Consider the following 144,179-nt stretch of genomic DNA (forward strand, 5'->3'; position numbering starts at 1 on the left):
AAACAGGCGGCGAGAGGGAGAGGGAGCGTGAGAGAGAGAGAGAGTACAGCGATAGAGAGATGGCGGAGGCGACGAGGCCGAGGCGGCGCCGCTTCGCCGGCGATCTGAGCTCGAAGGGAGGGAGGGGGGGAGAGAGAAGGGGGAAGGTGTATCGTGAGGGAGAAGAGAGAGAAAGAGAGTGGAGAGAGAGAAGAGAATGAAAGAAAGAGAGAGTACATATTTTTAAAGGAGGGTATTTCTGTCTTTTCAATTAAGAAGTGGACAGTTTTTATTATTTTTATCTTAGTGGACAAATTTTATCTTTACAATATGAAAGTGGATAGTTTTATATATTAACTCTAAATAAATTATGTAAGTATTTTGATAACAAAAAAATAAAAATAAAAAATACTCCACCTTCGTTAATTTAAATATTATTTTATTTTATTTGAAATAGTGTATAATAACAATATTATGAACTCAATTAGTATATAAAAATTAATAAGTATTGTATAATAATAATTAAATGATAAAGAAAAATATTACGATAACTAAAACAAAATTTGAGATATTTATTTTTTAAGTGCATCGTATGTGTTGTCCTACTATTATCTAAAAAGAGTAATGTAATGTATTTCATGAAGGGCTAGCATTGTATCAATATATATCACCATCGACAACTTTAGTCCGTTAACTAGTTTTACTTTCGTGCCACGCACGAGAAACAATATTTTTTTAACAATAAATATTAGTTTAAAGTATTTTTTATTTTAAAATTATTAATATTATATGGATGTTAAAAATTTTATATTATACAAGATATGGATAGAAAAAATTATTATTCGTTCTTTCAAAATAAAAATTATCACGGATGATGTTAGAATATGACGGATAAGCGTTTAAAATATGTCTCTCATTGGAACTTCAGATGATTTAAGCAATGAATACTAAAACAGATTGATAGATGCATAACCATCAGTATCATCACCATTTGTTAAATCTCTAATACCTACATTTATTAAATATTTTATTTATATTTACTGAACATGTGTGATCATCTTATACAAAAATATGTTATTGTATTCCAAAAAAATTATCTATGTAATATAACTATAACCTATAAAATATTTAAGAGATTAAAAATTACTAATGCAATAAGTTATAGTGCTATGATTATGTCCCACTAAAATTGGCCACTTTCTAAAAATGAAAATATTTATTTTAGTTAAGTTCAATTAGTTCATTTAATTAAAATTTTCTAATTAAATCTAAACCCTCTTTATTTAAAAACACACACACATAAAACACACACGCACACAGCCAACCCCCCTCACCCCCAGCGCCCCACCCCCTTCTCTCTTCTTCTCCGACGGCCGCCTCGTCCCCTGATCTCCCTCTCACTCTCCCTCACCTTTACTTTCTCATGTCACTCTCGTTTCACACGCACACACACATGTCGGAAAATCACCATTGGAGATCTGGCTGTCGACTTTTGCCCGGACCCTAGCCGCATTGAGATGGGTCGCAAGGACGCCTCTGCCGTCGATAGCAGGAGCGGCGGCGATCTGTGCAATCGTGCTTACAGAGAAAAAACCCAAAAAATTCACAGGAACGAATTCACAATACACATGGAACTCAAAATATTTTGAAAATTTAAAAGGGTACTAACCGGAGGGGGTGACAGTTCTAAATATTGGTCAGTGAACAGCGGTTCGCGTCGACGTTTATGACGACCTAGCGCCGACGGAGAATCTGCTGTAACCTCGTCGTCGATTGCTTGCACCTCCTCATCTTCTTCTTCGAGCTCTTCATCCTCATTTGCCTCATAGTCACAATCGAATTTTGCCATTGTCACGGTGGCACAAGTTTAGGGTTTGATGGAAAACAACAGTAAAAATTCAAAATTTGAAGGTGAAGAAATGGGGTGAATTATATGAAAACAATGGGGAGGGGAAAGGGTTGGGTGAATTTGTGGGACCAAGGTTTTAAATTAAAGAAGGAAGACTTGTCACTTTTTTAATTCTCCCAGCAGCCTCCTTCCTTTAAAGATGGGACCCACTAAGGTCATCTTTGTCTTTTCATTAGAAAATGGCTATGAAACTCATAGTTTTATGGATGTAGATTTTAAACTTATTTAAGTTATGAAATGAGCAACATCAAAAACTCACCCTTTCTTTTTTGTACATCTCCCAAATTTATACACATTCTATTTTTGAACACTACTCCACATATAATTTTCATAATTTGCCCTTGTAACTTATATTATTTACCCACAATCTACTTAATAATATCCTTAATGTGAGATCCTTTTTTCCACTATTAATACTTTAAATAATTTTTTATTAAAACTTGTATATAAAGCATCTATACATATTTATGGAGAGACGGATGAAGTATATAGTTTTGTGTCCCCATAACAAAAAAATTCTAAATCCGTCCCTATATATATATATACGCCAACCTATTCGATATTTTTCTTCAATTAATTGCAGTCTTAGTTCAGCTTGCGAACGTGATCACTTCAACCTTTCCTCTTTGTTGCGTGATTTGATTTGTTTATTAAAAAAATTGTTGTTGGTTAGGAATCTAGGAATCATTGAAGTAAGAACTATTCTTTTAAAAGAATCAGAAAACTACACTTTAGACTAAAAACATATTCATTGAATCGAAAAGTGGTTAAGTCCTCAACATTTATATTCTCATAATGGTAACATAAGTGTCTATATTGTACCGTTTCTCCAAACATAAGTCTGTTGCAAATGATATAAAAGAACCATGTCGTTCAATTTTTTTTAAAATTAATTCTTATCATAGTTTTCAATTAATTTACTAGATGAATTGTCTATTGAAGTTTAATGAAATTATTAATAAAAATAATTAGAAACATTTTTAAGTCTTAGCATTGTTCTCTCTCCCTATCTGCACAAGTTATATAAAGGATTGATTTTCAATTAATGCACAAATTGTAATGCATTTTTACAATTTTAACACAATATTTGAAACATTGATATGTCGAGCTTAATACTTGCCAAATCAAAAATATTTAGATCATCCAATAATATTTTGGCGACATCAATGGTGACTCTAGTGAGGCCTGACATATTATTCTTGATGACACAAAAAACTGAAAGCGTTATTTTTGCAATAAAAAAATAATGATGTTATTTTTTATTTTATTTTTTTTGACTTGGGGGAGCGGTTTGAACTCGGGATTTCACTGTTCACACACAGGAAGTTGCATCGCTTAGTGTCCCCTTGGGAACTTCAAATGTGATGTTGAAAATAATAAAATGAGTGAGTTTCTTGCATTTATACAAACAAGATGGTTTATTTGAGGTAAAAAAAAAAAAAAAAAAAAAATTAAGATGGTTTATTGATTCGCATAGGCGAAGCGGGTGTTTGGTTATGCAATTGTGGCCGCCACGTCGTGCTACCATGCCATCACCATTGCTAGATTCTGTTTTCTTTGGTAAAATAATTTTAATTGGAATTTTCATTTCCGATTTTCCTGTCAAATTTCGAGATTAATGCGACGAACAATCCAATTCCATTAATTTTCTTTTATCCGACAGCAGCAGCAATTATCTAAAAGTTGACAATAGTGGACTGACTGCTCAGCTTTTCTCTCAATTTTTCATTTTTATCACGATCACTGCGTTCCCCACCACCAAACAAGGACTCCAATCAGCGGAAGCTTTGTAGAAGACTGAAATTCTATGCACTTCACATTCTTCTTCTTCTTCATCATTCCATGTCAAGGTGAAAGGCTCAAACTTTTTTTTGTTTTTTTTTTGGGTTTTATTGTATTTCCTTTTATTGTGGGGGCGTCTGAATGTCATGATCTCGTATTGATATGATTCCAATTATGTCGTGTTGTTTACATATGCATTCTGATTAACTACTTACTGCTTTCGTTGTAGCAACCGGCAATGTCGAAAACAGATTATTTTCTTGTGTAAAATTGGCTAATCTTTCAATATCGCCACATTTCTTGATATGGTAAACTGTATTTCCTATAACTGATTTGAGAGAGAGAAGATGTGCATAACAAGACTAGAGATTGGCATACTTGACAAAATACAGTAAATCCCTTTTTCTTATTTGCATACGCCTCTGAGTTCATACTTATTCAAGAAGATGATACCATTCATATCTTGGATTTCTTGATCAGGTTGTGCTTAATCAGACACAAGTAGCAGCGTACATTTTGATATCTTTTTTTCAAAAAGCTATGGTTCTTGGGATGAAATCGAAGCACAAAAAGGGCGTAGCTGTTAGAGTCGAATACATCGTCCACATACAGGAGATTAGGCCTTGGCCTCCATCAGAAACCTTGAGGTCTGTTCAAACTGTATTGATTCAATGGGAAAATGGTAGCGAGAGCTCCGGATCCTTTCTTTCTGTTGCTGGGGAATCCAACATTGTATTCGATGAGTCCTTCATGCTACCCACAACTCTGTATTGGAAGAAGGCCAGAGAGAAGTTTCGTAAAAACTATTTGGAATTCAGCTTGTTTGAGCCTCGTAAGGACAAGGTTAGAGGTCATCTCTTGGGTACCGCTTCACTAAATCTCGCAGATTATGGATTGATGGAAGATATATTAGGCCTTAATGTTCCTTTAACTTTCAAGAAAAGCTCTAATAACTCAGTGCATCCGGCTCTGGCCATTACTTTGGAACTGATTGAAAAGGATAGATCTTACTCTTCGCCTAGTGTTGGTTTTTCAAATGAAGCATCTCTGGATGGTGGTGATGACGATGACTCAGAAATGGCCTCTTATACGGATGATGATGTCTCTTCACGTTCATCAAGAACTGCTGGCTCATCAGCCTTTGAGCTTGGAATGACTTCACCATCTCAAAGTGAGAAGGTTGGTAAGCTTGTTATTCATTGCTATCTAAAATTTGTCTTTGGAATATCTCTGAACACATAAATTCTTGGAATAAGGTCATTTTCCTGCTAGTGTGACACAATTTCAAAAACTAACTAAAAAAATAGATGGAGGTAGAGATATGGATTGTCAATCGAACGTTTGTAATAGTGTATCTTTATACTTTCATAATGTGAAATTGTGAATAGTAATAATGAGAGAAATCATAGTTAAAGATCACTTATGATCTCCTGCACCCTTTTTCATCGTTGCTTGGTGAACACTCGTATTAAATGTTAATTTGCACTTAAATGCAGAGTGGATTCGGAAAGCCTTCATCAGCTGGTGCATCATCAGATACATGGAAGAAAGTGAAACGCTATGTTTCTTCATCCAAACTTACAGAACGAAGCATGTCATTTGTCAAGAAGAGCTCTAGTTCCCCCTTAATCATATCTTCTCCCTCATCTACAAATTTCCAGGATAGCAGTGGGGAGTTATATGATACTAGCAAAAGTACTCAACAAATTCTGCAAGAAAAATCCTTTGATAGACTTGCACATGAAGCTATGTCAGCTGATCATTATGGAGAACATGGTGCTAAATCCAACTCTCTGTACTCCCTTGCTGCTCAAGAAAAGGAGTGGCACTCTGAAGCTTTGCCAAAAAATGATGCACATGCTGGCTGGGCGAAGGTTCAGGAGAAATTGGGAAGGAAAGATATTGAATTGGATGAACAGAGTATTGAGGAAAGATTGATGCAGAAATTGTTGGAAGAAGACGCCACTAGACGGCAGATTGAAATGAGGAGTGATACTCTTGCTCCTAGAAGGAAAGGACCAGCAATCCCACCATCGGGTAGTAACAAATCTCGGCTAAAGCATGCGAAGTCTGTTGAGAAACATGGTTCAGTTAAAGTAAATGGAGTTCTAGCCGACACTTACATAGGGGGGAAGCCACCAGACTTGGATATACTAAATGGATTTCATAAGGTAGGTAAAATTAGTTCAACAGTTGAAAGAGAAGAAGCGGAAGCTTATCCTTCTCATAGAGAAAATGAATGGAAAATGAGGGTTGAGATGCTTGAGGAAGAATTGAGGGAGGCAGCAGCAATTGAGGTGAGTTTATTTTCCATAGTTGCTGAGCATTCGAGTTCTGTAAATAAGGTCCATGCTCCTGCTCGGAGACTATCCAGATTCTATAAGAATGCTTGCAGAACAAAGTCGCAAGCTAAACGAGCTAGTGCAGCAAGAACTGCTGTATCTGGGCTAATTCTGGTTTCTAAAGCATGTGGAAACGATGTAACAAGGTATTTCCTAGTTTCAGATATATAAATATCACATACACTGATTTGCTTCTCTTTCATGCCGAAAATTTCACTAAACTGAGAAGCTAATATTTCACAGGCTAACCTTCTGGTTATCTAATTCAATAATGTTGAGATCCACCATCAGCCAGATTGCTGCAGAATTGCCACATTTCAATGAACCAAGAATAAATAGTAATGGTGGAAAACTTTCAGATACAGCTCGTCGTGATGGACAGCGGTCTAAGTCAATTGATGAATCTGATGACTTGGAAGACGTCTTGACATTCCTTATTGCGCTGGAAAGAGTTGAATCGTGGCTGTTTTCTCGAATTGTTGAGTCCATATGGTGGCAGGTTGTTCATTAATTATCTCCATTTGCCAAACCTCCTTGTTTATTAATTTACATACGTCTCAGATACATTACGGCCCAATTGTTTTTGTTTGCTGTAGACTTTTACACCACATATGCAGCCCACTGTTGCCAAAGGCAGTAATAGAGAAAGAGCTGCAGGTAAAAAGAAAACCAGTTCAAGAAGAAATTATATGGGTAGTCATGAGCAGGCAAGTTTCTCGATAGAGTTGTGGAAGAAAGCATTCAAAGATGCATGTGAAAGACTTTGTCCGATTCAGGCAGGAGGGCACGAATGTGGCTGCTTGTCTGCACTGGTTATACTGGTATCTCTCTATATCCTATACATGAAAATGTTCGGACATGACTTGATCTGTGGAGTAAAATATAACTCTCCAGATAAAACACGTGTGTGATTTACTGATCAACTTTGGGAAAACAGAAAGCTAGCCAAGACTATTCTTTGCTGAATTTGGGATATAATTATCAAGTCGACAGACTTTAGTTTTTACTAAACTAACACTATGGAACTTGACTTTGTTCTCGATGCTTGAATGTTGGAAACATCATTTTGAATGATAAGGGGATAGTATAACGGATGATTTATCTTTTGGTTTAGGTGATGCAGCAGTTAGTTAATAGGCTCGACGTGGCAATGTTCAATGCTATTCTGCGTGAATCTGCAAAAGATATGCCGACTGATCCTGTTTCTGATCCCATTAGCGACTCTAAAGTCCTCCCGGTGCAGCCTGGTAAAGCAAGCTTTGGCGCTGGAGCGCAATTGAAAAATATTGTGAGTGCATGTATGATTTCACATGAAATTACCATCTTTACAGTGTCCAAAAGATTATTACTACATTATTTTTTAAGTTTCTGTTGTCGCTATTTGCTTTTTGGCATGTTTTATCACATCCTCCCATCCAATCTTGAGTTGTTCACATAGGAACCTTCGTATTTCATGAACATGAATCTGGACATTTGAGGTCTTCTTCCATATATTCTATGCAAACATTACTTAGCGTTGTGTGAAAACAGATGTTTGTATTGAATATGTTGAAGCCTACCTTAGCTCCTGATGTAAAAATGAATACTTCAACTCTTGGTTGAGTAATTTATCAATATTTACTCAAGTATAGGTTCACATCATAAGTGACAGCCACACTACCCCATTTCTGTGACATAATTAAGAAATCAAGTAAAATTTAGGAATATGGTTATACAGAAATTTTGATTGTTTGTAGTTCCATTAAGTGACTCGACTTCTGACTGCTAATCTCAACTAGTTTCTGCCAGAATCAACCAGTATAGCCAGATGCTTCATATCTCAACAGAAACTACATGTTCTTGTCGCAGTTGGTTTAATGTTGTGACACTGTGTTGTAGATTGGGAACTGGTCAAGATGGCTGACAGATCTGTTTGGATTAGAAGACGACTCAACAGATGAGGGCATTGCTGTCAGCAGACTAAAACCTTTCAAAGCATTTCGTCTCCTCCATGCGCTGAGCGATCTCATGATGCTTCCCTATGGAATGCTTGCTGATGCTTCCACCAGAAAAGAGGTCTGCCCAATGTTCGGCCCAGCAATAATCAAAAGGGTTCTAAACAACTTTGTCCCGGACGAGTTCAGCCCCAACCCCATCCCACCCTACATAATTCACATCCTCAGTGCAGAGGTTAGTATCTGTGGACCATGATGCATGTCTCATGTCTTAGTAGGAAAAGATTGAAAAGGATCCGATCCGTGTTGTTTTGGTGCATTCAGGAGAGCTCAGATTGTGCTGAGGAGATGATCACAAGCTTTCCCTACACGGCGACTGCTATAAAGTATTCGCCGCCTCCAGCAGCTCTGCTGACGTGTGTGGGAGAAGTAGGAAGGCAAGTGCTCAAGAGCAGCAGACTATCGACAATCAAGAAATCATACAGCAGTGACGAGGAGGTGGATGAGTTGGAGTCGCCCTTGACCAGAATCATCCCAGATAGCTACCAGAGCTCTGCTGCATTAGCAAGGCTTAGCCTGATGCCTAGGGAAAAGGGAGGTACCAATGCCATCCGATATCAGCTGCTGAGAGAGATATGGAGAGATGATGATTAATATATATCTTCATTTACTGGAACATTTTTGTAGACTCATTATTATATATATATATATATGAAGCCTATTGGATCCATTTGGATTAGTATTTCACCCCATGCGATGCATGGAATCTACGCATATCAACAATTCAACATACATTATATTTGTACAATAAATGGTTGCACCCCTTTTTTGAGGAAGATATTTCGTGGACAGATGAATGGGAGCATGATACGTAAAGAAACCCTAGCCCTGGTTTTGCCCTAGTGACCGCCGTTTGACGAGATGACGGCGCCGGAAGTCGCCGCCCCTCCTGCTTCAGTACGTTTGTCTTCTCAGTTCCCTCAAGTTTCCAACAACTTCGCTTTGCCTCCGGCGAAAGCTACGCCTCCTGCTAATTCTTCTGGATTCAAGAACCCGACGAAGGCGATCATGAATTCTTCCCATGCTGAACAGATTCCGGTTAAGGATGCTATGGTCTCGATTAATCACGATAAGGATGAAGCTGTGCAAAATCAGTGCAAGTCTTTCTCTTCAATTGTGAACAATAACTTGCGCAAGAAGCCAGATCTTTTGATTCATAAATTCACGTCGCTCAACTCGGAGAAAACTGGGAATGGTTTCTCCCTTTCTGTCCCTAAGGCCCTCGTTGATCGTAACGTCGAGGACTTCAAACACGCGGTCATTGGTAGATTGTTATTGCGCAAAGGTGATAAACCTAGGGCTACTAATGATATCAAAGCCGAACTGCAGCGCATCTGGAATATAAAAAATGAATGGCAGTTGATACCTATGGGTAAAGGTTATTTTACGTTGAAGTTTGGGAATCAATCGGATAAATTGCTGGCCAAGGAGAAAACGAGCTGGGAACTATCCTCGGCCTCTCTGCGTCTACGTGAATGGTGGACGTCGCCAACCACCAAAATAATTCCTGCAGAATTATCAAAAACTAATTAGTATAATGACAAGCAGGGTCGATCCCACAGAGAGCAGATAAAATCATTCAATTCCCTAAAATCTATATTTTTGGTGATGCCACCACGCCTTAATTTTGGAGAAATATTAATTAACTAAGAAAAGCAAATTAAATCAAATAAAAGACTCTTGAATTAAATCAATTAAAAAGGTAATTCGGCTCAAATAAATCCACACTAATTCAAAGCTCTGATCATCGACGCAAAGATTAATTAATCTCTATCAACCAACCAGTTATAGGATACCGTGAAACGCAACGGACGTACCCCAATTCCTACTTACTGTGTCGATAAACAGCTGGAGACGCCAGACCTGCTTATTTCCCTTATTAAAATATAACCTAGCTGGAGACGCCAGACCTAGATTTAATATTCTAATAGCATTAAGATGAAGGAATCCAATTTATATCAATTATCCTAGATACGCTAGTAATAATTAATATACCAATTAATTCCTACTACGAAAATGGTAGTTTTATCACTAATCAGCCCTATTCCAACAATTATGGATTGGCAGGAACTAATTGACTGTAATCCAATTAAACTTAAGTTGATCAGGCTTAAATAAAATCAGAATTATCTTGGAACCCTAGGAATTAATCAAAATCAATAGGAACCAATTTTAAAACAAATTAGGTTTCACAGATTAATAAATTAGTGTTTCATTATTCTCGCCGAATTAAAAAGCTTAGCTACTCATAATCAAACTAAACACAATAAAATAAATAAAGATGAACATAGAACGATAAAATAAATTGCAAGAAAATAAAAGAAGTCACCACAATTGGAATTAAAAGGAAATCGTCTACTGCCACAAAGTTGAAGATCCAGCCGCCGCTCTCAATTCACAAAACAAAGAATAATCAAACTAAAATCCTAAAACTGAACTTAAGGAAACGAAAGCAATAATTCTCAAACTAATCAAATTGTCTTTTTGTTTTTAAAAGTCAACCCCTACTCCTAATCAATTTAAACTTGCGGCTGAATCAATTAAAAGCAAATAAACCTAGTGCTAATTTTTTAATCAAAAACTCCCCGCTTCCTAACCTAACAACTAATATATATATCTAGCAAAAACTACGGGAATTAGGATTCCCTAAGTAGTCGTGCCTCTCCCAATAAAATGGGCTTCGGCCCTTACAAAAAAAAAGGCTCCAAAAGATTAAAAATTAACATAAGAATATTTGGCTTAATTAATTATAAAATAATTAGCTCCAAAGCCAAATCTCTAAACTCCTCCAAAAATCATCAACTTCTTCATCAAATTTCTCGACTTTCATTATTTCTTGATATCTACTAGCATCCATCTCCATTCCATCAAATTCCTGCGCCAAAATGTAACAAACCATGTAAAATCATATAAAATAATGACGAAACACACACCAAACTAAGTAGCTAAAATACACACATCAAATCCCCTCACACTTAGATCATACTTGTCCTCAAGTATGACATGAAAGAAGAATTTAATGGTGAAATAAGCTACTCGTGACAACCTCCTTCCTCGACACGACACTAAAGACTCTAAAAGCAAAGAACGAAACAACGGACACAACAACTAACGGAAAGAAAACATAAAAGAACAAGGACACTAAACAACGACAAACTTAACTAAAAACAACAGCCAAGTAATCATCAAAACACTAGTAATGTAACATACTGCCAAATCGAACCATGCAACTCACAATCGATTCTCAACTCTCCAATCAAGAAGAGGAAATATCAAACAAGTGTTTTCATTGTCTATCCAGTCCAAATCAAGCAACAACAAATTCCTCTCCACATTCACTCTTCTCTCAAAGATGTATTTGGAAATTCACACTCAAGAAGGAAGATCCAATCGGTCGTGATATGTCATGGTCACATAGTAACTCAAGGAGGTCTTTTCTCATTGGTTGTATTGGGGCTAAGGACCATTCATGATGTTGGCAAGATCCTGGGGGTCCTAAGCTCAAGCATTGAAACTCAAAGTGTGCACATCCAATCCAAACCATCATCCACAATTTCAAGTTTATAGAGAAAGAAGAAAGCAACTAAACTTGGGGAAAAACTCAACAATAACAATGATACTACATGCTCAAATCAAACTGGTGCAACATCTTTTTTTTCTTTTCTTTTCTTTTCTTCTTTTTTTTTTGATTTTTTTTTTCTCTTTTTTTTTTTTTTTTTTTTTTTTTTGCAACACCTTTCCTTTTTTATATCCTCAATCAACATGCAATCATCATCTACAAAAGATCCCCATAAATCGTCTCCCAAAACTGCTCCCATCCTAGAAAACTGAACTGATCAATGCCACTGTTTGGCCAAACGGATCACAGATTCTTATCATTTTACACAAGACAGCAGTTTGGGCAAACGGCACATAAGAACACAGCTTAACTTTCTCTATGTAATGACCCACTCTTTTATATATTTTGAATCCAGTTATGAGTGTTTATTTTTATTCATCAGTGAATGAAAACGGTTATTATCCTGATATGAATTCAGCTTATGATCCTGAATTTATATTGTTAAAACAATCAATGATATTATTTCAGAGTTATAACTGACTTAGCAAAGTCACGTTATTTATTTAAGTGAGATGGAATTAGAATTTATTTTTACTCAAGTCGTGGATTATTTCCGACTCGTGAGTTAATTAAATCTGCGGATTTAATTTAAATATCAAGACAACGAACAAATTAAATCTACGGATTTAATTTAGATTCATTTTATAACTTATCGATTTTAGCGAGATATCACATGTCGAAATCGAGATTTATTTAAATAAACAGTACAAGCAAATATGAGCACGTGATTCACTTTACAGTTACAGAATCACCGAGTCAGAGAAAATACATCAATAATTCTCCTCTACAATTTTTTTTCCTTTCTTTTTCTTCTCTTTTTCTTTCCATTAAACTTTGTTCCCACACCACTATCATTATGTTTTTCTTTCTTTTTCCCCCACCACTACACTCAATTCTTCACCAATGAATTATTAGTATCAACCCCAGCCAACAAACAGCTCTCAATCTCACTTCATTTCACCGAAAAAAAATATTGAAGAGCAGCCCCAATTCATTCTGCTAAGATCTCAAGGTAAGGCTGAGCTTCAATGATTTCATTCCATTTGATTAGCACCTGCATTAAAACAAGAATCATTCATTTCCTCTTTGCCAGGAACCTTAAGTTCAGTTACTCCAGTTCAACAAACAACAATATTTAACCAACAACACATTTCAAGGTATTGCTTAGCCCATATATTGTTTTCCATCACACATTACTGCATTCAAGCATGATAGGCGACATAACCAAAGCATGATCAGCTTATGCATATGAAATCAGACTCCACAGACAAAAAGAAAGAGAATACCTTAGCTCATGAATCGAATATAGGCTTGCTACAGTATGCTTACACATAGAATGCTAAGTACTAGATTCTTACTCGAGGAAATTTATGTTCGTATCGAAACTCAATCACGCAACGAAAAGAAAGAAACGGAGATTTGGAACTTAGCTTTAGGAAGTGAGGATGGCTGCCTGTTCGGTCGAGCCAAGACGATGGCGACGACGGCGACAGCTCTTACTGCCTCGGCGAGAATCGTGTTACAGCAACTGCAGCATCGCGAATGGAGCAACGACGCTGAACCGCCGATTGAAATGGACGGGGGAGATGGCGGCAGAACCACAGACGGCAGCGGCGGCGGCACCCGCTTCGGCTGAGGCCGGATCGAGAGGGAGAGATAGGAAGAAGGCTGGCCAACAGCAGCGGCAGGCGGCGGCGCTCCTCCAGCAAGCCGCGACTCCGGTGAAACAGCAGCAGCTCCAGACAACGGCGATAGCTCAAGGCGGTGGCGGATCGAAGCAGCGACACGGCGAATCTCCCGACCTTCCAGTTGCAGCGACGACGGGCTGCTTTGCCGGAGTTGAGTCGGAGGGCCGAAAGAGAGGACAGCGCCGGGGCTTTGACGCGTCGACAGTCGACGCCGCTCGGAGCAGGCGGCAGCGGTGTAACCGGAGAAGGAAGACAGATCGGATTTGAGGGAGAAAACCGATCTGAAATTTCAGGGGATATTTAGAGCTTTCGATCCCCTTCACGTTAGAGACGGGGAGAAAGAGAGGCAGGTGCAACCGGCGCCGACTGAGTCGCCGGTTCCGCGGCGGCGGCGGTGGACCTTGGAGACGGAAAAGAGTTTCAAACGGCGACCTTGGCAGTTTGGCGGCTGCTTCGATCGAAGTCTCGGTTGGCGGCAGCTTAGCTGCTGCAGTCGCCGGAGCAATTCGCAGCGAAGCTCGCGAAGAGAAAGGACGGGCGAGAGAGAGGGAGAAGTCTTGTGCGGCGAGGGAGAGTATCGGCTCCAACCGAGAGAGAGAGAGATGAGTGTATTATTGCTGAGAGAGAGAACCGAGTCAATTTGGAGTTGGGCTCTTCAATTTGTTTTGGGCTTTAATTTAATTAAGTTGGGCCTAATTCAATTATTTCCTTGGGCTTTAGTTTAATGGGCTTGTTATTTAATTGATTTGGGCCGAAAATTTGGGCCTTTATTTTCTTTGGGCTTCATAATTATCTATTTTTGGGCCTTGTTGTATTTATTGTAATTGGGCCGATTTTAATTATGAATTGGGCCTCTGATTTTATTTATATGGGCCGATTATAATTACTGATTGGGCCTCTTAATTTATTTATATGGGCCTTTAATTATTCACATATTTGGGCTGCTGTATCATTTCAGTTGGGCCTTATTTATTTTACTCAGATGGGCCTTTATTATTTCTCTTTGGGCCGAATTTATTTAAATTGAAGCCCATTTATTTTATTTTATTGGGCTGTTATATTATCTTCGTTGGACCTCGTTTGATTTATTTAATTGAGCCCAGCTAATCAAATTATTTATTTATTGAGACAAGATTTATTTAATTACTTGAGCCGATGAATTATTTCAATTGGGCCTCTCATGTTAATTATTCAAGCCAATTCTATTTAATTAATTATTAGGCTGCCTTATGTTGAGCCTTTTAATTATTTAATTTTATAACATTACTTGTTCCTATTTTTTTTTAGCCCGATTAATTATGAGGTTATAAAGCGAATAAGTCGAAGTTTTTATTTATATCTTTTCTATCGATTACCTCGAGTAAGATTATTTAATCAGTGGAGTATAACATCCTGAAGAGAATAGATTAATTTTAGTTAATTATCCGGTTCCATGAGACGAGACTTAGTTTTATCCGATAGCCTGGATTTATAATAGAACCTTCCAGATTATTATCTCAGAATAATAATTCATGCATATAGATCATGCATAGTTAATTCTGTATTCTCATTATTTGAGGATTTTACTTGAGCAGTATCTTATTTATATTCTCGTAATAAAGGTCAAGCACGAGATTAATAATCAGTCAAGGAACTACTGTACCACAGAAAGTTTATATCAGGTGGGCATTACTTTCATATATATCAAATGAGTTTAAATGTTACGTTCAAGCAAGTTATCTCATGATTAAATTAATTGAAGTTATTTCAAATATTGTCTTGCCATAAAATATTTAAATTTCAGTATGATATCTATCTGATGTGACTTTTATTATGCAATCGAATTCGGGTCCTGAGCAGTTGATAGCTATCCTGCCAGGACTAGTGTACACCAGTGACCGTGAGTCATCTAGCGGGTTGGCCGGTCAAGTGACCGTGAGAGGTGGCCACCTCTCCGGCACAAAGTTCCAGATATGATAGATTACAAGAGAACTTAGACTGCAGTCGAACTTTAAGAATCACAAATGAATTTAGTAAGCTTGGGCCTTTTAGCGAAAAACTCCCTTGCTGTACTGTTTAATTATGGCATGACAATTTACAGTTTTGAAGCATGTATTTTATACTTAGGCATACGTGCCCACTGAGTACTTTTGTACTCAAGCCCTGCATATATTTCTAAATGTGCAGGTTGAGCAGCTGCCGATGGTGATGAAGTGACGAGCGGGATTCTTTTGTCTTATTATGTATTAATGAACTCTAGGGTTACATGTCTTCATACATGTAATCAGAATCATATTCCGCTGCGCACTCAGAAGTTTTATGTTTATTTGGCTAAGTCAGAGATATCTGAACTTACTAGTTATTTGAGTCTATACGACTAAACTTCTGTTATATTATAAATATTCCTTTTGTTAAATTATGAAATGTGATTCTTCTTTGTTTAATTATTCCCTTTCTACCCCGTTTCTAATCTCCCTCCATTAGTCACGGTTTCCCCGGCTTAATTATCCTTAATTAGGACCGGTCGTGACAGAGTGGTATCAGAGCAGTTTATTTGCTCTGAACCCTAGAGTTAATAAATTTTTCTAGTATGATCACTAGTATAAAAGAGTCAGTCGGCAAAAGCTCAGCACTTCATCACATCGCTATGCTCAACAGAAAGGAATGCAACAGAAAGTTTTGAATGTTGAAGTTTATATTTCGCTTTGATGCAAATGTTGATTTTACTTATGCCTTTTTATGGGGATGTTACTCAATGAACTTAGATGCGCTAAGGATGCATGATCACTGTTATGAACACAACAATAGAAGGAATTTAGCAAGAACATTTTTGCTTTTCTCTGTAAATTGAGGCGATGAGTAAATTACAAAATTAGTGAACCAGACGAGAAACCAACAAACAAAATACAATGGGGAGTAAAGAAAAGTGTCACACATGAGATAGTGACACGGGCATAGATCTTCGTTCGGATTATTCACGCGAGGCGGATACCGAATCAACTATTGCCTTAATCAGAGTATAGTGGGAACACTTTTCATAGTAATAAGAATACCCTACATAGTTTGGAAACTGCAACATAGCGGAGTTATCTCTTTTCAAAACCCTAATTAGTACTAGTTGCAGCATATTTAAGACTTCACGAGTTATATATTCGAGTCTAGTGTTAGGCTCTTATGATTATAATACCGTGGTTAGAATTTCTAGACTCAAGCAGAATTATTACCTTACTGTTGTAGATGTGTTTGAACCTTACTGTTTTGCCACCTATTTTGATATTCGTGAGTTTGATTATGCGACCTTCATGTATAGATGGCGAGGATGCGCTTTACCAAACGACGGCCGTTGCGTCGAGATGCTAGTCCGGATGCAATCAGGAACTCATATTTTACTTATCGCCGATGCCACGGTGATGACTTAGGCCAATTCTTGGCCGGCTTCCATCGACACTGGATCGCTGCAAGAGACCATGGGATATCGGACTATGACGGAATGGAGCGGCTAATAGATTTGCTGCCATCAGAATGGCAGGGATGGGCGAGGATGATTTCCGCTCACTACATCACTCGTTCTGGCAGGTCCTATGACTTGCATTATGATTTCTCTGGATTTACTGCTGAGATCCAGGCACAATTCACTCGTTGGGGAAATGCTCCTCGAGGGCCGTATATACGTCCGGGAGACCTTGCTCGAGTCGGAGTACCTTCGCCCGACGAACTACTGGACCCACTTCCGGAGCCGACTCCACCAGCAGCCCCTATCTTAGGGCAACCCAGGAGGCACGACGCTGAGGCAGGCCCCTCTAGGCCTCAAGCCTACAGAGATTTTCCACCTGGCACGGGTTCAGTGCCATTAGTCTGTGAGCCACCATTGTCATCGAGGCAGTTGAGCAAGGCAGAGATAGCAGCCGCTATGGCCGACGTGGACAGAGTCTTAGCCGATACCATGGATTTCCTCAAAAAGGGCAAAGCCCCGGCCATGGACGACCGCCCAACTCTTCGAGTCACCTTGAAGATGATTCGCTCAGCCATCATTGGCCAAGCAGCAGGTGAAGGAAGGGGTGAGTCGCACCCATCTGGCGGAGAAACAGATGAGGATCCAGAGGAAGATCCGGAAGAGGATCCAGAGGAAGATCCGGAAGAGGATCCAGAGGAAGACAGCCATGCCCCGACCCAGGGATCTTGTACCCGATCTTCTTAGACCGGTTTATATATATGTCTAGTATGATGTTATTTAAATATTCCAGAAACATAGATAATTTTAATGCTTTTGTATGCCATGTGTCGGCATAGACTTTTGACTAGTATTAGTACGGAGACGCGAAACCTTGGGACGTTCCGTGACTGAGTAGTTTTTGTAATGGCTCACTAGGTAGCCAGTTCATCATGTGTGGTACTTGGATAGATCTTTGAATCTAGATTTTATGATGATGTAAAGTCCTCATTGAGGCAAATTTTTTTTATGGTATATATATGGTGATCTTATTGGTTTTTCGCAGCAAGTCGTTCCGCTATGTTTTATTTATATGTTCGTTTAAGTTTTAACAAGAGCAGAACTCGATGAGTTGAAGAGTAACTATAGAAATGAAAGTATGGCCTTATTGTTTTTTTTAATGCGCTGACAACTTGTGTTAACCTAATAGAATGCCGCCAAAACGAGGACGACCAAGAGGAGGGGGCAGGATTCCCCGAAATGAAAGAAGAGACCCAGAAACAGTGCCAGAACCAGAACCCGAAATAGTTCAACCACCTGTTCAGCCAGAACGACGGATTGAAGAATTATTTTTGCGACAGAACCCACCTACTTTCAACGGGACAGGAGACCCGGCAGAAGCTGAAACTTGGGTTCGCGCTATTGAACGCATTTTCAACTTCCTGCGTTGCACCGACCAGGAACGTCTGACTTGTATGTCCTTTCAGTTGACTGGGTCAGCTGATTTCTGGTGGGAAGCACGGATGAAAACGATGACAGCAGAGCAATTAGAAAACCTGACCTGGGAACAATTCAAAGCTGGTATATATGACAAGTATATACCCAAGAGCTACCGCAAGAAGAAGGAAGCTGAATTTTACAATCTAAAGCAAGGGAAGATGTCGGTAACTCAATATGACAGGATGTTCTGCGATATGTCTAGATATGCGCCGGAACAAGTTGACACAGATGATAAGATGGCTGAAAAGTTTTGTGCCGGACTGAGGCACGAGATTAGGATGGCTTTGGCAAGCCATGGAGGATTGTCTTACACTGAGTCGCTCAGTCGAGCGTTAGACATTGAGGCAGCCATGCCAGGAGAAAGACTTGCAATTGTACCTGCGCCAGCACCTCCACATGATCAAAATCATAATCAGAATTTTAGAGGAAAGAGGAGATGGGACAACAGTAACCCGAACCAAGGTGAGAAGAGGCCATGGCAGGGACGGGTTTTCCAGTCACAGGGCTATGGAGGCCAGAGTGCACCGAAACAGATGGGAAATGACCAACAGAGGGCCCCACATTGCCCCAAATGTAACAAAAATCATGTGGGAATCTGTAAGGCCGGCAGTGATAGTTGCTATATCTGTAACCAGAAAGGGCACTATGCAAACCGGTGCCCGAATAAGCAACATGGAACGAGTTCAAGGCCAAACCCACCTATCCAGGCTCCGCATCTGCGAGCAATCCAAGCTTTGCCGCAACCATACCCAAGGCAGCAACCACAGTATCAGCAGCCACAGCAACACCAACAGCTACAGTACCAACCACAACCTCAACAACCGTATCAGCAACAGGCCCGCCAACAACAGCAGCGACAACAGAAACAACATGAAAAACCTCGTCATGCTAGAGCCTATGCTATGAGGCAGAAGCAGCCCGAGAACAACCAGGGAAACCTGGCAGGTATGGGCATGCTACTCAATACTCCTGTTGTACTTCTATTTGATACGGGCGCATCGCATACTTTCATTTCAAGTACATGTGTTGATACATTAAAACTTAAAATGGAAAGAGCTGACCAGGAGTTGAGTATATCATCACCTATAGGAGGGATGACGACAGTAGATCATGTGTGCTTGAACCTAGAACTGAACATAGGGTCACACAAGATTGTAGTAAACAACTCTTATGTTATACCGATGGGAGATGTGGACATAATCCTAGGAATGGACTGGCTAGCCGAGAACTATGCCACCATCCTTTGTAACGAAAGACAGATATTGTTTCGACCCCCAGGAAGGGAGCCGTCACATTTCCACGGAATTAGTATGGGAAGAAGAAAGATGATCATCTCCGCCCTACAAGCAACGAAAATGATGAAGAAGGGATACCCAGCTTACCTCGTATACTTGCACGGAGAACTGGGTACTGAAAAGAGTATAGAAGATGTAGCAATTGTACGGGACTTTTCAGATGTATTTCCAGAGATTCTGCCAGGGCCACCACCGGACAGACCAATTGAGTTTACCATTGATTTGGAGCCCGGGGCAGCTCCCATTTCGAAGGCACCATACCGGATGGCTCCTAAAGAGTTGGAAGAACTCAAAATACAACTGCAAGAACTTTTGGAACTTGGATTCATTAGGCCAAGTGTATCACCTTGGGGTGCACCTGTACTTTTTGTGAAGAAAAAGGATGGCACATTGAGAATGTGCATAGACTATAGGGAACTGAACAAAGTGACACTGAAGAACAAATATCCTTTACCAAGGATAGATGACCTCTTCGACCAGCTCAAGGGAGCAAGTGTGTTCTCGAAGATTGATTTGCGGTCTGGTTATCACCAGCTGAAGATTCGACCAGAAGACGTACCTAAGACGGCATTTCGAACTAGGTATGGCCACTACGAATTTGTAGTTGTGCCATTCGGGCTAACTAATGCGCCAGCCGTGTTCATGGACCTCATGAATCGAGTGTTCCATCCGTATTTAGACAAATTTGTCTTGGTATTCATAGATGACATCCTGATCTACTCGAAGAACGATAAAGACCATGAGGAACATCTGAGAATTGTTCTAGAAACGTTGAGGACAGAGCGCCTTTATGCCAAATTCAGCAAGTGTGAGTTTTGGCTCAGCGAAGTCACGTTTTTAGGACATATTGTATCATCAGAAGGGATTAAAGTGGACCCTGAAAAAGTGCAATCAGTGCGCGAATGGAAATCGCCTACTAACCCTAATGAAATAAGAAGTTTCTTAGGATTGGCAGGTTACTATAGGAGGTTTATGGAAGGATTTTCCAAAATTGCAAGGCCAATGACGCAACTACTCAGGAAGGGAATAAAATTTTCTTGGACAGAGGAGTGCGAGAAGAGCTTCCAAGAACTTAAGGAGAAGTTAACTACGGCACCAGTGTTAGCCGTCCCAACAGCTGATAAGGAATACATGATCTACACAGACGCGTCCAAAAATGGACTTGGTTGCGTGCTGATGCAAGAAGGAAGAGTGATAGCATATGCGTCACGACAGCTTAGGCCACATGAACTGAATTACCCGACTCATGATCTGGAGTTAGCTGCAGTGGTGCATGCGCTGAAGATTTGGAGGCACCACCTATATGGAGTTAGGTGTGAAATATTCACAGATCATAAAAGCCTGAAATACTTTTTCGAGCAAAAGGACCTCAACATGAGACAGAGGAGATGGCTCGAACTAGTGAAAGACTATGACTGCGGTATTAACTACCACCCAGGCAAGGCCAACGTAGTGGCTGATGCATTGAGTCGTAAGACCCAATCTAAATTGGGAGCTCTCATCACTCGAGAGACGGTGCTCATAAGGGAATTTAGCAAAATGAGCATAGAAGTGGTTAAACCACCAGGGACGATAGCAAGCGTTGTGGCAACAGTACCTAACTTGAGGAAGATGATCGTAGAAGCACAAAGAAAAGACGGGAAGATGGAAAAACTACGGGAAGCAGTAAGGAAAGGAGGCGTCAAGAATTATCAAGAAGCATCAGATAATGTTATCCTTTTTGAAGGAAGAATATGCATCCCCCACGATGATGAGCTTAAGGATAAAATCATGAGTGAGGCTCACGATACCCCTTATACTGCCCACCCAGGCAGTACTAAGATGTATCAGGACCTAAAGAAACACTTTTGGTGGGAAGGAATGAAGAGAGACATAGCGTCATTTGTGGAGAAATGCCTAGCATGCCAACAGGTGAAGGCCTTACATCAAAGGCCATATGGAAAACTACAACCGTTGGAAATTCCAGAATGGAAGTGGGAGCACATCGCAATGGATTTTGTGACCAGTTTGCCCAAAACGAAGAGAGGAAACACTGCCATTTGGGTAATAGTGGATCGACTCACAAAATGTGCTCATTTTATACCAATACCGATCACACATGGGTCAGACAAGCTAGCTCAGTTGTATGTTCGAGAGATTGTACGCTTACACGGTGTACCCGTGTCGATCACTTCAGACCGAGACTCAAAATTTACTTCTAGATTTTGGATAAGCTTACAGAAGGAGTTAGGCACGAGGTTAAATTTCAGCACCGCCTTCCACCCGCAGACAGATGGGCAGTCTGAAAGAACAATTCAGACCCTCGAAGATATGTTGAGAACAGTGGTCCTAGACAGGGGTGGAAGTTGGGAAGCAGTGCTGCCGTTGATTGAATTTGCCTATAATAACAGTTATCAGGCGACTATTGATATGGCACCATATGAGGCATTATATGGAAGAAAATGTAGATCACCGCTTTATTGGGATGAAGTGGGTGAGAGAAAAGTTTTAGGACCAGACATGGTAAACGAGATGGTTGAGATAGTCCGCCAGATCAGAGGGCGAATAAAAGAGGCACAAGATAGACAGAAATCTTACGCTGATGCACGTCGAACTGAGTTATGTTTTGAAATAGGAGACAAGGTCTTCCTAAAGGTATCTCCTACCAAGGGGATAACTAGGTTTGGTGTCAAGGGAAAACTTAGGCCCCGATTCGTAGGACCTTATGAGATTTTGGAGAGAATAGGCCCAGTAGCCTATAGGTTGGCGTTACCGCCAAGCTTTGGAAACGTTCACAATGTTTTCCACGTATCACAACTCAGAAAATACGTTTTCGATCCAAAGCACATAATCCACCAAGAAGAGATGATCCTTTGCCCAGACTTAAGTTATGAAGAGAGACCAGAAGCCATTCTAGATCGAAAAGTACAACAACTCAGGAATAAGGCAATCACATCAGTGAAAGTCTTATGGAGACACCACGGACAAGAGGAAGCCACGTGGGAGCTTGAAGACAAAATGAAGGATAAATACCCCGAACTGTTTTAGAAGAAATATGCAAATTTCGGGACGAAATTTTTGTTAAGAGGGGTAGTATGTAATGACCCACTCTTTTATATATTTTGAATCCAGTTATGAGTGTTTATTTTTATTCATCAGTGAATGAAAACGGTTATTATCCTGATATGAATTCAGCTTATGATCCTGAATTTATATTGTTAAAACAATCAATGATATTATTTCAGAGTTATAACTGACTTAGCAAAGTCACGTTATTTATTTAAGTGAGATGGAATTAGAATTTATTTTTACTCAAGTCGTGGATTATTTCCGACTCGTGAGTTAATTAAATCTGCGGATTTAATTTAAATATCAAGACAACGAACAAATTAAATCTACGGATTTAATTTAGATTCATTTTATAACTTATCGATTTTAGCGAGATATCACATGTCGAAATCGAGATTTATTTAAATAAACAGTACAAGCAAATATGAGCACGTGATTCACTTTACAGTTACAGAATCACCGAGTCAGAGAAAATACATCAATAATTCTCCTCTACAATTTTTTTTCCTTTCTTTTTCTTCTCTTTTTCTTTCCATTAAACTTTGTTCCCACACCACTATCATTATGTTTTTCTTTCTTTTTCCCCCACCACTACACTCAATTCTTCACCAATGAATTATTAGTATCAACCCCAGCCAACAAACAGCTCTCAATCTCACTTCATTTCACCGAAAAAAAATATTGAAGAGCAGCCCCAATTCATTCTGCTAAGATCTCAAGGTAAGGCTGAGCTTCAATGATTTCATTCCATTTGATTAGCACCTGCATTAAAACAAGAATCATTCATTTCCTCTTTGCCAGGAACCTTAAGTTCAGTTACTCCAGTTCAACAAACAACAATATTTAACCAACAACACATTTCAAGGTATTGCTTAGCCCATATATTGTTTTCCATCACACATTACTGCATTCAAGCATGATAGGCGACATAACCAAAGCATGATCAGCTTATGCATATGAAATCAGACTCCACAGACAAAAAGAAAGAGAATACCTTAGCTCATGAATCGAATATAGGCTTGCTACAGTATGCTTACACATAGAATGCTAAGTACTAGATTCTTACTCGAGGAAATTTATGTTCGTATCGAAACTCAATCACGCAACGAAAAGAAAGAAACGGAGATTTGGAACTTAGCTTTAGGAAGTGAGGATGGCTGCCTGTTCGGTCGAGCCAAGACGATGGCGACGACGGCGACAGCTCTTACTGCCTCGGCGAGAATCGTGTTACAGCAACTGCAGCATCGCGAATGGAGCAACGACGCTGAACCGCCGATTGAAATGGACGGGGGAGATGGCGGCAGAACCACAGACGGCAGCGGCGGCGGCACCCGCTTCGGCTGAGGCCGGATCGAGAGGGAGAGATAGGAAGAAGGCTGGCCAACAGCAGCGGCAGGCGGCGGCGCTCCTCCAGCAAGCCGCGACTCCGGTGAAACAGCAGCAGCTCCAGACAACGGCGATAGCTCAAGGCGGTGGCGGATCGAAGCAGCGACACGGCGAATCTCCCGACCTTCCAGTTGCAGCGACGACGGGCTGCTTTGCCGGAGTTGAGTCGGAGGGCCGAAAGAGAGGACAGCGCCGGGGCTTTGACGCGTCGACAGTCGACGCCGCTCGGAGCAGGCGGCAGCGGTGTAACCGGAGAAGGAAGACAGATCGGATTTGAGGGAGAAAACCGATCTGAAATTTCAGGGGATATTTAGAGCTTTCGATCCCCTTCACGTTAGAGACGGGGAGAAAGAGAGGCAGGTGCAACCGGCGCCGACTGAGTCGCCGGTTCCGCGGCGGCGGCGGTGGACCTTGGAGACGGAAAAGAGTTTCAAACGGCGACCTTGGCAGTTTGGCGGCTGCTTCGATCGAAGTCTCGGTTGGCGGCAGCTTAGCTGCTGCAGTCGCCGGAGCAATTCGCAGCGAAGCTCGCGAAGAGAAAGGACGGGCGAGAGAGAGGGAGAAGTCTTGTGCGGCGAGGGAGAGTATCGGCTCCAACCGAGAGAGAGAGAGATGAGTGTATTATTGCTGAGAGAGAGAACCGAGTCAATTTGGAGTTGGGCTCTTCAATTTGTTTTGGGCTTTAATTTAATTAAGTTGGGCCTAATTCAATTATTTCCTTGGGCTTTAGTTTAATGGGCTTGTTATTTAATTGATTTGGGCCGAAAATTTGGGCCTTTATTTTCTTTGGGCTTCATAATTATCTATTTTTGGGCCTTGTTGTATTTATTGTAATTGGGCCGATTTTAATTATGAATTGGGCCTCTGATTTTATTTATATGGGCCGATTATAATTACTGATTGGGCCTCTTAATTTATTTATATGGGCCTTTAATTATTCACATATTTGGGCTGCTGTATCATTTCAGTTGGGCCTTATTTATTTTACTCAGATGGGCCTTTATTATTTCTCTTTGGGCCGAATTTATTTAAATTGAAGCCCATTTATTTTATTTTATTGGGCTGTTATATTATCTTCGTTGGACCTCGTTTGATTTATTTAATTGAGCCCAGCTAATCAAATTATTTATTTATTGAGACAAGATTTATTTAATTACTTGAGCCGATGAATTATTTCAATTGGGCCTCTCATGTTAATTATTCAAGCCAATTCTATTTAATTAATTATTAGGCTGCCTTATGTTGAGCCTTTTAATTATTTAATTTTATAACATTACTTGTTCCTATTTTTTTTTAGCCCGATTAATTATGAGGTTATAAAGCGAATAAGTCGAAGTTTTTATTTATATCTTTTCTATCGATTACCTCGAGTAAGATTATTTAATCAGTGGAGTATAACATCCTGAAGAGAATAGATTAATTTTAGTTAATTATCCGGTTCCATGAGACGAGACTTAGTTTTATCCGATAGCCTGGATTTATAATAGAACCTTCCAGATTATTATCTCAGAATAATAATTCATGCATATAGATCATGCATAGTTAATTCTGTATTCTCATTATTTGAGGATTTTACTTGAGCAGTATCTTATTTATATTCTCGTAATAAAGGTCAAGCACGAGATTAATAATCAGTCAAGGAACTACTGTACCACAGAAAGTTTATATCAGGTGGGCATTACTTTCATATATATCAAATGAGTTTAAATGTTACGTTCAAGCAAGTTATCTCATGATTAAATTAATTGAAGTTATTTCAAATATTGTCTTGCCATAAAATATTTAAATTTCAGTATGATATCTATCTGATGTGACTTTTATTATGCAATCGAATTCGGGTCCTGAGCAGTTGATAGCTATCCTGCCAGGACTAGTGTACACCAGTGACCGTGAGTCATCTAGCGGGTTGGCCGGTCAAGTGACCGTGAGAGGTGGCCACCTCTCCGGCACAAAGTTCCAGATATGATAGATTACAAGAGAACTTAGACTGCAGTCGAACTTTAAGAATCACAAATGAATTTAGTAAGCTTGGGCCTTTTAGCGAAAAACTCCCTTGCTGTACTGTTTAATTATGGCATGACAATTTACAGTTTTGAAGCATGTATTTTATACTTAGGCATACGTGCCCACTGAGTACTTTTGTACTCAAGCCCTGCATATATTTCTAAATGTGCAGGTTGAGCAGCTGCCGATGGTGATGAAGTGACGAGCGGGATTCTTTTGTCTTATTATGTATTAATGAACTCTAGGGTTACATGTCTTCATACATGTAATCAGAATCATATTCCGCTGCGCACTCAGAAGTTTTATGTTTATTTGGCTAAGTCAGAGATATCTGAACTTACTAGTTATTTGAGTCTATACGACTAAACTTCTGTTATATTATAAATATTCCTTTTGTTAAATTATGAAATGTGATTCTTCTTTGTTTAATTATTCCCTTTCTACCCCGTTTCTAATCTCCCTCCATTAGTCACGGTTTCCCCGGCTTAATTATCCTTAATTAGGACCGGTCGTGACACTCTAGTAATGAATGGAATGAAGTTCAGAATTAGACATGCATCACTGGGCCAAAGAGAAAGTCCAAAACAGGCCTTGACTTAATTATTTAGTGACTAATAAGAAAGAACATGGTCAAGGCTTCAAACACGGCTCACTAGGGGTTAATGTTCGGTAGGAATTCAAAAGCAGGCCAAAAGGCTACCCTAGTGCCTTCTATCATGCATCACCAATCACTCACAACATATCACAACTTCATGAATAACAAACCACTCAAAAAGAAAATTAGTAGAGAGTGCTCTACTCTAGTAAGCTCAATTCTCACTTATATGTGGCTTTTTACTCATTGTTACTCTTATTTGTCATTCCAAATTTCATCCAACAAAAACACAAAATTCTCAATCTCAAAATCCCAAATCTCAAGTATCAAACCTCAAGTTCATCACACAACTCAACCGGGCAGCATGCGTATCACTAATACTTCAACAATCACAAGGCTCACAACACACAAAACGGCATAAACACGGACTCAACAGAAGACAAGCTCAAAGACGCCCCCTCACACTTAGATTTTGCTTGCCCTCAAGCAAACAAAACAAAGCATAAGCAAGGAGCAGACAAACGCACAACTAAACAAAAAACACAAAGACAACACAAAAAAATGCGAAACAAAACAAGAAAAGGAAGGAAGTCACCGTGTGCGCTGCCGCCTCATCTCCTGTCGAATGGTGGCGCTCAAGTTCGCAATGCTCTCTTGTAGGGCTGCCAAGTTCCCATCGATCTTTTTTTTTTTTTTTTTAAACTGAAATTAAAATTAAATCTAAAGAAAGGGAATTAAAACTGAACGAAGCAGAAATAAAGAAAAAGAAAAACAAAACGGGAGAAACAAAGGGAAAGAAAATCGGGTTGCCTCCCGATAAGCGCCATTATTTAACGTCGTCGGCTCGACTGTTGATGCAATCAGAATCTCGTCTGAGGTGACAATGGAATTTCTTCCACTGTTGTCATATGAGATGCATCGCAATATGGCTCCAACTTGTGATAGTTGACTACAAACGTCTTTGCCGTAGCCAAACTCTTAATCTCCACTGGTCCGTCTGGCCAAACAGACTGTATCTCAAAAGGACCTATCCATAGACTTCCAAGCATGAATTGAACCTTTTCACCGACTTCAAATGTTCTCCAGAATCGATGCTTGTGATAAGCTATCGCTATTAGATCTGCATACCCCATGTTGGTATTATAGGCTTCCAAACGGAGTTCCTCCTCACACTTATCTTTTAAGTCGGGTGGTTCCACATTAAAATGCAGAGTTCTATAACGTGGCTTCCGTCTGGGCAAACGAACCGTATGTCCAGAACCTGTGAATTTCGGGTCATCATGAAGAATTTTGTCCTGTTTGGGCAAACAGAACGTATTTCCAGAATCTGCCAATTTCGAGTGAGCATGAAGAGACTTGGTAGATTCTTTGACTTCTTCATTGTTCATCCCACGAGCATCAAGACCAGTTGCTCTTTTGATCAAGGTCGGTTCCAACTTGTCCTGCACAGATTTAGTCTCAAGATGTTCTTGGACAGAAGGGTCAGTAATGTTAGTGGCACAAACAGTTTTAACAACAAGAGGATTTTTCATGGTATCATCAATATTGAAAGTGAACTTCTCTCCATGATAATCCAAACAAATAGTACCACTATAAACATCAATGAGTGCCCTAGTGGTCCTTAAGAAAGGACGGCCTAACAGAACACCAGCTGACTCTTTCGATTGCATACCACTCATCTTCACCACATAAAAGTCAGCAGGATAAACAAAATCATGCACCTTTACAAGAACATTCTCTAGAAGACCCTCAGGATGAACACGTGACCCATCAGCCAACTGAATCACCACCTTAGTAGCCACCAACTTCACACCAATTAGGTTATTATAAACAGCTAAGGGCATGACATTAATAGAAGCTCCTAGATCACACATAGCATGCTCAATCTTAGTATCACCGATGAAACATGGCAGAGAAAACATACCTGGATCTTTGCATTTGGGCGGCAACTCTTTTCGTATCACTGCTGACACGTTCTCGCCCATCACAATCTTTCCAGATTTCTTAGACTTTCCATCGATGAAATCCTTCAAAAACTTGCTCAGATGAGGGAGTTTGAGTGCTTGGAGGAAAGGAAGATTAATCTCCAACTTTCCAAATATCTTCATGAAGTCATTGATCTCTTCCTCAGGCTTCTTCCTTGCTAACCTTCTTGGGAATGGTACTGGTGGCACAAACTTAGGATCGCGGAGGCTCAGTATTGGTTCCTCCTTGGTCGAATCATCTTCAACACTTTCTCGTTCTGCCTCCCTTCCTTTCTGCACAGCTTCGGACTCACTGTCCTGTTTGGGCAAACGAGACGTATTTCCAGATTGACCTCCAGTGAGCACTAGTTCTTCAGAATCGTTCTGTTTGGGCAAACAGTTGCTCTCGCCAGATTCGCCTTCTCGAGCTTTTTCCACTTTCTTGATTGGTGGTTCATCCAATTCTTTGCCACTTCTCAAGGTGATCAAGTTCACACTTTCCTGAGGATTCACTTGGACTTGCGATGGCAATTTGCCTTGATGGCCCTTGAGTTGATTCACGGAAGTTGCGAGTTGAGACACTTGACGAGCCAACCCCTCAATCTGCACCTTCTGCTCGGCTTGAGATTGTTGAAGCTGTTGCACATTATTTTGCAGAAATTGCTGGTTGCCTATCAAATCCGCCATCATCTCCTCAAGTGACTTGCCTTGCTTCTCGGGAGGATGTTGCTGAGCTTGTGGAGCTTGATACCCCGTCCTTTGATGTGGAGGACGGTAGTTTTGCTGCTGTGGCTGCTGCATCGTTGGTGGTTGCTTCGGCTCAGGATCTCTCCATCGGAAATTGGGATGATTCTTCCATGGAGCATTGTGATTGTTCGCGTACTGGTCCCGTTTGGGCAAATGGGGTAGTGGCGCGTCACAACTATAAAAATTATGGGAAGAATTCGCTTGAGCTTGATATTCTTCCTCACCCCCTGTGCACTGCAAGCTCGTATGGCCAAAGTTTCCACACGCTCCACATGGTTTTTCCGTCGGTTGTCCAGCGCTCGCCACTTTCTCCACCACAGTGCTTAGCATTCTCTCCATCCTTCCCAATCTCTCTTCTAACTTGTCATCCAAATTTGAGGAGCTTGCTTGCGCAGCTTTCTTGAGCATTTGAATGCGTGGCTCATCATATTCCCTCGTAGCTTCCACCAAGTGTTGAATTAATTTTTTGGCTTCACTCACCGTGTTTTGGGAAAACCCTCCTCCACTTGATGAATTCACAAGGTTTTTAGTATCCACGGTCATCCCCTGATAGAAGTACTGCAGCAAATCCCCATCCGAAAACTTATGGTTGGGGCAACTGTCCACCAATCTCCTGAATCGAGTCCAGTATATGCTCAATGACTCGTCGTACTCCTGCTTCACTCCACTAATTTCTTTCTTCAGCGCATTCGTCTTGGTGGGAGGGAAAAAATGCTCCAGAAATAGCTTTTTCATCTCTGCCCACGTAGTGATAGAATTGGGAGGAAGACTCGCGAACCAAGAGTTCGCCTCTGCTGTCATGGTGAAGGGGAATGCCGCCAATCTAAAGTGCTCCTCCGTAATCCCCGTGGGGCGTTTCTGGACTTTGCAAATCTTGATGAATTCGCTCAAAAAATTGTACGGATCTTCTCCCTTCTTGACATAGTATTTCGGGAGAACATTAAGCAGTCCAAGCTTGATCTCAATACCGGTAGCAGCTGCCGGCATCTGAATGGGAGTGGGTGGGTCATCGGCCTCGTGGCTGGAGAGATCGCACAGTCTCGGATCGTCAGCCATGTCACTCTCAGTACTTGCAACCGAAATTGAGTCGGTTTCTTCTTCAAAGTCTGATTCTGTCTCTGAGTCGTGGTCTGTTTGGGCAAACGGAACCTCTTCAGCAGCGACAGAACCGGGTTTCTCCTCGACAAACTGCTCCGATCGAACGGGAAAGTCAGCCTGCGAATCCAGCAGATCCAGTAGCTTCCTCGCCCTTGCCTCCTTCCTTAGCTTCTTCGCGGTCTTCTCAATTTCACTATCGTAGAGAAGGTTCGGCTTGGACGATCTGCTCATAAACAAGGAAAAAAAAAAATAGACAAAGGGAAAAGAATTAATTAACACAGCTCCCCGGCAACGGCGCCAATTTGGTGGACGTCGCCAACCACCAAAATAATTCCTGCAGAATTATCAAAAACTAATTAGTATAATGACAAGCAGGGTCGATCCCACAGAGAGCAGATAAAATCATTCAATTCCCTAAAATCTATATTTTTGGTGATGCCACCACGCCTTAATTTTGGAGAAATATTAATTAACTAAGAAAAGCAAATTAAATCAAATAAAAGACTCTTGAATTAAATCAATTAAAAAGGTAATTCGGCTCAAATAAATCCACACTAATTCAAAGCTCTGATCATCGACGCAAAGATTAATTAATCTCTATCAACCAACCAGTTATAGGATACCGTGAAACGCAACGGACGTACCCCAATTCCTACTTACTGTGTCGATAAACAGCTGGAGACGCCAGACCTGCTTATTTCCCTTATTAAAATATAACCTAGCTGGAGACGCCAGACCTAGATTTAATATTCTAATAGCATTAAGATGAAGGAATCCAATTTATATCAATTATCCTAGATACGCTAGTAATAATTAATATACCAATTAATTCCTACTACGAAAATGGTAGTTTTATCACTAATCAGCCCTATTCCAACAATTATGGATTGGCAGGAACTAATTGACTGTAATCCAATTAAACTTAAGTTGATCAGACTTAAATAAAATCAGAATTATCTTGGAACCCTAGGAATTAATCAAAATCAATAGGAACCAATTTTAAAACAAATTAGGTTTCACAGATTAATAAATTAGTGTTTCATTATTCTCGCCGAATTAAAAAGCTTAGCTACTCATAATCAAACTAAACACAATAAAATAAATAAAGATGAACATAGAACGATAAAATAAATTGCAAGAAAATAAAAGAAGTCACCACAATTGGAATTAAAAGGAAATCGTCTACTGCCACAAAGTTGAAGATCCAGCCGCCGCTCTCAATTCACAAAACAAAGAATAATCAAACTAAAATCCTAAAACTGAACTTAAGGAAACGAAAGCAATAATTCTCAAACTAATCAAATTGTCTTTTTGTTTTTAAAAGTCAACCCCTACTCCTAATCAATTTAAACTTGCGGCTGAATCAATTAAAAGCAAATAAACCTAGTGCTAATTTTTTAATCAAAAACTCCCCGCTTCCTAACCTAACAACTAATATATATATCTAGCAAAAACTACGGGAATTAGGATTCCCTAAGTAGTCGTGCCTCTCCCAATAAAATGGGCTTCGGCCCTTACAAAAAAAAAAGGCTCCAAAAGATTAAAAATTAACATAAGAATATTTGGCTTAATTAATTATAAAATAATTAGCTCCAAAGCCAAATCTCTAAACTCCTCCAAAAATCATCAACTTCTTCATCAAATTTCTCGACTTTCATTATTTCTTGATATCTACTAGCATCCATCTCCATTCCATCAAATTCCTGCGCCAAAATGTAACAAACCATGTAAAATCATATAAAATAATGACGAAACACACACCAAACTAAGTAGCTAAAATACACACATCAGTGAATGGATTCTTAACTTTGATCCGCACAAGGAAATTTCTTCCCTTTGTCAGGTGTGGGTTAGAATATATAACATGCCGGTGGAGTACTGGCATCCGGAGGTGTTTGCTGCTATTGGACGAACGTTGGGATTCCCGATTAAGCTTGACGGGGCCTTGGCTAACAGAGAAGTGGGAAGTTTTGCTCGTTTACTTGTTGAAATTGACTTGGCTCATCCCTTAGTGGAGTCTATGACCATTGACTGTGATGTCACCTCGTTCTATGTTGAGTTCGTTTATGAACAATTGCCTTATTATTGTTCTCATTGTAGGATCACGGGACATTCTGTGGATAAATGCAAACGTGTCAAGACCAAACAACAAGAAGTCATTGGAAAAAAGGATGATAAAACTGCTTATAAAGACATCGCTGCTGCGGCGGAAAAGGGAAACAACGAGTTTTCACAACCAAAAAAAGTTAGCAATTGGCAGCCCAAGGAGAAGGAGCAGGCGTCGGCTCCTGGCACTAATCAGTTTGGCATCCTGGGTGGTGTTGAAGGGGAGGATCTTGTGGAAGCTCAGGATGACGTCGAGGATGGTGAGAAAGGAGCGAGCTTAGGACTTAATGCTTATGGTCCTGATTTATTAGAAGCCATGATGGTACCTTGTGAGGATGGGGTCTTGGCGGAAAAAAGCAACCGATCATTTAATGAGGCTGACCGCTTGGAGTATGGCAGTGAGGATGATTCGGTGGAGGAGTATATTGATACTAATTCCATGGAAGCTCATAACTTGGAAGAGAAGGTTACGGAGCAGTGCATTAATAGCAGAGTTTTGCCATCTGCTGATTATAAGGACAACACATCTACCTCTAGACAATCTAAAGAGACTGCGTTGGCTGAGATGGAGAAATCGATGAAGATACAGCAAGTTGTTAAGATGGTTTCTGAGCCTAAGAAAAGGGGAAGGCCGGCTGGTGGGGGTAAGAAGCAGGTTCCGATTTTGGATGATAGTATCAAGGGACGTTTGAGGAAAGCTGAACAGAAGGTTAACCCGAACCCAAAGTCGGTGGATCTAATCAATAATCGCTTAAAGTCGGCGTTTGACGCTGGGCAAACCCCTAGGGATTTTATTATTGATAAGGGAAGAGCAGATAGCTCTACAACGATGTCCAATGTTGCAGCAGGAAGATGGGCAGACGAAGTGGAGAAGGGGGATCTTCACTCCACGTACCTTGTTTAATTTCTCATGAATATTTTTGTTTGGAATATCCGTGGGTTTACGGAGGAATCCAAACGTATTATCAAGGAGCATTGTGCTTCTTTCTCTCCTATTATTTTGGGTATTTTGGAACCTAAATCTGATCTTTCTAAGACTCCATTAGCTTTTTGGAATTCTTTGAATATGGTGGCTCAGTTCCAGAATTCTAGAAATAACATGAAGCCTAACATTTGGCTCCTTTCTCATCCTGATGTCTCAATTAGCATTGTTTTTTCCTCCGAGCAGGTGATTATTTCGGACTGCGTTTGGCGTCAGCTCACTTTCAGGATTGGCATCATTCATGGTGCAAATTGTCATATTCAGCGTCGGAATCTCTGGATTGATCTCTTAAATTATTTGGACAGAAACACCATGTTGTTGGGGGATTTTAATGCCGTGAAAGGAGCTCATGAGCGTCTCAGTTCTTGTCAACCTAACTCCACAGCTTGTCGAGAATTTCGTGATTTCATTGATGCCTCTGAGCTTATTGAGGCCCCTTCTACGGGGCTTAAATTCACTTGGTCTGGTCGTAGATTTATGCCACGTCATGTGGAGTCTATTCTGGATAGAGCCTTGTTCTCTACCCATTTTGCTGACCTTTGGGACTCTGTTCATACTCATGCTCTTCCTAGAGTTACTTCGGATCACTCTCCCCTTCTTTTGAAATGCCAGAAACTTCAGACGCAACGGCAGCATTCCTTCAGGTTCCTACACATGTGGGTTTTACACCCCGATTTTTTAGATGTTGTCCGTGGTTCTTGGGAACAAGATTGCAGTATCTCTTGTCCTATTTACACGGTCATGGCCAAGCTCAAGCGCCTTAAATATGTGCTGAAAACTTTGAATAAGGTCACGTTCCGTAAAGTGGAGGTCATGTTGGCTGAGTATCAACAGGAGCTTATGGACATTCAGCAACATATTTCGGTCGAAGGTTACACGGATGACCTGTTCAATAGGGAGGTGCAGGCGCAAGCTAAAATCAACGTTACTCTCACCAAAAAATCCAGCTTGCTCCAACAGAAAAGTCGTGTGAAGTGGTTGCAAGATGGTGATAGAAATACTTCTTTCTTTCACACGATGCTCCGCTACAAACGGCGTCATCACAATATTGAAAGCCTTAGGATTGAGGGAGCTTTGGTTCACGATGAAGCTCTTATTGCAGATCATGTGGTGCAATTTTTCACCACGCTTTTTACTGCTCAAAATCAGTCCGTGAGTGACATTGTTGATGTGGAGGCTATTCTTGACCCGGTTGTTACGGACATTCATAATAGAGTCTTATGTCGTATTCCTGAGGATGAGGAGATTACGGCTGCCGTTTTTGATATGGATGCGCTCAGCTCTCCCGGTCCGGATGGCTTCTCTGGAAAGTTCTTTCAGGTTTGCTGGGCTGTTGTGAAAAAGGATGTGCTTAAAGCTGTGCGTGCTTTCTTTGAGAAGTGATATCTTCCTTCAGGTTGTAATGCTAACACCTTGGTTCTCATTCCGAAGAAGGATACGATCTCCACTGTTAAAGATCTTAGACCTATTGTTATGTCTAATTTCTTCTTCAAGATTATTTCCAAAGTCTTGGCTACTCGCTTGAGCGCGATTGCTGCTGATACTGTCACTCCCAATCAGTTTGGTTTTATCAAAAGACGGTCAATACATGATTGTATTATGTTGGGCTCAGAGGGTGTTAATTGCATGAAACGTTCGCATGGTGGCCGTAACATGGCGTGCAAGATTGATATTACAAAGGCTTTTGATACTCTTCGGTGGGATTTCATTCTTAATGTGCTCCGGGTCCTTGGTTATAATGCACGGTTTATCCAGTGGATTGAGGTGATTCTTAACTCTGCTCGCATATCTATTCTTTGCAATGGCCGTACTTGGGGTTATTTTTCCTGTTCGCGCGGAGTCAGGCAAGGCGACCCTCTCTCGCCCATCTTGTTTGGTATTGCTGAGGATGCGCTCAGTAAACTGTTTTATAATTGTGTGGAGTCTGGACACCTTACGCCTATGAGAATGGCTTTAAATCGGCCCTTTCCTACTCACTTATTATATGCGGATGCCATCTTACTCTTTTGTCAGGCTTCGACTGCCAATGCTCAAACTATTAAGAAAATTATGACTTATTATGGGGATATTTCTGGTCAGATTTGCAGCATGGAGAAATCCAGTGTCTACTTCGTGGACAAAATTCCCGCTCATGAACAGTGCGCCATCAGAGGGATTCTCCAGTTCGCTCGGGGCACCTTTCCGTTTGTCTATTTGGGGGTGCCTATTTTTTTCGGTCGTGCTCGGGCCAATCATCTGAGAGCTATTCATGATCGCATCATTAATAAATTCTCTCGATGGAAAGGAGCTCACCTTTCTATGGCTGGTCGTCTCTGCCTTATCAAATCTGTCATCCAGAGTTTGCTAACTCACTCTATGATGGTTTACCGTTGGCCTCGTGCGCTTCTTAAAGAGTTGGACAGGAAGTGTCGTAATTTTCTGTGGACGGGCAACATTCAAAAAGCGGCGACCTGCACTGTCAGCTGGGATAGGGTCAGCGCTTCTTGGGATGAATGAGGGCTTGGAGTTCGTCCTTTTGGTATTTCGAATAGAAGTTTTCTTATGAAATTAGCTTGGAAGATTATAAAAGGAGTGGAATTTGGCTATGATTTGATGCACACGCGTTATCTTACGGCTCATAGTAGAATCCGCACTCGTACAGCCTCCTCTTCGGTGTGGCTTGGTGTTCGTGAGGAGATTGAGGACATTGTTGATAACACTTATAATCATGTTGGCTCTGGTCACCTCACTAATTTCTGGCTTGATGACTGGATGGGCTATTCTATAGCTGCCAAGTGCGGTGCTCCCCCTTATTTACTTTTCTCCCAGTCTGTTGCGGACTACTTCTTTGAGGGCATATGGCACTTTACTCAAGATTTTGTCAACAATTTTCCAGAAATTGTTTGCGACATATTGCTCACGCCTATTGGGGATGACGCTGACACAAGATTTTGGAAGCCAGCCTTGCATGGGGAGATCACTGCAAAGCTTGCCTTCTCTTATCTTGGCAATAAACATCCTAAAGTGAATTGGGGTAAGTGGATTTGGGAGCGGTATATTCCTACGCGTCGCTCCTTGATTTGCTGGCGGATTATTCATAATAGGCTGCCTACTTATGATAGACTGATTCGCCAAGGTTTGATCATGCCCAATTTTTGTGTCTTTTGTTATAATCATTATGAAACGGCAGATCACATTCTTTGGAGCTGTGACAAGGTGGCGCAAGTTTGGAAGGAGTTCTTCACTTGGTTTCGGTATGAGCAGGCGCTTAACTTCCTGGATGTTCATAGTATGCTCGTGGATTCGTGGAATCGGAAGCTCAGCACCCAAGTCGGTGCTTATTGGAAAGCTGGTATCATAACCCTCATTTGGGCTCTTTGGACCGCCCGTAATAATTGCATCTTTGAGGATATGGAATGGCGGGGGTAACAAATTCTTCATACTGTTCGGGTGGCTTTTCTTGAGATTGAGGCCAATTTTTCTCATATGGGACATATCAATAATAACTGGACTGACTACACTATTATCCGTGCTATTGGTATTTCCTCTAGGACCGCGCCTCCGCCGGATATTATTAATGTTCATTAGTGGCCGCCTGGCGCTCATTGGATAAAAGTTAATACTGATGGCTCTGCTCTTGGGGCTCCTGGTAAGATCTCTACGGGCGGTGTCTTTCGCGATAAATGGGCTTGGGTTCGTGGCTGCTTTCATGTTAAAGGGAATATCGGCTACGCGTTTGAGGCAGAACTCCTCACTGTTATTCATGCCATTCAAATTGCCTATCGAAGAGGTTGGTTACATCTCTGGGTGGAGACGGATTCCACTTATATTGTTCAAATTCTTGCTTGTCGTTCCAGTAATGTTCCTTGGAAATATATTGATGTTTGGCGCGAGGTTCTTCGTCTCCTTCATGACTTTCAGTTGCAAGTTTCTCATATCTTCCGTGAGGGTAACAGCGCTACTGATATTATGGCTAATAACAGCCGGGAGGAAGGATGGTGGCCTTACGAAATTGATGCTATTAAAGATGCGGTTCGTCGAGATATGTCTACTCATAGTCACCTTCGTATTAAGCATTAGCCTACTTAATGTTTCAATCCCTTTGGATTGGAATTGGTGGTTTTGGCTGGATCCTTTTTGGATTGATCAAGCTTGGCACTCGGTCTCTAACAGTTGGTGCGCGTGCCGTGGCTTGAATTCTTCTTCTGTCTGGAATCGTTCCTCTAGTCTTTCTTCGAACACGTTATATGTGTTGCTCTTCAGTAGGTGTTCGTTCTGGATGTGGTGGTTTGGGGCGACTGCTCAGTTTTTTATCAGTCCTCGGGTGCGCTCGGGATTGAGGCTGGTTCGTGTTTGCCCTGCTGGTTGGCCCGCGATGGATGATTCTCTTCATCGGCGGGATCTTTATTCGGACAACGAGCTTAGGTCGGTGATGCGTTGGATCCGGCTCTTTTCTGAGCATAATGATTCTCTTCTTGGCTGTGTTTCTCTGGTCTTCTTCGCCTCCTGCTTTAGCCTCCTTGAAGTCTCCTTTTCTTGGGATTGGAATTTGAGTTCTTGCCTGCATTTTTTCTGCTGTTCAGCTGAACGCACTTTTGCTGCTGTGTTTTGTCGTTCCAATAGTTGGCGCACCTACAGCGGTTTAAGGTGTGGCCATTTGGCTCTTTCTTCGAACACTTGGAAGGCGCCGCTCGGGAGTATGCGTCTGTTTTGTGTTCGTGAGGTGTGGTGGTTTGGGGTGACCATTCAGTTTTTTATCAGTCTTCGGGTGCGCTCGGGATTGAGGCTGACTCGGTTTTGCCCTGTTGGTTGCTCCGCGATGGAGGATTTCTCTCTTCATCGGCGGAAAAGTTTTTCGGACAACGAGCTTTGGTCGGTGATGCGTTGGATCCGGCTATTTTCTGAGCGTATTTTTCAGTTTGCCTTTTTTATTGACAGTGTTTGCATTCGCCTTATTCTCTATGATGACGTCTCCGATCGAGTAGAGGATGGGCTTTTGGGTTGGCTGGACTTCTCTTGGTTTTTTGCTTGGCTTTGGTTACGTCCTTTTTTTGTTGGTCTTGCTTTGCACTTCTTGGTGCTGATTCTTGTTTTCCTGCTTTTGCCGTTGTTTGTTTTTTCTGCGCTTGTGAGCCGGGATTATTTAGGGGTGATGGTGAGGCCGGAACTTCTGAAATAATCCTAACTCCGCTTACGAACGCTAGGTCTTTTAGACGAGTACTCTTTTTCCTCTTTAAGGTTTCCCTTGTTGGGTTTTACTTAAGGAGGTTTTAATGAGGCTCGGCCCTTAGTCTGCTCTCTTGTGCTTTCAAGGGTTTTTTCTAGGTTTTCTCTTTTCTTTTCTTTTAATAAAATTCCAATTTAATAATATTTGTACAATAAATTCGTTACAATCAATAAATATAAATATTATAATCGTGTATAGTAAAATTATAAGCAATTCAAGATTAAAAATAAAAAGGATACTAACATCAAATTGTAGAGAGCCTAGTATTGTAGGAGTGGTAGCAACAATAGACCCACAAAAAAGTAGCTTTAACAGTGTCACATCAAAATTTTAAACCCACAAACTTTTATAAATTGTTACAATCAAGGGCATAATAGTAAATTCAGCTCTGAGGGGAGGGCATTTTCATCTCTGGAGGCCCTCCTTCCTTTCAACCATGGGTATCTCCGTATTTTCTCTCTTTGGTATACTTCATATGGGCTGACAATCAGACTTTCCGCCGTTCCTTCAATTGCAAAGCGTTGGAGGGACCACCTACAAAATAATTACAACAACCCCTCCTAGGTGCACTCATTTTTCAGCTAGATAAGGTCTTTTTGTCTTCATCTTCAGATCTGCTTTGCTCTGTCAGTGTTCTTCTCCTCGGAGTATCTTCCACTCGCTCCGACAATGACGGAAGTGTCTATGCTGAACAGTGTGCACATGCACGCTGTCGTTGAGATTGTGACACGTAGTTATTGAGCAAAAACCACTCAGCTTTTCTTTTTAGAAACTCAGACCGGTTTTTTATGTAAAAATACCGCCGGCTCTTATGTCTCCTGTATTTGATTTGACCCTCATAATTCAAAATTGTTTTTAACTTTTTTTGTATATATGTCTCGAAATTTCCGCTGCCTCCGTTTTTAACTTTCTCAAAATGTGTAATTGGTATTAGTTCTAATTTTTTGTAATGTGTTCTATTTCTGAAAGGATTCTTTATGTAATACTCCCTCCGTCCATCAATTAAAGGTCTATATGAAAAAACACGGGTTTTAAGAAAAAATGTATTTTTATTAGTTGAGTGGAGAAAGGGTCCCACTTTTTAAGAAAAATGTGAATTTTTATTAGTTGAGTGGAGAAATGATCCCACTTTTTTGTAAAGAATCTTTGACTTTTTTGATTAAATAATGAATAAAAACTTACCAAAAATAGGTAGGCCTTGTTTTTGTGGACGGACCAAAAAAGCAAGTAGGCCTTGAATTGGTGGACGGAAGGAGTATTATATTTTGGCGTGTTTCACTATATTAATATTGAGTTCAATATAACACAATTTTTAAAACAATTTTTAATACTCCCTCCGTCCACGAAATGAGTACCCATATTTCTTTTTTCGTCCGTCCACGAAATGAGTACTCATTTCCCTTTTTGGCAAGTGTACCCCACACATCTCTTTAATTAATACATTCAAAAAGTGGGACCCTTAAACTATTCACACTACACTCCATACATTTCTTAAAATCCGTGCCGTCCACAAATGGGTACTCATTTTGTGGACGGAGGGAGTATTATATTTTGGCGTGTTTAACTATAACACAATTTTTAAAACAATTTTTTTTTGGTGCTAAAATTCTGTCTCATCTCATTTATTCTATTTTAAGACTATTAAAAAGATAATAAATTTAATTCATAGAAAATATTTAATATGCATCTTAAATTAAAGATTATAACATGATCTTTAATTTGATGAATAAATCATAACAAATAAATTTTAAAAAAAATGTTAGTATTTAAATTGATACTATAATTAATAATTAAAAAAAAACTGATTTCCATTATCCCCACATCCACGTTTTTTTATTTTATTTCTTTGTTCTCATTTTCATATTTTTTGTGTTTAATTTTGTGTTTTTTATTTACATGATTTTTAATTACATTATTTTTTAATATAAAATTTAAAGTAATTAAATCTGAAAAAAAAAAATTAAACCCCAAGCCCGTCTCCTCCCTCCTCCATCCCTACCACCACCTGAACTAGAAAACCCATCGTCTACCTCTGTCTTCTCCCCCCACCCGCCCCACCACCAATCTCTACCACGACCAGAGCTAGATCCCTCCGTCGTCGGTCTTCCTTCTCCCACGATCGTCGTCGCCGGTCTTCCTCCACCAACAACAGTCGTCGGTTTTTCTTCCCTCCATGACCGCCGGTCGTCTGTAGCAACCCGCTATTTTTATTTATTAAGTAAAGACCACTATTGCAATAATTATATCATTGCATCTTTAGCTATGATAATCCAGTGATTATTATTAGATAATTCAACTCAAGATTTTGAGTTAGATGTTTATGCGAGATACAGAGTTTTTGATTCGATTGTACATACTAACTTCGCATGAGAAAAACCTCATTATGAATTATTGAGCCAATCAATAATTTATAATTTTAATTTATAACTGACTTAACAAAGTCATGTTATTTATTCTTTTTAATAAAAGTATTGTTTTTTTTATTTACTATGATTACTTAAGTAGTGGTTTTATTTTGGCTTGTGAATCAAATTAAATCTACGGATTTAATTTAGATTTATTTTACGAGAACACGCGATCAATTAGCAAAACTCGGAATTAGTATCACAAACGCGCAAATGATACGAGACGGAGGGATTTTAATTGTCACCTCACAACTTTCCTACACTTTATATCAATTCCTACTCTATCTGCTACATACACGCAAAGCCCAAAATCAGCAATAGAAAGTATGCAAGTACAAACATCAACTCATTTTCTTCAACTCTGCAGCCCCTTTTCAGCTCAAAGCCATGCTGCTAAGGGTCATTCATCTATAACCTACGCATGCTTCATCTTGTCAAACACTCAAGTATCAGCACCAACTCCACACTTTATACTATTAGCCAACAACCCTTTCTTCTATTTCAGTCAACAAATTCTCCTTCATATCTTCCTTCGTGTACCAACTCTCAAAGGAAAAGAATTTTGATTCAGCTTCTGGCAGACTCAGAAAGCACAGACAGCCAAAAGAACAAACATTCAAGGTCAAGCGTGAGAATGAGAGCTACTCAAGGAGTCGCAACACCTTAACAAATCTTTGCTATCAGGTGGGCATTTCTTACGCGCAAAATAAAATGCTATGGGAGAACTATCAAAGTTTTTATGCTTCAAAAATGCAAATTAGATTTTTAAATGATTTATACTTTATTTCGTTTAAATAATTTACACTTTGCTATTTATGCTTATTTGCGCCTAAATACTTTACGCTTTATTAATTTACGCTTTGTTACGCTAAAGTGATGTACGCTTTATTACGCTTTAATGAGTTACGAGTTGATACGCTTAAGTTATTTATGCTTTGTTATACGTGAATGCTTTATGTTTGTTATTGATGCCCATGTGATGATGCTAATGAGTTTGAATCCTGAGCGGATAGCTCTTCTGCTAGAATTTATGTACACAACGCGACCGTGAGTCAATGAGAGGGTTGGCCGGTCAAACGTCCGTTGAGGGAGGCCTCCCTCAACGGTACGATGCTAGCGTCTGTTGGGGGAGGCCTCCCTCAACAGTACGATGCCGTGTCCGTTGAGGGAGGCCTCCCTCACGGCACGATGCCTGTGTTTGTTGAGGAAGGCCTTCCTCACGACACGATGCTTTCTGACATGATTATTAATGATAAAATGCATACACGCTATCTATGATTATGAATATGTTATTTAAGTACAGGATTTGAAAGAAGGCTGCTATGTCTTACAGATGCTATGGTTTGTATATAAAATGTTAAGCTTATATGTATTAGTTTTGGCAATGGCCCACTAAGTACTTTTGTACTTAGCCCTGCATATGTTTCTAAATGCGCAGGTTGAGCTGTGATGGACGATGAAGTGTTGCTGAGTGGAGCTTTTGTCGAACTAAAATTAGGCTCAGAAAGGATATATGTCTGCATACATGTATCTCAGTTATGTCTTCCGCTGCAAACACTGATTATGTTTTAGTCAAGTCTATAACTATGCCAATTACTCTTCAAAGAAATATCTAATGCTTACTCGGGTTCATCGAGTATCATTTATAATTATATGCGTCAATCCTTCAATGTCTTAAATTTTATTTCAAGAATTAATGCTAGATATCAATGTCTATAATCGAGTTATGAATGAGTCAAATGTGCCCTTTCTAACCCCGCTTCTTAAATCCCTTCCCTAGTCACGATTTCCCGGATTAGTTATCCTTAGTTAAGGCCGGTCGTGACATCTTCCTTCCCCAATTCGAGAAACCTTCAAATCCCACCAACTACCAGCAAAATCAACAATCGAATTCACCTATCTTTGAAATTGGAAGCCAATTTTCGATTTCATCAATCTTTGAAATTGGAAGCTAATTTTCGAATTCAAATAGAGAAGGAGGAACCACAGCCAGACGACGCCGCAGAGGCAACCCGCCGCAACCACGGCCAGACGACGCCGCTACACGTGGCGGCGACGTTGTTGGCGTCTCCGTCTGGATTCTCAACTCCGGTCAATGTTGCTCAGAATTATTGGCGGCCGCGCCGCCTGGACTAGATCTACCAATAAGTCATCAACCTCCATCGGTTCTCTCTTCAATTCCCGGCGACCTCCGATTCACCCCACAATCGCCGCACGCTTCACCCCACATTCAATTGTAACAATATACACGGCTGCACACTTCACCCTATTTTCATATACATGATATTATTGCTCTTTATAAGTTATAATAGACCGTGTAATCGTGCACGTTTTTTATATGACCGTGGCAGAAATATCTGACCGTGTGCCCTAAACCCTAACCGTGAACCCTAACCGTGACTTGTTAGGGAATGACCATTGATTTGATGTTTTGACAATTTTATAGCATTTGCCTTATGAATTTTGATGAAAATATATGATAACCTTATTGTAATGAATGATTTTTAACTAATAGTCATTTGTTATTCATCACATAAATTGGTTATTCTTTAGTAGGTTGAACTATTAAGTAGTGCTTACTACTAAGTACAACTATGTTTTTCACTCAATTGGTGCAATTTGATCCATAGATGATACTATAGCAATCATTCGTACTGAATATTGAGTCAATATGTATTTAGGGAAACTAATAAAACATACTAATATTGATGATATATTTCAAATCTAATTAAACAAGTATTAAAAAAGAAAATTATGATTTTAAAATACACACGATTACACGAGTGCACGACACACGTTATGTTAGCCATCAATTTACTAGCAAAATTTTGGTCTAATTTTCATTCCCTCTCTCTATATAAGTAGTAGCATAATATTAATGTACTTAAAAAAGGAAATATATATCATAAAATATTAAAAAAGTTTTTCAAGTACTTTCTTAGCATGTATACGTAATTAAAATCCTTATGGTGTCTCTTCTCTTAAAAAAATTAATGGGTGGAGTTTGATTAGAGATGGAGATTAGTTATAGATTTGAAAAGAATAAGAATAAATAAGAATTGAGAAAAATTAGAATGGATTGATTATACGACGCCATGTAGGATAAGATTTATTTTGTTATAATATAATATAATATAATATATATATATATATATATATATATATATATATATATAGTACCGTGAGATCGCCTCTTAAAATAAGAAATAAGAACTAAGAAAAATGTATGAATTTTATGTAGAACACGTATGAATTCGCTGTATAAAGGTATGAATCGTGAAAAATAATTTTTTGCTACCTTTAGGATTTGAACTCAGGACCATGAATTCATCCAACATGATGATGAATCAACCGTAGATCTTGATAATCTAAGGGCTGAAAATAATTCTTATTTTATATCTTAATTGTGTATTTATTTTAGCCCTCCCCTATATATATCTATATATAAATATATATATATATATATATATAAATTAATTTTGTGTTTTTTTATTTACATGATTTTTATATAACAATAATTTTTTCCCATTTAAGGATTTTCCCTCTCGGGTTTGCCTTAAATGGGTTTTAACGAGGCTCGACCCTTAGTTTGCTCTTTTGTGCTCTCAAGGGTTCTTAGTTTCTTTTTCTTTTTCTTTTTCTTTTTCTTTTTAATAAAATCTTATTTTAATAATATAACAATAATTTTTAATGCAATTAAAGATTAACAAATTAATAATTAAGGAAGGGACAACTACACGCTACACGAATGCAATTAAAGATCAGCAATTTTTATATCTTTCCTTAATATTAAGGAATGCACGCTACACGCTACACGAATGCTCATATATCATAATATTTAACATGCATTTTCAACTATGATATATCATAGTAATATTTAACATTTTCTACACGCTACACGAATGCTTGTATATAGCAAAAATTATTGTTACATAAAAATCATGTAAAATGAGAACAAAAGATTAAACACAAAAAATATGTAAATAAAAAACACAGCTGCACGGTTGCACGCTTCACGGCTGCACGCTTCACCTTATTTTCATATACACGATATTATAGATCTTTACAAGTTATAATAGACCGTGTAATCGTGCACGATTTTTATATGACCGTGGCAGAAATACCTGACCGTGTGCCCTAAACCCTAACCGTGAACCCTAACCGTGACTTGTTAGGGAATGACCATTGATTTGATGTTTTGACAATTTTGTAGCATTTGTCTTATGGATTTTGATGAAAATATGTGATAACCTTATTGTAATGAATGATTTTTAACTAATAGTCATTTGTTATTCATCACATAACTTGATTACTCTTTAGTAGGTTGAACTATTAAGTAGTGTTTACTACTAAGTACAACTATGTTTTTCACTCAATTGGTGTAATTTGATCCATAGATAACACTATAGCAATCATTTTACTGAATATTGAGTCAATATGTATTTAGGGAAACTAATAAACCATAATAGTGATGGTATATTTCAAATCTAATTAAACAAATATTAAAAAAATATATGATTTTAATGTACACACGGTTACACAAGTGTACTGCACACGTTATATGTTAGCCATCAATTTACTATCATTTATGGTATCAATCATCTCATTAATTAGTGGGAACCAAGATAGCTTTATTCTTAAACATTTCTGTATCAAATGCATTATTAATTATGTTATGGATTTTTTTCTTAATTTGTGGAATATTAATATAATGAGTTTTAGATATTTAATGGTTTTTGTATATGAAAACTGATTAAAATTTAGAAAAAGAAAAAGAATGAATGAGAATTGAGGAAAATTAAAATTAATTGATTATACGACGTCACATAGGATAGAATTTATTTCGTTGAAATATTAATATAATGATTTTTAGATATTTAATAGTTTTTAATATATCATAATTTTTAGATATTTAATGATTTTTAGATATGAAAATTGATAAAAATTTAGAAAAAAATAAGAATGAATTAGAATTGAGGAAAATTATAATGGAATAATTGGAATGAATGAGAATTTACAATCCGTCATCTTCATAAATGAATATTAGCGAGTAGTGCATCAGAAGATAGAAATTAAGGACTAAATTTTATTCAACCGTATACTCTTTTGAACAATGGAATCAATTTATTTATATTTGAAGGAAAAATGTTAACAATTGAATTTAATAGTTATTATATATATAGGGGAGGGCTAGAATAAAAACACATTTTTTGTATAAAATAGGAACCATTTTTAGCCCTTAGATCATCAAGATCTACAGTTAATTCATCACCTTGTTGGATGAATTCAGGTCATGAGTTCGAATCCCAAAGGTAGCGAAAAATTTATTTTTCGCAATTCATACCTTTATGCAGTGAATTCATACGTGTTCAACATAAAATTCATACATTTTAATGCGTTTTTATTTTATACAAAAAAATGTATTTTTATTCCTAGCCCACCCCTATTAAACTTTGAAATTATACTTTTTTTAGCAAAAAAATTATTTTAGATATGTTGATATACTGATAACTAAAGACTAACATTTGTATAAATTAATGAAGATATTTAAAGAAATAAAATATTTAATATTAAGGAAAGATATAAGATTGAATGAGTTGTCCCTTCCTTAATTATCACCAGAGTATGAATACGTAAATTACAAATTCAATTAAAATTTGATTATTTCCCTAATTCATATGTTTCATGATTCATCCAAAAAACAACATATAACGTGTACAAACTAAATTATGAAAAACGTACAAAACAATAAAACACACAGGTTGACGTGTCTACATATAAGTTGGGCTCAATTTTCTAAATATACAGCTGGTAAAATGAAATACAAGAAATAGGCGAACCGGTGGTATTCATTAAAGCTAGACCGATCTAGGGTACTTAAAAGTGAAGCCGGTGGTTTTGAATGGGGGGATACGTGTCACAATCTCAACGACAGTGTGCATGTGCACACTGTTCAGCATAGACACTTCCGACAATGACATGTTCTCTTCTTCGATCTGCAATTACATTGATAAATGTATGCCCGTCTTCGTGGTACTTCAGGAATGAAGACTACACCTCTTGTTTGGCCGTGTCTCCTCTTCCTTGACAACTCTGAATCCATTCGATTAAACTTCACGTAATCTCTGCTCCGCTGGTGATTACGGGCCCTTGGTTAGTTTCGCAGGATTAGGTATTTGGGTCGCAATCCTCAGCTCTGAGTGAAAGCCAAATACCATCCTCATCAACCCCTATTTGTAATAGGCTATAAATAAGTTGGAAATCGTCTTTGTAAGATACATTCATAATACTTAGCGAAAACTCTATCGTGTTCACTACAAGATCTAAAATTCCAAGTTTTCTTCTTAGCTTTTATTGCATTTCAAATTTCTTATCATTAAGAATCAAAATTCCCCTTCCCTTTATTCAAATATTTAAACCATATCTCACAATATCACAGATAAACGAAGAAGCCCTATTAGAATATCACTATAAATCATCGAAGAAACTTATCTTCGGCAAAGTTTCTTTCAAATCAGGTTAAAGAGAGACCAGAGATCCTATTACGAGTTAGTAATATATTTTTCTTCATGCTTTATAATATGTGTCGATCGAAAACCTCCTTTACCAAAGAGTATTTAAAAATTCAATAATAGATATTTCCTCTGTCTCAATTTAATACTCCATCCGTCCCTGAAATAAGTTCCTATTTTTTTTTTGGGACGTCCCCCAAATAAGTTTCTCTTTCTTTCTTTTCATTTTTAGACAACTACCTCATCACTAATAATACTTTATTTATTCTTACTTTTCACTTTATCACCACTCTCAATACTAATTATAACACTTTTTCACCTTTTCACCACTCTCAATACTAATTATAACATATTTTTCTCCACTATCAATACACTTTACCACTTTTCCTTAAAACACGTGACGTCCCCAAAGAGGAACTTATTTCATGAAAGAAATTAACTTTTTTTGAAAATATATTTGTTCAAAAAATAAGAGAGAAATGAAGATTTTTTTTTTAAATGAAAAGAGAGATAATTATGTGTAGGCCACAACATATGGTGTAAATAATGAGTTATGTTTGAATATTTATGTTGTATTGACTTTTCATTTTAGAAAATATCTATTAAAATGAGATGTCCAAATAAAAAAATGTGACCTATTAAATTGAAATGGAAAACGAATGTTATGGATACACTACATGACATTGTAAGATAGAATCAAATAGTTTGGGATATTTAGATAATTTTCTCTTCCAAATGAAAATTGTATTCACAGTATGGTTGAGGCGATTATTGTATCTTACTATCAGAGTAGTAGTAACGTATTAAATAATTTTGAAAAAATAAAGTCTAGAAAAATAATGATGGTTTCAGTTATAACAGACACCAACAAACAAAACGGAGACGATGAATGAGAACCATATAGCATCCTGAATTAACGAATTTTACAATTGCAGCTTTATATGATTATTCAGCATACCACCTTTTTCCCTTTTTCCTATTTTCAAAAATGGGGGTTCTTAATCTCATATGGAAGCTTCCTGCAAACATTCTATGCTCCGTCGCTTCCTCTCTAACTTCGGTATCATCTTCATCTCTCATTTTACTTACAGCTTCATTGTTTGCTTGTTTTCGGTCGATTCATCATCATCATATACAAACATTGCTCTGCAGCCATGGATTTCTCACGGAGCCACCGCCAGAAAATCGCCGCGACGCCGTCCGCTGCACACGTGCGGCTCTTCGTGTCTAGCCATCGCGCGCAAAGCCACCGCCAAGGCGCAGGATCTGGACGCGCCGCTGGGATCGGTGGCGAAGAGGTCGATCTCGATTTTCAACAACTTCTGCCCCTCCTTTGTACATAGCACGCTGCACAGATGTTTAGGTCTGCTAATCGTGATCGACGATCAAATCCTCTTAATCGAATGCAAAATCGAGGCGATCTTCCCCCGATCGGCGCCCCTCTTCGACGGGATCGACGGCCTCGTCCGCCACGCCGAAGCTCTGCCGGAACGCCTCGACGACGCGGTGAGGAAGTTCCCCAACGTCATCCATAAGTTCCCCCTGCTGGATTGGGTGATCGTTCATCTCATCTCATGGCTCAGCTTTCTCCTCTCGATTCTCGTCAACGTCGGATCTAAGAGCGCGAGGGAGAAGGAGATCACGATCGACGTCAACTGCAAATCGCAGGACAAATCCAACGCCAAGGAGCACACGAAATTGGTGCAGTTCGAGAAGCCCTATTCCTACGCCGATGCAGCGAGAGCTCCCAAATCCGTGCAGTTTGAAGAGAGGGAGAACACCAACGGGGGCGAAGTGGTGAAGGGCGTGCCTACAGAGGTGATTCATTTGTCAGTGAAGAGGCTGCATTCATGGAAGAGCAGAATAAAGGCGCTGGAGGAGCCGCTGTGTGCAGGGGATTCACCAATGTACTCTTCCTACCAGTCTGCAAACTCGTCTCCAGTCTCCGATTGCTCACAAGACGAGAGCCATCCGTTCAACCAGACGCTAGGATGCACATACAAGGAGGTACTCGAGAAGGAGAAGAAGGAAGACGAAGAGGGGGAGGAGGAAGATGTACATTTGAAGGATATTAGAGAGGAAGTCATCCAAACCAACTGAACTTATTCTGCTCACCAGGTTACACTAATTTTTTAAATGTAGATCATATATACCTTACCTTCTTTTTCATTGTTTCTTGTTTTTCTATAATACGTATGGCTGCCATTGTACCATTTTGTGTCAAATTATCCTTTAGTTAGGATATCTGCTGCTCCTACAATCAAATCTTGACTTACGTGTATAGTCTAAATATGATTATTTTTTCTGCCTTGTGTTTAATGATTTAAGTGTTTTTTTTATTGCTATTTTAATGGAGTAATATAAAACGTATTATGTTCTTTTGTCTTATGTGGCAAGAGTGAACGACCACATCATCCTCCGATAATTCACGTAAAAAAATATTAAGATGAAAAAAAAGTCATATCTTACTACTAACAAATGAAATGAATGGCTCCCTAAAAATTAATCAGTTATCTTACTACTAACAAATAAAAATAAAAATAAATGGCTCCCTTAAAATTATTGAGTTATGATTACAGGTTAGTGGCGCGTTAAAATGAACGGAATTCATTAAGCAAAAAATAAAAACAATACTCCCTCCGTCCCAATAAAAGTGGCCACATTTCCTTTTTGGGTGTCCCATTAAAAGTGGCTACTTTCTAAAAATGGCAAAAGTTTACTTTAATTAAGTCAACAATTACTCACTAATTTGGTCAACAATTGTAGGCCACTTTCTAAAAATGTCAAAGTTACTCACTAATTTGGTCAACAATTGTAGGCCACTTTCTAAAAATTACTCGGAGTAATTAATAGGCGCCCACCGTGGGGCTCGAACCCACGACCACAAGGTTAAGAGCCTTGCGCTCTACCAACTGAGCTAGACGGGCTTGTTGATCTAAACTTCCTAAGTCTCTTCATAACTGATCAATTCTATTACTCTATTGTTCATTACTTTCCTCTTAGGTAAGGCTTCTTCCTCTTTTTTCCTTTTTACAAAACGATTAATAACGGTTGCTTATTTCCCGTTAATGACAACTCGAACCCTAGAAAGGGAAAAAAAAATCTTATTAGTTGAGCTGACCTTCGTTGAATGTTGTCCTCATCTGAGCAATTTATGCTAAAAAGACGCATTAAAAGTTTCTACTAATATTTACCCTTTTCGTTTGAAAAATAAAAAGATCAACAGTAATTTCTCATTTTCCCATTTGGTAACTCAAACCCACAACCTATTAATTGAAGAGAAAGTGTCACGCCCCGACTTTCAAGAAAGAATATAAATGCCAAAGCATGACTAAAAGAGAACCTCAATAACTAAATATGGATGAAAATGGAATTTAATCAAGTAGAGAATGGTTTGAACTAGGGGTGTAAATTCGGGTACCCGCGGGTACACTACTCGCAAAATGCGGATACCCGCGGGACAAAATCGTCCGAAACCCCCACCCTCCCGCGTACATGTTGCGGGTATCCGAATACCTGCAGCGGATACCCGCTGCGGGTATGAGGGTGCCCTCATTTCCCGCAAGTTCTTGATTGTTTTTAATTTTGCGGGTTTTTTTGTCCCGCCGAAGGGTATTCTAGTCCCGCAATGTGCGGGTACCCCCTTTACCCGCTGGTATTTTAGAAAAAATTTGAAAATATCCTTTCTTTTTCATCGATTATCCATAAAACCTATGACAAAAAAAATAATAAATTAATTATTAATTAGAAAAAATTTTGAAAATATCATTTCTATTTCATATTTCCTAAAAATTAATTAATATTATAAAAATTATTTATTTAATTAAAAATTATATGCGGGTATGCGGGTACCCGCGGGTACCCTGAGGGTACCCGATACCCGCAGTTTTTTAGAAAATAATACCCGCACCCGACCCTCTTCCTTGATTTTGCGGGTATCGGGTACCCGATACCCGTGCGGATATCAGGGTGGGTGAGGAGATACCCGATACCTGCAACCCGAATTTACACCCCTAGTCTGAACCCAAAGCGCAAGATAACATTAATTTACATTAGCAAAGTGTACAAGATTCGTTATGATTTACAAAATAAGAAGCGGGTGGAGATACACAAAAGAGTTGTTCCACTAAAGGAACTAGTTATATACAATAGCAAAATGATCCCCATCTCAGCACCGCACTCCACATCCGCCGCTCAACCTGCAAACATTTTAAAAAGATTTGGCTGAGCACTATTGTACTCAGTGTGCAATTGCCATTTATAAAACATTTAAAAGAAACTGTATAATAAAATGTTTCATGCTTAATAGTATGCATATGAAGCTTTTAAACACAAATCATACATCATAAGCATACAAAATTTCACTTTCTTTAACCGCCTCTACTATTGGTACAACTTATAACTGTATGATCGTCGAGGAATTTTCTTCCACATACGATTCCCTTCATCAGAACTGAGGAACCTGGTCAAGTTCTACCCAATTCTGACTTCGGTGCGCACTATACTCTGGCTAGTACTAGCACAGAACACGATCGTTGACTCATTGTTAATTGGCAAAGCCAACTTTATGTCAGTTAGTAGCACACACCCAATAGAGAGTAAAACATTGAAGCATGAACATTCATTTTGCTTTCATAAATATCAGAGCTTAATAACTCAAAAGTACATTTTTCAAATCAAAAGGACCCTTAAAACTTATTGGTAAAGCATAAATGAACGGTGATCGTTTGTTTGGTGAATTATCGATGAATTATGGATTTTACCTAGAGATTGATCGGAAAAGTGAAAGGAGCTTGCTAAATTGCTGAGAGCACGAGAGAATATAATTGCAGTAGTAAAAGTATTGAAAGTGTCCCCTTACAGAGTGTGTAATGTGTGACTATTTATAGATTACATGCTAGGGGTAAAATAGTAATTTCGCCTTCGAAGCATGCTTCCCGCGTGGTCAAGGGCATAGTGGTAATTTTGCCCCCCAGGCGGGCGATTCCTCCGCTCTTCAGCGACTTCTCTGGCATACGTGACTTCTCTGGCATAAACGGCTTCTCTGGCAAGAGCCATTTCTCTGATCGGGAATGATTTCCCTGACATATCCGCTCCTCTGGTGAGGTCCGTTCCTCTGATAAAGACGATTCATCTGCTTTGCATATATTACTTCTCATCACTTATCGAAACATTAAGTGAAAGTCACTGCCAAAACAGGGGATTTTTCACAGTTTTCCCAATAATTTTCCACCATTTTTGAAAAATACTAATTCTTCACGAAAAAATCTAAAAATTAACATTCGAACACTAGAAACACTATATTATACACAGAAAAAATAAAAATCACTATTCTCACATTTTTACCATAAGAAACGAGTTCAACAAATCAAACAAAAAATCTGGCCGAAGAGGGTACGTTAAGCCCTTAACTTTATTTGAAATTTCTTGATACCAAATCACAAATATCATGATTCTAACATAAATCTTTCACAAAATTCAAACCCTATATGAACACATAATTTGAAGCATAAGAAGCATGATAACCTTAAACTTTGTTATTCTTTTTCTTTCAAGACTAGTGTCCTACGAAAAGTATGAATGAACTAAGTTGATTAGAGGATTTTACACATATAGGTTGTTTGAAGATTAAAATATTGGACACTTGTAATTTTGATATAAACTTAAAAATTTAACACGCCACCACACCACATCCTTCTAGAATCCTTTTTACTACACATGTAAATCCATAAGTATATATATATAGGGAGAGGTTCAAGAAAGAACCACTAAATAAAAGAAGAACGGAGAACCATTTTCAGCCATTCGATCATCAAGATCTACGGTGGATGCATCATATTGTTGGATGAATGCAGATCTTGGGTTCGAATTCTGAAGGGAGCAATTTTTTTTTATTTTTTTTAGTGCATTAATTTTAACAGCGAACGCATTAATTTTTACAGTGGATGCATTAGATTTGATGGTTCTCGCGTTCTCACAAATAATGTAGTTCTCTTTAGAACCACACCATATATATATATATATATATATATATAGGGAGAGGTTCAAATAAGAACCACTAAATAAAATTAGAACAGAGAACCATTTTAAACCATTCGATCATCAAGATCTACGGTGGATGCATCATCTTGGTGGATGAATGCAGATCCTGGGTTCGAATCCTGAAGGGAGCAAAAAATTTATTATTTTCGGATGCATTAAATTTAATAGCGAATGCATTAATTTATATAGTAGATGCATTGATTTTAATGGTTCTTATGTTCTCACGATAAGTGTGGTTCTCACTATAACCGCACCCTATATATATATATATATATATATATATATATATATATATATATATATATATACCTTTAGCTACATATATATAATACACACTCACACTACTCTACACACAACAAACATATTACACATATTATATATCATATAGCACATATAATAATATGTATATACATATATGAAAATAAAGTAAATAATTTAATTCCATAAAAATATATTTATATAAAGTATAACTAATATTAATGCATGATTTCATTGTTTCTTTTGTTTGAGTGCGAATCAACTTATTCCACCCTAAAAAAATTAATTTCTATATTGACTAAATAGATCTATTGAGAAATTCTATACGGATATTACAGAAAGCTTCTTTACCAACAAAGTTACACTTCGTTGTTACTAATATTTACCCTTCTTTTCTTTGAATCAATTATCTGTCTAATTCATACATTATTCTTACTAGCATTTGCACCACGTGCAATGCACGGAAAATATTTTTATATTCTATATTTATTTAAAATTGATACCAACTCAATTATTATATTTATAAATGTAATAACAAAATAATTTTAACTAAATATATTTGAGTTGAATATTTAAAAACTAAAGAAAAAATCACAATAATAAAAATTGATATTATGAAAAGGAAAAAAATTATATAAGTGAAAAGAATGTAAATGAAAATCAAATAAAAATAAAAAAGAAATGAAAAAAAAATTAAAAAAAGAAGAAGAAGAAGAAGAAGAAGAAGATGAGAGTCCAAAGAGAATGTTTTGAAATTTTAATCTTATAATAAATATAACTTTTACATTTAAAATTGAATATTTACATAAAATATATCAAATTAAAGTTCGTATCATGATCGAGAAGATAGAATGTTTTGAAAATTTAATCTTAAAATAAATATAATTTTTACATTTTGAATCGAATATTTACATAAAATATATCAAATTAAAGTTCTTATCGTGATCTTTAATTTGATATGCATATTAAATATTTTAGGGTTAATTGCCCCTAAATACACAAACTTTCACCAAATTCTGGAATTGCACACCAACTTTAAAATCTTCCCTACAATACATCATCTTTCCTTTTTTTCTGATTTTTCCCACGACCACAAAATCCCCAATCGGAAAAATGACGTGGCGATCGGTTCAAACGGGAATTCTCGTCTGGGTGAGAACTCTGCGAGCGATCTCAGAGAGGAGAAGCTTTTCCGGCCGAGAACTCTGCGCCCTCAAATGGTGGAGATTCACGTCTGGGTGGAAATTGTAATTTAGGGCTGAAAAAACGTGAATAGGGAAAACAAAACAAGAAATAAGTTGATTTTACCTAAAACGACGTCGTTTTGGACCTTTGGTTAAAACTACGTCGTTTTCCTCTGACGTCCGACGTGTCTACGCGGATTTCCGGTCGCCACGTCAATTTTCCGATTGGGGATTTTGTAGTCGTGAGCAAAATCAGAAAAAAAGGAAAGATGATGTATTGTAGGGAAGATTTTAAAGTTGGTGTGCAATTCCAGAATTTGGTGAAAGTTTGTGTATTTAGGGGCAATTAAAATTAGTCGAATTTCATAATTTTAGAAAGATAAAATAAAACAAAAAAGATAAAGAAAAAGAAAAAAAATAATTTACAAATAAATTTTCAATTTTATTATAATTATAAAATTGTCGCTCAAATTTGAAATTTAATTTTTAATTGAAAGTTGCCTTTTTAATATAACGTAGATTATTATAAAATGGAAGAGAGAATACCTTGCTAATTCCTACTTCAAAAGACAGTGACATTCCTTTTATCAATTATGTTCGTTGAATAATTATAAAAATTTCTAGAGTACTATGCAACGTAGAGGGATATATTTCATTGAGTATTTATCTCCTAAAATAATACTACTAAAGAAAAAAAATAGACTAAGAGAGAAGTACAAAATCGTAATATGAGCCTCGATGAATGCTAACAAATTTATATTTTTCATTTTCTTTTCACAAATGCAGAAAAGTAGTAGCATTACATAGTGGCAACTAGCGACTGCAACTATAACTACGACTCCAGAAGAAAGAGAGAACTAAGAAACTAGCAAGTGAGCTTCTACGAAAAAAAATACCTACAAAATTGGGTGATTGCTTTGGCGCAGAACGAGAGACAAATTTGGAGCTCATTTCATGATATAAGGCTTATACCAAAACGTTACTCAGCTCCACAGCCGAATCCCAGGATTTACAACAAACTATTCACACCTAAGATTTCCTTCAACACATTGCTTTGCTCTTCTTCTACCGTTAATTTTTATACTCATACACCATCTATCCTAGTGTCTTGGGTCGCACCCGTCGGGGCAAGAGAAGAAGTTTACAGCAGTAAACTCCCTTTGGAAACTCCCTTCTAACAATGGTATACGGAGAAACTCTTGTTCTTCCACCAGAAACCCCATACCTTACCGACTTTTCTTCTCGAAACCGTCTTGGACAATGGTTTTGTATCTTCGGGGGGCAACCCCGCCTCACTACTCTGACACCCCGGCTGTGTAGGACCAGGTGGTGGATCTCGTTGCCGCTGCTCCCGGAAGAACATCAAAAGCTTCTGCGCTTTCTGTTTCCCTCTCACAGTCCCATTCACTGAAATGGACACCAACGAAGGTATCACCCCTTCTTGAAGGACCATTTGACTGCACTTCTCACTTGCATTACACAATATCAGAAGACAAGCCACGGCTTGTTCTTGTTCAACAGGCTCACCAACATCCAGAATGGTGGCAAGTGAACCGATCAGCCCGGGAGTCTTTATCATCTCATCTCTTGCGGTGTTACTTGAGGCTAGATATATTAGCACAGCAATGCATTTCTCCGTCCAAGCTTGGTCACTAGGGTGTGTGATGAGAGCTTGGAGGGCATCAACAATGCCAGCAGACAGGAGGTGAGAAATATTCGTGGCTTGACTCGAAATGTTATAGAGTGTGTGGAGAGCATCAAGTTTACATTGCTCGTGAGTTTCATTCTTAAGAACCCAGATCAAGAAAGGGACAGCCTCCGTAGTTCCTATAATGGACTTGGCCTCCTCAAGGCACGAAAGATTCAGGTAAAGAGCTGTAGCTGCTCCAACAGAATCAGTATCAACAATCATGTTCTGTAGTATTGGAAGTACTCCTGATGCCAGCATCAATTCTTTGTTTCTGAAAAGCACAGAAAAAGTTGTTTCACATAAGCATTCCAGTAAATTAGATTATACACAAGCCCTCAAAAGAGAGTGGTGGTGAGTGAGACGTGCCAAAGCATTCTTTTTTAAGAGACTAATTTTCTGAATATATAGTCCTTTTGGTCCCAGAAAAAAATCAGTCTATTCTGAATAAGTAGAGAGACCTAGATATTTGTGTTTGTCCTAAAAATTATGATCAATGAATACATGCATGATCTGGAAATGGTAGAATTTAACACGTGCTACTACTACTATTAGATTGCTGACATCTCTGGGGTAAGGCCAGTCATGTTAATTACACAAGCAAAAGACTTTAGCCAACTTGTTCATCTACTGTAGCTACTGAAAGCTTTAGAAATTGTAACACAGATCTTAGTATACCTGTTGTTATTTACAGCAAGGTTGAATAGAGCCATTGCCCCAATTTCCTGAGCCATCCCATTCTTGGCAGAGACAGCAGACTCCAAAAACAGCAGCAGTGCTTCGACAAAACCATTCGCCCCAACATAAATCCTGGCTTCTTCGTCATCTTTTAGCAAGTGTCTTATTTGCTCTGCCACTTTGCATTTCTTCATCAAGTCATCCTCCTTCTCCAAAATTCTCAGATAATCCTCGTATTTCTGAAAGACATTAACTTCACAATCATCTTCCTGTGTAGAAATCTCTTCCTCTTCATTACCTTCAGCTTCCTCAATGGTCCCACTATCATTTAAAGGTACCACCTTGACACCCTTGCACTTGCACGAACTGATACTTTCTAATGACTTTGAATTTGTCGAGTCACTCTCCGATAACACTAGACGCCAGTAATTAAGGTCAAGGGACTCTGGTGGGCCATCTGGAACAGGAAGTCCATTCTGTTCGCACCAACTAGCCACCAAACCTTTAACACAATAATTTGGAGTCAACGATAGATGAGAGAGCTGCTGCTGAGTTTTAGGGCAAGTATTGTGCCCATCACTGAACCATTTTTCAATGCAAACCCTTTCATATGTTTGCCCAGAAGCTATAATAACTGGATCATACATAAGTTGCAATGATATTGGACACCTTAACTCTTCAGGAGGGACTGTCATCTGCTCTGATCTCCGGAAATTGGACTTAAAATTAAAAGAACTGAGTTTTGACAGTTGTCGGTCAAAGGCACAGCCATTGCGGCCCAGAACAATACCATCATCCAAAGATCCCTGAACAGTAGGTGAACAAGGCGTTGAGCCTTGTGAATCATTATCATCTGATAAATCACTCCTGAACAACTTTGAATACTTCCTTATGAGATGAAGAAGATAAGCAATGATTGACTCTTTCCTTTTATCTTCCTCAGCACGAGCTCTATCTATGAGCTTCTTTAAAGCCCTCCTCTCCCTAAGTGCAGCTCTTGAAGAGGTGATACCCAATTTAGAAGCAGATTGGTGAAAGGATTCAAGCTCATTATTGTCATTTGAACTGCTGTTGAAGTTTCTTCCTTGCTGGAGTAAAGCAATGATCTCGTCACCAATTTGCTTCTCCACGGGATCAAGTGCGAACTCAATAGTTCTTAGCTCAGCTAATATCTCAGCAATCTGGAATAACACCATTCAGATTAGAAACGAACTTGAACAGTAAAAATCCCAAATCAGACAAATAATTAAGAGGATGTATTATCAATCAGTCTTTGAGTGCACAGGAAATTATGAAATTATAAGCCCCTCGGTTCAGAAAATCAAGAAGAATGCACAACTTCTTGCAAAATGTAACCAATAACAAACTCCAATAGCGAAAGACTACAATGTTAATGTTTTAAAGAGTATAAGTTGATTACGTTTTTTTTTATCCATGATTCTTATTATTCTTGAAAAAGAAGAGGTGAGAAATTTCCAACATCAAAGCTCACATTTAGAGAGTAAAAACACTAAAAAATCAAATTTAAATACAAACTGTACCTGAGTACCAATAACTTGTGGAACTATATCTTCAACCCGATTTAAACTATCTTCTAAGGCAGATCTTGCCTTCTCAAATTTTAGAACAACAGAATCTCCAGTTATTGCCTGATGAATAGAAAAGTAATAAACTCAGTCACCGTTGCAGGTATGCTTTCAAATATAATTGTGAACTTGCTTTCAAATCTATCTGTCTAGAAGCAATTGAAGTAGTGAAAACCAAGAAAGTTTAAAAGGCACATTAGCAGTATGAATTACTCAAAACAGTTGTGCTATAAAGTTCATTAGAAACCAATAAGCATGGTCAACTTCTACTTGGGCTTTTATGAACGAGGATCCTATTTTGCAGGCGATGAAATAATAGGAAACCAGAAGCTTCCATACCAAGTAAAGTTTACTACACTCTGCACAGTGTTGAAGAATATTCTTTGTCTTCTCGAGTGCAATGTGCAGAGCACATAGTGCCTGAATGCCGGATGTGCTCCTTGGCCTAGCTGCTTCTAGGTCTGGAAAAACCGACAGCACCTTCACATACATGGTACACAGGCTCTTGCACATCTCGCCATGTAACTGCACCAACAACATTGTCAATCAGTAAACCTACCTTTAGAACAACCACTAAGAATGTCCCGGTGGGTGATCCACCATGAAATCGATAATTATCCATAAGTTCATGTGAACACAAAAGTAAAGATACAACATGGGCAAGAATGCATTGAAGTTGGAAGCTCAATGGAGCTAACTATAATAATTTCCAAGGTTGAACATATTGCCGAAACAAAACTAATACTAGTCAAACACCAGAAAGTATTTAACAAGCTAGTTACTACGGAAAACAAATCTGGCTTTTGCATTCTTCCATACCTTTGGCTCACCAATGGAGATTAAATTTTCTTCAATCTCAGAAGCATCCATGTTCAGGGTGGAAACAACTGTTTAGTTTTACAATGGAATTTGCAAAAACCTGGAAAATAACGAAGAATATAAGGTTTTATAAATCATTCATCATCAGAGGACAAATGAACAATTAATTAACCTCGCAAAATGCAGATACCTATCTTTCTCTATAACCAGTTCATTATTAGATATAGCAACCTTTTATGACCCAACTTGTTTTCACCTTGTCACATCAAGTTAGTAAAAAGGAAATCATTAATAACAAAACAATAATTAGTCATCAATGCCACTAATAGAAATGATAGATTTAGTTAAAAATCCTTCCTCTTTAGAAATCAATAACTAATCCAAATTGCAAGCAGAAGTTTGTAATTCTTAGCTGAAAATCTACACTTGCAATGAAAAAAAATCTAAAAACCAGGATGGAAGAAAAAGCACTAGAGCAGGGACGCAGATGTCAAACGAGGATCCAACATCACGACCACAAACTTAACTCGCCATCAGCTGATTCGTTTTCCATTTTTAAAAAATTTCCTTCCATTTTTTGCAAACAAATGATACATATCATCAGCTGTAAATCAATCAATATTTAGTAAAACTCAAACGTCGCAATCTCAACAAAATCCACGCAATACACCACATTCAAAAACCGAGATCATATGAAATGCTTTAGGATTGCAACCGGTGAAACATACCAGAATCATCCGAAAAGGATCCAAGGGGGCTTCATCAAACCAACATAACAGACAAGAAAACGATAATGCCGAAAATTCACTAACTTCCAGGAAAGAAGAGGCTTTCTAAATTTGGATCAGCAGATTTTAGTGAGAGAAAGAAGAGAGATGAGAGAGAATGAGAGATAGACAATGAAGGAGGGGCTGAGGGTTATTTTACAGTGCGCAGGGGGCGTAAATGGTGAAGGAATATTAGAACTAATATTCTATTGGGGAAGAGAAAAAAATTAAATTAATTTCCCCTCAATATTTAATTCGAGAGGCATTTAGTGAAACTGATGCCGGGGGTAAAAATGGAATTTCGGAAGCCGAGATTGTCTCCCCGGCTCACTGGCCGACAATTGCCGACCCCCTCGTTTGTCGGTTAGCGGATCTGCCATTGATATTGTGAAATGTCACTTTTGCCCCTCACATGTACGGGTGTAAACGTCCATTTACAGCACTATGTATAATTATAGCATGGACTTCAGAGGTACATTCATTTTCAATATATTGACTTAATTAAGTTGAAATCTCTAAAAGCTAGTAGTACTTTGTTTAATTTCAAAAATCAAGAACAATCTTCTCACTTCATTGTTCTACATTTTAACAAACTGAAAGCTACAAGAAGTCGATTGAAAGTTATTCCCTTGATCACCTTTTTTATATAAATTTTTAAAAATTGGTCTGTGAAGTGAAAATGTGAATAAATAAAAAAATGTCATATAAGAAAAATGATCAAGTTAATTGAGAGTTGATAAAGTCCGAAAAAAATAATTAATCAAGTTAGTTGGGATGGAGAATGTAATTCAATTGAAATCTAAAATAATTCTAGAAAGTTTTTAAAAAAAAAAATTATTTCAAGAATCAATAGCAATCTCTTGATAAGTTGAAAGCTCCCCTAAAAAAAATTGAAAGCTAAATAGCTAGTATCTGTAGTTACCAACTTCCAAGCTCTACGCAGTTATAAAAAGTTGTGTTAGATCTGAATCCATATTATAACTTTATCATTTTGTTAGTCAGTATTTGTTTAAATTCGACTATAGATATCGTCCGATGAGTTTCAGACTTGTAATATTATCACCATTTTAAGAAAATTGAAGGAAAAGTGCAAGTCCTGAAAGTGGTGCAAATTAATGATATGGGAGTATTAAATAGTGGGAATGTGACATCTAAATACTTAGCTCAATTTGTAGCTCTATTTCAAATTTTCAATGGCTAAGTTTACCTCTAGGTTTTTTCACAGGCTCGCGCTATTTACCTGCCCTAATCAAAACATTTTAAAGAAAAATGAAACTCTTAATTTAATTTCGGCTAAAGAGTATATTCGCTCTGGCAAATTCAACAAATAAATTCCAATTATGGAACTTTTTTTTTTCCTAATAAAAACGAAGATTTCATTCAAAATCCAACTTAACATTATTTAACCAATGGGAAATCGGACCTCAAAAAATGCCTAAAAGAAAATCTAGCCAAACCGTAGCTATCATTCATCTCTGAAAAAATCATCGTGTGCATGTAGTAAATTGAAATCATCCTTACTCCCTCCATCCCACGAAGCATGACACAGTTTCCTTTTTGGTTTGTCCCACGAAGCATGACATGTTTCTAATAATGACAAAAATTTACCATTTATTCATATTTTCACCTACCACACTTAACACACAAAATATCAATTTCTTAATTCTCGTGTCGAAAAGAACTATGTCATGCTTCATGGGACGAAGGGAGTATTATTCGTCTTAATTCGCGCAATTATAGTAAAATATCAAGATCGTATAAAGGAGGATTTGGGAGCATAAAGTTATTTTTTTGTTTACTTGTGTTCTTCTCTTTCTCTATATTTTTTGGGCAATTCTTATTAATTACGATAGATCTGAACGACTGTCCTTGGCTTCTAAGTTTGTTTGGCTATGTTACTAGCTTTTAACACGTAGTCAAATCATTTATATCGTTGGATTTTGCCTACCTACACAAACAAATTTTGAAATTAAAAGAGAAAGGCGGAATAAATCCCAATTCATAAAAGATTACATGATTGATTGATATTTTAAAGAAAAGTCTAAAAAACAAAATTATGATTGTCAAAGTTTGTAGTAACGTACGTCAATTAAGCGATCTTTTCTTTCTTTTTTTTCAAACATTCTTCCACTTTCGACGTGCGTCTGCTTTCATGAAAAATAAGAAGAAAAAAAATATTTTTACACATTTTCCATCATTTCACATATTTATTATAATGAAAGATTTTTTCGGAAAGGTTAAAAAATTACTTCGGACAGCTCATTTTCTCTCAAATGAATAATACTATCCTATCGTAAGGGTGTGGAAATATTTTTCAATCTTTTTTCATCTCTAGTAAACATATGATTAAAAAAAAAAGGAGGAGAAAAAAATAATATTTTCTCATTTTTTTGTATCCATCTTTTTTTAATAAAAAATTTACAACCAAAATAAACACACCCTATCTGTTTAGAATTTTGACAAGTACTGCAACAACTGTAGACTTGTAAATTTGAAAAAAAAAATATAACAATGAAAAATAAATAATGAACAATATTGATGAGGAGTAATACGTGCAGAGCAGAGAAGTAGTCTTAGCCAGAGGAACGGGCTTGTCAGAGGAGCGGGATTCATCAAAGAAATAGACTCTCGTAGAAAAGTCAGAGAAATAGGCCTTACCAGAGGAGCGGTCTTCACCAGAGAAGCCATTCTCGCCAGAGAAATGACCTTCGTCCGGGAAATCACCAGAGGAGCGGGAAAATCTCCTGCCTAAGGGCAAATTTACTATTATGACATCGACCACGCGAGGCGCATGTTTCAAGCACTAAATTTACTATTCTACCCTCAACGTGTAATCTATAAATAGCCCTTAGCATGTATCTTGTAAATTTACGCTATCTTTACTCTCAATACTACATCAGCTTTTTCTTGTGCACTCAGCAATCCCACAATCTTCTTTCATTTTTCCGATCAATTTCTAGGTAAAATCTACGATTCACCGATAATTCACAAAACAAATTATCACCGTTCATTTAGGCCTCGTTTGATTGGTTGTATAAGAGTGGATTAGCAAAGGTATATGGCGCATTACGTGTGTTTGAAATCCTATTATATATTCTTGATGGCCCGGAAATATTCAAAGGCCCGTAGTTTTTTTTGAGGTAATCTACTGTTTTTGACGGAATACACATCAGGCGCCCCCCCTCCGTTACGTTTTCTGGGGTTTGAGATTAAAATCTCTCTCCCAAATTTGCCCTTGTTTTTTGTCTCCAAAATTAATCAAACGAAAAAAATTCATTTAACGAAGGGGCTTTTGTGTCTTTCTTATTAATTATATAGGCCACGTAATTGGATATCAAACACCAATATTGTGTGACTAATATATTTGTTTAACATATCAAACACAAAAATCTGACAATTAATATCCACTAATCTACGGAAGGCATCCATTGGAAAATAATATGGCCAAAACCATTACGGTGAATCAAACGAGGCCTTATGCTTTACCAAATATATATTGTAGTGATTCTTATTAGGGGAACAATAATATATTTTGACAATAACTTCATTTGATAAATCATATATAGATTAAAAGAAAATAAATAGCGTTAACAAAATGTCACATGGAATATTTATATAACTCCCAAATTTATTGATAAAATGTCCAAACATGTATAAATTAATTAAATTGAAAAAAAAATGATTCATTTTATGTTTTTGGTTCAAAAAAAATATTTAACTAGACTTATTGTTTTGTACACATTGTAATCATTAATATTATATTTTAAGAAAAAAATGAAAAATATTACAGTGTGTGCAAAATACTAAAACTAGCTAAATTATTTTTTATTTGGGTTAAATGCATGTAAAATTACAAACTTTGGTCAAATTATGTTTTGCCCATGAACTTTGAAAATTTCATTTTTTTATCAAAAACTTTCACAGTTGTTCAATTTTATCCCCGATTTTATCTCCGGTGAACTTAAAATTAAAGTGGCACTAGATGTAACGATGTCATTTTACCAATGAAACGACGTCGTTTCAGGATGATCTAATTGATATTTCTAAATCCCAAAGCACATATTCATCTCCCTAATAACACATTCATATATTTCATCGATAATTTATTCTTACTCTCATCTCCGAGTATAGCTAATTGTTGTCGTTCTCGAATCGTTCAACTTGTTTACTCAACTGGTGGGCCCTGTGGAATTCCATCGTGCTTTGAAGGTAGGGATGACAATCGGGTACGACGGGTACGGATAGGGATAGTGACTATCCATATATACTCATACACACGAACTAAATGGATAATGATTTTTAACCACGAAACTATCCATGGATATCAAATGGTATCCAAACTCGCCACCCGCGGATACCCGCTGGGTAGCGGGTATCCGCGAACCCGCTATCCGGCGGGTATCCATCGCCCGCTATCCGCCGGATACCCGCGAAATAGAATTTAAATATAAATTTATAACAAATTTAATACAAAAAAAATCAACACAAATAACATAGTTTAAATATATTTTAAATCTAAAATGTGGTGACCCATATCTAATACTCCCTCCGTCCCAATAATGTTGTCCCGTTTCTTTTAGGCACGGAGATTAAGGAGTGTGAAATTAGTGGTGTAAAAAAGAAGGTCCCACATGTTTAAGAAAAAGTAAGTATAGCTTAAACCCCTTCCCAAACATGTCTCTCTCTCTCGGCACTTCTCCCTCAACATACACTATCTAGAAGCTGCGCGGCCAATCTCACCATGTTAACTCCGGCGACGACAACAGTAGGCAGAGCCACCTCTCAGATTCTGCCGAGCAGCAGCCACTGCCAATTTGTGTCTTCCTAATTCGTGTGAAGAAGAGTCAAGGATTTTTTATTTCTGGCGAGAAACATGAAACATGAATTCAACAAAAATAAATTCAAGGAGAAGAACAATCAACACTGCAAATTCAGTAAACAAGAAAAATAAAACCAATTCAAGGAATGCTCTACAAATTCAAGGACAGAATAACAAAATCCCTAATTTCTATCGCCTTCTATCCATCTTCTTTAATTCCTAAATTCCAGACGAGATTCGCCACTAACCACCACTTCTGAGAAAAATAGAGTAGGAAAGGCAAAGCACCATGAATGGTGGAGGCGGCGTGAGAAGAGAGGCAAGAGGGGAAAATGGGGAGGCGGCGGCGACGAATAGCGGGGGAAGAGGGAGGCAGCGCCGGCGGAACAAAGGGGAAGGGAACGATGGTGGTTGTGGAGTTACAGAGAGGGAAGACGACAACGGATTCATAGATGAGAAAGGTGGGAGGTGGCGCCAGCGGAACAAAGGGGAGGGGAGCGGCGGCGCCGATGGATTGCAGAGGGGAAATGGTAGAGCGAATTTAGATAGAGAGAATGGGGGAGGTGGTAGAGAGAGAGAGAGAGAGCCGAGTATATGTGATTTAGAGGGGGGAGGGGGGATTTAATTAGAATCATGTTTAAGTGGGGGTTAATTAGCCTTAAAATTTACCTAAAAAGGAAATGGGACAAGATTATTGGGACAAACCAAAAAGAAAAGTGGGACAAGATTATTGGGACGGAGGGAGTATGTAAATCTAAAGTCCATATTTTAAATATATTTTGTGGGTATTTCACGGATATATGACGGGTAATTGACGATATTTTTCGTGGGTAATCTGGTTTCATGGGTATGGATAGTAAGTATCCAAACTCATACCTACGAACTAAATGGATAGTGAATTGCAACCACGAAACTATCCGTGGATATCAAATGCCTCTCAAACCCACCCTAATAGGTTCGGGTTTTTTGCGGATATCCGTTACCCGCGGGTAGATTGCCATCCCTATTTGAAGGGGGCGGCAGAGGTGTCCTTTAAGAAGGTGTTTGGCTGAGCTTATAAATTCTTCAAAACAGATTATAAGCTATTTAAGAGCTTATAAGCTCCTTCAAAATGTTTGGCAAAATAAGCTCATAAACAGCTTATAAGCTGTAAAAATAAGCTCCAAGAGCTTATAAGCTCCCCAAAAAATAAGTTCCTCTACCCCAACTTATTTTCCCATTATCTTATAAGCAAGACTCATTTTACAAAAATAACTCAACTATGATTTTTTATTTTCATCATATATCATTCTGATTTTATTTTTCTTCGATTTTATCTCATTAACTAAAAATTTTATCTCTAGCTTATAAGCTCATTTACCCAAACGCTTTGACAACTTATAAGCTCTTAAGAAACTACATCTTATAAGCTCTTGAAACATCTTATAAGCTTCAAGAGCTTATAAACTCTTTAAAATAAGCTTAGCCAAACACCCTCTAAATCTTGTTGTGAATATGGTCGCCAAGAGATTAATTATATTACTCGACTGGAGCTAAAAAAAAGAAGCGTAACTATATATATTGCTCGATGAAGTAGCCTAATTATATTGCGCGACTAGAGCTCGGAAGAAAGATAACAAGAAGGTTATCCTCAGTTGTAGAGAAGCGCAATGCAACGAAGAAAAAGAAGAAAATGAGAGATTGGAATTCCGATTTCAATTTCATGGATTGAATGATAAATATGTATAAAATGATGTAGTTTTGTACTCTTGCAAATCGTTGCGTTTAAGTTATCGGATGGAAAAAATTGTGGCGTGTGCTAGCGAGCCGCATCACTACAACGTCTTTTCAAATTGGGGGAATTGAAAATCGGTGGTAAAATTGAACAATTATTGAAATTTTTGAAATTTTTAAAGTTTGTGGGAAAAGCGTATTTTGACCAAAGTTTTGATTATACATACATTTAACTCTTTTTATTTTGATAAGAAAAATTAAATAAATCAAGCTTTTTTCAATTTAGTTAGGTTTTTTTTATAAAGAAAAAAGAGAGAGGGAGAGAGAGAGAGATTCAATTTAGTTAGGTTATGTCTAGATATATTAAATAGCACTAGTCAATTAACATAGCTAGGTAGATAACTCACTATGTGTGTCTGTGCGTATCTATATATACATTACACACTAATATAAAGAGAGCCATGTTTATAAAATTTGATTTCTCTGATATATTCCTATTATATATTTAATTTAAAGACAATAATGTAATATAATATATCATATTTATTTGTTAAATCTATTATTCCTCCTTAGAGAGAGATTCAAATGAAAAATTTTGTTTAAAATGAGAACGGAGAACCATTCTTTAAAATGAGAACGGAGAACCATTCTTATTCCTTTGATCGTGAAAATATGTGGTGGATAAATGCAACACATGAACATGAATTATGGAGGGACAAAATTTTTATTATTATTTTTTTTTCATTTATTCTAAGCGCAGTTAATTTCATTATGAATGCGATAATTTTACACATCAATGTAGTGTTCCCAGTTCTCAATTTAAGTTATGATTTTTGCGATAACTAACCCATGTATACACACACATGTAGGGCTGTCGATCGGTTCGGGTTCGGTTACCCATACCCGAATTTTCGGTTTTTCGAACCCGAAATTGCCAAATTTCAATAACCGTTCCCGAACCGTTTTAGGAGTTCGGTTACCCAATACCCGTTTCGGTTAACCAATTGGGTTATTTGGGTATCCGAAATACCCATTTAAAAAATAAAATTTAAATAATTTGCTAGTTAGAAGAAGAACTTCAATATATAAGGAATTATATGGTTTCAATGAATTATATAAGAAAAAACCAAATATATCTAACGAGAACATTTTCAAGGAATATGAGCTGAACAGCCAGCAATATAGGAGGCAAACAACAGTGTTCTTGCATTTCAATTAAGGTAGGAAAGAGAGCAAAATCAAACTTATGCTCGAACAAAAGGATTCGCCTATGTTCCAGTGGAAAAAATGCACTTTTTCAGTCTAAAGAGAAGCGACCTTCACAGAAACACAAGTATTCCTGGACTGCCGGAGCTCGGCGGCGTGGCGCTCGGAGCTGCCTGGACGGGAGGCTGGAGCGGCCTTCTTCTCCTTAGGGCAGTCGCGCTGACGGAGGGCGGCAGACGGAGGGCGGCGGACGGAGGGCAGTGGATGGTGTCGGACGTCGGAGAGGGTGAAGGAGGCGGATGGGATTCAGGGAACTTAGGGTTCTGTTCTGCGTCGGAGAGGGTGAAGTTCGCGCTGACGGAGGGCGGTGGATGGCGGCAGACGGAGGGTGGTGGATGGCGGCGGACGGAGGGGAGGGTGAAGGAGGCGAACGGAGGGGTGGAGGCAGAAGGAGCTGAGTAGAGTAGGGTTCTGTAGCGCTGCTGCGGAGGGATGAAATTAAATTCCCAATTTCAATTTCAATTTACAAATATATTATACTCCCTCCGTCCCTGAAATAAGTTCATCTTTTTCCTTTTTGGGACGTCCCCCAAATAAGTTCTTCTTTCTTTCTTTCCATTTTTGGACAACTACCTCACCACTAATAATACTTTATTTATTCTTACTTTTCACTTTTTCACCTTTTCACCACTCTCAATACTAATTATAACATATTTTTCTCCACTATCAATACACTTTACCACTTTTCCTTAAAACTCGTGTCGTCCCCAAAGAGGAACTTATTTTGGGGACGGAGGGAGTATATGATATATATTATATTAAATAATAAAATAATTTTCGGTTATTTGGTTAACCCGAATCGGTTATCGGGTTAACCGATAACCGAAAATTTTGGAAAATCAATAACCGAAACCGACCCATTACCCAAAATTTTCGGTTATTGGATACCCAAACCCGGAAATTTCGGTTCGGTTAATTGGATACCCAAAACCCGATAACCATTTAGACAGCCCTACACACATGTATCATGTAGTATTCATGCCCGTGGTAGCATGTAGCACCAATTCTCGACCGCATATTTTGTTTATGTGCCGCACCAAGAACACGATATGTGGCAGAGGCCTTTCAAGACAAAATTATACATGCATGGGTAAAATGAGAATAAAAAATTTGTGTATATATTAAAAATACATACATATATATATATATATATAATATATATAAACACAAAAATGCATAACTAATTTGCACATAAAAATGCATATATAAAACACAAATATGATAACTTTGCAAACAAAAATGCATATATATAAAACACAAATATGATAACTTTGCAAACAAAAATATGCATGATGTTGTCACAATGCAATGCATCTTTGTGTGCAAAGTTATGCATATTTGTGTATAATATATGTATTTTTGTATTCAATACATGCATTAAATAAATTTATGAATAAAAAATAAAAATAAAAATAAGTTTTTTTTATTAATATCCGAAATTTATAGTTCTATTTTACCTCTATGTGTATTTTGACCTAGAAGGTTTTGGAAGCCATCTGCCACGTGTCGCGTTCTTAACGCGCAATATGTACAAAATGTGGTCTAAATTTAGTACTACATAGATACCTAAGGACACATTACTACCGAAACCCAACCACACACATATATGTATGTATGTATGTATGTAGTGAGAGAGAGATAGAGAAATGATCCATTGAGAAAACAAATATTTTTGCAATATTAATAATTGTTATGTATCAGTCAATATTTTGGGATTCAAATCCTGGAGGGTCGAAATTTTCAACATATTAAATAGATACGTCTGTTTATCAGTTATATTGTTTTCCAACTTAACAATATATATAATTTTGTTTTCCAACTTTAAATTATCATAACTTATTACTCCCTCCGTCCCACGAACATGAGTCAATTTTCTTTTTCGACCATCGCACGAATTTTAAGTCATTTATGCATATAGTAAGAATTAGGGAAAAAAATATGGGGTTCTAATTAAACTTATCTTAACTAATTGTGTACTTTTCTACTTTATCACTTTTCTACTTTATTATTTACACACTTACCTAATCACTTTTCTACTTTATTACATACACACTTACAACACTAATCTTCAACTCTTTAATTCATGTGCCGAAAAGAAGAGACTCAAGATTCGTAGGACGGAGGAAGTATTTTAAATCATTCTTTTACATATAATATAAAAAATTAAACTCGTTTCGTGGTTTTTAATTTAAGACATAGTACTCTATTAAATATTTTTCATTAGCGAAATAACATGATTTTGCAAAAGAATAAAATTATAGGGAAAAAATATAGAATAGAAATGAGCTTTTAAATTTATTCTAATCACAAAAGTTTCCTCTCAAGTTCGCAATTGAAGAGTCGTGATTTAACACGCTCTCCATCCCAATTATACAAACTCGTTTTTCCTACTCGGATGTTCCAAATATATAAGACGATATCTATAAAATTGATGCATTTTAAACTCATTTGTTTACTAACATACCCTATTTAACTCTTTGATTAACTCTAACACTAATGCAATGTCACAAAATAAATATGGACATATTAAAAACTTATTTGTATAATGTTATTTTTCAATGTAATGAGGAGTAAGTAATGCATGGCGCTGATTAAATTATGTTTTAATTATTCGGAGGCTATTTGTTTATCATGAGTTGAATTCTAGTGTGAGGAATGGACACCGTAGGAGACGGTGATAGCTTTATGGCTAAAATAGAAAGATAACAATGGCTAAGGAGCTTACTGAAGAGAAATGATTTGTGGTACCGAATATTTAGAATAAGATTTCAAGGCAATGATGGTCGATCCGCGAAAGGACACACCACTGAAGTCAGGGGCAGAAAACACGAGCAGGTTAATGGTTAGCTCTAACAAAGATGCGGACAAAAATAATTAGTTAGTTAGTTAGTAAAAGTGATTAATGTAGCTAGATTGATAGTGACATAGAGAAATTAATGTAATGTACGCGAATTTATTATGTTACCCCTGGAATGTCTCCCCATAAATACTGTATCTTCACATGGTGTAAGAACTTACGTTATATTGAATCAACAAAATCTACTTCGCTTCCGGTTGTTCTTGGTTTATTGTTGAAGCTTTCAAATTCAGGTTATCATTTTCCCTTTAATTCATTGTCATTCACGATATTTGTTGGTTATTGTTTCATCGTAATGATTTTCTCAATCTTTGTGTAAAATTCAATTAGCTTATATAGTTGGTATGGAGAGAGTGAGTATATATATATATATATATAGAGGAGCGTTCCAATGAGATCTTATATGTGATGAGATCTTAAATTGATTTGTAAGTGTTTTTAATGTATCACATGACTGATATTTATCTGGAGGGTGAAAATTTATACCTGTGTTCAAATCCTGGAGGGAGCGAAAATTTTAGTAATTTTTTGAATATCATTATTTAAAACTATATTCATTAGTCTCATGATCTCACGAAACATAACAATCTTACTAGAACCTCCCTTTCTCTCTCTCTCTCTCTCTCTCTCTCTCTCTCTCTCTATATATATATATATATATATATATATATATATATATATATATATAGGGAGTGGTTCAATTGAGAAGCTCAAATGTGTTGAGAAGTTGAGAAGCAATTTAATAGATGAACATGTCAGTACATTTTGATGAACATGGCAATTAGACCCTAGATCAATAAATTATTTGAACATACCAAATATAACTGACGAACATACGAATCTATTTAATTTGTTAAAAAATACGCCACCGCCAAGGATCGAACCCCAGATCAAACCCGCGTTCATAAAAACTAATCGACATGTTCATCTATTGGATTGCTTCTCAACTTCTCAACATATTTGAGCTTCTCAATAAAACATAACCCTATATATATATATATATATATATATATATATATATAAAGGATGCACTAAAATAAAAATTCATTTTAAAGTATAAAATAGGAACAATTTACAGCCCTTACATCATCAAATTTACGGTTGATTCATCACTTTGTTGGATAAATTCAAGTATTGGGTTCAAATCACATAGGGAGTGAAAAATTTAATTTTCAAAATCCATACATTTACACAATAAATTCAGACGTGTTCTATAGTAGAATTTAGATATCTACATACGATTTTTCAAATATTAAATCTCAACTGGTATATTATGGGTAGGGAGAATTCAAATAACAATTACCCCTACTGTCCCACTAAAGTGACATGTATTCTATTTTGGGTTATCCCACTATAAGTGGCATGTTTCTATTAATGAAAAATTTTAACTCTTAAAAAAGTGCAGGCCCTACTACTTTCATCCAATTTACACATTCTCCTTAAAGTTTTAAACTACTTATAGTGGGGATGGAGGGAGTACTAAATAAAATAAGAACGAAGAACTATTAATTTTCAGTCATTCGATCATCAAGATCTACGGTGGATGCACCATCTTCATGGATTAACGCAGCACTTGAGTTCGGATCCTGAATGAAGCGATTATTTTTTTAGTACAGTAAATTTAATATCGGATGCATTAGTTTTTACAATGAATGCATTAATTGTAATAGTTCTGATGTTCTTATGAAAAATGTAGTTCTTACTAAAACCATATCTTATATACAAATACGATGTAGTTCTAGTGAGAACTAATACATAATGTATTCAATGTAAAAATTAATACATTCGCTGTTAAAATTAATGTATTCCAAAAAAAGAAAATTATTTAAACTCAGATATTTCATTTATTCAATAAAATGATATATTTATTATAGGTTCTAATAATCAAAAAGCTGAAAATGATTTTTTATTTTTATTTTATTTAATAATTCTTAGTTGAAACTATTCTTATAGTGTAAGTTTTATAGGTCGAATTTGTTGGCGACGATTATGTTTATGTATTGATATTTTTGATTTGTGGTATCTCCAAATTTCAGGCGGGGGATACGGATTGCAGCACAAGTCTATGCTCACTATTAGTCCACGTGGCCTCTAATTTTAACCATTTAAGTTTGCAACTCTTTTTATTTGCGGAAAAGCCCTGCCCAGATCCGTAATTCTCGGAGGGCCCCAACTATCTCACTTTCCCCCAAATCTCATCCGGTTAAACTCAAACATCCAAATTGGCCCGCTAAGTTTCGACGTCACTACTACCTAGGAAAGGTGAGTCCAATAATGATAATATTAGTTGTTTTTTTTTAAATAAACAGAGTAATAAGTTTTAGATTAATTTATAATTTTATGATTGGTACAATTTTTCTAGTAAGAATCATATTCTCATGAACATATAATTAGTCATTACTCTCGGTCACATGGTATTACCAATACTCATAAATATGGGATTAACAAAATTTAAATTTTACTTCTTTTTTAATAAAATTATTTTTTGTTTTAGAAAATTTAATAATAATAATAATAATAATAATAATAATAATAATAATAATAATAATAATAATAATAATAATAATAATAATAATAGTAGTAGTAGTAGTATCAGTTACTATTATATTATAACATTAATTATAATAAATAAATAATAGTAACTGATAGTAATAATTAATTAATTAATTATTGTTACTATTATTATTATTACAACGTTGATGATTGTTCAATTCCTTGCATTTCATTTATACATGATTCATTCCTTATAGATATCAGCCATATGAATATTATATTCATTTTGACAATCATTCCATTTTAAAATTTATTTAATGCACACTTAAATTTATTCCTGCGTATTAGTCACCACCTTAGTTTCAACTAAATTAATTTGCATTTCGTATACGAGATACTACTCTTTTTACTTAGTGTGTGGTTATTCAAAGCCAACCGAGAAGCTAGAATAACGTTGTTAGAGCATCGGCAACGCCTTACTCGAGTAAGGCGTTGCCGATCGTGTATGGCGTTGCAGACGGCGGATACTCGAGCATTACTCGAGCCTTCGAGTATGCTCGATCGGGGGGAGAGGGAAGGCGCATGCAATGCACGCGCCGTAATTAAAAAGAAATAGAGAAATTCGAATTTTGACTGCTTTTCCTCGATTTGCGTGCTTTGACAGACCGTTTTCAATTTTTTTTCCTTCTTCTCCTCTTTAAAAAACCTCATCTCCTCCATTCTTCTTCACATCTCTTCTTCTCCAATTTTCTTCTCCTCCATTTCTCTTCAAGAAATTTCTTCCTTCATGGATCCTTTCTATGATCCTAATTGGTGCCCCAATCTCTCCTTCGATTATCACCCCGATATGGGAGGAATTCTTGAAGGGGGAGGCCAACGACGCCATCTGTGGGACGGATCAGAAGGGGGAGGCGTATTGGGGCCGGATCCGCGCACGTGTGAACCCTATCATCGGCGTCGACCTTAAGATCCGGCAACTTCAAGGCCACTGGGCCCGAGTAGCAGCGGATGTGCGTCTCTGGGAAGCTATTTGGGTGGAGACGCGCAACAATTGGCCCTCCGGTCATTCGGATGATATGCTTCGTGACAAGGCCCAAACCCTCTTCAAGGCTCGAAGCCCACAGAAGGCCGCATTCAATTTTTGGAACCCGTGGAAAGTTCTCCGGAACAATCCCAAGTTCAAGTCGATGTACCTCCTTGGAGACGTGCATGCCTCCAAGAGGACAAAGACTACGGAAGAGGGCGGCTTCACCACCTCGGCGTCGGGCGAGGAGATCTCTTCTTCCCGGCCCATTGGCAACAAGGCGGCGAAGGGGAAAGGGAAGGCATCAGCGTCGCATACGAGCTCGGATCCTCCACCGGAAATAGTGGAGAGGTTGGACAGGTCCGACCAGCAGATGAGGGCATTCACCGCCCAGTACCAGCGGAGGAACGATATCAAGGAGAGGGAGCTCGATATGCAGCTCCTGAACGCGGATACGATGCACATGACGGACGCACAAAGGGCATTGCACGCATCCATGGTCGCCGACGTGCTCAGGCGTCGTGGTCTAGACTAGGATTTTAATTATGTAATTTTAATGATGGGGTAATATGATGTTTAGGTGTTGTTAATTTTTATGTAATTTTTTTTTTATGTTTTAGGTGTTTTAAAATTTTATGTTTAATGGCGTATTTAACTATTAGAAAAATATGTTATTTAAATTATGCAATTAAATTTAAAGGAAAAACATAAAAATAAAAACTAATGTTATCAAGTAGGCTATCAAGTAATCCCAATGCAGCACTACCTACTCAATAACACAACCACTATCAAGTAGGCTATCAAGTAACCCCATTGCGGATGCTCTTATGATCATAACAATTTAGTAGCAATCTCGTCTAAATGCAGTGTAGTTTTTTGTTTTTGTGTGGATAGTGGTCCTATTTGCGTGTGATTATTTTTCTATTTTTATATGGTGTGGAGGTATGCATGCAGATTGACTTATTTAATTATATAATAAAACCTCTCGTATTGTAAACCACTTTCGGATTTGCTACTCCATATAATAAGACATATAAGCTAGAATTTGAATTCACGAGTATAGAAAAATTTTATTATGGACCCATTAACTTTAAGGAAGGCTTAACAACCAAATGAAGCAAATTAATTACTTTAGAATGTATTCATTTTAGTTATAAATTTATCATAAAAGTTAAAAAAATAAAATAAAAAACATTATCTCTTTAAATCCATCATTCCTTATACCTCATTTTCTATTAAAACAAAAGTTAAACCTTTCTTATTCCTCTTTTCTCATTTCAAGGAGAGATAATATTACACATCAATACGATAATATTATCTTTCATTGAAGTGAAAAGGAGGAACAAAAAAATAAAAATTATTTTTTTATAAAAAGATAAGGGATAAGTCAAGAAAGATTTAAAGGCGATTCTTTTTTCCTCATTTTATTGTGATAAATTTACAATCAAAGTGAACACATTTTTATTATTTAATTAATGTATTTTGACTTAAAGATTTATGATTTAACCACAACTCCGTTAACAAAACAAGATTATGTACATTTTTCGTGTCAATAAAAAACATAATAGCAAATATAGTTGTCACTTCTATTTAATATCAGTTTCTTATTATCAAATTTACATGAAAAATCGAATTAGAAAGATTATTTAATTATTTATTTTTGGAGGAAGGCTATATTAATGGCCCAATTTCTCATAATCCACCCAATCCATCCACATTCCCCAATAAACATGAAAACGGGGAACAAATGTTGACCAAAATTGCTTAAAGAAATGTTTACAGTGGATGTATTAGATTTGATGGTTCTTACGTTCTCACATATAATGTAGTTCTCTATAGAACCATACCATCTTAAAATATAAGGAAAAGTAGCAATTTAATCTCGATCATAGACACTCATATGACCCCTAGCACCCTATACTCAAGATTCGATCAATCAGGTCCTTCATATTTCAAATTGGGTGCAATCAACCCCCTCATGATGACAATCAAGAGATGTTGTTTGTCAATTTTGTTTTTAGGGTTAAGTATTAAATACGCTCCTAACATAGAGACCCTTATCACGTCTAGCACCCTATGGTCGAGGTCGGTTAAACTAAAACCCTGAAAGTCCTTAATTTCGTGCAATTACCCCATCCAACTTAACGGCCGTTTGACATCATTAGGGCAAAGGGTATAATTGCACCAAATTAAGAACTTCGGGAGTTTAGATGAACCCAAGTCGAGTATAGGGTGTTATACGTAATACGAGTATCTTCTCGTCGACCGCAGTGGCGGCGAACTTCTTCCTCAAAAAGGTCATCTTGGTTGTCCTTGTCCACGTGTCGCACTGAAGCATCGCCATCCGGTCGATGATGTATATTTTCCGGCCAATTGATACCAATCGAAAATGCGAGAAGAGAGAGAAAACAAGGACGCTGTAGAAGAGGGTTTGGTGGCGGAGGTGGAAGGCGAGGGAGTTGAGGAGGTAGGTCCAGCGGCAACAGACGGAAGGGGGAGAAGGGAGGGTGAAGTGAGGGACTCCAGAGAGGCATTCTAGGACAAGGTTATTGGAGAGGCTCGAAATGGTGGTGTCGGCACCGCCGATAGTGGTGGTGGAGAGGGCGGAGGGGTTGTGGGGCTTCTGGGGGTTGGGGAAGCAGGATTTCATCAGCCATGAGAAGTGTCGGGAGGGGCACGAGTCAGAGCTCGATGCTGCTGACATCGATGTTGTGGCGGCGGTGGCGGTGGAGACGTGTTTTTGGCGAGCTTGGCAAAGAAGAAGGCGTGGGTCCCACCACCAACGAAATAAAAATAAAATAAAATAAAAAAGTTAAAATAATTAACGGTGTTAAACGGCCGTTAAGTCGGAGGGGCTAATTGCATGAAATTATGGACTTCAGGGGTTTAGTTGAATCTACCTCAACCATATGGCGCTAGACGTGACAAGGGCCTCTATGTTAGGGACGTATTTGATACTTAACCCTTGTTTTTATTACTTTGTGCGTTCAAGATGGACAACGAGGACACGGTAAGCCGTTGCAAGGAGTGTTGCCACCCTTATAAAAGAGGCTATGATCTACGTTTGCCACCACCTCACCCCCGCCCACATGGACTACTGTCGTTCTCTCTGGATCACCTGTTCCGCCTTGGTCACCTTAGCCTCCGACGAGCCCACCACATCCACCGTCGTCCTCCTTCCCCCTTTTGCACCAAACCTAGGCCTAGGTCTCCCCCTTCTCTTCACCAACCCTCTATCTCTGCCCCCAGCCTCCTCCCAATAGGAACAACAACCGATTTGGTGGAAGAAGCCACTGGATGTCCCCCACATCCTTTTAGACTCGAGCTTCACTTCCTCATCACCGCACAATGCAAGAGCCCATTTAACCTACTCCACCACCCTTTCCCAAACCTCATCCGTTTGGAATTGGGACAATTTCTAGCCCCTCTGTCCATGCCCTCTTCCGAGCACTTTGACCAGCTCCGCAACGCTGCCACTCATAGTAATTTTGATGACGATCGCTACACCGATAATAACATCAACAACAAAGCTTCCTTCTTAACATCTGAGCACTACCAAAACCTCTTCACCGATGATCAACCCAAGCACTTTACGATGGGGTGTCCAACTACTCCTTTTTTTCGTACTACTCTAACAACATCTACTTGAGGCCACCATTGCCCAAGAAAGGGTCGAGCTTGAAACGGTGGGAGAGCGAGGAGAAAACAAAGAGAGCGGAGGTGCAGTGCAATGAATGTGGCCGAGTTCTTCGTCATCTTCGCTTGGAGTAATAATAGGATGAGAAGGTTGTTTTTAGAGTTATGAGAAATTACATCCCTAGCTCCCACTTAAATGTTAAGTGGGACCTACAAAATAATAAAATAAAAATTGACAAACGACATTTATTGGCCGTCGGCAAGAGGGGCTTGATTGCACCCAATTTGAAACATGAGTGACTTGATTGATCAAATTTTGAGTATAGGGTACCACATGCCATAAGGGCGTCTATGATATGGGTTAAATTCAACTTTTCTCTAAAATATAAAATATAAACCATGTAAAATGTTTGAATTTCGAAACTTAAATTTTTAGTTTTCTATGCTATTTGAACCCATGACCTTAAATTCATCCAACAAAGTGATGAATCAACCGTAAATCTTAATGATTTAAGAGCTGAAAATGGTTCTCGATTTATATTTTAAAATGAGTTTTTATTTTAGCCCCCCTATACACACGCATACACATACACATGTTATCTTTCGTAAGATAGTGTGTAACTTTGGGTGAGAGAGAGAGAGAGTGAGAGAGAGAGAGAGAAATGATTAAGTGAGAATGCTATCTTTCGTAAGAATAAGACTTGATATGAATAAGGCAGTATATAAGGTTGAATCAGTCGCTTGTAATGCACGAATAATTATTCAAACTCGGGTTCGAATCCTAAAGGGAGCGAAATTTCACCAATTAACTGATATCGTGCATTACAGGCAACTTAGTCAACACTATATACTGGTTAATTCGTTATTCTGATTCTAACGAAAATAATCATTATCACAATAACCTTATCATATATATACAAGAGAGCTAAAATAAAAATACCTCTTAAAATATAAAATACGAACTATTTTCAGTCATTTGATCATCAAGATTTACAGTTGATCCATCACCTTGTTGGACGAATTCATAGTCCTGAGTTCAAATCCCATAGGTAGCGAGAATTTTAATTTTCATAATTCAAACATTTATACAACGAATTCATATGTGTTCTACATAGAATTTATACATTTACATACGATTTTTATTAGTTTAAATCTCAACCGTTAGATTATGAGTAGATCAATGATGTAAATCTATTCATATTTTATACACTAAGAGCTATTTTTAGCCTAGTTATCCCCTATATATAAAAAGGTTGGTTATTATAAGAATTGTATTTATTGTGAGAATGTAAGAACATGACTTCATTGGACGTTCAAAGTTACTGCATTCGTAGTGAAATTTACAACATTCGAAAAAGATGAATTTTTTGCTCATTCCAGGATTCGAACTCAGGTGTTGCATTCATCAATCAAGATGTTGTATCCATCGTAGATCATAATGATCAAAAGGTTGAGAATGATTCTCCGTTCACATTTTAAATACTTATATATATATATATGGAAGAGTTTAGTGGATCAAAGAACACTAAATATTCAAATAATAGAGAACAAATCTCAGCCGTTAATCTTATCTAATCTAACGGTCAGCATTTATTCACGCTATATTCAACAAATTTTTATGTTGAACATATAGGTGGTCGAACCCCAAAACCCCCAAAAATTCAGTATATTTTGATGAACGTTCAACGAAATGACTGATATTTTTAAATACAGTTTGATGAACATGGGCGTGTTCGTGTTCTCCATTGAACGCGACCCTATATATATATATGAGAAAGTTCAATAGAAACACAAATATTTTCAGAGAAAGAAGACCAAATCTCATGCGTTGATCTTATCTAATCTAGCGGTCAGCGTCCGTTCGTTTAACGTTCAACGATGTTCAACCGCATTTACTGACATGTTCAATATTTCTCCATTCTCTACTTATATATATGTTTCTATGGAACTTAACCCTATATATATATATATATATATATAGAGGTGGGCTAAAATAAAAACAGTATTTTTTGTATAAAATAGGAACCGATCTCAGCCATTGATTTGTCAAGATCCTACTGCCATAATTAATCCCAATTGATAACCTATGTTTACACGTCTAGATGCTGAGAGGATAGGGATGTCATTTCAATTATTCATTATTGGTTACCATATCTTATTTAATTACTCACATATTATTGCCATATCAAATCAAATCTTCACACCGTAGATAAATTTGGACTTCACTTTTTTATATAGATGCAAAACACAGAGCAGATCAAAAATTCAATAAATCAAAAATTAAATTGAACAAATCGAAAATTAAATTGCATGAGTTACCTGTTGACAGATCGAAAATTAAGTTGTATGAATTGCGTTTTGATACAGCATGAATTGAAAATTAAATTGTATGCATTACGTGTTGATATAACACGAATCGAAAATTATTTTAATTTGCATTACGTGTTGTTAAAATAATTCATGCAATCAATTGTGTGATTCATTACTCGTGTGAATATAATAGCCATATTAATTATAAATTACGTTTTGATACAGCACGAATTGAAAATTAAATTGTATGCATTACTTATTGATGCAGCACGAATCGAAAATTAAATTGTATGCATTACGTATTGATGCAGCACGAATCGATCGTCTTGTTCTGACTCACGTAATTGCGGGAAGGTAGTTGACAAAGAGAGCGACGAGGAGTGACTACCACTACTGCGTTGTCAATTCATTATCTCATTGCTATTGAACAATTTTTCGTTTTTCACATTTCAATCTTAGACATTGGGTTTTTGGATATTTTTGATGCTTTGAAAAAAAAAAAAAACTTCCATTGATTATGACTGTTGTTGTTAACTATTTAGTTTGAATTAAGCTCTTATACTGTGGAACCATTAGATATGTGGCAGTCCTTAAATTCCTATGTAACAAGCATTGAATCATTATAAGTTAGTATTTACATCTCTTCACAACAACAAAAATTAATAAAAAATAAAAACTAGAGATCAATTCATGCCGATGAACTCAAATATTCATGCAATTGTATGTAACAAATGTACCACATGTGCCGCCAATTCATACCAGTTCCTCGATTATTAATATATTTTTCACAGTCACACACAATTGAATTGTCGATATACTTTAAAAAACCCCCAATAAAAAAATGAACTTGACGCTGAATGAATTACTAACATATCAGTTTTTTATAACGTGCATTAATGTTTATGAATCTAAGAATTATTAGTTTGACGTTATTTGAGTGTTTTAGCTTATACTTCTTATTAAATTTTGTGTGTCATACATTGATATTCAGTTCATGTCCTACAATGATAATTCGGTCCACTTTAGTTAATGATCGATGCAATTGCCTCACTGCTATATCTCCAACTCAAATCTAATTCGTATAAACAAGGGAAGTAGTTCACCCCATAGTTAGTACTTCATACAAAAAACCATGGACAATATTTCATACTTTGTAACCTATTAGTTTGTGCATTTTATCTTCGTAAACTGAAAATATTCAATCTTTATTACTTCGTACAAAATAAATGACCACACATTCATCATAATTTCATAATGTACTAAATAATCTAGAATAATCAACAACATTCGTCAAAACCTCCAATGTATCACTAAGAATTCAATTTACCACACCAAATGCGAAACCAAAGCACAAATAAGTCTGTAACTATCCATCACCCAGTAGTTAAGCTTCTCGGGTAGATCCTGGATAGGAAGATCCAACAAACAATTAAATCCTAATGTCGCCACTGCTTTTGATGCTCGTTCAACAAGGACGACTAATCTTCTGGACGTCTGACAACCCACTCCTTGTAATTCACCATCACCGCTTTGCGCTTCTCGTTCCTTGTCTTTTTTATAACAGCGACGGTAGACCTCCAACATCAACCGAAGTGTCTGAATTATCTTCACCAGACTGCTTTGCAACCTTCATTTCTTTACTCTTTTTCAAAACTCCTAATTCATTCAAACAACTAAATAATTCAAAAAATACACAAACTTAACCAAAAACATATAACCACATAATGCAAAAATTCAAGTACCACCTAAATATAGAAAAAAAGTACAACCTTAACCACTCTTAAATTAATAACAGTTTAACATACCGTCTATCATTGCAAGCTTCAACTCTGTTAACAATGGGTCATTCCTATGCTTAGTTCGTGCTGCATAAAGATGAGGAATTGTATCTCCTTGCATAAAACAAACTTGATACTGGACAAGTCACATAAACAAACCTTCACTTGTCTGTCTATTGTATCTCCCGAATTACTATACCTTTTCCCCTTTTTTGGGCACATTGCTGCAATTCACGCGCAAATTTCTTTCGTTATGCACACATATTGTGGCTTCACAGAACCTCAAAGATATAAATTTATCACACTCACACAAACGCATATCTAATATCAGTTGGGTTCACACTCATCACCCACGCAAACTTGTATCCATTTCTAATCAATTACTACCTAATGAGCTGGCAATCATCAGCTAAACAATCAGAATACACAAAACAGATGTCAATTCAGACACGACACAAAATATTTTCAGAATACAACATGGTTCACGCTAATAAAGTTCGTATATGCAATTTCATAATTATGGATTCATACAACATCTAAAATTGATTCAAGGCCAACATGTAAGAGTGATTCATACAACAAATTAATATCAAGAACAAAACTGATTCATAATTAATATCAGTAATTCAAAAAACTCATAATTTAGCAATATCTTCCTTTGAACGGGTTCACACAAAGTACATAACTCTAATTCATGGTTGCAATTCTGGTAAAACACATATATGTTCATGAACAAATGATGTCCCAATTCACATTGTGGACATCATCAGATAATGATTACACAAATGAATATTATTAAATTCGCATTAATACACCCGAAAATCATCATTGTGACATGTCATCTACAAAAAAAAGGGGAAACACCAGAAAATAAACCCAAAGTTTCGATTAATTCATATATTACGATCTCAGAGATCTCAAGAATACACATATATTGAAAAAAGAAATAACAAACCTAATAGAAAAGTTGCAATTAGACGAATTCCTTAAAAAAAACTGATATGTGTAGATCCACTACAAAAAATAAAATGACATCTCACACAACATTGTTCTGACACCAATTAATCTGTTTATTAAATTATAAATCTGACAAAACCATTTAAACTAACAAACTAATTCATGCGAATTAAAAATTGTACAAGTACAGTCCATGAATCAAGCAAACATGCAAATTCATAAGCAAATATACAAATACTTTAAACCATTAGAGAAATCGCACATCACAACTCACTCACCGGAGCTCTTCGATTTCGTCTTCACCATTAAAACATGAGATTAGTTTCGCCTACTTTTTTGGGGTTATAAATTTATGTTCTCTGCGGAATGAATCTGCAGACGAAATATGAAGAAAATTGCCTGCAAAAAATGGTAGAAACTAAACCCTAAAATGATTCATTTTATTGATTTTAAATTAATTCTCCATAGCAATCATATAAAATCTGATTTTCCTTATTTATTGAGCACAATTTTCGGGGAATAATTGTTGCAGATAAACATTCGAAAAATACTATACCAAAAAAGCCCTTGTAAAAAACTTTGGTGTGAATCATACGTATATGACCTTCGAACTAAATAGCTAAATAATTCACAATCTCAACCGTCCAGATTTTTAGATCAAGGGTTAAGATTAGTTCCTATTTTATACACTAAGGGGTGTTTTCACCCTAGCCCTCCCCTATATATATATATATATATATATAGGGGAGGGCTAAAATAAGTACACTTCTTAAGATATAAAATTAGAATAATTTTCAGTCCTTAGATCATCAAGATCTACGGTTGATTCATCATCTTGTTGGATGAATTCATGGTCCTGTGTTCGAATCTCAAAGGTAGCAAATATTTATTTTTTGCAATTCATATCTTTATACAACGAATTCATACGTGTTCTACATAAAATTCATACATTTTTCCTAGTTCTTATTTCTTATTTTAAGAGGTGCTCTCACAGTTATTTCTTATTTACTGACATGTTCAATGTTTCTCCATTCTCTACTTATATATATGTTTCTATGGAACTTAACCCTATATATATAGGGGTAGGCTAGAATAAAAACATATTTGTTTGTATAAACTATAAACGAATTAAAATGTATGAATTCTATATAGAACACGTATGAATTGGTTGTGTAATTGTATGAATTGCGAAAGATAAATTTTTCGCTACCTTTGGGATTCGAACTCAGGACCCGAATTCATCCAACAAGGTGATGAATCAACCGTAGATCTTGATGATCTAAGGGCTGAAAATTGTTCCTATTTTATACAAAAAAATATATTTTTATTCTAGCCCTCCCCTATATATATATATATATAAGCGCAGTCTGTTGGTAAGACGCTTTCCCTCCAACCAATAGGTCGGGGGTTCGAGTCACCCTAGGAGCTAGAGCGTGAGTGGGTTTTTTCCTTTCTTTGGTTGTAACAAATTTAAAATATATATATATATATATATATATATATATATATATATATATATATATATATATATAGGGTTGAGATCTATAAAGAATCCCCTTAGAGTAAAGATTAAAGAATAAATCATGTCCACTTATTTGATCAAATCTAACGGTTCCAGATTTACACCTTTTAAATTGTTTAATAATTCAATATATTACTCTCTTCCTTATTTGCAGCCACGGAGGGGTAAATGTGTATATTTGTGCATCATCAATCTTCCATATCCCTAATTTTCCTCCACATTCCATATTATTTTCGTTCCTATCTAAACCATTCACACTCTCTCTGCCATCTCTTTCTCTTTCTTCCGCGCCATCTCACACTTTCTCGCAGCTTCCGCCTCCGTCTATCGCCACGGCCACCACCTCGACACCTTTTCTATTGTTGACTGAACATCACCGGCGGAGCCGTCTCCATAGTCCATGCCCTAGCAACCCCATTGTCTGTCTCTCTCTCCACTCTCTCTTTCTCTTTCTCGTTGTTTTCGACGCTGCGAGGCGCTACCGCCCTCCCTCTGCCGCCCTCCGTCGTCCGTCGCAGGCGAAGCCACTACCACCGGCCGTGCCACCTCTTGTAAAAAGATCTTCACCGCCGCCGCCTCTAGATGTTTGTTCTTCAAAAAATTTCAGCCGTTATTCACGCTAATTTTTCGTTAGTTCTGATATTTGTCTTTCGATGTCTCATGGATTTCCCCTTTTTGTGTAATTCATTTGTTTGTATTTTTGGTGGCTCTTTTATGTAATTACCTCGAGGTTTGGCTCACAAATTGTTTCATATGATGTGTTTGAGGGAATTAAGGTTTGTAGCTACAATTCTCTGAATTTTGCGAGGAAACTCAGCAAAGACATTTATTGTTGGATTGCATACTATGGATTGCTGGTTTAATTTCGTTGAGTGCTGGGAAAAATTGTTCATTTCTTGTTTTGCATTGAATATTCGTTATAAATTCAATAAATTGTGTAGTTTATTCTTAAATTTTCTATGTATATTCATTAACTTTTGTAGTTTATTCAAATAAATCTGATCTTTATTATGTGTGGTCATGTCATATTTGTTTATTATTCACAATTTATGAGTATCATATAAATTATTCAACAAACTTTATTCCTTATTCACATAATTAAATATGAGTTTTATTCGATAAATCTTGAACAAAATTCAGATACGATTATTCATGAAAAATGCTACTTTATTCAACAAAATAGTTTCCTTATTCACAATTTATGAGTATCATATAAATTATTCAGTAAACTTTATTCCTTATTCACATAAATATGATTGTTATTCGATAAATCTTGAACAAAATTCATATACGATTATTCATGAAAAATGCTACTTTATTCAACAAAATAGTTTCCTTACTCACAATTTATGAGTATCATATAAATTATTCAGCAAACTATTATCTTTATTCAGATACATATGATTTTTATTCAAAAACGATATATTCATGAATAATGTTACTTTATTCAACTAATATTTTTCTTATTCATAATTTATGAGTAACAGTTACGTTATTCATCAAATTAGTATCCCTATTCACAAAAATGTAATTCTTATTTTGGTACGTTTTGAACAATATTCAAATACAATATAATTATTTATTATCACACAAAGAACCAAATTAATATGTACAGGTTTTGAAATAATGACGAAAATAAAATGCTACATGAATTACTAAAAAATATCGTGATTGCATTAGTTAAATAATACAAATATAATGAATAAATACAAAAATTCATTACATATCTAATTATTTGTTTTTGAAATAATATCGTAATTGCACATTATTTAATCTAAAAAAGAAATAAAATTAAGGGTTAATTACGCCAAAAACCATGAACTATACCTCCATTTCCAAATTTACCATGAACTTTGTTTTTTATCAGCAATTCCATGAATTTAAAGGGTTGATCAATTTTTCCATGACTTTCAAAAATCCCCAAATTGAATGCTGACATGGCATCGCCGGCAATGACATGGCATCGCCGGAACCGAATCAAAACGACGCCGTTTAGTTGGGGGGTAAAACGACGTCGTTTTGAGCCCCAACCATGCCTCATAGCCGGGAAATTCACTAGACGTCATCGGGACCGCTTGGCGGTGGGAGGAGGGAGTCTGCTGCTCGCTGGAGTCAGATTTTCGCGGCGGTGGGAGGAGGGAGGCGGTCCTAGGGCCACATCTTCGCCACCAGGTCGTGCGCCACCGCCGCCGCGATTCTGAAATTAAGATCTGTGGCGCGGCGCCGGTGGTGGGAGGAGGGAGGCGGTCCTAGAGTTTCAATTTGGGGGTGGGAGGAGGGAGGGAGACGGCGGCTCCATGTGCTGTTGTTAGGTCGCAGGTCGGATCTGTTGTCGCGCCGGGCTGGGAAAAGGAGAGCCAAAGGCGGCGAACTCAATTTCAAGCGACAAGAAGAAGAAGAGCAGAAACGAACCGCATGAATTCGTGTTTTGTGAGGTCTGTAAATTGAACCACAACCACGGCCGCTGCCACAATTATTTGCCAAGCCACAAAAATTCGCTTTCCAGCCTTCTCTCGCGCTTCCAATCGAAGCTCTCCGACGACGTCAACCCACAAAAATTCGCTTTCCGATGCCGATCCTTCCCGAGCTCGCGTACCAGAATCGCCTCTGGTGCGTGTTCTGCAATTGCGACATTGTTGAGCTCGATAGCCAATTCGCTTGGTCGGTAACTCGAGAATTTTGCATCAATTCGTTGCTTTGATTTTCCAGATGTTAATTGTTTTGGTTCTGTAATGTGTTTGAGGCGGTCCTAGGGTTTCAATTTGGGGGTGGGAGGAGGGAGGGAGACGGTGGATCTAGCGTGGTGGCGCGAGGGGGAAGATGAAGGCGGCGGATCTGGTGTGGTGGTGGGAGAACGCAGCAGAGGGCAGCGGCATAGGGTGGCTGATCTGGAGATGGTGGTGGAGAAGGGTGGCAGGGCGGCGGCGGCAGAGGGCAGTGCCCTGTCGGCGCCATGTCAGCCCGTAGTTGCCATGTGTCAATTTTCAGTCATAGTAGGCACCATGTCGGCGCCATGCCAGCTCGTAATTGCCATCTCAGCTCGGAGCTTCACCGGAGCAAAAAAGCATGGAAAAATTGATCAACCCTTTAAATTCATGGAATTGCTGATAAAAAACAAAGTTCATGGTAAATTTGGAAATGGAGGTATAGTTCATGGTTTTTGGCGTAATTAACCCTAAAATTAATGAACATTTAAATAAAATATTTGATTTTTTAATGATATTTGTCTACAATTGCAAGATATGTTCACTGCATTTAAAAAATAATTTTTGAAATACAAAAACAAATACTACGAACAACTAAACCCAGCCAAAAAAGAAAAAAAAATAGATAATTAATCATTCTAAAATTGCAGTAACACGTCAATTCAGGAACAAAAATATTAATATTTATTGTATTACCTTAAAGATAGATATGTACCATATCTTCCCAAAAATAAATAGATTATGTATGACTTAAATATAGACATAATCGGTTACAATAAAGGATGATTACGAAATTAACCTTTTTCAATTAAAAAATAACTTAATATCCAAAAAAACATGATCCGTTAGATTGATTTATTTTAATGCTCAAGATTCATTCTTCATTCTCTTTGCATTTAGCTTTCTTTTTTGATCCCTTCCCTATATATATATATATGAGAATGGCTAAAATAAGAGCATTTCTTAAGATATAAAATAAGAATCATTTTCAGCCCTTAGATCATCAAGATCTACGGTTGATTCGTAATCATGTTGGATGGATTTATGGTCCTGAGTTCGAATTCTAAAGGTAATCAAAAATTTATTTTTCACAATTCATACCTTTATACAACAAATTCATACGTGTTCTACATAAAATTCATACATTAAAAATTGCTCTTATTTCTTATTTTAAGATGTTCTCTCACGGTAGTCCACACACACACACATATATATATATATATATATATATATATATATATATATATATATAGGGGAGGGCTATTCAAAAAACTACCCTTAGACTATAAAATAGGAATAAATCATGACCATAGATCTAGAGTGATGAGGAGTAATATATGCGGAACAGATGAATGACGTTACCAAGGGAATCACGGGGAGCAGCGAGATGGATCTCGCCAGAGGAATCATCTTTAGCAGAGGAATCGTATTCGCCAGGGGAATCACACCCGCCAGAGGAATCGATCTCGCCAGAGGAATGGTTTTCACCAGCGGAATCACCAAGACGCAGGGAAATCTCCCGCGTAAAGGCGATTTTACCATTATGCCCCTGACCACGCAGGACGCATGCTCCGGTGCTGATTTTACTATTTTACCCTCCATATGTAATCTATAAATAACGCCATGCGTGCTCATTTGTACTTACGCTATCTTTTACATTCAATACAGCAGCTTTTCTCTCGTTCGAGCATTCCGATTACTTCCTTTATCTTCTCCGATCAATCGCAACTAGGTATAACTCACGATCCATTCACAATTCACCGATTAGTTAGATATCCACCCTCTCTTGTTTCACCATAGAGTAATTTAAGGGTTCAGATTTGATCTTTTCAATTTCACGAAATTCGCAACAATTGTCTTTATAATTCATACGCGTATTAATTGAAGGATAAAATAGGTATTGGAAGTCTGACCTTCCGTTTTTAACAATACAGACCACAAATTGCGCCTCATTAATTTAGGAAATTAAGATTTGTTATGATTGACACCAGAGTGCTTGAACTATATCATTGATTTAGTGTATCAAAACAAATTTTCAATATAATCAATTAACGCAAACCGGATGGGTTTTAATAGTGTACACATGACGAATTATACGTATGAATTAATAGTGTATACATGACGAACTATACGTGTCAGTTATATAATTTACATGATTCATGCCAAAGACAATAATTCATGCTAGTTCAAGAATTAAAAAAAATAATGAATAAGTCTGAATTAAAAAAAAACAATGAATAAGTCTGAATTAAAAGTGTACCCATGACGAACTATACGTGAATCATGTGAATTAGAACATAGATTAAAAGGTATGGCAGAACATAGACAATAATTCATACTGGTTCAGGAATAAAATAAATAATGAATAAGTCTGAATTAAAAGTATACTCATGACGAACTATACGTGAATCATGTGAATTAGAACATAGATTAAAAATAACAAATAGATTTACGAATTATAACCAACGTTCGTGTGAATTATATAGTACATAGTCAGTATGAATTTCTACAACCATAAAGTAAATTAAATGAATTCTTATACACCATAAAATAAAAAATAAGAAAAAAAAATCAAATAATTAACATGAATCCCTAAAATCAAGGAATAATTAATTACATTCAAAGTCAAATTACCATCATATCCTACTATAAAATGGCGTGTATGATAGGGCTTATATTTAGGATTAATCTAGGCCATCAAATTTAATAAATCCAAGGGATTATATTGGTTCCTATTATATAGCCTAAGAACTGTTTTTATTTTAGCCTCTCCCTATATATATATATATATATATATATATATATATATATATATATATATATATATATATAGTTAATTGCATATAATATCACGAACTTTGTCCGAAATCCATTTTCCCCACAATCTTTAAAAAATTCATTTTTTATCAAATATTTTGACATTTGTTCGATTTCCCCATGATTTTTTTTCTTATGACCGGAAAAACTACATAGCAGTGACGTTGATTTAATTTTACACGTAACACTGACGTGGAATATGTATGAATTTTAAATTACATAATATTAAATCATAATAAAAAGCCCAAATCTCTTTTAATTTCTCATTTTTATCGAGCAAAAGGAAATCAAAGATTGCTTTTGGCGCTAGAAAAGAACGATTTCTTTCATTTCTACCACCTCTGTCGAAGGGTTCCTCTCCAGACCAGTGTGGAAGTTTTTGTGTCGAGGTCTTCCAAACCAGTGGCGCCGATTGCTTTGTGTTTCCAGTCTTTCAAACCAGTGCGCCGATTGTTAGCGCCGGTGCTTAGCCCATTGGTGGCGCTGATTGCTGAAACGAGGGTTTTAATGTTTAAATTGAAACGCATCGTTCAATTGATCGGAATGGCGTGTGCCGGCGAGCCGCATCAGCGCTACGTCGATTCCGATTTGAGGGTAAAAATAAATTATGGGGAAATTGAACAAATGTCAGAGTATTTGATAAAAAAATGGAATTTTTAATTAAATATATATATATATATATATATATATATATATATACATACATATATATAAGGGATGGCTACAGTGAAAACACTTTTTAAAATATAAATATAAACGTTTTTTAATGTACGAATTTTATCCAACATGGTTACGAATTGTGAAAAATAAATTTTTGCTACCTTTGGGATTCGAACCCAGGACCACGAATTCATCCAACAAGGCTACGAATCAACCGTAGATCTTGATGATCTAAGGGCTGAAAATTGTTTATATTTTATATTTTAAGAAGTGTTTTTATTTTAGCCCTCCCCTATGTATATATATATATATATATAGGGAAGGGCTAGCGTGAAAGCACTTCTTAAAAAAAATAAAAACATTTTTTTAATGTATGAATTTTATGTAGAATACATATGAATTCATCCAACAGAGTTACGAATTGTGAAAAATAAATTTTTGTTACCTTTGAGATTTGAATCCAGGACCACAAATTCATCCAACAAGGTTACGAATCAATCGTAGATCTTGATGATCTAAGGACTGAAAATTGTTTATATTTCATATTTTAAAAAGTGTTTTTATTTTAGCCCTCCCCTATATATATATATATATATATATATAGAGAGAGAGAAAAGTTAAACAGAGAATGCTAAATATTTAGAGAATAGAGAATTCGTGAAATAAAAACGAACAGATCTACAATTTTTACGAACAAATCAATGTACCGCATGAACAACAATTTGCCCTGGGTTCGAATCCTGCTGGTGGCGAGTTTTTCTCTTTTTTCACTAAATACGTCCGTTCGTTAGTTATGTTGATCTGTTCGTAAAATGTATAGACTTGTTCAAAATGAAATATATAATAATTCTCTGTTTAACTTGACCCTATATATATATATATATATCCTAGGGGAGGGCTAGGGTATAAATACTTCTTAACATATAAAATACGAATTGGCTAAAATGTATGAATTTCGTTATGTAACTGTATGAATTACGAAAAGTAAATTTATTGTTGCCTATAGGATTCGAACTCGGGGATATAAATTCATCCAATAAGGTGATGAATCAATCGTAGATTTTGATTGTCTAAGGGCTAAAAATAATATCTATTTTATATTTTAAGAGGTGTTTTTGTTTTAGTCCACTCCTATATATATATTGGCTGAGGATAATTTTCTTTTCATATATAGTATATGTAAAATTCATTTTAGATTATTGATCTTTGTATAATTTACAGTTGATAATGTATTTTTTGTATATTAGTATAATGCATCTTTGGACGACAGTAATATATAAATCAAACAATATCGATATTGGGTTTGACTCGATCATCTGTAGACTGTAGATATAGCCCTAGTAGTTTAATTCGTTCGGAAATCAGCATCACTATTCACCTTTTGACCATGTCGCAAGTTGAAGCTTAAGTGAAAATTATATGAAAAGGAATTGCTAGTTAGCTACTGTCACATCATAAATCTCCAATGGCTTGTATATCCACGCACCTACATAAATCTACCAAATTAAAAATAAAATAAGATATAATAATATACTAGTGAATTATGATGATAAAGATAAAAATCTTTCGTCTGAAAAAAAGGGCTTTCTTATCTACGTACATATATACATCAATATTGATAATTTTCTTCATTAACTTGTTAATTAATGACACTATTCAACGATCAATGTTTACAACAAACTTAAAACATTTCTATTAATTCTACATTTTATTTAATATATCTAATCCAGAACTAATTACTCAATAGTTTTAATTTAATCAACGCATATATTCTCATATATGAATTTCCTAAAGATCAAGAAACCAATAGTTTTTGCTTGTTGCATTTTTTATCTCTTTCAGTATTACAAGCATGTAAATATACTAATATCAAAAAAGTTATCAAACTTATAATAATTAATACTTTTTTTTTATTAAAACATGGAAACCTTAATGTTAACTTGGAGCACACTTGCAAGTTGCAACTTAATTGGATATAAAACACAAAGAGTTAAAGAATTAATATTATTATCCTTACATTAAGTCCTAAATTTTGGGAGTTATCATTGTCTCGTATTAAATATCTCTAACAAATGAAACTATATAACCTGCTGCGCCGGACACAAATTAAATTACTCTCGTCGCCTAATATATAATATCTTGAAAATGATGTTGCAGTGCTTAGATAATAAAAGTAGTCCATTAATAAAATCAAGGAATAGCTTTTTTTTGTGGTCCAAAATTTGCTTTCATTGCTCTTTTGTGATTTTCAGTTATAAGTAATTGAGCTGCGGAGCTCTTCTCTGTGTCGGCATCCAAGTGTTGTTTCTTCATTACGTCTTGCATGTCACATTCAACTTATCTATTTATATAAATTAATAGTACTAATTCAATATTCGCCTACAAAAAAATTAGCACCTTTCTTTAAATTAAGTATATGGTATTTAGAGTTTCTGTTTCACGGAATTTAATTTGGATCAGCTCCCTCGAGCTCACATTTCAATATGCCGACTTGTTTAGTTATTTTTTACTTTTTAGTTAATATATGCAACCATCTGACATTCGTGATTTAATGAATATTTATGGATTTGATAAAATTATTGTCATTCAAAGAGAATCAATAATATATTTGGATTACGTTCCCTTAAAACTAAATCAAACTCCATCCTAGCTAGTATTGCATTATGGACCTTGCTATTTGGATCAATTTGATCCGGATCAAATCCAAAAAATAATTAATGTTCAACATAAAAAGACATATTTACCCTTTATGTATTTTTCATTTTAATATTAATGAAATATGTGTATATATTATTGGGAACATTATTTTCAATAAATACTTTTGTATTTTCAATGAGAAGTTTGACTAATTTATAATATATTTTGCAAATCAACATGAATGTATTTAATTACTCAATCATGCATTTGTTATCATGCTTTGATATTCTTTATGTATCTGACGTTTTTTATTTTTTTTGTTAACATGTTTTACTTTTATTTTCCTGAAGTGTTTCTTTACTTTTATTTTTGTTATGTATGCTTTTCTTTTTTGTAAACACACCCTTTATTTAAATAAAAAATATTACAAAAACAAAAATATGATTGAATAGATACATTTTAAGCTCAACTTTTCGTAGGCATTTGATTGATAATATGTAAAGTGGTTTAAAATATACACTTAATTCATAAATTATATTATATTAAATATAATTAATTCATAATTTTAGGACAGGAAAATGTAAAGACTAAATTCAATGGATACATTTTAAGCTAAAGTTTTCGTACGCATTTGATTGATATTATGTAAAGTGATTTAAATATACACATAATTCATAAATTATATATATTGTATGAAATATAATTAATTTTTATATTTATTAACTAAAAATAAAGAGTCGAAATTTTATATTTTAAAAATAAATACATGTAAATGAAATTATCACCTCTTGCTCACAAATATATATGAATAACAACTTTAGCTTTAGTGATCGCCAACATAATTTAAAAATATATTGTGTACTTTTCATTCTTTTTCGGTGGATATCTTAATGCATTAAAAAGTTATTGCTTAATATATACGAAAAAAACGGCTTAACTACAGTGATTGTATTAGTTTTGTAGCTTTTAGTATGGTAACTTGACGAAAATAAACTATACTTTATTAAATATAATTAATTCATAATTTTTAATATTCATTAACTATAAACAAAGAGTTCAATATTTTATCAAGGGTAGAGGGTTTACAATTTCGTACATCGTCCTTGCATATATACATTTTTTTAAAATTTCAAAAACACATGTACACATGAGTCAATCCACTGACTTTAAGATTGTTTGAGAAGAGTTTTATATTTAACACAATAAATATTATTTTAAAGTATTTTTTATATTTAAATTATGAAAATAATATTATATGAATGTTAAAATTTTATGTTATACAAGAAACGGGTAGGAACAATTATTGCTCGTTATATCAAAATAAAAATGATCACATATGTTGTTAGAATAGGACGTGTAAATGTTTGAAATGATGTCTATTATTGAAACTTTAGATGCATTAAGCAATGCCAATGTACACTAAAGGAGATCGATAGATGCATAACAATCATTATATGAATTTTTTTCATAATATTATAAACTTAGGCAATATGTTACTATTTATGTAATTGGTTGAGCTTTCATATATATATATATATATATATGATTTATTTACAAATATATATATATATATATATATATATATATATATGTATGTATGTATGTATAGGGCAGGCTAAAATAAGTACACTTCTTAAAATATAAAAGAAGAATCATTTTCAGCCCTTAGATCATCAAGATCTACGGTTGATTCAACATCATGTTGGATGAATTCATGGTCCTGAGTTCAAATCCCAAAAGTAGCAAAAATTTATTTTTCGCAATTCATACCTTTATACAGCGAATTGATATGTGTTCAACATAAAATTCATACATTATTTCTAGTTGTTATTTTATATATATATATATATATAGGGAGAGGTTCAAATAAGAACCACTAAATAAAATTAGAACAGAGAACCATTTTAAGCTATTCGATCATCAAGATCTACGGTGGATGCATCATCTTGGTGGATGAATGCAGATCCTGGGTTCGAATCCTGAAGGGAGCAAAAATTTTATTACTTTCGGATGCATTAAATTTAATAGCGAATGCATTAATTTATATAGTAGATGCATTGATTTTAATGGTTCTTATGTTCCCACGATAAGTGTGGTTCTCACTATAACCGCACCCTATATATATATATCTGTGTGTGTGTGTGTGTGTGTGTGTATTTATATGTATATGTATATCACATACTTAATAAATTATAATTTTTTGTACAAGTAATTATTTTTAGTATGAAAAAAAATTGTGTGAGATTGAGCCTATTGTAATCTCCAATGAAATCATGAATAAATTACGAAGAATTTGAGTTTACTAATTTTAATGTGTGTGAGATTGAACCTATCGTAGATCTTGATGATCTAACGGTTGAAAATAGTTTATATTTTATATTCTAAAAAAATTGTAAAAGTTAAAACTTAGAATATAAAATATAAACTATTTTCACCCGTTAGATCATCAAGATCTACGATAGGCTCAATCTCACACACATTAAAATTAGTAAACTCAAATAATTCGTAATTTATTCATGATTTCATTGGAGATTACAATAGGCTCAATCTCACAATTTTTTTTTCATACTAAAAAAAATTACTTGTACAAAATATTCTAATTTTATTAAGTATGTGATATACATATACATATATACAATCCTAAATTAGAATATATAATATATTACATTTTATGACTTTTTATATTTTTGGTTGTGTTTCGAATAATTACGATCTCATGGAAAATACTAAAATCAAGACGATGTTGAAAAATACACAATACTTGATAAATAATAATAATAATAATAATAATAATAATAATAATAATAATAATAATAATAATAATAATAATAATAATAATAATAATTGGGGGTGTTTAAATAAAAAAAATGTTACAAACTTTTATAATCTTGATAAATAATGTTACAAACTTGATAAATAATAATAATAAAAATGTTACAATACTCATTAATGATTTATGTAAAGAAATTTAATTTATATATATTATCCAACATAATAATAATAATAATATATAAATATTTAAATTTTTAAATTGAAATACTTTTTATAGTGATTGGGGGTGTTTAAATAAAAAAATGTTACAAAAACAAAAAAGTCAGATAAAACATAAAAACATATTAAAAAAACAAGTTATTTATATATACCAAACTAATTGTTTTCTTAAATAAAAAATGCTACGAATTATGAAATGTTTAATTTTTTATATAAAAAAAATTAAATGAAATGTTCAATTTTACATAGCACCGAATTTTATGTACCCTATATATGTTCAATGTATTGATTTAAGTGCATATGTTCATGAACTTAATTTATGGCCTAGAAAATTGAAAAGACATTCAATTTATATTCACAATATATTAAATTTAATATTTTAAAATAATAAACTTTTATAAGGGGCATTTAAGGTAAAACACATTTTCAGTCATTTTTTTTGGACTTTTATACCCCTTTTGATCCGGATCAAATTGATCCGTCAAGATTTATCCTTGCAGTATATATAAGAGTTGAGTAATTGAGTAATTGGAAGAAAGATCGTTGAAATTAATGTTGCATAATGAGTTCGTACAGCAGAAGAGTGGTTGGCACCCCCTAAAAAATTGGTTGGCATAAAACATAAGAGAATGTAAATTAATTATAAAATGAAGTTATGTATTGAAAAAGAAAAGAACATTGATCGCAAATAATAATAAAAAAAAGAATGACTTTGGATTCGTTTAATGTACCTTTTATTTTAAATTAAGAAAGAAGATGATACATTATTGCTATAAAATTTAAAAATCAACATAGTATATATACATATATGGTTCATCTTTCAGTAGTTTAGATGGAGACATCAATTATTCAAGATTAATATCAATAGATTAAATATTGAATGCATGATCTGAGGGGCAACTACCTAAGCAAATTAATTAACCATGTTTTCGAGAGCTAACTATGAAGTTATTCCTAAAAAAAAAAAGAATCTATGAAGTTAATTCACATTTTCACATTTAATAATCTCAATACTGCTGAATTGGAAGTTTAATATAAAAAGAAGAAATAAAAACCCTTGAATGCACAAGACGCAAGCAAGGAACAGAGACTCTAAAAGAGTCCGAAAAACAAAAACAACAACGCGCAGAAAAGTCTAAACGTTACCGCAAAAACCAACAATCAAAAAGTAAAATCCATATTGGAATGATAATCATCCTTGTTGCGATCATTTTCCATGTCTATTACATCCGACCAACGGATGTTCGGAATATTGGAATGATAATCATCCTTGTTGCGATCATTTTCCATGTCTATTACATCCGACCAACGGATGTTCGGAATATTGTTCATAGTACGCATCGCGTTGCTGCTACTATGATCAACCACGAAGTTGTTCTGCTGAAATCCAATACCCTCCGCATTTCTTAGGCGGTTTTTAACGCTATTAGTCGGAACTGCATGTACAAGCTCCCTTCCTTTTCCCGAGCCTTTTGGACGGCCACGTCCGCGCTTCGGCTCCGAGGGCAATAACATCTCTTGATTAACCTGGTCCTCTAACCGATTTATACGACTAGCAATATCCTCCGGAGTAGGATTGGACTGCTTATCTCCAACAACCTCCTTTTGAATCGAATAATGAACCTGCTCACTCACAAAACCATCTGTCCCAACCTCCGACTGCTGCTCCGCCACTGCATCCTTAAGCGCCAAAGTTTCATTTCGCAAGCTATTGCCCTCCTCTGCAGCAGCTGCCACATTCTTCGCAAGATTCACGACTCCATTCGGCGTCTCCATCTTTTGTTAATCATACAAAGAAAGTAAATATCTGCAGAGAGTGACGAATCATGAGACAACAGTCTAGAGCAAACTCATTTAAAATAATGAACATGATTACCAATGTCAAACGTTGTTAATTAGGATAATTACTTAGATTGATTAGGGAAATCACATGGAGCAAATATTTGATTCAAAAGAAAAAAATACTCCCTTCCTTCGTGTACGAAAAATATGACATGTTTTTTTAGGACAAATTTTAATAAAATGAATGGTGTTTTTTATGCAGTGAGGAAAGAGTTCCACCATTATATGAAATGAGTGATTGAGATTGAATTAAATGTGATTTTTTTATATAAATAAGTGTTATTCATAAGAATATATAAAAGATAAGAAAAAGATTTGAATTTATATACTAAAATAGAAAGTACCTCATTTTTTATGGGCACTAAAAATAATACTCGTAATTATATCCCATTTTTTGTGGACGAAAAAAATAAGGGCAAATTGCATGAAAATACCCCACTTTTTTCCAAATTTGATTTTTTGACAATATTTTTTTTTTGTTGCAAAAATTTAAACGAGCTTTCAATTTGTTGCAATGTCCGTCCGGAGATACCTTCCATGCAATTTTTTGTTGCAATGTCTATCATATCACTACATGGATGCAATGAAATGAAATCCTTAATGGAAGGTATCGCCGGACGGACATTGCAACAAATTGAAAGCTCGTTCAAATTTTTGCAACAAAAAAAAAGATTGTCAAAAAATCAAATTTGGAAAAAAGTGGGGTATTTTCATGCAATTTGCCCAAAAAATAACAAGTAGTAATATTAATATAAAGGTGTGGGGCCTAAAATATGACCGACACCGACCGACCCGGTCGCCCCTCAAGTATATTACTCAATATGTAACGAACAGTAGTTATATGAATATTTTGAAATTCATTAATTAATCTATTTAGTAGCTAACTATGATGAATAGATTAGGCCTAAATAATGCGACACGTCAACTCGGTCAAATGTATTATTGAAGTCTAACTACAGAAATGAAGTTTAGTTATTACAAAAGTTGATGTAACCACATTTGTGTGGGGTCTTCTTTTTGAATTTCTAGTACGACGTGGATGCTGCGAATATGATTGCTCATAATCATATCATGTCTCAAATTCATTTGCCGTTCTTACTTTCAAATTATTCATATAATCGTATTATATTAAGGGTTAATTGTTTTTTTTTTTATCATTTGAATTACGTAAATTTTATTTATATTGTCTCACTTCACGAACCACTTAGCTTAATTATTTTGGGTAGTTGTTAATTATTTGGGTCAGGTGATTTTTTAAGAAAACTAGCATTTGCATCCCGTGCAATGCACGAAAAAATATTTTTAATTTTTATATTTATATAAAATTAATACTAATTCAATTATTATACTTTAAATATAATAAAAATTAATTTTAATTAAATATATTTGAATTGAATATTGAAAAAATAAAAAATAATTCACAATTATACAATTTGATATTATGAAAAACAAAAATAAAAAAATAAGTTAAAGAAACTAAAAATAAAATACTAATTAAAAATATTTTAAAATATATTTATTCAAAAAAGATGAGAGAGGAGAGAGAAATTTATAAAACTTTAATATTTAAACAAATTTAATTTTTACATTTTATATCAAATATTTTCATAAAATATATCATATTAAAGCTCTTATCGTGATCTTTAATTTGATATGCATATTAAATATTTTATAATTAATCGAATTTCACAATTTTGGAAAGAAATGTACAAATAAGAAGTTAAAGAAAATAAAAATAAAAATAAAAATATATAGTTTAAGCATAAACCTTCAATTTTATTATAACTACAAAATTGTCATTCAATTTTGAAATCAATAATTTGAAACTAATTTCAAATTGAAAACTCCCTTTTTAATATAGTATAGATGATGTGCTCGTTCCGAGAAAAGATGCGTCAGAACGTCAACTTGTGTTGTGATACAATATTTCGAGTTTAATTAATTAAATAAATTATCGTGTCTTAAAAACAATTAATGGCGTTGTTTTGTAAATCCATGTGTAATTGTAGAGCAGATTGTGTCTTACTGTCTTATGGAAAAGGAGATTCATTCTACTCGATCGTTTCATAGAGAGAGTCTAAATTTAATTTTACCTTTAAATTAATTAATTATGATGTACTATCATTTTCGGCACCTAAAATATATACTGATGCGTAGTACTACTTAATTTTTTTAAAACATATATAAACGGAGCCAATTTAATTTTGAATCACGGATAGAAAAGATTTGAATTTTGATGCACATGAAGCTCAACTTGGATATATAAATTAGCGTCACAGAATAATTGATTTGTGATGGATACTTATTATGTTCCCCACATGCAGAACATGCAACATTTACAAATAATGAAAGAAAAGCATAATATATAGTATTAATTGATTTTTTAGTTGGCGGTTCATGTTGCGGATTCCAACAGACTTTCAAATTGGTCGAAATAAGTAATTTCAATTTTATATTCATTTTCAGAATAAAATTATGTCATGTATTTTTTGGGTACTGCCGAAGTCTGATGTGGTGTGCATGCTAGATCGTACTCTTGTCACGGAAAAATTAGATACGATCGTATTTTAATTATTCCGATATATACTTAAAAAAAACGGATTATGCCGATATATTCTAATTATAGGTTTAGTCGTGTATACTAATATACAGGTAGCAAAATAAAATTATCCCGTCTCTTGATTTATTAGAAATCAAATGGAACTGGGAAATATTTTATATCAAAATCTTTTAGAAGCTTTTAATTGCATAAATTAATTAATTTGCGCAGTTTATTATACTTTCTAGACTCCAATATGAACTCTTACAAGATACTATAAAACTAGTTCGAAAATAAAATATGCACTTTAGTTGATTTGATTAATTTAATCTAACTCGGTGGCGTTTGATAAAGTGATAAATAACACTAAGTTATAGTCGTATAAGATTTGCAAAACATCAGCATATTAATACAACATTAATCTAATCAAATAATGACCACTGTGAAACCATTTTTAGTCACTCTATATATACACAAATGTATAATGAAAAAAAAGTTAAAAATTAAGCCCTAATTCACCTTCTTCCAAAATCCCAAGCTTGGTGGAATTAATAAAAAAGAACCTAAAAATAGTTAATGTTATACTCCTATACGCAGACAATTAATGCGAAGCAATGTATAGAGATGTATTTGATGTGGAAAGAAGCGAATAACCGAAAAAATAACTTGCAAGTGGAATGTGATAATTTTTGTATTATTTGTATATCTTGGTTACCGAAGAGATATAGACATATAGTAAAAGAAACAAATTGGTAATATGTCACTTGAAGTAGTTAGGCATCATTACAAAGAACTAATTATTACTTTCATATTGAGCAAAAGATATAAGAGTAAATACATTAAATGGAAATTAAACCACGCATTTCACATGATCACATTTATTACGACGACCAACTATATGATTACCCGCTGTCAAAATTATTGACCATTATGGCCAAAAATAGGGTAAATTCCAAAAGGCAATAGGCATTTATATCATTATTATAACAATGCATTCATAATCTCCTAATAAAATACATTCATAACATTAATCATAATTCATAACACGCGGGGCCCCTACTATTATCGATACTCCATTTTAATTTCCCACTTGGTAAAACTGCAGGAGATATATGAAGGAACGAATATACCATTATGTCATGAAACTAACCATCTAATATAAAATCAATGAATGTGAGAGCTGCTATGATCGCATTCCAAGAAGACGAGTTCGGGTTTGGCATTCTTGAAAGCAAGGTTACAGCATCTTAAACTTCGCGAGATGGTGTCGGGATTAGGCAAGCGCTTCGTTTCTAGCAAGAACAAAGTTCCACGAGATACCATCATTCTCACCCATGTCTCCGAAACGCAGCTGCATTTCCCATCATGTTCTCCCGCGATGAAGCATGATTCGTCGCCGGAGATCCATCATATTCAGTCCACTTTTCTCTCAGGCATTTCATCGAACACCTTCCTCACTTCAACCAGATTTAAAAGTTAACGGTCGTTAAAGGCCTGAGTTTAATTGCACCATTTATTTGAACTATAGGGGGTATTTGATCCAAGGTCGAGAATGAGGGGGTATACGCTCTAGGAGCCTTTATTTCAGGGGTGAATTTGCACATTAACCCTTCAATTTATAGTAAAATCGTTCTTTCTTATTTTTTTACACGAATTTGAACATGACATATTCAGATATTCATGCATCCAATGTTGAGACTAAAAATTGACAAAGAATTTTTGCGATTTTTGTTTGAGTTCTCCTCTTGCATTGTCAATTTTATTGCCGAATGTTCAAATTGCGACTTGAACCGTCAGTTCTAACTTCCTGATCAGCCACTCACTCGTCAAACATCCGATGATGAAATTTACATTAGTTGAGGACAATTCAAACAATGAGTTTCAAAAAATCTCAATCAAATTTAGGTTTTAGTATTCAATGGATGTCTAAATTAAATCTCAGCTCCAAACTTATCAAAAAAATTAGAAGAGACAAATTTACTACGAATCGAAAGAGTTGGAAACACTTTAAACATTATAACTAATTTTCACTAATGTCTAAAGACTACTAGAATATAAATTGTAGTACTAATCTATACGTATAAATTATAATAATCATGAACAATTCACGTCCCTACTCATCGGATGAAATCGATTATAGCTTCAAAATTATGGGTAGGTAGTTGATTCGTTGAAGATGTTATGTACAATGTTTTTGAGCTCGAAATGTTATAAATTAGTGTAGTATTAAAATGGAGAATAGAAATGTTGAATCATGGTAAGAGAGTAGTTTTGTGGTTGGGTTGTCGGCCTTAACCAATTTATAGCAGTGGGGACCTAATCTTCATCTATAGCCATTCAATTACTCATTTGATGCATGTGACAAAAGTTGGTTGGTTGCATGCACCTTCTTTCCATGATTCTCTTCTTAAATCTCTTTCCTTTTCAATCTCCTTCCTTACGATTACAAGATGTTGATACCTTATAGTATTTTTCCTATATAATTTTGTAATTTGCTACTTGGTTTTATGTTTAGAAAGACTAATCATTTGTTTATTGAGATAGATTAAAATTTTAGAATGTACTCTCAAATTCTTGTATAATTTTTTTAATTCGAGGTAATTGTACTTGATTCATATGTCTCACACCGTAAAAAGAATGAAATTGAAAAAATAATATATTGAAGATCAAATAATCCAATCATATATATTGCCAATTGAGTATTCAATGGATCAAATCAATTATACATGTATAATAATACTTGCTAATTACCCTAATTCATTAATAGTATATTTAAATAACTAAATGCAAGTTATTATAATAATTGGTTATACGTGTCAATAAAACTCGAATATTACATAGTAAACATTAATAATAAATAGTATGAATATGTGCTAATTAGTCCTTTTCGTCTCAAATCTATATAATTAATACCCGCTCACTTATATCCAATTATCGTTTTAAATGAATTGTACGTACAATTTTTTTTATGTAAAACATAATTTAATTGCATAATCCAACAAAATAAAAATTTCATGAATAATCTAAATAATGTAATATGAAGCCATACAAATTAAATTCCGCTTATTTATTAAAGATAAGTGTGAGCTCCGTTTACACACTTTACTATATGGGAAAAATATATAGAAGTGCAAAATATCACGCTTGAGTATCAAGTTGTAAAAAGATCATATACTATAATCATTTTTCAATTTAAATTTAATGTTAACATTGTGAATATTGTTGTTTAAAGAAAAATATACTATATAATATGAAACCATATATTATTCGAATAGCTATATTGATTTTTCTTTCAGAAAGTCCTAAAATTCCACAAATCAAATAATTACGCGCGCGCGCGCACATATATATATATATATAAGAGAGGAGAGAAAAAGATATTTTAATTTGAAACTTCTAACTTGTGTAACTTTTCTTATTTTAAATCTATTATTTACATACTATTATATATCAAATTAAAGCTCTTGTCACAAACTTTAATTTGATATGTATAATGAATATTTTATTATTAACTAAAAAATGTGTTTTTTTAGGAAAAAAATAAGACAAAAATTTTGAACAAAAAAGAAAAAAGTAAAAAAAAAGAAAATATTAATAAATTTATTTGAAATTTTTTGAATTAGATTTCCAGAGTGAGAGAGATTTTCATGTTAAATTTTTAAAAAAGAAATGTAGGATTGCATAAAATAAAATAAAAATATCTTATTAATCTACGTAAGACCATAAATTAAGGAAAATGAAGGAATCTCGAATCGTGTTATATAATGAATTAGATTTTTAGTACGATCAATGTACGTCATTCTATAATCTTAGCATAAAGGTCCTTGGAAAATCAAACAAGAAGCTGGTTTGCCCGAGAGGTTAAGGGGGAAGACTTAAGATCTTCTGCACATAAGTGCGCATGGGTTCGAACCCCATAGCCAGCATATAGTTTTTTTTTCGATTCCTCCCTTATTTTTCAACCTCTTTACCTGCACTTACTAATTTTATGTAAAAATAAAAATAAAAGAAACACCCCTTTGTTCAAACTAAGGGGGGTGTATTCGTTGTGGATTTCCACAGACTTTAAAAAGTCCATGGAATTTAAATTCCATGGAATTCACATATATTCCAGACGACTTTCAAAGAATTCGTGGTTGGATTTCACCCCGATTTTATTTTCGAAGAATTTAGGGGATAATTCTGGAATTGAAATCCATGATGCCAACGCCCGCTGAGTCCCAGCACCGCTGGAAACCCAGCGACCGCTGGGAATCCAGCGAGCGCTGGAAACCAAAAAGGCATCATGGAAACCCAGTGTTGAGCAATGCATTGGGCACCAAAACGGCACAGCAGCGGAGAGGTGAGGGGTGCGCCGGGGCGGTCCCGGAGGAGTCGGGGTGAGGAGAGATGGTGCGGCGCTCACACTGCGCTGGGGGACTGTGGGCCTGCGGCGGCGGCAGCGGCAACGGCGTGGCGAGAGACACGGAGCGCGTAGAGAGAGAGAGGCAGAGAATTCAGACTCGCTCGAATCCAGCATATGCTGGACTCTCTCAACGGTGGCTGAGTTCCAGCGCTCACTGGCTTCTTGGCCGCGGGCGCTGGAACTCAACGCTCGCTTAAAATTTCATGGATTTCAATTCTCGTGGTTCTTGGCCGGATTTCGTCGTGTGTATTTTTTGGATGAAATCCATGAAAGTCATTCCAGATTTTAAGTCAATGGAATAACGAATACACCTAGATTTGTATGGATTTTAAAAAGTCTGAAACGAATACACCCAGATTTATATGGACTTTTAAAAGTCTTAAACGAATACACCCAGATTTCTGCAGACTTTTAAAAGTCTGGAACGAACACACCCAGACTTTTAAAATCCATAGAAATCTATTAAAATCCACAACGAATACACCCCCCTAAGTTAAGCGGGGCATATTTTGTTTAGAAAAAATTACTACTGTTAACTAATTTTTCGCCATATCTCTTATCTCAAAAATATTTTAAACTATCAATAATATCAATCAAAAACCGTACTATTGAGATTGTAATAAAAATACTTTAACTAGCGACTTTTACATACAAAATGCTAACGTCGTATTTAAATGAATGAGACTTCAATAAACGCAAGTCCAATAAAATATAAAGAGCTAAATAATAATTGTACGAATAAGTAGACGACCCTTAACTAATACGAACAAATCTCAAATAAAAATGACAAAATCTCCAAAAATCAACAACTTCCCTAATGAAAATGGCCAACATGGTTTGTAAGATCAAAAGAAATGAGCAAAAATACTTTGTAGAGCTATGAATTTGCGTCTTTTCTTTTTTAATCTTGGTGCAAACAAATCATTATTTCTCATAAGATGCTGAGTATACACATCAACATTATTTTGAGTGGAGCGTTCGATTGCTTGAGATTAATTTTTTCTTAAATTTGCTGAGATTGAATTGGTCCGAAATTATTCAAGACTCATAAGTTATGACTAATCCTACATAACATAATTTCAAAATTAAGTATCGAGTTGTATCTATACAATCGAACAAGATATTACAAGATTAATTCTATCTAATTCTACAAATCGAACACCCCCTACATGTTTCCGTGGCAATGTAAGAAGAAATAAAAATCCCCTCATATGTACTTATTGATTATGTTCTTTTTAAGTCATAAAGTTGAAGCTCTTTGTTTACCATTTTTCCAACAAAAGAAGGAAGATTTTTGTTTTCTATCTTTTCAACATAATAAGAAAGAAAGCCCCCCTCACCTAGTCACCTATCCTTATTAAATATGTTCTTTTAAAATCATAAAGTTGAAGCTCTTTGTGATCTATCTTTTTAGCATAAGAAGAAAGATAAGATCAAAGATACCGAAAATGATCGAACAAGTGAAACTTCTATTTAGTACTCCATTATTTCTACATTTACCCTTAAAATAACCAACATTTAGTTTGACTTCAACTTTTCAATTGGACTGAAATGCTCCCAAATTAATGTGGTAATGTTGTCATATTGGTTTTTTTTTTTTTCAAATTACATCATAACATCAACAATAATTCAACAACACATCAACATTTGACAAAAATCAAGCTCATGCAAATAAATTATGACAGCCATATCAGCTTTAATTTTAGAGATTTCATACTCGTAATAAAGTTTTTAAAAATGGAAAGTCATATACTGTGTCTGTGTGACAATATTTTAAAGTCATGCAATTTTAAAAATTTCATATAATTCATATATTTTCAAATCAATAATCTGTTTTAAACTTTGAGTCAAAGGTCATGCCACCAATTATAATTGTCCCTTCTATTAATTAAAATATTATATATAATAGAAAAATAATTCTATCCTAGACTTCCTAGTCACTCTTAAATCTCACCATTTCAAAATCTCTTAATTTTCTTTTATTTGCAATTATATCATTTTGTATTTTCTTAACTATAGATTATAATTATTAATGACATATCTTAATTAACATTAATACTTATTAATCAATCAATCAATTAATAAATACGTTACAAAACCATAAATCAGTTAAGATTAATATATACAGAAACGATCACATGCCCACCGTGGGCAAGCATAACGTGCCCACCACTGATGTGGCAATTGTAATTAGAGTAAGATTTGCTAATTCTCTTTCCTAATTACAATTGCCACATCACTAGTGGGCACGTTATGCTTGCCCACGGTGGGCATGTGATTGTTTCTGTTAATATATATACCTATATATATATATACATATATATTATTTATTAATATTTACATATAATTCTAATTGTGATATGATGCTATTAAATGATTTGTGCATGTTAATGGTAATAGAAATATTAGTAATTATTAAAATGTATTAAATTCATGAAAAAATAAAACAATAATCGTTAATAAATATTATATATATATATATGTCTATTATTATGCTAATAAACTCATGAGAATAAAAAAAATGTTGAGTTCGAAAAAATTTGTATTAAAATCACCTTTTAATTGAGCTTGGATATTTACGAATCCCTAAATTTTAAAGGTGTCCAAATATTAATCGACATGACTGATGAGGATAAAAATATACATCCCTTGAAGAATGGAAGATTACAACAAAGCCAACTGAATTACACCTAGAACAGCGTTGTTGGCAGCCTAGCAACCCTGATTTTCTGGGATTCGGTACTATCTTGAAGATCATCACATGTCCGATAAAAAAATAGATTATCTTGAAGAAATGGATAAACTTGAAGAATTATAGCTCTATTATAAGTATAAAATGAGTCATATTTCTGCTAGAATTCTTAGTGTTTTAGCCTATAAATACATGTAAAGTATCAAGGAAAAGATCATTGCTTACATCTCATTATTTACGTACACAAAACTCTCGAAATCAATACAAAGTTTCCAAAGCTTCGCCTTATTCTGACATTATTTTAATTTTCTGCTAGAGCTGTTATTTTTTAGCACAACAATGACTATGTTGATATTAAAAAAAAATTATTAGTTATAACTATTTATTATTAAGACATATAACATTTTAATGTTTGATTATATTGAGATAAATAATCAATTATTATATTTATAATTTTAAATGTGTTCAAATATTTAGATTTGAACGGGTACGGGTATGCACGTTCTATACAGGTCTAAACATATGCTTGCTTGCATGAAATTCTCTATTTTTTAATCTTTTGTTATTTTAATTATTATTTATTACTCTGTAATGTTCAAACATGTATTGAGTTAGATAATCATTATCACAATAATATGTAATAAAAATTTAATTATAAATGATTAATTAATTCAAATTATAAATTATTAAATTAATTCAAATTATTAATGAAAAGTTTAATTATTATTAATAAATTTATTAGCATTTTGTTTGCTAGAGAGCTGACAATTAGAATTATGATATTATATAATTTTACATTTGATGATGTTATCTCAAGCTCCAAAAGTGATGATATTCATGACACAACTATGGTCTTTCAAGTTCCAGACAAAATAATGCTTATAAGTCATAGATGGTTTATCAAGCTTCAAACGAAATAATGTTCAAAACTCAGTTATGGTCTTTTAAACTACAGACAAGATTATGCTCACAAGTCAGTCTTCCAATCCCCATATGTTGATTAGAATTGAGTTTTGACATTTACAGCTCTAAATAAGATCATGCTCAGTACTTAATTACGATCGTTTAAGCTCCAAATGAGATTATTTTCAACAATCAACTTTAATCTCACAAACAACAGATGATATGATTAACAACAAATGCGGCATATTAATTCTCCATCATATCATATACGTCAAATTTGCATATTTTTCTTCTTCTTCTTCTTCTAACATCTACAATTCCATATTGACTTTTTATAAAACTTCATCAAATGAAAATTGATATAATAAGGTATTTTTATATCCCAACTGAAAATTAACATTTAATTAATGAAAGTGGTTGAGATTAATATAATTTGAAATGCAACACTAATTTAATTTAGTCAAATTTAATTAACTAACGAAATAATTTATATACTCCACATGTCCTCCAATTTCACGCCCCTTTGAGAATGACACACGTTTTAATAAAATGGTTGAATGTGGTTTGAGTGAAATAAGTGTCCCACCTTTATGAGAAGTGATTAAAATGAAGTAAGGGTCTCACCTTTTATAGGGTTGTGTAGAGTAATTTTACTAAAAAAAAAGATAGTAGCATAACGGACTAAAATAACAATCTGGACATAAAATTGGAGGATGAATGGAGTAATAACTATTTCATGATCATAAAAATAATATAAAATAATTATAAATCACAATGTAAAATGATACTTGTTCAATTTTGACTCAGTTCAATTTTGACAGGTTACACTCTAATTGATTTGAAATGGAATATTGCCCAAGTCTTATACCATTTGAAAGAAAATTAACTATATATATATATATATATATATATATATATATATATATATATATATATATATATAATGTCTGTGCATAACAGTAAGTGAGGATGCTACTTTTATTCATGAAAGAGCATTAGATCAACCTTCAATCTATTATTCCTTCCGTCCCACTTTAATAAGCTCATTTCTTTTTGAGCATGAAGATTAAAAAACTTACTTTTTATGAGGATAGTGGTGTGATCCACATAATTTTTTTTTACTGAAAATAAAAAAAGAGTCTATTCTAATGGGACATCTCAAAAAGAAAAACGAGTCTACCGAGAGAATAAAATTTTGTTTTATAATAAATACTCTCTTCGTCCCACTAAAAGTGGCCTGCATTTCATTTTGGGTCGTCCCACTATAAGCTTATTTCCATAAATAGAAAAATTTAACCTTAAAAAAGGTGTAGACACTATCACTTTTAACCAATTTATACTTTCTTTTTAATTTTCGTGCAGAAAAGTTTTGAGTCACATATAATGAAACAGATGGAGTATTTTCTATTTTTTTTATATCTGAGAATGGATAAAAATAATCATTAACCCTTTAATGAATAGTATTTGCCAAAATCATTTTTTTAGAGGAAAAAATAGGACCCAAAACCACAAAAAGTCCAAAAAGTCTCTTCACTTAATGAACCCAACTAATTAATTAAATTGGGAGTTATTGCCAAATCTTAGACGGTACACACGTTTTTGGTTTTTTGATGCAGTTTCTGTGTGCGTGTGTTGGCCTAACTGTAGAAGATAATATAAGATTTTGAGTTCGAGTCCTCCGGCGTTCGGTCTTTAAATTTATTTATTTATTTATATAATTTATATATTAAAAAAAAGATATGTATCATTTAGCTATTGTTTCAAATTCATAGTTAACCACTTAACGTATAAACTTAAATGATTAATTAGTAATAGTTAATTAAAATTTTAATCAAGATTATCAATTTCTAATAAGAATTTATTAATCTTCAATAAAAAATTATACTTACAATTAAAATTTAATTAAAATAAATGGAATTGGATCACTAATCACTATCAGCAACACCCTCAACCGTCTCAAAGTGAAAGTGCCCTAGATTTGATAAGTTTAAGAGACTATTCCCAAAAATTAAAGATATGCCTTCTAGGCTCTCAAGAAAAAAAAAAGATGTGCCTTTTAATTGCGACATCAGAAATAATAATGTGCCAATAATGCCTAGCTCTTTGCGACATCAGAAATAATAATGTGCCAATAATGTCTACAAGTGCCAAAGCAAAAGCATTCAAAAACTCTTTGTTGTGACGCGCGTTCAAAATCATTTATAAATATGAAATGAAACATTAGCACATAGACATAGGTATGATGAAGCTAGCACGTTTGGTATGACAAATACTCGCTGAAAAATCCATGCCTATTGGGCCAAACAAATTTGATCCGGCCCAGTTATTTGTGCCCTATCATACTCTTCAACATTTTTTTTTTGTTTTTTGAGCGAAACTCTTCAACATTATTATGAAATTCTTTTTTTTGGCGTATTATTATGGAATTCTATGCATAGACATTGTTTAATTTTTCATAGCTCTCATATGTAATTAACCTATAATTATTACTCTTTTGCCGTTATAGCTAAATGAATAACGTTTCCAACATATATATTCCGCATTCTTTTCATACTTCAAGAAAAGAAAAGAATTTCTTTTAGGAGATTAAAAATAATACGAGTAAAACAATGAATTTATCTTTTTCTTATTTTTTTTTGACCAAATCTTTTTTTTTTCTTATTCTGTTTACACTTTTAAAGTTTTTACGATTTACTTTGCTAATTGTATCGAGTCTTGTATAGTTTCACAATATTATTTGTATTTTTTGAAAATTTATTGTTAGTTTTATGCATTCTCTAGAAGTCATTAACAAACTAGAGAGAAATTGTGTGATTTATATTTCTAGTTATTGGCCTTCTTCTTTTTCTTCAAAGTCCACATAAGTTTCTTGAGTTTTTCCTGTGTAATATGAGTGGCATATATCCCAAAAAATATTATTTTTTATGTTTTGATTTTCTACTATAATAGTTCATTAACGGAGAAATGGAAGAAGAGATGGAGGGCATGTCCAACGCAACCCCCTCCCACCAAAAAAAATATTGCGCCTTTCTGGACCTTCTGGTGCGCTCCCGATGTGCTTCTCTACGTCCGACTTGAAAGGAGAAATGGAGGGCGCGTCCGACGCACCGCCCAATTAAAAAAGGGAATGGATTAAAAAAAAAATTGAAATGACTTCCGTAAACATAATGGAGCTAGCCTCCATTGGCACTCCACTACAGGTGGGCTCTCTTTTAAGAGTTGATTGCGGTGCGCCACTACATATGCTCTAATAAGATAGTAATAGTTAACTATTAACTATTGCGAATCAAAAGGAAGTCCAAAGGATTGCTGCTCGTGAAGAAGCAAACAGGAAGAGGGAGGCCAAATGAACTCTCTTGTAATAGAATGTTTAGGCTACTGATTTAATTTCAAACTCATTGATGTATCTATAATTAACTTAATGACAATATTTTTTGTCTAGGCTTTGTCTTTATAGTTTTTATTTAGTTTTATTATGGTTGCACTAATCATGTCTCTATGTTATGAGCTAACTTGTTTGCCCTCAGAGTGGTTCATAACTTGCTTAGAGGGAAGTAATCTTTTTGCAGAAAGACTTGAATTCATGGTCTGCTTTCATTCAATAGATATAGTTTTTTCTTCCATACATTGTATAGAGTTCATAATGGTTTTGACATCATTAAAAATGGAAAAAAATGTCGATACCAAAACCTTATGACGATGATAGTTAATTATTGTAATTTTAGATTACAGCTCACTTTTGTTAAGAAGCTTTCTTTTAATTTTATAGGATACAATGGAGAATTAGTAGTTGACGCTTGTGAACCGTCCAAATTTTTGAAGTACAATTTCAACTTACAATAAGAAGCCTACTGATAGTGCAAGAAAAAAAATCAACTGATCAACAAACCAATTGATAGAGAAAATCAGTCAATGACACCCGAAGCTCAAAGATCAATTCATGAATAATAAAGCTAAGGATGCAGTCAGCCTACCCACTTCAATTGATGAAGTCAACTGAGTCGTTCATCGCTACATGAAGAATCAAGGAATCAACCCAAATATCTACTGAACTTTCACATAATCAATGCGAGACCTCAACTAAACTTTTGTGGAGCATGATATCGTACCTATATCTTGAAAAATGCATAACAAAGTAAATGTTGCAGAGCACTAGTGAATGATGTTTAGGGTATAAAAAACAACGCACGAATGAGACAAATTCACACTATGCAGGATTAGATTTCAATATAGCTTTTCTAACGACACTATTCATTTTCCTTCTATAAATACCTGACGATCCACCACAACAACGAATACTGAAAAGAAAGCAAACATAAAATCTCAAGCAAATCAAAGCTTTAATACTTAAAAATAGCGAAGTAACCTAAGAGAAATTCAATGTCAGTAAAATCTCAATGCTTTTTAAATACTTGACATTATTCGATGTTCTACATCAGTTTCTCACCTAAATTCTAAGCCGTTTTCATTGTAAATCCCAATGAAACGAGGCGACAACGGAGCAGATCAGGTCAATACGGAGCTCCGAATGGACTCCCATACTGGAGAGTGGAGACGTTGGAGACAAGCCCCTTTTAGAATTATGCATTCATCAAGCTAAACACAGATGAGGCATTCTTGTGTACTCCATCACACTAACACTTGCATTAAATGACACTAATACTAACACTATTTTGAAATGATACTAACACTATTTTGTTTTACAAATGACACTAACACTAACACTATCTTGAAATGACACTAACACTATTCTATTTTACAAATAACACTATCATGTTATAGTATTAGTGTCATTTCGCGACAGTGTTATTTATATAACATGATAGTGTCATTTGTAAAACAGAATAGTGTTAGTGTCATTTCAAAATAGCTTTAGTGTTAGTGTTATTTAATGTAAGTATTAGTGTTATGGAGCACAGTGCTTCATGAAGCACACAAGAATTTGCGAACATAGAATATGTCCTCAAGGGGACACCCAAGCCGTGTGAACTCTTATTTATGAACAGTGAAGTTTAAGGTTCAAATCTCACCGCTTCTCATAAAATAATAAATAAATGAATAAAAGAAGGAAAAGAGCTAGACACAGAATATGGCTAGCTAAAGCCCAAAGATTCAACAGAGGCCCAAAACCCGTCTTCTTTGTGGAAATGGATTTCTATTTCATAAACTTAAATAAACAGAAATAACAAACTGAAGAAGCTGCCGCCCCTCACTCTCACTCTCATTCTGCCCGAAAGAGAGAATACAATTCCCACTCCCAATTCTAAATCCCCCTCGCCCTTGTCCATCTGCGCTCACAATGTTGCTTGTTGCTGCTGCAGTTTCTTGTTAAATGTCCCGCCCCTCCCTCGGCTTTCCATTTTCTAGATATATTGCTAATTTGGAATTCACTATTGAGACTTGCTGTTTTACGAATTCACATTTCTGTGTTTGAAATTGAATGACATTTGCGTTTGATTTGGAGCTGTAATTCGGTTTCATCAAATGGAGTAAATTATTTCGACATTTTGGGTTTGGTTTGATTTGAGACCTCCATTCAACAATATTTTCACAAACAATATTAGATTTGAGTAAACAATTAATACTCCTAATTGAGTTACTACTACTATTCTTACATTTTAGGCAAACTATAGTTGACAATTGAGTAGTAAACCGCAGCTATAAATGCTTCACTCTGCCACTGACACTCTTCTCTCTTCTGCAGCCTTCCCATCACAGATAGCCGGATTCGAATTCTTGACCGGCAATGACCCGGATTTCGCGGCGAAACACTCGAGACAAAACAACCGTCGATGCACAATCGCCCAACCCGAGGACCCGAATCCCCGTCACCCGAAGCCGCCGCGGTTTCAATCGGATCATTAATTCCACCTTCACGATTTTATTTTCTATTGGAATTCTTCTCATCTTTATCGGATTTTATATGAAGAATGATTTCATAAATCTTGCAAAGAAGACTGTAAAACCCAGGGTTGTCACGCCGTTACCAGCTCCGAAGCTCATGGATCTTCCTATGGTGAACCAAACTTTCTGTTTAACTTTTTTCTACTTCCGATTAATTTGATAATCTAGTTGCACAAAATTAGAGTCTTTTTCATATATGTACTGAATTTTTCGCTGCAGTTTCAAGGGGAGCACAAGGAGAGTTTGTATTGGGGAACATATAGGCCTCATATTTATTTTGGGATTCGAGCGCGGTAAGTTCTTTTAGGTTTGTCTCTCACTATAAGCGGATTTATCTTAACGTTTTTTGATTGTTTGTATAGAAAATAATCTGTTTCTGCATTCATTATATATCTATTTATATACATATATGTGTGTGTGTGCGCTGAGGCATTGTGATCAGCCTGTGTATGCTTAAGGATAAGGACTGATCGAACTTAAAAATTTCATTTTTTTGGAGCTGCTCTTTTTACATAAGTTTGGCTACTGTGAATTAAAGCGCTAGCATTTTGGTCTTGCTGTGTTCTCTTACTCTGTCTGCAAAATTTTGTACCTTTGCTAATGCATACACGGTTGAGTGATTGCTTGAGAAATTTTATATGAGAAGTTGTCATTGTCAGGACTCCTCAGTCTCTGCTGGCAGGTCTGATGTGGCTTGGTGTTAAGGATGGAAGATATGTCATGAGGCATGTATGCCAGGACTCGGATGAGCTCACGACATATGGTTGGACACATCATAATGGACGTGATTATGGTCGTCAAGTATTGGTTGACCAAAAATTGGTGCTGACCACGAGTTTCCTGAAATCCAAGGATGAAGAGAGTGGTTATGGGGGGGACTGGGCATTTCGAATTGAAGCACAAAATGAAGTGTAAATGCCTATACCTTTTATGATGCTTCATTTTGATAACTTCTATAGTTCTATGGTTTTATCATGGAATGAAAAGATTTTTGCCTAGGATTTTCAGACTACTTCATCATGGATAATCATGTGTAAAGTTGAATCATGTCATGCACTTAACGTGCTGAAGTTTCAAGATTGAGAGGCATGAGAGTTACATGTTTGAAGTTGAAATATAATAATATCATAGTCTATTATGTTTTGGAATATATAAGAATGGTTAGAAAACTTGCTTCCCAGACCAATGCATGAATAGATACATAAACAGAATAATAAGTAATGTTGCTACATCTGGAATCTATATAAGGATGTGACAGTCTTGCAGATCCCTCGTCTTGCCAATATGTTGCGACAAGGAGGTGAATCATTTAGTGTTGTGTTTATTAAGGAGTTCTTTATATTTGCCATTATACTATTCTGATGCTATTTCATTGCTTTAAATTAGTCAATACCTTGCAGACACTTCTTACCTCATAGAGTAATTTGCTACATTTGTGTTGTCTGCTGTTGTGAAGTTTTGATTTTTATGACTGTTGTAGACTTAATGAGGAAATGGAAGAAATTGTGCACCTTTTCTTTTATGTGGCTGATGAAGGTGGAACTGCTCTAGGTCTGGGTAAGGGTACCTCAGACAATCCTGATGACTTCCTTCTGGCGTTTGGTTCAAGGAATGATGTTGGTAATTGGCAACTCCATCTAGAATCAAAGGTACCATATCATTCCAACTGCTTTATGTTTTCTTTTTCTTTATCTTTCTGATGATGATCATCAGCTAGAGCCTGTCACACTCAGAATTATTAGGTTTATTCAGTACATTTTCTGATCTTATCTTCCCAGTGGATAAACTAATAGCTTAGTGAATTCCTGAAGGAGAGCTTTGAGTTCCATTATGCTGGTTTCAAGACACATCACATTCACAATTTATCCGAACTTGTCCAAACCAATCTTGCAATTCAGGTATATAAAATTTAGTTGTGTTATGTCATACTAATAGTACTGTTTTATGTATTTAAATGTTAGTTTTCAGTACTGTGTCCTGCTTTTCGACATTATCATCATACAACTCGAAAACAAGTTCTGTTCTTTTTTGTTTAGGCTAGGACAACTGGTCGGCTTCAACTCTCGGATACATCCGATCACGCTTCAAATATTCTAGTTTTCCAGGTTTGTCAATTTACGAATTTTTCATAATTTTTCTTGTGATTTCTGCATACTAAAATTTAACTTTAGATATCGTGTTGAGATACTTTTGTTATTTTCATCCATATTGCTCATCATTCCTATTTGTAGTTCAGGTTTCTGCAGTGATTCCTTTCAAAGCGGATATTGCTTTTGTAACAAAATTGAGCGGTTCCACTTCAAGATTGAAAGAACGTGTCAGAAGCCTTACTGGTACTGTTAATCTGTTTTTTACATTTATCTTATATTGTTGAGAAGTTTTCCATTTAAATATGCTAAACTTCAAATTTGATACTCCCTCCATCCCATTGATAATGGCTCATTACTGTTCGGCACGGTTATTAAGAAGCGTGATTAAAAGATAAAAGTGATAGAAAGTGGTGGAGCCACAATTTTTTGTGAGAGAAGGTGGTTTCCTTTTTCGGAATAGGCCATTATCAATGCGACAGACGAAAAAGGAAAGTGAGCCATTATTAATGGGACGGAGGTAGTATATGATAACTATCCGGATAAAATGTGTTCCTTTAAAATGCTACTTTAAACCCCTAGTTTCAAGATTTGTTTGTTTTGGAATTTTGGAAAGTAGTATTCCAGTTCTTACACTTTCTCATGCATGCTTTGACATCTATTAGTAAAATTTGTCTTCCCACTTCTCTGATAACCAAAAATATATTCATTTTCGCACCTTCAACTATAAAAGGCTAAATCATTTGTCCGAACATATTTTCAATTTTTACGTGAAGACCAATACAATTTCGTACTCACTGAAAAACAGTAATAATTGAAAATCACACTTGAAAATCAAGCCACTCCTTAATCATTTGATTTTCTGACAACCTGCTTCCCTTGTTTCTCATTTTGAATGCTGAAAATCATTCCAGGTGACTCTTTATCCAGCCATCTCGAGCAGAAACAGGAGCAATTTAACGACAGATTCCAGAGATGTTTTGACATGTCTGATGAGGTAGTACTCGTGAATGTTCCTTTTCTGTCTTATCTAATCATTTACTTGTGAGGCTTATTAATTTTAAATGTTGGATGTTAGACTATGTGTTTTTTCTAAACCATGCATTCCGCTCTAAGCCCTGAGGTATTAAATAAAGGACCGAACTTCATATATTGAATTTTAGTGATGTGCCAATAATCTCTTTTCTATCAAGTCTTCTGTCCTGGCAAATAATAAGTAGTTAGGTTCACATGAAACTGCATCTGTGTCTCAATGAATAATGTATCGTTGTATTCTACATAATTCTGGTCAATGACTTAATGTTAGGAAACCTTTTTTATATTGTCAGTGTGGACCTATTCAGTGCGACTCAAAATATTTAGATCATATTCTCAAGCTTATAATTCTCAAACTTCCAGAGCTCTTTAGAAGTAGACAAAAGGAATATTTGAAGATAAATACGTGCAGAGAAACTAGTGGAAAGAGTTGATACAGAGGACAAAAAATTGCTATCTATATCAATGGTTTTTTATATAAAAAAATTACAAAAGGGTTTGTTATGCAGTAATATTCCGTGGTCTCACATTGTTCTTAGTTAAGGGGCATGAATAACATATATGCTTCTGTCGAATTTGTTTATTAACAGGCTTGGCTACTAGATGTCAGGACTCTCATATGATTTCCACATTTTAATTAAATTTATGGAAATCAAGATTTTGAAAGCAGATAAAAGGTCTGAATTATTTGCACAGTTGTCAATCATCTATGTTGGCTTACTACCATTTTATCTGTACAATATCGTGCCCAGTTCCTCTTCTTTTTATAATTTGTGTACTTTGTCACAATTTCTTGCATGTTTTATGTTCAATGAGAGTTAATGTCTATTTCAGATCACCCCTGAAGCCATAACAGTCGCCAAAGCAGCACTCGGGAATTTGCTGGGTGGGATTGGCTACTTTTACGGCCAATCAAAAATTTCACTTCCACCTTCCTCCAAAGTAAGGAGGTCTGCTGAGTAGTTTATATGCTATTTTTTTAAGGCCCTAGTGAAACTATGAAATGCCTAGATCCCTGTTCCAGAATCCTGAGTTAAGGTTCTAAGTTGGCTCAACATGTTTCTTCCCTGCTTCTTTGCATCCAATGAGAATAGTTGTTTCCTTATAGCAACGAGAACCGTTGAACTGTTACATCTATAAATCTTTCAAGCTGTTAAGTTGGTCACTTGAACTCATGTGATTATATTCATGAAATCTCAATCAAATACCACCGAGAAGATATTACAACTTGGAATAGCAATTATTATTAGCTTGAGTCCAAGTTTAGATGGTATTTTCCAAGTTTTAGGACTGACAAATGGTTCTGGAGAAGAGTTCGAATTGACTATCATCACAACCATCCTCTAAAATAAAATAATAATTGCTTTTACCTTCCTGATCTGTTCTATATTAAAGATTTCTTGATAATATGTAAATAAATTCACTCCTTTTCATTTTATTGCTCCAATTGCTCAAATATATTTTGCTAGTATTTATCTGTGGCTTAGATATCCTATCCTCCCCGGGGTTCATTAACGAAGCTACCCTCTACATCTGACACTCGAATATCCTAATTATCTATTATACAGTCAGGCATAGGGTAACACATTGAAAGGCCCTTCTTCTTTTAGTCAAGTTTTTATTCCCACTAATGTATGGGCATCCCCCAAATGCTGGGTATATTTTATTTTATTTTAGTTTTTAGTTTTTCTCCCAGAGCTGACATGGTGAGAAGAATGGAATGCCCTTTTACTACTACATCTGTTACCCCCTCTTTTTTATCAGTGCTCAAGAGTCTAGAGAAATTCAAGCAATCTAAATCACCACAGTTGGTTCTTTGTTTCTTGAAACTTCTTTGAATAGCTTGTATCCTGAGAATCAGTTGTAGCTCCTTATGCCAAATATATTGTGCAATTCATAATATTTGAACTAGGTCTTGTTTATGTTGGACTGTTGGTAATAACACATGCTTGATCAGCCTTTTGAGTATTCTGTACATAGTTTTTTTTCTTAATTCAACAACACTGTTTCTGTATTTGCCTCAACGATTGTGCCATTTGGATGACTAATAAAGTCACGCAGTTGGGTATCGTCTCATGCAGCTTGTACCTGGCGACAATTATATTCCCTATTGGCCAGCTGAGCTATACACAGCAGTTCCAAGTCGTCCCTTCTTTCCTAGGGGGTTTCTGTGGGATGAAGGTTTTCATCAGCTACTGATAAGGTGGGTTGTGTCTGTAAACACGGAGAACCTTTGGTTTTGCTATCTTCTGGAGAACTGATAATGTTATCTTTTTTTAGTGACTAATAAATATGTTTGTTTAATTACTTGGAAAGGCGATGGGATGCTAATATTTCTTTGGATATCATCGGGCATTGGTTAGATCTGATGAATGCTGATGGATGGATTCCGCGTGAACAAATTTTAGGTGCTGAAGCTTCAAGGTACTCAGCTCCTACTGTAAAATAATTTTGAAAAATCATATTTAATTGCTGATGTTAAGCTATTGGCAGTAAGGTCCCATCGGAGTTTGTGCTTCAGCATCCGACAAATGGAAACCCACCGACATTATTCTTGGTTCTACGAGGTTGAGTTTTTACTGCAGTGTCTGTCCTTTGATTAAATATCATGTTTAATGAGAACAGTAGTGGCTATCCTACAATCGCATCATGATTCTTATTTTGATTTTCTTGGCCTACATGGCCTACAGTAAAATCTCCTATCATATTATTTCTTTCGAAGCCGAGTTGTTGAAGAGTCCAAGGCTCTGTCTAAAATGACATTATATCATTGGAATCACTGTCACACCATTACAAGGATTATCTAGACAAAATTCCACCTTGCAGATTTCATTGGCTTTGCCAGCTTCTGAAGTACTCTTAACATCGCTAGAATGGAATTATTGTTCATTTATTGTCTCTGCCTCTCTTTCTTAGGAAACGTTATAGAATTGATTACATAGAACAAGATAAATTGACTTCTTCACTTTGTTGATTGCAACCATGTCTTACTGAGACATTCTTGTGGGTGTTAGCATTTTGAAGTTTCTTTTTTGTTGGAAAAGACACTCTTCTTAAAATTTTCAATTAGTTTATAACTTATTGGTAAATCAAATTTCACAATAGGCACCCTTTGTGAAATTTCATATTCGCTTGTTGGATGTGAAGATTATGATGTTGCTACAGTGATATAATGATTATAGAGTTTTGTTTCCACAGAGTTTGTTTGCAGCATTAAGAAACACAAATTTAGTGCCTCACAATCAAATGACATCTCCACATTCTTACGGCGAGCATTTGTGCGTCTCGATGCATGGTACAAGTGGTTTAACACTACTCAATCAGGTGAGTGTAATACGAGTTTCTGTATCCTACATATCAACTGCATGCTGCTTGCTTCTCATGATCATATATTTCACCCTGTATTAACATGTTAACCTCATTGTTCAGTTAACAATCAGATGTATAAGTTGCTGACTTGCATCCTAGGAAGCCAATTTAGTCAAGCATAGCAAGTAGAACTATTCTAACTGGAATATTGGTATTATATTCACAGGGAAAGATGTTGGCACCTACTTTTGGCATGGGAGAGACAATGTCACCACACGTGAACTGAATCCAAAGGTTATTATCCATTTTCATATAATATTCCAGTTGGCTGTTGCTAGGTGATATCTCTTTATGAGGTTACTTTCCATCCATCAGACTATGCTTCCTTTTGTTTTCCAATTGAACCCTTTCAAGTTCCAACATATCCATAAATTCGGTTTCTGGGACTGCTGATCTTATGTTATGTGTAGTATCTTGTTATGATTGATAACTGTAGATAGTTTCAGGGACTAGTGTTCAGTTGGGACTTCGAGTAACAAATTTTTGGCTTCCAATTCTAATTATTGATTTCTCAAGCCAAACCATACAGCTGAATAGATTGACAAGTGAGAATATATGATCCTCTATAATAGTTCAAGAGATTCTATACATCCATGATGCATTATGCATATAACATCCTTAACTTTAATGATTTGGATTTATATGAATGATAATTTACCTCTCCAGTCACTGTCTTCTGGATTGGATGATTATCCACGTGCATCACACCCTAGCGAAGATGAACGCCATGTGGACCTTAGATGTTGGATGCATCTTGCTGCTGATTGCATGAGTTCCATTTCAGAGTTTCTCGAGGATAGTCACATCGGAAAGGTGAAGCCAAAAACCTATAATGTTAACCTACGAAGTCTTTAGCTTGAACAAATATTGAAGGTTATACAAATTACTGCAGGAGTATAGCTTGACGGCAAAGCTGCTATCAGATTTTGACCTTTTAAATCAGGTAGTTCCTGTTCTTTACCAGTCTGATAATTTCTATTACTTTTTTGTCATCCTGCTTGTCCATTGAAGATCTTATGCATGTGCATCATGATTGCGTCAGTGTGGAAGTGGGGATCAGATCAATTTGGCATTATTCAATGTGAGGAAGGAATTTTATTGTTTTGTTAATCTCATATGCTTTTTCCATTTTCAGATACATCTTGATAATACCAGTGGAGCTTATTCTGATTATGGAAATCATACAGAGAAGGTATAGGCTTTTCCGAGCATCATATACTACTCTCTTGATCTTGATTACATACCTTTCAGTCACCTGTCTCTTGCATTTTAAAGTTTTTAAGCATGACAATGTTCACAAGTGTCCTAATGTGCTTTTACTCATTTCATTTGCCGCCAGTCTGAGAAAGCCCGTTCCTCTTCTCTTTCTCGTTCATAGGAAAAATAAAGGATACATGAGTATTGTACTAATCAAAATGGAATAGTTTGCTATAGCCCATATTTGCACTGACATTGTGCATCTACTTAGGTTCGTCTAAGTTGGCAGATGGTGGAATCAGCTGGTGGTTATCCTTCACGTGAACTTTTACGAGAAGTGCTGGAGAAACCTGTGCTGAGACTGGTCCCTCATATTGGCTATGTTAGCCTTTTCCCCTTCATGGGTAGGCTTATACCAGCTGTGAGTTGATTAAGTATCTTGATCTTTTGGTTTCTCATCAATTCATTTTTATTTTTTCGGAGGTTGTTTTATGTCCTGTCCTCTCTGTGCATTTGACATGATTCAGGATTCATGGATATTAGAGAAACAGCTTGATCTAATCTCAGACACAAGTATTCTGTGGACTAAGTTTGGACTCAGATCCCTTGCCAAAACAAGGTATCAAAAAATGAGTTTTGCAATACGGCTCGTGGGGAAGAAATTTCTCCATTTGACTTTTTTTTTTACAAATTAACAATTAAATTTAAAAACCGCTCGAATTCAAGATCTTTGGCCTCATACATTAACCATTCTACCGCTATTATTGCATTCACTTTGTCACTTCTAAAGCTTCGCACTACTTTTGTCATTTGGTTTATGCGGCACAGCTCAATATACATGCAAAGGAATACTGAGCACGACCCACCATATTGGAGAGGGCCGATTTGGATGAATATGAATTACATGATTCTTTCAGCATTAAACTACTATTCTCAAGGTACGTATTACCGAGGAGCTCTTTTCCGATCAAACTTAGTTCAACATGTGGTAACACTAATATCCTTGATCATTGTAGTTGATGGACCGTATAAAGACCGAGCAAAGATCATATACACTGACTTGCGGAACAACTTGATTCAGTATGTTGCCACCTTAATACTCTCTTTCAAAGAATGTTATCTTATTAAGTTGATGGTGCTAATCATTAACTTCTCCTGGCACAGAAATGTGGTGAAGAACTACGAGAAGACGGGCTTTTTGTGGGAACAGTATGATCAAAAGAAAGGGAAGGGAAAAGGTGCACGATTGTTTACTGGTTGGACATCACTTATAGCATTGATCATGGCTGAAGCATATAGTGAGTGTTAGGCTGGCTAAATGATGCAGTTTCCAAATCTTCAACGGTGAGTTGGTTGCCGCAGTAAGTCTACATGTAATCTAGGTTGATCACTATGCTGAAACTCAACTGCTGTTAAGTTTTGTGACCTCATAGTTACTGATGTTTTTTGGCAGATGTATGTTTTCCAGCTAATTGAAGAATTGATGATAAAACAATTCAAGAATTTCGACATCTTTTGTTAATATTTCACTTTTTTTTTCAAATGTTGGATCTGGCCGTTGCTTGAACCGGCGGTTCCAACGGATGCGGTTTCAAATTTCAAATTGGATGATGATCTCCGTTTTCGAGGGAAGATATAACTTCCAAATTCTTAACTTGTAAAATTAAATCTCAGAATTACTTATAAGGATCATGTTGGTAAAAATAATCCTAGAAGGAAGTGACATGGATTTTAATAATTGTAGTTGAATGCATTATAAGTAGAGAAAGGAATCGTATTAAGGGTGGTGTTAAAGTGGATAATGGGATTTAAGTTAAATTAAAATGGTAGGCCTTGTGTGACAGAAAAAGTATATGATTTGATATATTAAATGTACAGTATATTGATTTGTTGTGGGGTAATATCTACAAATAAAATACTAGTATTATTTTTTGTGAACGAGAAAATTTGAACTATTTTTATGGGAACTGAAGAAGTAAATGATAAAGTAGGCAACTTGGATCGTCTTCCGTTAGGAAGAAATTAAGGGGCAGAAGAACTACATTTGCAGCATCTTGAAGCACAATATGACGATCTTCTGATGAACCATCTATCTAATTCACAGCCGGGTATAAATGATAGTATTCTCTTGCTCTCATTTTACTTTTTCAATATTATTATTAAGAAATATTAAATTGTAGGGTATCATGTGTGAACACATGTTTTATGTAGCGTAAATTGATTGTTCAAAAAGAAATCTGCCAAGTTAAATAAAAGAGGTGGTCTTGGGTACACCCGAATGTACCGTACACCCGCGTTGATTCGTATCCAAATTCTGATTCGCATCCCGATTCAAATCCGCATTCTGACTCAAATCGTGTAATTGACATTATTCGATTATACAAATGATACTGCCTGTAATTGACACTATTTGTTATACAAATAACACTGCGTATAAATGACACTATAACAGTGTAAATGACACTGTGTATAATTGACACTATTCAGAAATATAAATGACACTATAATATTTAAATAACATTGTAAAATTGAAAAGGAAACTATAACATTTTAAAATGTTACAGTGCCATTTATATAATTTAATAGTGTCAGTTATAAGCAGTGTCATTTACACGATTTGAGTCAGGATGCGGGTTTGGATTAGCATGCAGATCAGAATTTGGGTATAATTCAATCCGAGTGTATGGTACACCCGAGTGTACATAAACTAATTCAAACGAGAGTACAACCATATTTTAAACTACATGTAAAAAACAGTGATAAAGACTGCTGAAATAGAAATTTTATTGAAGAAAACAAAAAACCCTTGAGAGCACAGGCGCGATCAAGGAGAGTCCGGAAAAAATAAAACAAGAAGAAAACAAAAACCGAAGCGTAAAGAACAAAAGACGGGACCGCCGGCGCCAGAGGAGACAAGGCTCCATAGGAGACAAGGTGCCAGAAAAGTCCAGGCACCAGAGGAGACAAGGCACCAGAGGAGTCAAGTCGCCAAAGGAGTCAAGGCGCCAGAGGTGGCGTGGCGCCAGGGAAGTCGAGGCTCCAGAAGAGACGAGGCGCCAGAGGAAAGGCGCCAGAGGGGTCGAAGCGCCAGAGGAGACAAGGCGCCAGAGGACCCGGGGCGCCAGGGAAGTCAAGTCGTCAGAGGGGCCAAAGCGCCAGAGGAGTCAAGGCGCCAGAGGAGTCGAGACGCTAGGGGAGACGAGGCGCCAGAGGAGTCAATGCGCCAGAGGAGGCGGGGCGCCAGAGGAATCAAAGCGCCAGAGGAGTCAGGGCGCTAGAGGAGACGAGGCGCCAGAGGGGACGAGGCGCCAGAGGGATCGAGGCGCCAGAGAAGTCAATGCGCCAGAGGAAACAAGGCGCTAGAGGAGTCAAGGCGCCAGAGGAAACAAGGCGCCAGAGGAGTCAAGGCGCCAGAGGAGTCCAGGCGCCAGAGGGGTCGAGGCGCCAGAGGAGTCCAGGCGCCAGAAGAGTCGTCGAGACGCCAGAGGAGCCAAGGCGCAAGAGAAGTGAAGGCTCCAGAGGAGACGAAGCGCCAGAGGAGACAGGGCGCCTGAGGAATCAGGCGCCAGAGGAGTCAAAGCGCCAAAAGCGTGCCCGATCCAACCTTCCAAACAAGAAAACAGCAGATCAAACAAACCAAAACACAACAGAGCAACGAAGAACAGAAGAACGACAAAGCGAAAAACCAAACCCTGCCCCCAGGGACAAAGGTCAAGGGTGGATCAGTATCTCAAACGTTCCAATAAACCACCAAACTGGCCCCGGAAAGCAAAGGCTTCACGAAGCTCCCCCACCAAAAACAAGCCCGAAACAGACCTGCCTTAAGCACTGCAGACCGAGGATGAGAACGAAGTAGAGTCTGGGGAAAAAACAGTGACAAAGAAAGAATGTAGGAGAGAGGAGAGGATAAATGAGAGATGAGAGAGAATTTTTTTGTGTGACTTTAAATGATAATAATTTATTTATTTTAAATTTATTTTTTATAATTTTTACATCAAATTAAAGATCTTGTCATCATCTTTAATTTAACATCCATATCGGATATTTTTTTATAAATCAAAGTTGATGATTTTAAAAAAAGAATCAAAACAAAAAATGAAAAGCGATGAGAGATATTTTTGTGGGAAAAAATTTATAGTACATGTTTTATATTGTCTCCTCCGTTCCATAACAAGTGTCCTAGTTTCCTTTTTTTAGTTGTCTCATAACAAGTGTCCTAGTTCTAAAATAAGAAAATGGGCTCCAACACCTTTTACTTTTTTACCTTTGTCATCACATTACATTCTCTCACACCATTTTTTATTTTTTTTTACTCTTTAATCATACTCTTTAAATTCCCGTACCGAAACAAACTAGGACGTTTGTTATGAAACGGAGGAAGTACATTACATAGATATAGATTAATTAATAAATATCTAATAAATTGTGGGATAAATCGTGAGAGAGATAATATAGTTAATAACCATTAAAAATAATACGGAGGAGAGAAAAATATATATGAGAGAGAGAAGATATGGCCGTAAAATTTTACCGTTAAAATTCTCTTTCATATAATATATAGATTTTACCATTACTGACATCAATTACTTTTGGGTTCTAGAATATAATTTATAAAAGAGCTGCAAAATCTACTACAATTAGTGCTACCATAATCTACTACAATTAGTGATAACAAAGAATAATTTATTAGTTTAAAATTTATAAGGTATAAATATAATCAACAAAATTTGGCCAGAAATGGTGAATACTCAAGTCAAAATTGCAAGGGAAAATATATCAATTCGTTATACCTTATACAGTTTAAATTTAAGGGGGTTATTGCCATAAAATTCATCAAGTTTGCAAATTTTCTGGTTTATATCATGACTTTTTATTTTTGCCAAAAAATACATGAATTTAGTATTGATTCTTAAATATCTCATACGTTGCTATTTCGCCCAAATCCAATCTTAGGTGGCAGCCGAAATTGCCAGCGTGTAATAAACGGCCAATGATAATTGGTTATATTAAGTTGGAAAATTTTTATTGGACATAAAATTAGGGTAAGCTACTCCTTTTCTTTGCTAAAGAAGCAGAACACGTAGAGAAGAAGGAGTTCTGCAAATGTTGGGCTTTGGCTTGCTACAAGATTTAGGAAGCATAAGTTGGGCAATCTTTAATTGGGCATAAAAGTAGGGTAAATATCTCACTTTCATCGTTAAAGAAGAAGAACGCTAAAGAGAGGTTGGGGCTTTGGCTCGCTACAACAACAACATTGATGGGTGATTATTTTCTCGTTCGTCATCGAGCACGAGGAATATAACAGAACCTACTCGATTTTTCTTTTACAACATTGTTGCGGTGATTGTTTTCTGTTGTTAGCCTCTCTTGTTCTTATTTTCAGTGATTGAGTTTGCTTATAATTTTGATTTTTCGCTCGTGCTTCAGTTGGGGGATGACAGGCTCCCCATCTCTCTTAAAGGTAGAGATTTGAACTTTCATAAATCAACCAAGCAAATAAGGCGACAAGCTCCAGCAAGTTTTTTTGAATTTGGCTCCAGCAAGTTTTCGTCCTTTTGTGTTTTGATTAGGGCTTTTGTTTAGTTATTATCTTTTGTTTGTTTATTTTAATCGATGACCACATATAAATTGAAAAGGTGCTTTGTTTTGTTTAAGAATTTTCAATTTTTTACTCAATTAATTAAATCTCATATAAATTAAATGTCACGTCTGTGCCACATAAGCCACGTAAATGACACATAAGTTTTGATTTCGCCGGAGTTATTCATCGCGGGATATTTAAGAATCAATACTAAATTCATGTATTTTTTGGCAAAAATAAAAAGTCATGATATAAACCAGAAAATTTTCAAACTTGATGAATTTTATGGCAATAACCCCTAAATTTAATAAGTTATAGTATCAATTAGTTAGTTCTACATAATCAACAAAATTGTATTTTTAATTACTATTCAATTGATATATCTTTTTACGATATACTATTGTGCATTGGTTACACTTTCATCAATTAGATAAATTTAATGAAAATCCCTATTATCAATTAGATATGGTATCACTATTTTGAAAATCGTCAATTGCTACATGATTTGGTCCTCCCATTACAAACGAAATAAAATTGATAGATGTATCGAACGAACATAGTAGCTTGAATTGTGTTTGGGTATTGTGACATTATAGCATGAAGGGAATACACTGAGTGGGCAAACAAATTGTTGATACAATTGAGGGAAAGAGTGAGTTTGAAGTTAGTCTTGTTGGGTCATTTCTGTATCTTCGGCCATTATGATTTCCATATCTCTCACGTCCCGCTTCAGCACATTGCCTAGTCTCGCAATAGCCTCCGTCTGTCGTTGCAACACCTGCAACAACAACAACAATATTAACGCCTTCTACTGAACGAATCAAGTCCCAATATTAGTTTTCATTGTACCTCCTGCATGTCAGCTAGACTTTGTTCATGAATTTTGGTCGATCCTGGCAGGTACACTGAGCTACCAATTAGGCCGTCTGCTTGAAGGCGAGATAGCATGAGCAGATTCTGAACCCGTCTAGAAAGTTCTGCTCCAGATCCTTTTAACTGCAACTTCAGATACTTTTTCTCATTTACGTCCTCTTTAACATTTCAATTGAGACAAAATAGGTGAAAGTTAACCTGTCTCGTCGTTGCAGCCAACTTCTCTGCTAATTCTACTTCTCCTTTCATCAGAGGTAATCGACAACCTTTACCATCCAGTGCCTCTACTACTCTCATAACCTGAGTAACACAGCCCATGAAATAATGAATAACAGGACAATGTTGTGAAATACAACTCATAATAACTAATAGCAATTGAAATATAGCAAATGCAAGCCTATTCATCCTTACAAAAACTATAACAGCCCGGGAATTACAAGAGAAAAGGTAACTAGTAGCCTGGGTATGCCATTCCCAACCCACACAAGCCTAGTTTTTGAATATCCAAAATTGAGTTACAGAAAAACAAAATTTTCTGAGATACCAAACACAACCTGACAGCTTATCATGGTAAAAAGACCAGACCAAAGCTAAACCATTCTTCAACAGAGTATACTACGGCCATATTTTGGGAGCTGACAAAATCCTACCCTTAAAAGACGCCTTTGAAGTACTTGCTCTTTCTGTTGCATCCTTTGAATCCAAGGAAGTGTGTCAGCTTGAAAATGCCTTTGGAGCTGCATCAAGAGAAATGGAAAAAGAGGTATTAGAGGCAGACAGATGCACGCATATGCATGTGCATATACACCTTTAAGTTTATTCTGTGTTGCCTGTAGCTCTATATATATTTATGTGTGTGTGTGTGTATACACAAGAGAAAGAGAAAGAGAAAGAGGGAGACAGATCACCATCTTAACATTGCTCTGGGTCATCTTCAGTCTCTCAGAATCTGACAGTATGACTTCATCTTGAAGCTAAGAAAGCCCATTTGTGGACCATAATGAGAAACTTATTACAAAGTAGAAGCAGATCATGATATTCAAAATAAAGAAACATAGTGTTTAACAGAACAGAACAGGTGGTATGCATGAGAACCCTGAAAGTCAGAATAATAGCAATATCAAAAAATGATGTCCATGTAAATAGAAGATTGTTGAAGGGACTAGACCAAGCTATCAAGTTTATACTGTATCTCAAAACATGCCAACTACAGCAAAACTTAAATTTGTCAGAAAGTAGACTCAAGCTTGAAGCATCATTGCACATGAATCAATTTTTGAGAAAATAAATTTTATTAAATTCTCGGTGAACTGAGACAGAGACCAACTATTCTACCTAATCCCATTCCTCTAGGAATTTCTCACAATCCTCAAAAACTCATTTCTAACTATCCAAATGAACCTAAGGCAGTGTCAGAACAATTACATCACATGATTTTTTTGTAAAAATTCAAATGTGCCAGCATCAAGCAGAAATCTTCTTTTTTTCAATGGCTTTTTTTCCTCATCATGTTCCTTAGACATTCATTAAGCCTCCCAAAAACAAAACTCCTAAAAAAATTACAAATAAAAGCTTGACTCTGTTGGAGGCTGAGGGAGTTATCAAACACATTTAGCCTGGCATGATGATGCCAAAAAGCAAGCATATCTCTTAAGTTGAACTTGTATAGCATGTGCATATACCCATATCTATGCATCTCCCTTATAAGTTATAATATCATATGCAATCTCTGTTTGTTAACCTTTACATATTCAATTTTTTTATTAAATGATAGGGAACTTTGTTCAAATGGCAATATGACACAATGACAAAGAAGAATCTCTTAAGTAGCAATCGGAATATGTGCTCAGAATAAGTGTATATGCATCAGATTAGCGTCTAATATGATGGCGGCTATCATTAAAGCAAAACAAAGACACTACACAGGTTTAGTGAATATTTCACTGTGAAATATTAAGAAGCTTCTGACTACAGTATGAAATCTAAGACATTAAGAATGATAGTGGACATCCTCTTAGTCTAATTTAAAACTTTGCGTACCTTAAGACGCTGGGAAAGATCTTTGAAACCTTGCACAAGTTGAGGCCATAAACGTTCTCTTTTGGAACTTTCCATGCCTTCTAGTTTTGTTATTGCTTCTGCCCACATAATCTGGCAGTTCAAACTATTTTACCAGACTTACGAAATAGCCTCCAAAAATACATTTACAATTAATAGTAAAGGTTGTGCAAGTTTAAACTAAACTCACATCTGATACACCAGCAGGCTTTGCCCTGTACTGAGGTTCAGTCACACTAAACAACAGATGCTGCAAAATCAACAAAGATCTTGATGAGCATCTAAATCAGAAAGAAAGCTTGATTTCAGAGTTAAAGTTCAAGCTTCTTCAATTGATACACATGAATTGCGCATAGCATTCTTCTAGTCTTAAACTTCCAGCGTCCATGCTAAACATATACTTACTAGACCTAAAGAGTGCAATACACCCCTAGGCAACTATTTCCTCATCTATTCCAACATCACACAACAGAATCAAATGCAGTGTTGTGAACATGAACATGCCTATTTCTTTAAAAAATGCGCCCCTGAACATGCCCAATTTCAGAGTTAGAGATACGATAAGTTACATATTAAAATCTAACCCCATTACTTGAGATTCAGCACAATGTCGGATAATAAAAAATTCATTGTGCTCTATTTGTGAAGATAAAGGCCAACCTTGAAAACCTGCTTCATAATCTATTCAGTCGGCAATTTAAAGTATAACAATTCATAACTGAAGCCATGCAGAGCTAAAGTATAAAAATTTATTCACCTCCCCGTTTAAGATTAAATCACATCCAAAGACACTTATAACCTCACAAACAAAGACGCATGCTTGGATACAATGTTTTTCGCCCTAAAATAACAGGTATTGCATTGGCATTTGTAACGGAAGATTTGTGCTGAGAAATACTAAAAGAAGAAAATTAATCACCCATCAGTTCATAAAGTGATTTTGAGTAGTTAGAAAACAACAACATAATTGGGAAAAAAGAAAAAAAAAACTACAAGCCGGACCTTAAATTCATACTTAAGGTTCCCAGGTTCCTCTTTGTATGCATCCACAATCGCCTGTAGAGACAACATGAAGCGATCAACATAAGTTAGATTTGATCAATTAGACTTATATATAAAAAGGATTCACACTTGAATATCGCGATCGGCTAGAGAAAAAGGGAGAGGAGCAACTGGGGCCATCTGAGTGGTCAATTGCTGATTCATGAAATTGGTTGGAGAAGCATTATTAAAAAGAGTCGCTTGCTGTTGCTGAGCATTATTAAACGGAGTCGTGAAGCCGAAGGGGCTCTGCTGTTGCTGTTGCTGCGGCTGAGGCGTCTGAAAGAGCGACGGAGTTTGCTGCTGAGGCGTCTGAAAGAGCGATGGAGTTTGCTGCTGCTGTTGCTGTTGCTGAGGCGTCTGAAACAGCGACGGAGTTTGCTGCTGCTGCTGCGGTTGGGATTGTTGCGAAAAGGGTGTGGAGAAGAGCGATGAACCGAACGCCGGAGTTGAAGGCGTGCCGAATGCGGGAGTGGAGGAAGGGGTGGCGAAGGCCGGGGAGGACGACTGAGCTCCGAACATTCTTGGAGGGGTGGCGGAACCCTAGATTCAGAGATTGGGAATTTCTAGTGCGGCTGTTGCCGCCAATTTCTTTATGACGCGACGCCGCGTTAGAGGGTTTTGAAATTCGTTTTAGAAAGTAGTAAAATAATTGCAACATTTTCCCCTTCCAAAACCAAAATACACACATGTATGTAAATGTATTTGCACAAATTATGATAATTTTAAAGTTAATTGCTTGCTTCCCCTGCCTCAATATGTAGGGTTCAGGGTTACTAAGAGCATCCACAATGGTGGGTGCGATGGCCGGATCGAACCCGGCCTATCGCACCCACCACCATTGCCGCTCCCGGGTGCGATGGAGGGGAGGCGTGCGTTCGCACTCGACGAATGTGGGAGCGAAGGAGGGGGCGTGTAAACACGCGCCCCTTTCCGAAATTTTAAAAAAAAAAAATTAATTTTAACGGTCAAATGACCGTTGCCTTCAACGGTCTTCGGCCGATTTTTTTTGTTTTTTTTTTCTTTTTCACCTATATATATCCCCTTCAATCACAAACACAATTCATCCAACAATTCTCTTCAACTCCTAAAAAATGTCTTCATCCACCAATTCTTCCAACAATAATTCTTCCTCAAATTCGAAAATGTATTCGAAAATTGGTTGAGCATATATGGGCACGCTTTGGTCCGGTTGACCCGTAGTTCGACGGCTTTAAATTATTCGAAAATTGGATGTTTTAAATATTTGTTGTTTTTTTTTTTAATTTTATTTGTAATGTTTGGATTTTTAATTGAATGAATTTTATGTTGTTAAAATTGAAGTTGTTTAATTTAAATTGAAAAATGAATAAAAGTAAAGAGAAAATGAAATTAAAATCTATTGCACCCGGGTGGGTGCAATACCATTGTGGGAGTGGGTGCAATAGAAGTGGGACCCATGGTATTGCACCCACTATGGGTGCAAGCATTGTGGATGCTCTAATAATTTATTGCAAAAGAATATCTAAAAATAAATTCCAAACGGACTAATTAGTAATCACCAGCAAAATGGAAAGATAAATAGGAAACGAATAATTAAAATGTTCCAACGACTTGGCCTTGGGTGATAGACGCGAGTAAATGATGGTTTAGTTACTCCCCCATAAAAATAATTACCTAGTTAATTTTTTCCGTAATTAACAATAGGGTATATCATATACTAACCTCAAAGATAAAAGTATAGCTCTATTATAAAAAATGTCATAAATTATAAAAAATACTTTTAAAATCTCCAAACTATTTAAGTTTATATCAAAAATGTTCTGCGTCAATTTTTCGGTCTTCGTAACCAGAACGTGACTCGTCAAATGTCACCGTGTAATTTATATTTTATTATGTTAGATGACATAACATAAAACGACGTCGTTTTATAACACGTTAGTTGATACAAGTCGCGTTGAAGATCAATTTATCCAACGTTGACTTAATTTTTTCAAATGATAGTATGACATAAACGACGTGAATTTGTATCATATCATTATATATATATAGTGGCATTCGACAAGTCATGTCATGATTTCGGAAAATATAAAATAGACTTGAGGCATTTTTAATACAAATCTAATAATTTGGAATTTTTAAAAATATTTCTTATAATTCAAAATATTTATGATAAAGCGAGTATAGTTTGAAGTTTAATAGTATGGTATTTACCATTAGTAATACTCCTTCTGTTCGCGATATCGTTTCCACATTATGGACATCGCGGGTTTTAAGAAAAGTGGTGAATAGTAGTAGACAATAGTTGATATTGTAGTGAGTGGAGTTTGAGTCCCATTATTGTTGCGAGTGAAAGTTTGTGGACCCTACTTCTATAAATGAAAGTGAAAACGATATCACGGACGGACCAAAATGGCAAATGTAAAAATGATATCGCGTACGAAGGGAGTATTATTTTTATCTACATATTAACTAACCTCCAAAATTAATATTCTTTCATCATAGTGATTTGTGTGAAAAAAAAAGTAGAATCTATTTTTGTGGGATGAACCGAGTTAATATTAGCAAGACGCACATGTTTCGTTTTATATGGAGTATTTTATTTAACATATTTTTTTCGAGGCGTTTAATTTAACATATTGTTATATTTGTCTAACAACATGTCTTACGTATTTAATTATCACAAAATCTCATGTACACTTGAATTGATCTGTACTCAGATCATGACCCGCATGTTAATTTAAACTTGCATTCTGACTCGAATCGTGTAAATGACATTATTCAGTTATACAAATGACACTGGTTATGATTGACACTATTCAATTATATAAATGACATGTAACATTTAAAATGTTATAGCGTTATTTAAAATATTATAGTGTCATTTACAATCTTATAGTGTCAATTACATGAAGTGTCATTTATAATTCTAAATAATATCAATTATACACACATAGTGTCATTTATACGCAGTATCATTTGTATAACAGAATGGTGTCAATTATATGCAGTGCTATTTGTGTAACTAAATAGTGTCGTTTACACTATCTGAATCATGATGTGGGTTTTGATAAGGATACAGATCAGGATCTTAGTACGGATCAACCCGAATGTACGGTACACCCGAGTGTACCCAAGACCACTTCTTTAATTATATGGCTATGGTTGTAATTTTCATCGAGGTACACTAGTTATTCATTCATTCCAAATCAACGCAAAACAATTTGATACAAGCAGCGAGGGAAATCAGATGTCCACAGCTTGGCAATTACATAGGCTCATAGCCGCTCGAAATATGCTAACCGCAGTCATTATACAAAAAATAGCAGCCAAATTTCGAGTCATCACATTTTAAAACCACAAGTAGTAATACAAATTACAGTCATCACAAATGGGACCAAACCCCTTATTAATGAAAAGGGCAGACACAGTTCAATTTGCAGTGAAAAGTAAAATAAAATGAGATGAAATGTGTAACAATAAAATGGAGGTTGAATCCACGTATGTATAAATATGGCTCATGCCTCAATCGTAACACTGCACAAGCACGAGCCCAGCGGCTTTATCTCAGAAGTCTGCCATTCGGAGCCCGGTGCAGCATTTGGATCATATAATAGAGTGTGGTAACCAGGATCCTCCTGTGCAGAGAACAGCAAGAGTTTCCCGTCCAAGCTACCAAATCGAAACCCGATGCTTGAGCTACCAGTCACCGGTACTGGTACCATCTTCCACGAATTGTCCGTGGGGTTGTAAATTGCTAATCTGCGTTGATTTTTCCATTCCATGCAGCACAGCTTCTTTCCGAGCACAGCGTGAGCAGTGACCATGACACACCCGTTTTTCATCTGGCACCACGTCTGGCTATCAGGGCTATACACATCAATGAACCGCGAGTTTCCAATTGTGAAGGTCGACCTCCCACCCATAATGTAGAGCTTCCCCTCAACGCCACAGGCAAAGCAACCCCATCTGGGGCGTCGCAGACTCTCTATCATAGTCCACTTGTCAGCTTCAGGGTCGTATACCTCAACAGATGAGAGAGATTCTCCATCCATCCCACATCCTCCAACCGCGTAGATCATACCATTCACTTCAGCACAACCAAAGTCATAGCGTGCCACATTCATGCTAGCTAGTTTCCTCCAGCTGCAAGAGGTACAGAGATTAGGGGGGAAAACATTTTTGTAACTGAATTACTAAATATAAGCAAGTTAGGCTTCCATGATAGAAAATAGAAAATAAATTCGGCATTTGATAGGTAAAAGTATGAATATATAAGTAAATTACGCTAATGCAGAGTCTGAGTAGCTTACACAGTACCTATACTTGGTGCATAGCTGGTTCTTGTTTATCATGTACAAGTTCATCTTTCAAAGAGGAACAGATATAAACTTAAGGAATTTTATTTTGCTAATTCTTGGTATTAGTTCCAAGAAGAATTGTAACTGTGAGTTGAATCATTCAGATAAAACTTGCTGGAACTAGGATAGCCGAAGAAAAGGTCTATTCCAATTGGCTCAGAGCACAAGGGGTTTACACATGAAATTTTATTGAGATGAGTCACCAAGAAAAGGAATGAAACAGTGATCTGTTCCACTGAACGCATATCACCAAACATCAACTGAGAATTAACAAACCATCAAATTTTAGGATAATTTCTTAATAAAATCCCTTGGAGAGAAGCTCTTCTACTAAACTGCATCACCAAGCACGAACCTAATTATATTCAGAATTATCTGCTAGCATCATACGCAAGTAGATAGAGAAAGTTAAAGGCCAAACTAATTCAAGCAAGAAGTTGGACAATTAGAGCAATTAAATGCTTGAGAACTAATTGGCGGAAGGAAGTAAGAGAAAACAAACCAGTTGAGGCAAGAATCGTATTGGTAAACATCTGATGAAACACAAGCAGTTCCATCAGCCATAGAATACCCAGCAAGGACCATAAGCTTTCCATTCAGAACAACTACACTAAAACCTGTTTTAGGAGGCCCAGGCATTGGCACGAGTTCCTGGCGTTTATGTCCAAAACAATCTAGAACCTCCCAGTGGCTCTCCTTTCCTTCAGCGTCTACAGTCAGGACATACAGCCATTCCTCAAGCATTCCAGCGAGTTTACGGACAGTGATGAACTCTTTGCTTTTGACAAAGGACCTCCATCGCTTGGAAACAGCACCCAAGGCAGGAACATAAGAACGCGGAACAAGAGCAAGGCAGTGCTTTGAAACATCATCGGGCAATCCAGGCAAGATGGGACTATGATAATCATCAGCAACCTCAGAAATTAAGAATGATTTGCTTTTAGCATTAACAGCTTCAGGTACTAAGATAGAACCACCTTTTGCAGTTGGAGTATCTAGCTGAAAAGAGTCATAGAACATATCTGATTCTTTGAATCTCTTCACAGAAATAGGACCCGGCATTTTTCTCAAGTCACAGGTTATAGGAATTTGGAACCACAATTTTCGTTAATAAAAGATGTCTCGGAAGACAAGCATCAATGCAACAAAAATAATCTGGGTTTCTAATTAAGAAAATTCATAAAATCCTTCACTAATAGGAATTCTACAAGACCAAGGCATAAAAGATGTTGTGAATCGGATCTTTTGAGCTGTAAAGGCCAACGGTTTTCTATGGTTTGCCCAATCAGATTCAACGTCCATGCCACTTTCACCGACTCTACTACAGTTCAGCTTCGTCAACCCTAAAAAGACTATAAGTAAAATTAAGTTTCCTGAAGTGCTTTTCCCCTCACTCATTGCCCAAGCACCTACAATCATTAATGGACCCATCAAACAAAAGCATATGAAGAGACAAGAAGATAACAAATAATCTATCAATAAGCAGGCACTGTAATGGAGCAAAAAAGTATACCTGACAAGCCCATAGCCTTATGAGTTTTAACCACCGCGGACTTCCATTCCTTTACTGTATAATCGTCTGCATTAAGTAAAAACAATGGAGATAAATATAGACCTCAAATCAGTCCTAATTGGCTAAAAAAATAAACAGGATTCTGAAGAATAGAAGAAGGTACAGATCTTATTATTTCCACTTTTCATGATTAATAAAAATCCCAATAAATCAAGCCAACACTGCAATCACGATCTAACATGAAGTAACGCTTCTGATAAGTAAATAAGTGGCAATATGAACAGAGATCTATTAAAATAAAACTGGTCTTTGAGCAAATCAAATAATTCACAATAATCCAAATTGATGAGCTATTAATATAGTGTCAAGTTGCAACCAACTTGATATGGACGTAATCTATAACAATTTATTAAGGGGAAGATCCCAATAAAAGCGGAGCATGGTTCTATCAAGCTTCCCATTGAGCTGAGAGCTGAGCTACCCCAACTCAGAGCTACCTCCCAAGTCTCACCAACCAAACCCAGTAACCCACCATAGCCCAACTACTCCCCACACAATAAATAAGGGTAGAAATGAAAAGGTGGAAAAACAAACAACAATAAAATAAATAAAAACAATACTACCAATTATATAAATAGGCAGTCATTACACGATTGAAGATGAAATTTCTCAACCTAATTCCGCACCACGAAAAAAAAAAAAAAGACAGATGCACAGATGCAAAGAACATGACAAATGCAACCAATATATTATAATTTAATTGATTGCAAATGCAACCAAGGAACACAATCAAAATTTGTACAAAATATCCTGTAAATCAGAAGAGAAAACCGGTGACAAGTTAGATCCAATACCAAAGCATTTGATAGAGCTACAAAGAAAGCGAGTTCTTTAAAAGAAAGAAAAAAAAATCCAGAATAAAGCAAACACAGCACGCCACTAACAGATCTCAAAGAAGGAAGGAACTAAATTCAAAGAAAGAAAAACGAAAATAAAAAAGTGCACCTTGAAATGCGGAAATTGAGAAAAAAATGGTAGGAGCAAAGAGTAAAAGACGGTGAGTAAATATAGGGATGAGGAAATGGATAAGAGGAAGAAAATGTAGGACAATAATGGAGTGGGTAAGAATGAGATATGGAGAAGAGGCGGCCTGAATCTGATGTTAAAAACGAGGGAAACGGGTATGGAAGTTCCTACACCATCATGTCTCTATTTATTGTGTCTAGAGAGAGAAAGAGAGAGAGAGAGAGAGAGAGAGAGAGAGACCACGTCATATGATCAGAATTCAGCCGGACTCTTCTGTTTGCAGTTATCAATATCATTACACATTGATTAAATTTACTCACTTGAGAAACTCTTTTTGAAAAAAATAAAATAAAATCACAAGAATTCATTCTCAATATCATAAACATTAACAAGAAATAGCTGGGGCTGAAATAAATAAATCTATGCATCGATATCTAAAGAACTAACTCCCGGAGATGAATCATCACAGCGGTCGGCGTTCTCAACAACAGCAAAAAATACACCCAATCTGGGCATCAACTTAGAAGAGACTGAAGGATGCAGCGGCTAAGAGAATCAGGGAGACGAATGCCGCAAGCGGAGAAGCGACCGACTGGGTAGCGACGGGTGTTAGAGCTGGAGAGACTATAGACGGGCGTGCCGTCGGGCTTCAATACGTTGGGCCTCATCGGCGTCCCCTTGTTATGATTCAGCAGCTTCAGCAGGTTCCCGTTGTATCTGTGCATTCTCCGGCGACGCTCCGGCCTCGTCGGCGTCCCCCTTCGACGGCCACCCTGTCTCCGAAATATGCAGCTTCACGTTCTTGTACCCTAGCTTCAAGAGAGAGACGACAGATTGGGGGTGGGAGGCCTCTTTTGGAAAAAAATAAGGGTCCGTTTGATTTGCAGTTTAGGATTGACTAGGATTAAAATTATCTTAAAAAATTAGTGTGGATTAGTGTGAATTTATACTATTTCATGGGTGTTTGATATCATTACTACTTAATCTTATACTATTGTGTTTGATATTCATAGGATTGTGTTGGATTATATTATCTAATACCAAAACTATCCTCATATAATTTTAAAAATACCATGTGTGTCCACCATTAATTGGGCATTTGCATCGATATACGTGAGGAAAGATAGCAAAATTTTTATTCAACTTTGCAGTATTAAAGTTATACGAGGGGGTGGACGGATTATTAGTATGGGTTATTCCCACAAAATAGCATGGAGAAATGGATAAAGTAGGAGTTAATCATATTAACTGCACATGATATCAAACATCACACTAATCTGTATTAATTTAATTTATCCTACCTATAAACCCATATCAAACAGGCCCTAAAAATAAAATAAAAACCATGTACATCTTCCGCACTTAAGATTTATAAAAATAGTCGAATTAATTTTTTGTGTATTTAAATGAATTAAAATTTTAGAACATCTCAAAACTTAGGGGGGTGTATTCGTTCTGGAATTTGATGGATTTCTATGGATTTTAAAAGTCTGGGTGTATTCGTTCAAGACTTTTAAAAGTCTGCAGAAATATAGGTGTATTCGTTCAAGACTTTTAAAAGTCCATATAAATCTGGGTGTATTCGTTCCAGACTTTTTAAAATCCATACAAATTTAGGTGTATTCGTTATTCCATTGACTTAAAATCCGGAATGACTTTCATGGATTTCATCCAAAAAATACACACGACGAAATCCGGCCAAGAACCACGAGAATTGAAATCCATGAAGTTTTAAGCGAGCGCTGAGTTCCAGCGCCCGCGGCCAAGAAGCCAGCGAGCGCTGGAACTCAGCCATCGTTGAGAGTGTCCAGCCCACGCTGGATTTCAGCAACCGTGGGATCCATCAAAGAATGTGGTAAATTACCGTCAAAATAGTATCTCCACGAAAAATCTGGAGCTTCTCCATGGTGGCAGGGTGGAGGGAGACAACGGAGTTGTCGTCGTTGACCGCCTCATCGACGACGAGGCGGTTGGCCGCATTTTTCCTCTCCAAAATCGCGGTTGAGAAGTCATTCTTCCCACCTTTCCTGCTCAGAAAAACAAAATAGACTTCAGATTCCGACGGCGGTTACTTCAAAAGCAAGAGAAACAGAGAAATAGCAACCGATCGAAGACGAGTTGATTCAGAAGCTGTGAGAATTGCGGTGTTGGAGAATCTGGAGATGCGCGTTGGTAGTTTCGCTTGAGAGAATAAAGGGAGCTGTGAGTTGCAAATGTAGAGAAATAGAGATAGTAGATGCGTGTATAATCGGTGCATATATATAGGCACTTCTTCTATAATTCAACTGACTCTAGCTGAATGCTATTTGCTCAAATAGCTTACATATGTTCATCATCCCATCTCAAATTATGGTTTGTGGCCTTTCAGGTTATAGCATCGAGTAAGATTAGACAAAATGGGAGGTGGAAAGGACAAACATGATGAAATTGACAACCCAACGGTCGCTGGGTCTCTCTCTCTCTCTCTCGCTGGAACCCAGCGCTCGCTGGGTTTCCAGCGGTGCTGGGACTCAGCGGGCGTTGGCATCATGGATTTCAATTCCAGAATTATCCCCCAAATTCTTCGAAAATCAGTGAAAATCGGGGTGAAATCCAACCACGAATTCTTTGAAAGTCGTCTGGAATCTATGTGAATTCCATGGAATTTAAATTCCATGGACTTTTTAAAGTCTGTGGAAATCCACAACGAATATACCCCCCTTATACTCTCCCTGGTCGCATAAGAGTATGCTTTTTTTTTTACCACTTTTATGATGAATGGAGGGAGTAACATACTTGAGAGATAAAAATTTTGATAGATAAAGATTTTGATGTAGATTTAACCTAATTAAATGCTTATATTTCCTTAATTGTTTCATTTAAGAAAGTACTTATTAAGCATGGAAGAAAACAGAAATACTCCCTCCGTCCGTCAAAATTATGGCATTTTGCTTGGGCACGGGATTTAATAAAGTGTTGACTTAGTGACTAAATGGTCCCACCATAAAATTTGTAAGGGTATTCTTAATTACAAATGCTTAGTGAATTAATCAAGTAGCACATCTGCCGAGAAAAGTAAGAATTCAAAAATTAAACAATTGAATTAAAAAAATGCAATCATTAGATTTGAAATTAAAAAACTTTTCACTCCATTAACCCAAAAGAAAGGCGGCAATTAAGAATTGTTTACAGCCAATCTGCGTAAAATATTTGGTGGGAAATTTAATTCCCACCAAATTCGAATTGCCCAACACTTCAGAATATAAGGATAATCACTTTACAAATTCATTACACAAAGTTCAGTCTACAAAATGCCTAATCGCTGGAGACCAGATTTTTCAAAAGAAGAAAATGAAAGGTTTCTTCAATGGCTGCTACAACACTCCAAAGATGGAGTTCTTCAAAGAGGGGCACCAAAAGAGGCAGCTGCATTGTTTGGAATTTCATTGAGGTCAGTACGAGAAATATGGGCAACTGCAAAACAACAAATAAAGAAAGGTGAAGCTGTGCATTTTCATAACAGACGGAAAGGTGTGCAACATTTTGACAAGATAAAGCCTAACGAAGAAATGATAAAAGCATTACCTGTCAAAGAGAGAGGTACAATAAGGAAGATGGCAAGTAAATTAGGCATTTCCAAATCTCTCATTGGTGAATGGATTAAAGATAAATAGCTAAGGCCTCACACAAGTGCCGTGAAGCCAGTACTTACAGAAGACAACAAACTAGCAAGACTTAAATTTAGTTTAAGTCAACTGAATTCTGCAGCCAACATTGATGGGAAATTCACATTTAAAGGTATGCATAATGTAGTTCACATCGACGAGAAATGGTTTTACATGTCAAACGTATCAGAGAGGTATTACTTGCTGCCTAACGAAGAAGATCTGTATAGGACATGTAAATCGAAGAGATTCATTCAAAAGATCATGTTTTTGTCTGCTGTCACCAGACCACAATTTAATGAAACAGGGGAGATGATTTTTGATGGTAAGATAGGGATTTTCCCCTTTACCGAAGTGGTACCTGCACAAAGGAACTCTAAAAATAGAGTTCGAGGCACAATGGAGACCAAGCCTATACAGTCAATTACAAAAAGCATCATCAAAGACTGCATCATAAACCAAGTAAGTTTATTTAACTAATTGTAGCATTCACTATCAGAAAACAAAATAATGAAATTTAACAATCAAGTAATTGTGACATAATCTTGGCGGACGGATGGAGTACATTATACGTGTATTACAGCCTTATTATCATTTCATAAACAAAATAATGAAATTTAACAATCAAGTAATAAAAAAATTCGATTAATCAAATCACTGGACTTGATTTTCGGGCTACTCCTGCAGGGCGTTATTGTAAATTAAAAAAATTTCAATCCTATCCTTTTTTAAAATCAATTTAGACGGCGCATCAATTTAGAGCTAAATTTACCTCTCTAATTTCAGATAGGACCATCTGTCCCATAATATTGTGTGTACCACACAAGATTGCACAGGTGCGGGGGGCGGGTGCGGGAGCGATACGGTTCGAGTGCGGGGATACGGATTTTCAAAAATTATAGGGTGAGATTCGTGAAGGATACGTCTATTATATTTATATATTTTATTATATATAATCAATCAAATACATATATATTTATATATTTTATTATATGTAATCTATCAAATTTAAAAATTAGAATAAAATCTAAAAGGCTATATTAAAAGAACCCATTTAAAATAAAATCAATTATAGCTCCCTAAAATTTGAAAGGCTATATTAGAATAAATGAAAATGAAATACATTTAGGCCCATTTAAAATAATTAGGCCCATTTAAAATTAAATCAATTATTAAAACTTAAAAGTCAAAAGTTTCTCTCTTCACTCTTCACGAATCAGCCCTCTCTCTCTTTTCTCTCTCTCTCTTTCCTCTCTCTCTTTCCTCACAACCTGCCGCCCTCTCTCTCTCTAATCTCTCTATCTGCTACTGCTCCCTCATCTCTCTCTCTCGAAATTGACCATGCCGCCACCCT

General features: G+C 35.9%; 8 protein-coding genes, 5 long non-coding RNA genes and 2 other non-coding genes across 19 annotated transcripts; 8 read left to right on the forward strand and 7 right to left on the reverse strand.

The window, feature by feature from the left end:
• Window positions 1–3,378: 3,378 nt before the first annotated feature.
• On the forward strand, window positions 3,379–8,693 carry LOC130995594 (uncharacterized). The gene is made up of 8 exons (XM_057920950.1): window positions 3,379–3,738; window positions 4,151–4,849; window positions 5,167–6,158; window positions 6,256–6,511; window positions 6,609–6,833; window positions 7,127–7,300; window positions 7,891–8,181; window positions 8,271–8,693. Exons 2-8 carry the CDS (start codon window positions 4,211–4,213, stop codon window positions 8,598–8,600), a joined length of 2,907 nt encoding a protein of 968 aa, XP_057776933.1. The 5' UTR covers window positions 3,379–3,738; window positions 4,151–4,210; the 3' UTR covers window positions 8,601–8,693.
• Window positions 8,694–12,261: 3,568 nt separating this feature from the next.
• Window positions 12,262–15,716, forward strand: LOC130995595 (uncharacterized). The gene is made up of 4 exons (XR_009092212.1): window positions 12,262–12,637; window positions 12,719–12,782; window positions 14,915–14,974; window positions 15,480–15,716. It is a non-coding gene; the product is annotated as an uncharacterized LOC130995595 (long non-coding RNA).
• Window positions 15,717–22,909: 7,193 nt separating this feature from the next.
• Window positions 22,910–26,364, forward strand: LOC130995596 (uncharacterized). Its single transcript, XR_009092213.1, has 4 exons — window positions 22,910–23,285; window positions 23,367–23,430; window positions 25,563–25,622; window positions 26,128–26,364. It is a non-coding gene; the product is annotated as an uncharacterized LOC130995596 (long non-coding RNA).
• A 14,868-nt stretch (window positions 26,365–41,232) lies between these two features.
• On the forward strand, window positions 41,233–42,729 carry LOC130995597 (uncharacterized). The gene is made up of 2 exons (XR_009092214.1): window positions 41,233–41,742; window positions 42,497–42,729. It is a non-coding gene; the product is annotated as an uncharacterized LOC130995597 (long non-coding RNA).
• Window positions 42,730–48,443: 5,714 nt separating this feature from the next.
• On the forward strand, window positions 48,444–49,889 carry LOC130995598 (uncharacterized). Its single transcript, XM_057920952.1, has 2 exons — window positions 48,444–48,630; window positions 48,723–49,889. Exons 1-2 carry the CDS (start codon window positions 48,559–48,561, stop codon window positions 49,668–49,670), a joined length of 1,020 nt encoding a protein of 339 aa, XP_057776935.1. The 5' UTR covers window positions 48,444–48,558; the 3' UTR covers window positions 49,671–49,889.
• A 535-nt stretch (window positions 49,890–50,424) lies between these two features.
• On the reverse strand, window positions 50,425–50,497 carry TRNAK-CUU (transfer RNA lysine (anticodon CUU)). The gene has a single exon. It is a non-coding gene; the product is annotated as a tRNA-Lys (tRNA).
• Window positions 50,498–55,793: 5,296 nt separating this feature from the next.
• Window positions 55,794–60,841, reverse strand: LOC130995599 (U-box domain-containing protein 45-like). 2 transcript variants are annotated; one of them, XM_057920953.1, is made up of 7 exons: window positions 60,553–60,783; window positions 60,015–60,080; window positions 59,825–59,924; window positions 59,345–59,530; window positions 58,961–59,068; window positions 57,420–58,600; window positions 55,794–57,015 (listed from the first exon to the last, which is right to left on the reverse strand). In XM_057920953.1, the coding sequence occupies exons 3-7, from the start codon at window positions 59,873–59,875 to the stop codon at window positions 56,229–56,231; spliced, it is 2,313 nt and encodes a 770-aa protein (XP_057776936.1). In that variant the 5' UTR covers window positions 59,876–59,924; window positions 60,015–60,080; window positions 60,553–60,783; the 3' UTR covers window positions 55,794–56,228. The 2 variants fall into 2 exon arrangements, with proteins under 2 accessions (XP_057776936.1, XP_057776937.1); XM_057920954.1 differs by lacking the exon at window positions 60,015–60,080 and having other exon boundaries at window positions 60,553–60,841.
• A 4,858-nt stretch (window positions 60,842–65,699) lies between these two features.
• Window positions 65,700–68,791, forward strand: LOC130993889 (uncharacterized). Its single transcript, XM_057918924.1, has 2 exons — window positions 65,700–65,973; window positions 68,403–68,791. The coding sequence occupies exons 1-2, from the start codon at window positions 65,700–65,702 to the stop codon at window positions 68,789–68,791; spliced, it is 663 nt and encodes a 220-aa protein (XP_057774907.1).
• An 8,178-nt stretch (window positions 68,792–76,969) lies between these two features.
• LOC130993890 (F-box/kelch-repeat protein At5g26960-like) lies at window positions 76,970–77,467 on the reverse strand. Its single transcript, XM_057918926.1, has one exon. The coding sequence runs from the start codon at window positions 77,465–77,467 to the stop codon at window positions 76,970–76,972; it is 498 nt and encodes a 165-aa protein (XP_057774909.1).
• Window positions 77,468–81,936: 4,469 nt separating this feature from the next.
• LOC130995600 (uncharacterized) lies at window positions 81,937–83,867 on the reverse strand. The gene is made up of 3 exons (XR_009092215.1): window positions 83,723–83,867; window positions 82,515–82,711; window positions 81,937–82,365 (listed from the first exon to the last, which is right to left on the reverse strand). It is a non-coding gene; the product is annotated as an uncharacterized LOC130995600 (long non-coding RNA).
• Window positions 83,868–105,000: 21,133 nt separating this feature from the next.
• Window positions 105,001–105,083, forward strand: TRNAL-UAA (transfer RNA leucine (anticodon UAA)). The gene has a single exon. It is a non-coding gene; the product is annotated as a tRNA-Leu (tRNA).
• A 9,249-nt stretch (window positions 105,084–114,332) lies between these two features.
• LOC130995601 (mannosyl-oligosaccharide glucosidase GCS1) lies at window positions 114,333–124,273 on the forward strand. Of its 2 annotated transcripts, XM_057920955.1 has the most exons (24): window positions 114,333–114,491; window positions 114,862–115,173; window positions 115,281–115,354; window positions 115,721–115,972; window positions 116,542–116,710; window positions 116,873–116,959; window positions 117,098–117,166; window positions 117,298–117,394; window positions 118,063–118,145; window positions 119,018–119,125; window positions 120,265–120,386; window positions 120,500–120,607; window positions 120,677–120,750; window positions 121,382–121,507; window positions 121,719–121,786; window positions 122,219–122,365; window positions 122,445–122,495; window positions 122,688–122,744; window positions 123,021–123,170; window positions 123,277–123,368; window positions 123,578–123,687; window positions 123,766–123,829; window positions 123,914–124,093; window positions 124,203–124,273. In XM_057920955.1, the coding sequence occupies exons 2-23, from the start codon at window positions 114,904–114,906 to the stop codon at window positions 124,056–124,058; spliced, it is 2,523 nt and encodes an 840-aa protein (XP_057776938.1). In that variant the 5' UTR covers window positions 114,333–114,491; window positions 114,862–114,903; the 3' UTR covers window positions 124,059–124,093; window positions 124,203–124,273. The 2 variants fall into 2 exon arrangements, 1 of the variants encoding a protein (XP_057776938.1); XR_009092216.1 differs by lacking the exons at window positions 123,766–123,829; window positions 123,914–124,093; window positions 124,203–124,273 and having other exon boundaries at window positions 123,021–123,153.
• A 4,550-nt stretch (window positions 124,274–128,823) lies between these two features.
• On the reverse strand, window positions 128,824–133,038 carry LOC130995602 (nuclear pore complex protein NUP54). The gene is made up of 9 exons (XM_057920956.1): window positions 132,393–133,038; window positions 132,264–132,317; window positions 131,452–131,511; window positions 131,244–131,354; window positions 130,112–130,177; window positions 129,854–129,940; window positions 129,402–129,503; window positions 129,180–129,326; window positions 128,824–129,108 (listed from the first exon to the last, which is right to left on the reverse strand). Exons 1-9 carry the CDS (start codon window positions 132,822–132,824, stop codon window positions 128,995–128,997), a joined length of 1,173 nt encoding a protein of 390 aa, XP_057776939.1. The 5' UTR covers window positions 132,825–133,038; the 3' UTR covers window positions 128,824–128,994.
• Window positions 133,039–135,604: 2,566 nt separating this feature from the next.
• On the reverse strand, window positions 135,605–140,048 carry LOC130995603 (F-box/kelch-repeat protein At1g67480). Of its 3 annotated transcripts, none has more exons than XM_057920957.1 (4): window positions 139,629–140,048; window positions 138,156–138,221; window positions 137,145–138,051; window positions 135,605–136,427 (listed from the first exon to the last, which is right to left on the reverse strand). In XM_057920957.1, exons 3-4 carry the CDS (start codon window positions 137,702–137,704, stop codon window positions 135,800–135,802), a joined length of 1,188 nt encoding a protein of 395 aa, XP_057776940.1. In that variant the 5' UTR covers window positions 137,705–138,051; window positions 138,156–138,221; window positions 139,629–140,048; the 3' UTR covers window positions 135,605–135,799. The 3 variants fall into 3 exon arrangements, with proteins under 3 accessions (XP_057776940.1, XP_057776941.1, XP_057776942.1); XM_057920958.1 differs by having other exon boundaries at window positions 139,161–140,048; XM_057920959.1 differs by lacking the exon at window positions 139,629–140,048 and adding an exon at window positions 139,010–139,095.
• Window positions 140,049–142,289: 2,241 nt separating this feature from the next.
• LOC130995605 (uncharacterized) lies at window positions 142,290–143,320 on the reverse strand. Its single transcript, XR_009092217.1, has 2 exons — window positions 142,746–143,320; window positions 142,290–142,634 (listed from the first exon to the last, which is right to left on the reverse strand). It is a non-coding gene; the product is annotated as an uncharacterized LOC130995605 (long non-coding RNA).
• Window positions 143,321–144,179: the final 859 nt, after the last annotated feature.

Source organism: Salvia miltiorrhiza, chromosome 7, assembly GCF_028751815.1.
Source record: "Salvia miltiorrhiza cultivar Shanhuang (shh) chromosome 7, IMPLAD_Smil_shh, whole genome shotgun sequence".
NCBI classification, from domain to species: Eukaryota; Viridiplantae; Streptophyta; class Magnoliopsida; order Lamiales; family Lamiaceae; genus Salvia; species Salvia miltiorrhiza.

What these genes read in the sequence shown, in the direction of transcription:
- LOC130993889 (XM_057918924.1), top strand. Translation starts at nt 65,700, where the DNA reads ATGAATGGTGGAGGCGGCGTGAGAAGAGAGGCAAGAGGGGAAAATGGG. An exon ending in AGATAGAGAGAATGGGGGAG is followed by an intron (nt 65,974 to 68,402) that starts GTGGTAGAGAGA and finishes CCTATGTTCCAG; the next exon opens with TGGAAAAAATGCACTTTTTC.
- LOC130995603 (XM_057920957.1), bottom strand. Translation starts at nt 137,704, where the DNA reads ATGCCGGGTCCTATTTCTGTGAAGAGATTCAAAGAATCAGATATGTTC. An exon ending in TACGATTCTTGCCTCAACTG is followed by an intron (nt 136,428 to 137,144) that starts GTTTGTTTTCTC and finishes TACCTCTTGCAG; the next exon opens with CTGGAGGAAACTAGCTAGCA.
- LOC130995602 (XM_057920956.1), bottom strand. Translation starts at nt 132,824, where the DNA reads ATGTTCGGAGCTCAGTCGTCCTCCCCGGCCTTCGCCACCCCTTCCTCC. An exon ending in TAGCCGATCGCGATATTCAA is followed by an intron (nt 132,318 to 132,392) that starts GTGTGAATCCTT and finishes TTGTCTCTACAG; the next exon opens with GCGATTGTGGATGCATACAA. An exon ending in GTCTAGCTGACATGCAGGAG is followed by an intron (nt 129,109 to 129,179) that starts GTACAATGAAAA and finishes TTGTTGTTGCAG; the next exon opens with GTGTTGCAACGACAGACGGA.
- LOC130995598 (XM_057920952.1), top strand. Translation starts at nt 48,559, where the DNA reads ATGGGGGTTCTTAATCTCATATGGAAGCTTCCTGCAAACATTCTATGC. An exon ending in TCGCTTCCTCTCTAACTTCG is followed by an intron (nt 48,631 to 48,722) that starts GTATCATCTTCA and finishes ATTGCTCTGCAG; the next exon opens with CCATGGATTTCTCACGGAGC.
- LOC130993890 (XM_057918926.1), bottom strand. Translation starts at nt 77,467, where the DNA reads ATGTCAGCAGCATCGAGCTCTGACTCGTGCCCCTCCCGACACTTCTCA.
- LOC130995599 (XM_057920954.1), bottom strand. Translation starts at nt 59,875, where the DNA reads ATGGATGCTTCTGAGATTGAAGAAAATTTAATCTCCATTGGTGAGCCA. An exon ending in TCTCCATTGGTGAGCCAAAG is followed by an intron (nt 59,531 to 59,824) that starts GTATGGAAGAAT and finishes TTGTTGGTGCAG; the next exon opens with TTACATGGCGAGATGTGCAA. An exon ending in CACAAGTTATTGGTACTCAG is followed by an intron (nt 58,601 to 58,960) that starts GTACAGTTTGTA and finishes GTGTTATTCCAG; the next exon opens with ATTGCTGAGATATTAGCTGA.
- LOC130995594 (XM_057920950.1), top strand. Translation starts at nt 4,211, where the DNA reads ATGGTTCTTGGGATGAAATCGAAGCACAAAAAGGGCGTAGCTGTTAGA. An exon ending in CACCATCTCAAAGTGAGAAG is followed by an intron (nt 4,850 to 5,166) that starts GTTGGTAAGCTT and finishes ACTTAAATGCAG; the next exon opens with AGTGGATTCGGAAAGCCTTC. An exon ending in TGTGGAAACGATGTAACAAG is followed by an intron (nt 6,159 to 6,255) that starts GTATTTCCTAGT and finishes AATATTTCACAG; the next exon opens with GCTAACCTTCTGGTTATCTA.
- LOC130995601 (XM_057920955.1), top strand. Translation starts at nt 114,904, where the DNA reads ATGACCCGGATTTCGCGGCGAAACACTCGAGACAAAACAACCGTCGAT. An exon ending in TGGGTAGGCTTATACCAGCT is followed by an intron (nt 123,171 to 123,276) that starts GTGAGTTGATTA and finishes GACATGATTCAG; the next exon opens with GATTCATGGATATTAGAGAA. An exon ending in AGATCCCTTGCCAAAACAAG is followed by an intron (nt 123,369 to 123,577) that starts GTATCAAAAAAT and finishes TATGCGGCACAG; the next exon opens with CTCAATATACATGCAAAGGA.